The 144,179-nt window shown below is 39.6% G+C and overlaps 1 protein-coding gene across 4 annotated transcripts; it reads right to left on the bottom strand.

The window, feature by feature from the left end:
* Positions 1-36,354: 36,354 nt before the first annotated feature.
* Positions 36,355-122,966, bottom strand: RAB28 (RAB28, member RAS oncogene family). Of its 4 annotated transcripts, none has more exons than XM_067530328.1 (8): positions 122,589-122,966; positions 114,275-114,371; positions 108,389-108,477; positions 101,622-101,751; positions 48,247-48,350; positions 45,896-45,955; positions 38,543-38,643; positions 36,355-37,135 (listed from the first exon to the last, which is right to left on the bottom strand). In XM_067530328.1, exons 1-7 carry the CDS (start codon positions 122,661-122,663, stop codon positions 38,548-38,550), a joined length of 651 nt encoding a protein of 216 aa, XP_067386429.1. In that variant the 5' UTR covers positions 122,664-122,966; the 3' UTR covers positions 36,355-37,135; positions 38,543-38,547. The 4 variants fall into 4 exon arrangements, with proteins under 4 accessions (XP_067386429.1, XP_067386427.1, XP_067386430.1 ...); XM_067530326.1 differs by having other exon boundaries at positions 45,896-45,973; positions 122,589-122,964; XM_067530329.1 differs by lacking the exon at positions 38,543-38,643 and having other exon boundaries at positions 122,589-122,963.
* Positions 122,967-144,179: the final 21,213 nt, after the last annotated feature.

Genomic DNA, 144,179 nt, shown 5'->3' with positions numbered 1-144,179 from the left:
CTCCTACCCCAGTGTTTCTCAACCTTTTAAGCAGCAAGTACACCCTGTCTTCTGAAAATATTAATAAGTTCCCCAACATTCAATTTTCCACTCTGAGAAATACGTTTTTCCCCTTTACTGCTGGAAAACTGTATTTCTCGTAAAGCAGGAGAGTTCTGAGTTGTGCAGTGCTGTGTGGCTGAGACAGATCACAAAACCCCCTGCTGTTTCTCCCTTTCTTCCTCCATATAGGAGCAAAGCTCAACGCCGGCCAATCACTATGGCCTGATGGCAGGGTCACGTGGTGTTCTCACACAGGTGGGAACTTGTGAGGTCTAAGCAGGCACTAGCGGCCCACCAGAGTGGATAGCAGCGCTCCCATGGCCATCCCTGCGGGGGTGCGGGCCTGGGCAAATCACACTGTGTGGGGCCCTCTTAAGATTTTTATACTGGTAAAACCTGAGGCTGTCAAGTAAGCCTGCAAGTAGAGCCCAGCTCCAGGACTGGGCAAGCCGCTGGGCTCTCCGCCTGGCTTTCCGGGCACTGGGCTTTGAGCCAGGGAGGGGAGCTACCACCTGGGCAAGTTGAAGGCGGCTGCTGCCTGGCTGCCAGCCCGGGAGGTGGGCGACTGCCACCTGCTCCGAGCTGGGGCGGATGAGGCTTCCACGCAGGCTGGGACCAGGCTGCTGCTGCCCATCTTCAAGCCAGGGCACGGGAGGCTGTCTCTTGGCTCAGAGCCAGGGTGCAGGTGGCAGCCACCCAGATGCATACCCAGCTCGCAGGGCACAGGGGGCTGCCGCTGGGGAGCTGGGACCAGGCATGATGCAGACAGCTGCCGCCTAGCCACCCAAAAAGCCAGCAGCTACCGCCTGGTGTCTCAAGAAGCCAGCGGCTGCCACCCAGCTTCTCCAGACTAGAGCGGCTGCCATCGACCTCCCAGCTAGGGTGTGGGACCAGTTGGAAAGCCAGCGGTTGATGCCTGCCTCCCAGCTGAGGGCTGGGCCAGGGCGGGAAGCTGCCGCCCAGCTTCCCCAGAAAGTCAGCAACTGCTGCCAGCCTCCCTTCACAGGGTTTTTCACTGCATACCGCCTGCCTGTGTCTTGCGTATCCCCAGGGGTATGCATACCACAGGTTGAGAAACTATGTCCTACCCACATCTCAACCCCCATCTTTTTCCTCTACCCAGCCATTAGTATTTACCACGCTCTCTCCTCTGTTTATTCCCAGTTGTGGCTTCTTCCATACTACTGCATACACCTGGAGCAATCCCATAACTAACATGTGAAAAACTCCTTAAAATGACTGTTTGTGGGATTTTGTACTGAATTGCCTTTTTCTGTCTCAGATTGTCCTCCAGGGAACCTATTAAGATTGGCATATTTTCCCTACTGGATAGTGCTTGCAGCACTTCACGAATAAGAAACAAGAAGAGTACATGATAAATACGGATGATGCCACCTTCAAAGACATGTTCATATTCTCCCATTACCATCTCCATGCTTTTTCTCTTTCTTCCAACCCCCAGCCTCAACCTTTCAAGAATCCAACCAATATCTTTCCCTCTGAAGCACCTGTCACTGGCCACTGTTGGAAGACAGGATACTGGGCTAGATGGACCATTGGCCTGACCCAGTTTGGCCATTCTTATTTTCCTATGTTCTTATCTTGATTTGCCAAGCCACAGCTTGCTCAACATTCAGATCCATCCTTATGACTAATTATCTCCACAAGACATAAACATGCACAGACCCAAACATAGAACTCAAAGTTAATCCTTCCATCAGACTTCCCAGTGCATCTTCTCCTTCCATTGTTTAGGTCTTCAGTTCTCTGAGATAGGGACTGTCTGCAGTTTGTGTCTTGTACCCAATTGTACACATTGTTGTCACTGAAATAAGAAATATTAATGCTAATAATAGCATGGGCCATTTGAAGTATTCATTACAGCCTATCAGCTAAATCTGTACTGGGACGTTATGTTTAAAAAGTTAATTTCTGCAAAGCAGATTGTTATTGTTTCCCCTCAATGAGCCACCAACATATTTTTATGACTTAACATTCTGCAGGAATCATGTTTAGGACTAAGAGTGTAGTTCATTGTTTATACTCCTGCAAGCTTCTGCCTCTCTGTGGAGACTGCTAATTATTGTTAACTATTCCATTTTTAGTAATCCTTTGATGTGAGCAGCAAGGCAAGAAAGTTGCAGCTTTAGAAATCTCTTACATTTGGAATTTATGGAGCAAACAGTCATGTAGGAATCTTTCTGAATCATAATGGTTTCATAGATGCACGGAGCCACATTCGTCAGGAAAGGCTTGTGTTCCATTAACCAGCCACCCAACACACTTCCAAACTGAAAATGTAAGCCTCCAATGAGCTCCAGGTAGGCAGTTGTCTGCATCCACATGGAATCCCACTGGAACCAGTGGATTCCTCCAAGTGTGCTTAGAATATTATGACTTTGAAATGACTGAGTGTAAGTAGTTGGCTAAAGGCTATCAGTAATGTCTTTAGTGGATATTTAAGTGCTGAAGAATATGTAAATTAAAATCTGTTGATCATGTATAAAGTAATCTAGCACATTCATTTGAAACTCAATGAGCTCTGATACATCAAGATTAAGTGTACATAATCCTTTCCCCTAAACTACAGAGAATATTGGATACCATTGAGAAAGAACACCCTCTCTTTTATACAAAATGATCTACAACAACCCAAGCAGTCAAACACATTAAAGATGGGAAAAAATTCTAATCTGGTTGTTGTGATCATGTCTAGGTTTTCATCTTTTTATTATATCATCAAAACAGCTGTATGAGCTATCTTTGCACAGAGATATCAAGGGTTTTATGTTATCATGTATTCTAAATAGTTGACTAAATAAAACTCAGACAAAATGAACTTTGACTACGAAGTAGCTCTAAGGTTTTCTTGGGGCACAAGAACAAGACACAACAATACATACCATGATTGCCAGTTGTTAATGGCAGAAGAGAGTCAGCTGTTTTACTAAGATCACCTGAAGTTTTCTAGAAGCAAAAGAACTGGTCACCTTTGTTGAGCTGTCAGATTAGTAAAGGGGACTAAGAAGAATGTAGGCAAGCAAGGGTCATCTCAGTTTCACTGAAGAATGTCAATTTCTGCCTCATCAGTCTACTGACATTTAACTTCCATTATTGTTGACAAGACTAAAAATGACTAGTTTGTCTTGACTAGTGTATTGTCAGACATTGAAATAATCTGGTTGCATTTACTATTTTATCAGAAACTGAGTGTTTCTCAAATTATGCTATTAAAAAAACCAATAGAATTCGGTTCTTCTGCTCATCTATCCTGAAATAGCATTAGAGCAAGTCACCATTCAGGGGTTATTTAACATAAAACTGTATTTCAATATGTCAGAGATTGTAGTAAAGTTGCTTGCAAACTTTTGGATTCTGCATAAAGAATAAATAAAATAATTATGTAGGAATTTATACATGCATATATATATATATATATATATATATATATATACACACACACACACACACACGCTTACAGTGCATTTTGGGACACATTAATCCATGCTATAGGGTTACAACAGGAGTGAATTTTATCCACAGTGTGGCAAGAGAAAATACAACAATGCTGTGAGAGATGGAGTTACATAAGTGTTAAACTGGAATGACAGGGGTGAACCAGGCCCAATAATAGCAGGCCACTAGGAAAAAATAGCTACAGGATTTGTAATAGCTTTGTTCAACAGTCATTGGAAGATTCAACTCCGCACAATACAGCATCCCAATGCTCAGTCATGGTACAAACAAAGAAAAATAGTTTCTAGTTTGCAGAACAGGGAAAAACAAGGATCTATCATTTGTATAAAAGAGGGATTTGAGGATCAATTGTCTTTAGAATCGATTATCTACATTTTAATCATTCCCAATATATGGATTTATATACATAAACAAATCTCTTCTTAAGGCGTACCCCTTCCAAGATGACCACATGAAATGGCTCAATAAGAATAAATAAAAGACACATTACTTTTGACTCAGCCATCAAGCTGTGCACACATCCAAACTGAAGAACACCATGAAGTTGTTGCTACTGCACTTCTCCCTTTTATCTAGATACGTTTGTGCCTCCCCTCTGTTACCACAGTATCTTAGGCCCAGATCCTCAAAGGATTTAGACACCTAACTCCCATCGAGTTCAATGAAAGTTGCACACCTAATTACTTTTGAGAATCTGGACCTTAATGCCTCCCAAGTATTTATGAATTTATCCTCACAACACATTATGAAATAAGGAAATGTTATTCCCATTTTATAGATGGGCAAGGGAAACACAGAGAAATCAGGGCTCAACTGAATTGCACTGATGGTGAATCAGGTAAATATTTAAAATGAATTTTTGGAGTATTTAGTTTTTGTGAAGAGCACATTCCCTGAAGAGAGAGGGATTATAACAGAGTAGATTTATCTTCATTTCCTATATTTTATCTAAACTATACGAGCACATAGATGGACTAGTAAATATGGCCCCAATCCTGGAAATACATAAGCACATGTTTAATTTTACTACCAGAAGTAGTCTCACTGAAATCAATGGAACTACTCATGCTAGTAGAGTTAAACACGTGTAAGTGTTTGCAGAACTGAAGCCTGTGCTGTTAGTAGATAACTATCCAACTCCTACGATATTTCTGTTGTCTGGCTTTTCTGGCACCCAGTAGACTGAGATTTTAGTTCAAGTATGTTAAAGTTGAAAATAGATGTTCACTGTAAAACCAGATTTAAATCTGATTAGCACATTGCAGTCTGTTGACCTGTCTCTCCAGCTAAGAACAGCTACACACCACCCCCAGAGTCTGGGTCAGGCCTCAGAGCTTCAGCTTCATTTCCTCCAAATAACACAAATTCAGCACATCATCATCATCATCTTTCTCCCTCAGCCCACAGTCTTCGGCAGGGACCTATCTTTTTCCTAAATTCCCACTCAGTCACTTGAGTTACCTGCTTTCTGTTGCTCAATCTACCTGCAGCTCTCAACCCCCAACTGTTTTTTATAATCCCCTAATCTCCATTTGATCAATCTCAGATGTGATGGATCAGCTACATCCCAGGTCAGACTGAACCCAACTCCCCTTAAAGGTCCAGCCACCCTGTGATATGTATAAAAATAAAGACGATGCTCATGCTAAAGTAGATTGGATATCACAGTCCAGATTAACTGCTTAATTCTAAAAATGGGTCACCAACACCTCCCTCTCCTGCAGGGAATGTAACTAAAAGGAATAATTCATTAACAGGTGTCATACTTGTCAATATTGATTTCTGCCATCGGTGGAACTACTGACCCTTGTCACTGGTTGAGACTTGTTATCACCAGTGGTTCTAAGGTCTTCTCACATTGAAGTCAAAAGCAAAACTCACATTGATTTAACTGATGAAGTATCTGGCTCCTTGGGGACCAGATCAACAAAGGTACTTAATGATTTCAGCACCTAAACCCTAGGCGCTCAGTCACCTGTTTGAATCATCAGTCCCAAGTTAGGCATCCAGGATCCCCAGGCATTGTATGGGGAGAGGTAAGTGCCTAAGGAAGGGATCCTCAGAAGCCAGAAACCTGAGCAGGGAGATGCAAGTAGTCTACCAGGGCACTCATCTGGGATGTGGGTGACCTGGGTTCAAGTTCTTGCACCAATCAAACAGAACAGTGATCTGAACTTGGGTTTCCCACATCCCAGGTGAAAGGCTAACAGCTAGGCTAGGACGCACAAATTCTCAAATGGCTCATCCCTGACTGTCTTTTGTGACAGGTATCAGGTCTTAGAATGCTCATAGCATGTCTGCAGGATCGGGCCCCACTGGTGGGGTAGGCAGGAGAACACCTAGTTTGAGAATCCTGCCTAAGCCCTGCCGGGGATTTGGCTTCAGTCAGGGCACTGAGAGCTTCTTAGTTGTGGGGTGACATCAGCACTTAGGCATTTGCAAAGCTGCCTATTGTCAAAAACTTCAACGCCTACCAAGTTACGTGGCAGCAGATGCAGTGTGGTGGTTTTGAGAATGTCAGGGGCAGCTAAATGGTGGATTTAGGTGCCAGAATATCTTTGTGGATCTGGCCCTTACTGACTGCACGTTACACTCACTCCTGGCTCCAAGCTCAACATGCTCACCACTCCTGCATTTTAGGGCTTTTCTACAACCTATTTCCCTAGACCGTGTAACTGCTAAAATTAAACCCCCAAGGTTAAAGGGTTTAAAATTACCTTGGGATTCCAGGACTCTGTCCCTCATTATAGAAGCTCATTTGGAGCCATTAGAGCCTACAAAACAATCTGTATCTCATAAAAATTACTATTGTCGTATAAATTTAAATAGGAAAGGATATTAAACGGTGTGCTTCAGGGTTTAAGCCAATTTCTAACTGTTAGAGACCAGAATGAAAACAATTTGGGGAACAGATTACCCTACAATGGCTGACTGAAAGGTTCTCACACTTTCCTCTGGTTGTGGCCACTGATACCCAATTAGATGGACCTTGGATCTGATCCAGTAGAGCAATTCCAATGTTTCATATTAAGCTATCAGCCAAGGAATTTATATACACTATTTAAAGATGTTTCAGTTAAAGTACACTGGGCCTATTCACTTTCCTTTTTATAATTGTAATAGATAAATACTGAATCAGTCAATAAATCTGACTTAAGTAGCTAACATGATGCCACTGGGTATAACAGTCTCTGCCACAACGTCAGTCTTAGGGTAAGGTCAATGCTGAGACAATTTGGATTGATGTGTCACACCTGTAGCAACCAATATGACAGCAATCTGGCATATGTCTGGTTAAACCTTTCCGTTTCTATAGAAACTGGAAGAAATTTATAGAAAATATGGGACTTTTCAGGATAATTGTTACATTTAAAATTAAGATCAGTTGATTTCTGTACAATGTCATGTTCAGTGTAATCACCGCATCCCCTCTTTATCATAGATAATAAATTCAACCTTTCTTTAAAAAGTACCTCAACTGAAGCTTTTAATTGTTATAACAGTACAATTTATTTAATCATATGTCTGGTTAGTATTCCTTTTCTCTGGCAATTTTAATCAGTGTAATTATCTGTTTGACAGTTAGACACAGGGAAAGACCTTGACAAGATATAACTAACATGATCCAATTAATCTTTCCACAAATTTGTACAATGTAGCAGATGGATCAAACTCAAAGTGAGCATTTTACAAAAGGCTATAAATCAACAATGACATATTTTGTTTTAGGCAGTGGCCTGAGAAGCTAATATTGTTTCACAAAGTCAGGGAAAGGAATTACAAATCTTCTGATTGTAATAGTACCTGTTCTTATAAAGCTACCAACTGTACATGGAACATTAATGATATATGGAACGTTAACGATACACAATTCTTGTCCATGACAAAGAAAGGACGGCGCCACAGAAAGGAGGCTGCTTCTTCAGCTACCCAGCGAGCAGCGCCACCTAGCATGTTTTCATGGTTTCTCAATGTTGCACACACCCAGGCTGCTTCTCTTTCTCCATATGTACATTAATTCTCTAATTCCCAACCAAAACAGAACCTGACACACATATACAGCAGGAGGCGGCATAGGGTGTGTCCACACTAAGGGCTAGTCTACAATTAAAACCTACAAGATACAGCTGTGCCGCTATAGGAGCGCTTCTGTAGCCATGTTATGTCGATGGGAGAGAGCTCTCCCATCAACCTAATAAAACCACCTAAACAAGAGGTGGCAGCTATGTCGGCAGGAGAGCATCTCCCGCCGACACAGCGTTGTCCACACAAGCATTTATGCCAGCAAAACTTATGCCGCTTAGGGGTGTGTGTTTTTCACACCCCTGAGACAAACGTTTTGCCAGAGTAAGTGCTAATGTAGACAAGGCCTTAAAATGCTACAGCTGAATTGCTGTAGCACTTCAGCATAGATCCAACGGTAACAGAGGGGTTCACCCATTGCAGTAGTTAATCTGCCTCCCCGAGAGATGGTAGCTAGGCTGACGGAAGAATTTTTCCATCAGCCTAGTGCTATCTACACCAGGGCATAGGCTGGCCCAGCTATGTCTTTCAGGGGTGTGGGTTTTTCACACCTCACAGACAGCTGTGCCAATGTAAGTTTTCAGTGTACAACAGCTCTTACACACAGCTTTCTCTCCTCCCCCATCACTCTCTGAGTTCCCCTGCTTCCTGTTCCTCCCAATTATATATTCTCCCAGTTGTCAATTGCCCAATTGTCTCATTAGCCCAGCAATTACCACCCAGCTGTCAGTAATCACATCCAACAGAAATTGGTTAATTGCTGCCAATTCAACCTGCAGCCCTCTCTCAGAGACCACGGTGCTACAGCCAGCTCTCCATCACTGATGGGTTTAAGGAATCTTTAACCCTATTCAGTCGTTTTATTTTATTCATGTAGAGAACAATTTTGCTGCCCTACCACACCATTATCTGTGATAATTGCTTGACCATTATTGTTGATACAGAGACGTTTGGGGTCTCCCAAAAGGCAGACACAACAGTTAACATATGACATCACTGCATTGTTTCTTTAACGGATTTCCTGATGATATAATTTTCATTACTACTGAACTCTCAAGAGCGATAACAAGAACTGGTGTGTAGACACACTATTACTGTATTGATATAGCACAAAGAGGTGCTTCATTCTTTACAGACAAAAGGACACAGTCCCTAGGCTCAAGAGCTCTTGGTTTAGATCAGAACGGAGACAGATCTGAAAGCCTTCAGAAGAAAATGTAAACCCACTTCTTCAACCTAACCTCTCCTCAGTAACCAAAATATATGCAAAATGTCTCTACAGAATAATGAAGAGAGAGAGAGAGAACTATGAAGATCTTGTGCTCACAGCTCACATTAGTAAACATACAGATCTGGGTTTAATAAAAGCTCAGATGTCAGAGTGATGGGTGTGGTATAATAAGTCAGACAGACAAAATAGCAGTGGGGGAGGAGATGAAAGGGAGAGAGAAGCAGAAGAAAGGCTAAGTAGGGAGAGCAGAAGTACATAGCACAAGTTTTGTAAATTCCAGTTAAAAAAAAGCTCTCTGAGTAAACCTATCCCTTTGCCCTGTGTCGTCAGGTTTATTTTCTAGTGTTGTTCTAACACTCGAAAAATGACCGAGTGTGAAATCCATTGAACTAATTTTATCTAGGCCTAGATTCTCTGGCCTGAGGCACCAGAGAAGTAGAGAGCTTCCAGGTGTCCTCTGCTGGAGATTTTCTTGATGTGGGGGAGACCCCCGGGGGCATATGACCCCAGTAGCCAGCTTCTGTGCCTGCAGACCCCACCACAGGGGCATATTAGCACATGTATGGGGGAGCTGGAGTGTGTTGTGCTCCAGAATTCCAGTGGCCTTTGGAGACCATATAGCCCTTGGGTATATTTTAAAGCAACTTCCAGGCCGTTCTAATCTCTGCTGAGGAGAAACAGCCTCCAAATCAGGGAGCTGCAACCAGTTGCACTGTGGTCTCTGGGTGCAGGATGGATTTTGGCACCTAGTGTTTTATTAGGTACAAGGTTAAAATATCTCACTGTAGAATTGATACAACAAATTATTTTTAAATGTCTAATTGTTCTCATAAAATTGCATTTCAGTTATCTTTTAAATAAACAGGAATTAATGCAGGGAAGTCCTCTAGTCTGTGTAACACAGGAGGTCAAACTAGATGATTTTAAAAAATTATTTAGACAAGTTAGATGTCTTCAAGTCACTAAGGCCAGATGAAATACATCCTAGAATACTCAAGAAGCTGACTGAGGAGATATCTGAGCCACTGGCAATTATCTTCAAAAAGTCATGGAAGACGGGTGAGATTCCAGAGGACTGGAAAAGAGCAAATATAGTGCTAATCTATAAAAAAGGGAAATAAGGACAACGCTGAGAATTACAGATCAATCATCATAACTTCAGTACCTGGAAAGATAATGGAGCAAATAATTAAGCAATACATTTACAAATACCTATAAGATAATAAGGTGAAAAGTAACAGTCAGCATGGATTTGTCAAGAACAAATTGTGTCAAAACAACCTGATGGCATTCTTTGACAGGGTAACAAGCCTTGTGGATAAGAGGGGAAGCCGTAGATGTAGTATATCTTGACTTTAGTAAGGCTTTAGATACTGCCTCACATGATCTTCTCACAAACAAACTAGGAAAATACAATCTAGATGGAGCTACTATTAGGTGGGTGAATAACTGGTTGGAAAACCATTCCCAGAAAGTAGTTATCAGTGGTTCTCAATCAAATTGGAAGGTCATATCAAATGGGATCCTGCAGGGATCAGTTCTGGGTCCAGTTCTGTTCAATATCTTCATCAGTGATTTAGATAATGGTGTCACGCGGGCTGGCTTGAGTGGGGGGGCATTTAGTATATTGTGTGACATCAGTATGTCAGAATCATGATAATTCATGTGAGATATATCATGTCAGGTACTGTTAGGAGGGATACATCATGCTGAGTAAGATAATAATACTCATGTGCCTCTATTATATGTGAAATGAAAGTTATGAATGTATTTGATATTTCTGTATGTCAATTTGGGCTGGCTGGGACACACCCCAGAAAGAGAGGCGGCAGGACAATAGCCTGCTTAATGGCCCATTGAGGCACTCACAGATGGGAGGGGCCCAAGCACACCTGAAGTGTCACCAGGATCGGCCCATGTGACTCTGGACTCCCGTTTGGGTCTTGTGACTGTCCACAGGCCGAATGGCCAGGGGAAGGGGTTTAGAAGATCAAACCACAGGATCCATTTTGTCTTTGCTCCTGTCCAGTCTGCAGACACACACCTACCTCTGGATCAATTTATCTTGCAACTGAACTGAAGGACCTAGACCCATCCAGGTACTGGAGGCAACTATACAAGCCTGCAACTCCACATTTCTTCCAGAAACCTGATGTATATGGACTTTTAATCATTTGTATATCTGTGATTTGCTTTAACCTTTTAACATTTCTCTCATGGTTTATTTCTTTCTTTTTGCAATAAACCTTTAGTTTTAGTTATTAAAGGATTGGCTGCCAGCGTGGTATTTTAGGTAAGATCCAAACTTACATTGATCTGGTGCCGTGGCTGACCCCTTGGGGTCAGAGGGAACCTTTTTAGTAAAGAGCATAGAGTTTAAGTGACTGGTCTCTTTACTGGACCTAGTGCTGATTTGGGAGCCAGGAACTGGAATGCAGTAAAGGGGGCTGTGGGCATTTGTGGACTGGCTTCTTGATATCCAGTGTGGGGAAATCAGAAGCAGTTCATGGCTGGCTGGGAAGCCGGGCTTCAGTGTCACCCACCAGCATGGGGAGAATCTGCTCTCCCTTTGCAGCCTGCCCTGACCTTGGCATTATCAGTTGGCTACCCTGGGCACGGACAGGTCACGAATGGCATAAAGAGTTCACTTATAAAGTTTTCAGACAATACCAAGCTGGGAGGGGTTGCAAGTGCTTTGGAGGATATGAATGATCTGGACAAACTGGAGAAATGGTCTGAAGTAAATAGGATGAAATTCAATAAGGACAAAAGCAAAGCACTCCATTGGGAACAGTCAGTTGCATACATACAAAATGAGAAATGACTGCCTAGGAACCAGAACTGCAGAAGGGGATCTGGGGGTCACAGCGGATCACAAGCTAAATATGAGTCAACAATGTAATACTGTTGCAAAAAAAGCAAACATCATTCCAGGATGTATTAGCAAGAGAATGATAAGCAAGACAAAAGAAGTAATTCTTCCACTCTACTCCATGCTGATTAGGCCTCAACTGGAGTACTGTGTCCCTTTGTGGGTGCCACATTTCAGGAAAGATGTGGACAAACTGGAGAAAGTCCAGAGAAGAGCAACAAAAATGATTAAAAGGTCTAGAAAACAAACCTGTGAGGGAAGATTGAAAGAATTGGGTTTGTTTAGTCTGGAGAGGAGAAGACTGAGAGGAGACAGAACAGTTTTCAAGTACATAAAAGGTTGTTACAAGGGGAGAAAAATTGTTCTCCTTAACCTGTGGGGATAGCACATGACGGAATGGGCTTAAATTGCAGCAAGGGAGGTTTAGGTTGGACATTAAGAAAAACTTCCCAAATGTCAGGGTGGTTAAGCACTGGAATAAATTGTCGAAGGAAGCTGTGGAATCTCCATCATCAGAGATTTTTAAGAGCAGGTTAGACAAATACCTGTCAGAGATGGTCTAGATAATGCTTGGTCCTGCCATAAGTGCAAGGGACTGGACTAGATGACCTAGAGAGGTATTTTCCAGTCCTACTATTCTATGATTCCATTAAATGATCCAGAACCAAAAGGTGGAACATTTGGGTGTGGGAAATTTCCTGTCACCAAGCCTCAGCAGCAGGGCTGTGATCTAGACCAGTCTAGCTGTATGAACTGCTTGTCTTCGGTCTGGTCTAAACTTAAACTTTAGATTGATGCAGCTACATCACGTAGGGGTATGAAAAATTCTTCTGCCAACCTAACACTGTCTACACAGGCATTTAGGCTGGCTTAACTGCGTCTCTCAAAAGTGTGAATTTTTCACACAGAGTCTATAGCAAAGCAGGGATTTGACTGCAGCTCTCTGAAGCCTCCAACCACTGGACCATCCTTCCTCCCAATCAGCCCCCTCCATAGTCTCTTGAGGCTTTCTCTCTCTAAGTTTCATCATCTGTCTCTGGCATTTTCCTTCATCCTTCTCCCCGACTTCCTCTCGCCTTTTCTGTCTTCCTTTCCCATTCCCTCTCTCCCCCCAAGCATGCCATCTGGATAGCCATGTGTTGGATGGGTTAGACCCAATGAATCCTGCATCTTGGCAAGGGATTAGACTAGATGACCCTTGCGGTCCCTTCTAACCCTATAGTTCTATGATTATATAATCACAATCATCCCTTCCGGTCTTACAATCTATGCAAATAAAATTCTTTGCTGATTTATAGCCTTCTACTGTGCTAATGTAGCAACATGGTTTTAATTTAAGATGAGCTCTATCTGAATGAGAGCATCTCATACTCGTTCCTAAACCACCATCAGCAAAAGAGACCGGCTGGGAAGCAAGCCTGCCCTACAGGAAAATTTAGTCACTGGCTGTGAGATCTTGTTTCTTTCTGGGCATGGTTCTGTTCCCATAAAAATCAACAGGAGTTTTGCCTTTGACTTCAGTAAGAGCAGGCTCGCTACAATGCAATCCAGTCTGCTCAGTGTAGAACTGGGTGGGAGCAATTCATTTCAATATTTCCCTTGCTAATTTGTATGTTTCCAACTCTTTCTGAGTCAGCAGCATTCCCCTTAAAGCTGACATGAGGCTCAGGAGGGAACAGAGCTGCTCCAAAACATATGAAGACTTCATTAGATTATTGGAGCCAATATTTAAAGACATTTAAACTTAACTGTGATTAAAAAAAAGAAATAAAGAAAAAAATTACTTTATTCCCTTCTGAGCCCTATGCCTGCTTCCAAGGGGCTGCCAACATAGAAAGCAGAACTTGCACTACAAGGTCATAAAGCCAAAGGTGCACCAAAGATTATTTAAAATAAAATAAAAATCAGATTAATACCGGGTGGAAAGGGGCAAAGAGGCCTGGGAGAGATGATGAAGTATTAGGAATTCTTTTTCCTGCAGTTATTTTTGGCTTTTCATGATGGTATTCTAATTCCCCCCCCCTTTAATGATGCTGCTATGACTAACAAATTCTAAGCTTAAATGTTGCTGACTATGGGCAGTTTCACATGCTTGTCAGATAATCAGAGTGGTTAACTTTCCAGTCCTTTTATTTAATAGTGCTGGGCAATTACAGCAAAATTTATTTGCAAAGATTCTCTTGCCAATTATTTATTCTGCCGATTCATTTCACTACTATTCACCACCATTTGTTTCTTTAGGCCTTCATCCTGCAGGCACTTACACATGAGCTTACATTGCTCACATGAAGTCCATGGGACTACTCACAGGTTTAAAGAAAACACATATGTGTTTGCAGAGCCACGGCATTATTGTTCACTGTTTGCGGTAGCAACATTTTATTTGCAGGATAGTGCAATATTTGCAGGATAGTTCATGAAGAAAAATTTGCAGGATAGTGCATGAAGTGCAATATGAAATATGTTTGTAAGAATACTCACAGCCGAAGTGTTCTACATGTCCACAGTAAAAAACTGCTATCACATCACATAGTAGATTTGAATTATTTCAAATGTTCGCAGACAATCTGCAAGCAGAGAATGGGACTGCATATATTTAAAGTTTAAGTTGTCCAATTAGGGAACAAAAAGAACAACATGCAACTCAGGTGACCAGTCATATGGCATGAATAACAAATAGCAGACACTTGTGGCAACTGATCTGTGAACAGACTATAGGCTAAAATGAGTATGCACAAATTATTGGTTGAACAGTTAGAGAAAATGGACACATCCAGAAAAAAATGGATAGTGCATAATGAGCACATGAGCTATGTCTTAACAGGCAAAAAGATGTGTTTCAATTGTGTTAATTCAATCAAGGTAGCTCAACCTGACAGAAAATGTTCTGTTAAGATGCACGCTAATGTGTCTGGAGCCATGTCGGCTGGCCAAGGCTCCTTTCTAGATTGTAGTATATAAAAAACACCATGTTCGAAAATAATTATTAATTTCTTTGTGAGCTATTTTATGGTGCTCGTCACTATAGCATCTGAGTGCTTCACAAGCACTGATTAAGACATTTTCCACAACACTCTATGTTTGTACCCCTTAGTTCTTGGTTTAAGTTGAATTACCAGGCCATTGCCAGTCCCAGTCTGCCCTCTCCCAACCCTCCTGGCTGATCTCAGTTTCTCACTCTCACACACAGAAGCCAGTTAGTTGAAATCACAAAATGAACAAAAGATATTTTGCCTAATCTCATTCTTGGACATCGCTGAACCATTTTTGCTGAAACTTTCCCATGAAAATCAGCCTGAGACCCTGGGCGGACTAGCCATCTGGCAGTTCTGGCAAACGCCAGAGGGGCCGGTGCACTCAAGAACTGGTGGGCCAGTCGGCATGCCACGGAAACCTTTTCATCAAGCCCTCCAGCTGGGTCTGGCAGAGCGCAGCAGTTGCTCCCCCCTTCCCGGTCCCGGTCCTGCCCCTCTTCCACCATGTGGGCCCAGCAGCGCCCTGGCCAGTGTGCTTTAAATGCCAGGGCCAATTTTGTCCCAGTCCATCACTGCCTGAGGCAGTTATCCGGCATAGAAAATTTTAACCCAAATGATTAAACTTTGCCAAACTCATAAGGAACTGAAAACAGGATCTTATAACAGGAATTGTCAGGCATCCTTAAAAATAGGCAGCAGCATTACAAGCTCTGCCTATAATATTACGTAAGAACGTGTTACCCCTAAAGAACAAGAAATTGAAAACTGAAAGAAAATATGTCAAGGTTTATAAGTACTTACCTGCTGGAAGACAGCAAGCTGTAGCAAGCAACACTCAGTTGCAAAATGGCTGCTTTAGGGATACAGCTGCTTCACTGTGCAAAGTTTAAAGGGGCAATCCCCAATAAAACATTCTGGGGAAACAAAATCCTATTAAAGGTCAACCCAGCAGTATGGACTATCAGAAAGGCTCAAGCAATAATAAAGGTAGTAATAAAGGTGGCTTCTGTGTATTTATCTAATAATTATTTCATGCTATCATTATTTCTGCTATAACCTGCATTTGCAAGGATAACAATTTTTCATGAGATTAAAATTATATAATAAAAAGTAGCAGTTAGTGATGATATCAAAAGCTGTGTTGCTTGGTGAATCTAAGACCTAGACTGGGAGTCCAAGGACCTGAGTTCTATTCCCCACTCAGCCATTGGCCTGCTGCATGAACTTGGGCAAGTTATTGCCCACAATGTGCCTCTCTTTCCCTATCTGTAAAATGGGGGAAATGACACTTAACTCCTTTGTAAAGCACTTTGAAATCTACTGATGAAAAGCAATATAGAAGAGTTGGAGCTTTGTGCATGGATCAAGGTCAGCAAATGGCTCTATTCATACCATTACAAAGTTGTACCGCACATGAGCTGAGATTTTATAGCAGTCTTTTGTTACCCACAATCAAAATGTAGATTTCATATTGATAAAGGACTCTGTTACTGTCTAAATCTAATCATTACTGTGTATTCAGGAATTTCAGGTCACCTTAGACAATGCCCCTGAGAGTATTTAAGCTTATTTGAAATATACACCACTCATTTAAAATCCTGTCACTTGTGTTCTTTATAGCTTGAATCACATTGATGACCAAAATTTACACTTCTGGGTTAACTTTTTTTTAGATCAGTTTGGCCCGTTGTCTTCACTGGGTATGTCTACGGAGCCCATGGCAGCAAACCTCCCAGCCACAGTGGGCAGCCTCAGGCTCCTGCACTAAAAATAGCTGTGGAGATGTTGCAGCTTAAGGCTGGAGTGTGGGCTTTGAAGCCAAGCCCTGAGAGGGGGGGCTTCAAAACCCAAACTGCAGCCCCAGCTGCAACTTCAAAGTGCTGTCTCCACAGCTATTTTTAGCATATGTGAGCCGGGCAAGTCTTACTGCCATGGGCTATGTAGATGTAACCACTGGGACTACTCCAGTGAGTTAAGTTAAGCTTTGGTGTAATTGTTTTCAAGATTGACTTCAATGGAGTAGTAGAGTTAAGCATGTGCGCATGATATTGGGACCTAAGTCATTTGATAGGAAGTATGTATGATACATAGTCAAAAGGTATTAAGCCTGCATAGAGCTCTGAGACGTCAATGTTTTAAAGTCAGTCTCAGGTGACTTAGAAAACCATTCAAGGTCTGAAGCACACTTACGAAAAAAGTGCCGGTTTCACAGATCAAAGTATTTTTTATTTTCCTCCATCAATTTTCTTCCTTTGCTAAATGGACGTCCAAACATTGTTCATCGCAGACCCCATCTTCCAAGATACAGTGAGCAACCTCAGTTCCCATCAACTACAGCAGCAGCTGAAGGCACCCCACCTCTCAAGAAGTGCCCAGCACCTGCAGGGCAAATAACCCATTCAAGAAGTAAAATGTCTTAAGAAACTATATTATCCAAAAAAAAAAAAAAAAAAAGAAGTGACCATTTCGTTTTGTAATCCATTGACAACAAAATTACAGCCCTGGATTTACTTCATCTAAGAACATCAAATCCGAGTGCCTTTTCACAACATTTATTCAGCTGGTCTGGATAAACAGTAAAGTCCAAAATATTTTGAAGTATCTTCAGATATGAGACTCTCTTATAAATTACAAATTGAAAGGTCAATGTTTTTTTTGCTAATGTAAATGGCAGCCAATTAGTAATGGAGGGCAGAAGTCCAGCTTTTCATGAATTCCATCTATTTTCCATCTATTTTCAGTGGACAAATACTTTGCACTTTACCAGAACTTTGACAAAGTCAGTAAGGCCACCCTACGTGTGGGGATAATCAAAATGGCCATGGTTTTATAAGGTATAAAGGCCTGTGTGGAGAAGCTGAGGTAAGTTGGACTCAAGTTTCCTCAAAGCTGGAGATGGGTTGGATGCAGTGGTCTGGTTTAGACCCTGCTATACTGATGAGCTGAGCTTTAATGGTAAATATTTAACAAGGCTCTTGACTCTGCTCCAGCTCTGATAAAGGGGCTCCAGCACCAGAAATCTTCAGAAGAGAAATAGAATGTACAATCTGCAAAACAGGGTATCAGTACATCAGTTAATATCCACTAACTCTCCTTTTACTTTCTGATTTCTTTGCAGTTCAATTCCCAATGGGAGATCCAAGCTTAGATGCCATGTAGTGGTTTTGTTTAAATCCAGCAAAAACACTGGTGCTTCTAAGAGGTTGCTCCTAGCCCTCTTCAGAACCACTGGGAAGTTAATTTCCATGTGCTGAATTTAACAGAAAGGCCTTATGGCTGTGGGTAAAGCAGTTAGTGATTTGGGGCCTTCATACAAGGTTGCCCCAATCAAGCATATTTCTACCATTTCATAGGAATAAATATTTTGCCTGAATTTGCTCATTCATGGTTGCAAATGGCTTATCCATTACTTTTTTTTTAATTAATAGTATTAAATATTGTGATGCCTCTTATTCTGGTTCCCAGTACTATTCTCCAGCAGATCCAAATGTACTTGCTAGTTAGATTACTTATTAAGACCAGTATGTGAAAGCATATTAATCAGATTTAGTTCCATGCCCCTAGCTCCCTCTCTAGAATTAAAATTCTTGTCTATTGAGTTCTGCACAGCTTGGCACCATCCCTGCTACTTCAGCCCTATATAAATAAAACCTCTATTTGCATGATTTGAAAATGTGGACTGTAGTTTACTAAAGCTGTACATTCTGCGTGGCAAGTTAAATGTTCACTGAATACTGGGTCTTTTGGCAGGAAACGTTACCTGGGTTGCATGGGATGGTGTCTACCCATGGGCAGCTACTCTGTCCCCCCCCATCTGAAAAAGGTCCTGTGCCTAATATCCCATTCCCCAATGGCTGACCAGTGCAGCCTCCCTGCTCATTCACACCTAGCCCAGCCGTATGTGTGTTCATACTTGGACCAGGACCATGATTTATTTCATGCCATATGCAACTGTGCTGATTCAAAAACCCATCTGACTAGTTAGACAAAGAAAAACTGCATTTTCATTTGGAATTGTTGCCTTTTCTTAAGGGTGATGAGGTTGCTGAGGAGCTGGGTTGTTCGGTTTTTTGGGGGGGGATCCCACAATATTAAATGTTTTGATGGAGCATAGCATTCCTCTTTGCAAATTGCTACATTATGTTAAATACAATATACAGTACTCTGTCTTTCTGGTTCATGTCAGCGTTAGCAACAAAAGCAGACAGCATGAGATTTGTTATAGTGATCTGCATGGGAGTCATGCTTATTACCTGTACAATTACTGTCAGAAACATTTCCAGAGGATTTCCCAACAGCTCCCCTTAAACTCATCGTCCAGAAGGTCATGTTGTTCTTGTCTTGTGGGCTTAGAAGTAAAATGTTAAGGTTGATAAGAGCTGTTCTTTTAAAGGAAAACTTCTGATTTTGGTAGGGGCAAGGGGATTGTATGAACCAGTTTCTTCTAACAACACTTTCTCCTATTGATAGCTGGATTCCAATATTTTTAAATATAAATTGAATCCACTTTATCAAGAATACATGGTTTTCCCTTCCAATTCTCTCATAGAACAACTGGCGTAAAATGGACATATTAGTTTAAAAACCTGCCGTCCAAGCAGTGTAACTCCACTGAGCATATTGAAATCACCTTAGATTTACTCTGGTTTAACACAGTACAATTTGCACCATACAGTAGATAAAAGAATGTAAAGGTTTGTTAGTGATCAGTGGAAACGGTGCAGCTCCAGAGGGCAAAGACTCCAGGTGGCTGAGGGTCTGGCTATACTGCAATTAGACACACGCAACTGGCCGAAGCTCTCAGGGTTCAGGCTAAGGGGCTGTTCAATCATCTACAGCGCAATTAGTTTCGGGCTGGAGCCTGGGCTCTAGGACCCTAAGGGATGAGGGAGTCCCAGAGTTCAGGCAGCAGCCCATGCCCGAACATCTACATGCAATCAAACAGCCTCCTGGCCCGAGTCCCGCGAGCCAAAATCGGCTGGCACAGGCCAGCCACAGGTTTTTAATTGCAGCGTAGACAAACCCTGACAGGGCTGCAGCAGCTCACCCTTTCTGTTGGTCATTAACACACTTCAACTGAAAGATAAGGTTGCGGATTCAGCACCTCTGCTCACCCAATGGAAGAGCTGGTTATGGCTCCCTGATTCTCTTGGGAATGCAATGCCTGCCACCGTCCTGGTGAAGTTTACAGCCATGTGTGGACTGCTCTAAATTCCACTGTCTGGTAAAGGCCCCCAGTGGACTAGATGCCAGCTGAGGATTGCCAGAGTGTGGTACATGCTGGCCCTGTCACTGTCCTGTCCCTTCTACCAGGGCTGTTGGAGGCTGGCTCTATGGAGAGATAGGCCTTCATGTACCCTAAGTGGAGCACAGAATCAGACTAGCTGTCTCACAAGCAAATATGGCAATTTTATACCTGGCCAAAAGGGACTCAAATGACACTGAGACAGAATCTGCTGTCAGTTACATCAGCCAAAATCAAAGTAACTGCACTGCAGTCAATTGAGTTTCTCCAGAGTTACAATTGTGTGAATTCAGAATCTGGCTTATCACTGGAGCACCCCCTGCTGCACTTCAGAGTCAGCCCTGGGTATAATTCTAAACCCTGATGTAGTTGTGGTCCATGTCCTCCTGGCTATCTAACTAATCTCTATTCTGAGAACTTTATGGAAACAGATTTAAGTTTGACCTTCTAAGGATGGGGATAGAAACCAACAGGAGTTTTAAAATGATTAGAAGCCATACTGAGAAAAACAATCTGAACAATATCGTAGTGTCCTTTAAAACTGATTTTAAAGTGGTAAATGTTACACAATCAAATTGTTGACTTTCAATTTGAGAGACTTTGAACTGTCTGACATAACCTGTTTTGCATCTATGAATTTGTGGGTGGCAAAGCTAGGAAAGAGGTCAAGCCAAAAGGCTTCCAATTTCCTTCCTTACATCAGCGAGTGATTCTTAGGGGATGTACTTAGCTTTTCTCTAGTTTATGTTGGGTTGTGAGCTCACTCACTGTTATAAATGGGTTGTCTATACAATTGTTACCAATTACATGCAAATTGCTGCTAAATGGCACAGGCAGCCCATTTGTGCCAAACTTTGGTTTACACTTTGCTCTCTTTCCAAGACAGTGGGGAGATAAAAAAGCTATTGGATTGATGAGTGGGATGTCAAAATTTCTCTAAAGTTTCCATTAAGCAGTTAAACATTGCCTCACCATTCTTTGACAAACACTGGAATATATCCAGAAATCACACTTCATTTTTTCCTAGATGGCGATCAAATACCTCCCCAAATCCCAGCAAGATGAACCAGTTCTTGTTTATCCTCCATGTCAGGGCTCTGATCCAGACAATACAAATGAGATTTTGATATGTTTTGCTCTTTTCGTCTGGTATTCAGTTCTTAACCAGCTCATAATATACCAACTAACTTCACACATTCCTCTCTGTGTTTCTGCTTCATTAAGGATTTGAACGTTTGTTCCAAAAACAGTTACCCCACCCAAATAACAAGCAAACTTCATGACCATACAAGTGAAACTGAAGTGTATTTCACCATGAGCAACTTCTATATTATTCAGGATTAGATTAAGTTAGGAGCGGGAAAAGTGTTTCCCATGACAGAGGATGGGACCTAGTGACAGAGGATGTGGAGAAAGTTGAGGTACTCAATGCCTTTTTTGCCTCTGTCTTCACAGACAAGGTCAGCTCCCAGACTGCTTCACTGGGTGGCACAGAATGGGAAGGAGGCGAACATCCCGCAGTGCTGAAGGAATAGGTCCAAGACTATTTAGAAGGATTGGACATACACAAGTCCATGGGGCTGGATGCAATGCACCCGATGGTGCTGAGGGAGTTGGCCGAGGTGATTTCAGAGCCATTGGCTATTATCTTTGAAAGCTCGTGGCAACAGGGAGAGGTCCCTGAGGACTGGAAAAAAGCACATATAGTGCCCATCTTCAAAAAAGGGAGAAAAGAGGATCCAGGGAACTACCGACCAGTCAGCCTCACTTCAATCCCTGGAAAAATCATGGAGTAGGTCCTTAAGGAATCCATTTTAAGGCACTTGGAAGAGAGGAAGGTGATCAGGAACGGTCAACACGGATTCACCAAGGGAAAGTCATGCCTGACCAACCTGATTGCTTTCTATGATGAGGTGACTGGCTCTGTGGATGTAGGGAAGACAGTGGATGTGATATGCCTTGACTTTAGCAAAACTTTTGATACGATCTCTCACAGTATTCTTATCAGCAAGTTAAAGAAGTATGGGTTGGATGAATGGACTATAAAATGGACAGAGAACTGGCTAGAGCATAGGGCTCAACGAGTAGTGATCAATGGCTCCGTGTCTAGCTGGCAACCGATCACAAGCGGAGTGCCCCAGGGGTCGGTCCTGGGGCCGGTTTTGTTCAACGTCTTCATTAATGATCTGGAAGATGGGGTAGATTGCACCCTCAGCAAGTTTGCGGATGACACTAAGCTAGGGGGAGTGGTAGATACCCTGGAAGGTAGGGATAGGATACAGAAGGACCTAAACAAACTGGAGGATTGGGCCAAAAGAAATCTCATGAGGTTCAACAAAGAAAAGTGCAGAGTCTTCCACTTAGGAAGGAAGAATCCCATGCACAGCTATAGACTGGGGACCGACGAGCTAGGCAGCAGTTCTGCAGAAAAGGACCTGCGGATTACAGTGGATAAAAAGCTGGATATGAGTCAGCAATGTGCCCTGGTTGTCAAGAAGGCTAATAGCATATTGGGCTGCATTAGGAAGGGCATTGCCAGCAGGTCACGGGAAGTGATTATTCCCCTCTATTCAGCATTGGTAAGGCTGCATTTAGAGTATTGTGTCCAGTTTTGGGTCCCCCACTACAAAAAGGATGTGGACAAGTTGAAGAGAGTACAGCGGAGGGCAACCAAAATGATTAGGGGGCTGGAGCACAAGACGTATGAGGAGAGGCTGAGGGAACTAGGCTTGTTTAGTCTGCAAAAGAGAAGAATGAGGGGGGATTTGATAGCAGCCTTTAACTACCTGAAAGGGGGTTCCAGGGAGGATGGAGCTAGGCTGTTCTCGGTGGTGGCAGATGACAGAACAAAGAGCAACGGTCTCAAGTTGCAGTTGGGGAGGTCTAGGTTGGACATTAGGAAAATGTTTTTCACTAGGAGGGTGGTGAAGCACTGGAATGGGTTACCTAGGGAGGTGGTGGAATCTCCATCTTTAGAGGTTTTTAAACTGGGGCTTGACAAAGCCCTGGCTGGGATGATATACCTGAGGTTAGTCCTGCTTTGAGCAGGGGGTTGGACTAGATGACCTCCTGAGGTCCCTTCCATTCTATGATTCTATGATTCATCAATCAATTTTTCTGACATTCTTTTTTTATGGTGGGTGTGGTTTTAAGTTCTGTCCTACAACATGGCAAGTAATTTTAAGATACAGCACTAAGGCCTAGATCCGCAAATACATTTAGGTGCCTAACTCCCATCGAAATCAATGGAACTTCAAGTGCCTAAATACCTTTGAGGATCTGGACCAAAATTTCTAGGTGAAATCCTAGTCTCAATGAAGTCAATGAGCCAGCAATGCGTGTAAGTATGTGCTTAACATTACGCAGGTAAGTCTCATTGACATCAATGGAATTTAAACATAATCATGTTCATGACTTTGAGTATAAGTTCTTTGGTGAACAGGGAGGGACTAATGTACTCACACCTTTCCAATCCAATGCAATGTTTGCTTTTCAGGGCTAGTTGTGAGTCTTTAATATTTCCTTCATTGTTTCTCTGTTTACTTTACTCTTGGATGCTCACTAGAACTCAAAAGGAGATTAAATATGTAAGCCATGATCCTGTAAACTACTCCACATGGTTGGACCTCAGCCATGGGCCACAATAAAGTTCTTTGCAGACAGAAGGATCTGCCTGCCTGGAGCAGTTTGCAGAATCAAGGTTTTGTGGCACAAATGTGCTACAGTCAGTTTTCACAAGCACTGGTAGTTTCCATTATTGATTGGAATAACAGGAAAAATAGGAAAGAGGAAAAACATATCAGGTGGGCCATGACTGGTAAAACCTTGAAGGCAAAGACTCTGCATTGTGATGGTGTAGATTTGAGAGCAAAATGTGGCTTATTTTAAAAAAAAATTCTCTAACAAATGTATAATTACTTAGAATATTTTTAAGAGGGGGATTTTAAATATTTGCAATTGATATTTTTATAAAAATAGTAATTTGTCTTTGGGGGAAAAAAGTCTTAAAGGTAAAATTAAAAAAAATATTCTGGATTCCTAGCTATTTCCTCCAAAATTCAGTGCTCTAAATGTGGTATCTGAGCAAACACCAGCTCTTGACCTCAACTCTATATTCTTCTCAGAGGTTTGTGCACCAGGATAGGAGACTCTCTGTAGTGGTTAAATACAAAACAAACCTGAATTGGTACCTTCTTAGTTTTGGTTCTGGCAGGCCTCTGAAATGAGATTGCTTTCAGTCAATTGGTTATTTCAGCACTTGACATCACCCCCACACAAAACAAGGCAGACGGCCAATTAGCTAGCTGGAAACCTTCCAGTTTAAAAATCACATCAGTGCCAAAATGAACGAAGATGAAGTGGGGTAGAAAAAAAAAGTTTAAATTGGCTGAACAGTCTGCTCTCTATGGGAAGCTGAAAATAGAAAGCAGCCCGTAGAACTCAGGAGCTTCACTATCTTCTGTCTGGGGAAGATCAAACTTCCAAATTTGCAAGTTAAATTAGGACACCCAAGGTATGTGGGAAGCAAGTTTCCAAAAGGGTTTTGTATACATCCCATGTATTTTACAAACAAAATCTCATTACACTAAATCCTAATCACATTCTATTCATGATGCCCGAAGCTAGAGTACGAGCCTGGCTTCCTAGAGGTAAATAGCTGGACTGGCGTTTTAATCTCCGAACCGTTATGTGATTTTTCTTACAAACATGGGAGAGCTTTAGATTTGCCTCTTCAGCAACATTCCAACATTTTGATACTTTAACCATCTGATCATTTGTTGTGTTTCACACAACATAGCTAGCACAACAGCTGATTTGTTCAAGCTACATAAGGATTGCTGGACTGAGACCAATAAGAATACAAGAATAGTACCAGAAAATAATCCCTCTTGTTGGGAAATGATGCTACTACAGATCTGAAAAACACAGAAAATATCTAATCATAGCAGCTGTGTAAACAATTTTCATATAAGATAATCTGCATATAATTTGCATTACTACTTCAGTACACAAATCTAGCCAGACACAAGCTTAGCATCTACAAGTTCAAACAGTGCACAGACAATCCAGGAAATTTTTGGAGAGTGCTGGGGACAACTTCCCAGTGCAAATGCTGGAGGAACCAACTAGGGGCGAGCTCCTCTTGACCTGTTGCTCACAAACAGGGAAGAATTGATAGGGGAATTAGAGGTGAATGGCAACCTGGGCAGCAAAGACCATGAGATAGTCAAGTTCAGGATCCTGACAAAAGGAAGGAAGGGGAGAAGCAGAATAGGGAACCTGGGCTTCAAAAAAGCAGACTTTGACTCCCTTAGGGAACTGATGGGCAGGATCCCCCAGGAGACAAAAATAAGGGGGAAAGGAGTCCAGGAGAGCCGGCTGTATTTTAAATAAACCTTATTAAGGGTGCAGGAACAAACCATCCCAATGTGAAGAAAGAATAGCAAATGTGGCAGGCGACCAGCTTGATTTAACAGAGAAATCTTCAGTGAGCTTAAACATAAAAAAGAAGCTTTCAAGAAGTGAAAGCTTGGACAGATGACTAGGGAGGATTATAAAAATACTGCTTGAACATGCAGGAGTGAAATCGGGAAGGCCAAAGCACAACTGGAGTTGCAGCTAGCAAGGGTAATACGGGTAATAAGAAGGGTTTATACAGGCATGTTATCAACAAGAAGGAGGTCAGGGAAAGTGTGGACCCCTTACTAAATGGGGGAGGCAACCTAGTGACAGATTATGTGGAAAAAGCTGAAGAACTCAATGTGTTTTTTTGGCTCTGTCTTCATAGACAAGGTCAGGTCACAGGCTGCTGCACTGGGCAGCACAGAATGGGGAGGAGGTGAGCAGCCCTCAGTGCTGAAAGAACAGGTTCAGGACTATTTAGAAAGGCTGGGCATGCACAAGTCCATGGGGCCGGATGCAATGCATCCGAGGGTGCTGAGGGAGTTGGCTGATGTGATTGCAGAGCCAGTGGCCATTATCTTTGAAAACTCATGGCAATCAGAGGAGGTCCCAGGCAATTGGAAAAAGGCAAATGTAGTGCCCATCTTTAAAAAAGGGAAGGAGGAGGATCCAAGGAATTATAGACCAGTCAGCCTCACTTCATTCCCCAGAAAAATCATGAAGCAGGTCCACAAGGAAAACATTTTGAAGCACTTGGAGGAGAGGAAGGTGATCAGGAACAGTCAGCATGGATTCACCAAGGGAAAGTCATGCCTGACCAACCTGATTGCCTTCTATGATGAGATAACTGGCTCTGTGGATGTGGGGAAAGCAGTGGATGTGATATACCTTGACTTTAGCAAAGCTTTTGATACGGTCTCCCACAGTATTCTTGACAGCAAGTTAAAGAGTAGAATGAATGGACTATAAGGTGGATATAAATCTGGCTAGATCATCAGGCTCAACGGGTAGTGATCAATAGCTCGATGTCTAGTTGGCAGCTGGTAACAAGTGGAGTGCTCCAGAGGTCAGTCCTGGGGCCTGTTTTGTTCAACATCTTCATTAATGATCTGGATGTTGGGGTGTTTTGCACCCTCAGCAAGTTGGCAGATGACACTAAGCTGGGGGGAGTGGTAGATATGCTGGAGGACAGGGATAGGATACAGAGTGACCTAGACAAATTGGAGCATTGGGCCAAAAGAAATCTGATGAGGTTCAAGTGCAGAGTCCTGCAATTAGGACGGAAGAATCCCATACACTGCTACAGATTGGGAACTAACTGGCTAGGCAGCAGTTCTGCAGGAAAGGAGATGGAGGTTACAGTGGATAAGAAGCTGGATATGAGTCAGCAGTGTATCCACGTTGCCAAGAAAGCTAATGGCACATTGGGCTGCATTAGTAGGAGCATTGCCAGGAGATCGAGGGAAGTGATTATTCCCCTCTATTCAGCACTGGTGAAGCCATATTTGGAGTATTGTGTACAGTTTTGGGCCCCCCACTACAGGAAGGATGTGGACAAATTGGATAGGGTCCAGTGGAGTGCAACAAAAATGATTTGGGGTCTGGGTACATGACTTATGAGGAGAGGCTGAGGGAACTGCGGTTATTTAGTCTGCAGAAGAGAAGAGTGAGGGGTGATTTCATAGCAGCCTTCAAATATCTGAAGGGGGGTTCCAAAGAGGATGGAACTAGGCTGTTGTCAGTTGTGGCAGATGACAGAACAAGAAGCAATGGTCTCAAGTTGCAGTGGGGAAGGTCTACGTTGGATATTAGAAAAAAACATTTTTACTAGGAAGGTGATAAAGCACTGGAATGGATTACTTAGGGAAGTGGTGGACTCTCCATCCTTAAGAAGTTTTTCAGGCCCAACTTGACAAAGCCCTGGCTAGAATGATTTTGTTGGGGTTGGTCCTGATTTGAGTAGGGGGTTGGACTAGATGATCTCATGAGGTCCCTCCCAACCCTAATCTTCTATTATTCTATGATTCATCTAGAAACTCGTAAAGTATTATGAGACAATGAATGTAAGCATTTTAAATATGAAGTACTCTAGTTGAAAAGTCCTATTAGTTAGTAAAAAGAGATCATTATCTTAAAAGGTACAGCAATTTTATCTTATGTTGATGCCAAAATAAACAATGGTGTACAAGTCTGACTAGATACTTGAGATTTTTTTATTTATTGACTTTGTTGCATTTGCATCACCTTACCATTATAAGGGGGCTATAATACACCTCTCATTTGTCCTCTTCCCAATTCCACCACAGAATTTATCCAGAACAGGAAGATGGAGTTAAGGTTTTTGTGTTTATTTTTTAAATGCACATATAATTTACCATACTGGATCAGACAAATCGTCCATCTTCTTCCTTGTCATGTCACTGACAGTGGCCAGTAAAAGTGGTTCTTCACAGTGAAAAGTTCCATTAGAGGTTACAGCTAATTTAGAATCCAGCCATGTGTATGGGTAGTTGAAATTACTATTTCCAGTGCATTATCTTGCATTTGTTGAGACTGAATTTCATGTGTCATTGAGCTGCCCAATCACCTAGCTTTGCTAAGTACCTCTGAAGTTCCCGACAATCTTCCTTCATCTGGCCAGATTGGACCTAATGAAAACAAAGTACTCAGTATCTTGACTGATCAAGCCTTAAGCCCAGCACCGGTGGTTAAATGTATTTTAGAGGACAGAAAAGTATATGTTCCCTGCTAACTGGTACAGTAAAAAAACTCAGTACTGTTTATCTTGCAATATAAAAAGATAATGTATAGTATAAATGTGACGAAGTTTATACAATCTCTTTTATACAAAAAAAAAAAAAAATCGAACTTTCTGGAGATAATTTTTAACATTAAACACAAAGGTGTATGAGGGACCTGGATTCTCTCTCACTTAAAGCTTGACCCCTTGCTCAGTTAAATCAGCAACAAAACTCCCATTGACTAAAATGGGGCAAGCTCAGGCCTATAAAGAGTTTATAAAGAAAAATATGCTTTCCATTAATTTATACTTGACATAATTATTAAAAAAAAGAACGTTGACTAAACAGTGCCAACATAAGACTGTCAAATCCTTAGAAAGTGATAAAAATGAATTCAGTGCTGAGTTGCTGAGGAAGATAATGGGTACAAAGTTCAGAAGTAGGTTAACTTTTTCACATTTAGACAATCAGAATTAATTGTGGGGGGCTTGATCCAATACTGATTGCAGTCAAGGGAAAGATACCCCATTTCTTTCAATCATCACTAGTTAAGGTCCTCAGGGATAGATTTTTAGAAGTATTTACGCACCTACTAGGATTTTAAAAAGATCCTTTAAAAAAGCATGTTCACTAAAATTAATTGTTTTTTTTAAAAGGTCTTGTGATTTCCTTAAACACTATTAACATAAATTAAGATATTTTGTTTAAAAAGCTCATGTGTTTATACCATTTTCTGAACTGTCAAAGAACAAAATATTTAGAAAGAAGGCTATGAACCCATCAAGCATCCTGGAACTCATAAAAAATGGTTACTAACCTTTCTGTAACTGTTGTTCTTCGAGATGTATGGCAAATGTCCCTTCCACATTAGGGGTGTGCGCACCGCATGCACAGTCACCAGAATTTTTTCCTTTAGTGGTATCTGTTGGGTCGGCTCTAGCGCCCTCTGGTTCCATGAGTTCATGCACAAATATAATGGATCTGGCAGACCCTGCACCCTCTTATTTCCTTCTTGCCAGCCAACTCCAAAAGAGGGGTGGGTAGGTGGGTCATGGAATGGACATGTGCAATGCATCTCTAAGAACAACAGTTATGGAAAGGTCAGTAACCATTTCTTCCATGTCCATTCCACGTAAGGTGATTCCCAAGAAGTCCCATAAGAGGTGAGATCACAGTTCATGGACATGCTGACTGCAACATAGCTCAACCAAAGCTGGCATCATTTTTAGCTTGCTGTGTGATGGTAGAGTGAGATGAAATGTATGGACTGATGACCAAGTCGCTGCTCTGCAGATGTCCTGGATCGAGACCTGGGCCAGGAACGCTGCTGAGGAAGCTTGCACTTTTGTAGAATGGGCTGTCATTATAGCCGGTGGTGGGATCCCCACCTGCTCATAGCATGTGTGGGTGCACAATGTAATCCAGAATGAAATCCTCTGAGCTGAAATACTACTGCCACAAAGGTACCAGAGGATGCTAGAGCCAACCTGACTGATATCACTGAGGGAAAATATTTCTGGCAACTGTGCATATGGCGCATGCACATCTAATATGGAATTGACATGTGCATGCACTTGAAGAACAGATGATCATGAGGGACAAGATATTAACAGTATGTTCATGAAAAGGTGGAATTGGCCCCCACAAAATTTTAACATTACAAAACAAAAGAAGTTGTACATTTTAAATTGCTCGTCAAGTATTTTTAAAAAGAAACTCTGGTTTGTTAAATATAAAACAGATAGACATGTAAGTTTATTGATTTCTATGACATTATGAAAGGCTGATTTAAATAGAAAAATGAGCAGAACTCTTTAGTGCTTTTAAGCTACAGAGCTATTATCAAAATGATCAGGTACAGCGGAGGATCTTATCCTGCCCCAAGTTCTGAGCAGGCAGATCCCTGCACCAGTATAGAGCATGTTTTTTTCCCTTCCTCAGGCCCCAATTCAGGAATGTGCCACTATTCATGACAGCAAATGCTGAACTACCACTGATGTCAATGGAAGATATGCATGTGCTTACATGTTTTTCTGAATTGGGGCCTTGGTTTAGAAAGGCCATTGACCTGTCAAGAAGACTCAGGGATCCATCACTTACACTGAAGTGTATGGAAGTCGCGTTGAACAACAGTAAACGATATGCACTTGCATGCAAACACCTACAGTGCAATCAATCACCATCTACTTCTCCCACCACACACTGCTCCTAAACAATTTGTTTCTATATATCCCCTCAGACTCCAGATATCCTTTGACTTCCACATAGCACAGCGTTCACCACTGATTCCTCTCTGTGTGTCCTTTAATCCTCCAGAATTATCTTTGACCTTTCTGCTCAGGCTTGTGGAACCCAGGCTATAAAGATCCCATATGCACCCCAGAATCCTTAACACCAGCTGCTGTAGTACTTCAAAGCAGGTTACCACAGCTAAGGATTTAGGACTGCAGCTGGAATCTGAAGGCTCAGGGTGGGGCCCCAGGGGCTGAGTGAAAAGAGCAAAGCTCATTTGTAAGGATTAAAAAGTAGACAGGTAATGGAGCTAAATGGGGTTGCTAGGCTGGGTGGAGGCAGGAGAGTGTGGGAGTCAATACACAATAAAGACAAATATGAGGAGGTTAAGAGGGGCAACATAAAGAAGGGAGGGGGACATGGAAAAACACAAGAGATGCACAGATTAAATAAATAATATACATGGACACTAAGATGCATAAATGGACACATTATACAATCTAAAAAACCAATAACTTGTTATGAAGAAGATAAAGACTAAAAACATAAATGGAAGAGAAAACAGAATGAAGGAGTAAAAAATCAACAGGAAGAAAGTACAAAAAAAGCGGAGAAAGGCAGAAAGGAGGACTAAAAGACACAGAAAAATACAGAACACAAGTTTACTATGGGAGAGTGACTGTACCCAGCAGCAAAAAATCTTGTTCTATAAAATCATTATTTATCTTAGCATTAGTATTACAGATTTTTCTAAATGTAAAAGCTAAAGCATTTGGATTTTTAATTAATAACCAATTTCTACTAGAAAAGTTACCAGGTAACATTTTCCGTTGAGAAATTACAGGAAATACAAACTACTGTTAGTTTGTATTGTTTTTAAAAAGAGCTTTTATTGTTGAAGCCTCAAATTGTCAGCCTGGATTTTTATATGCCTCAATTTTAGCCAGGGAAGAAATCCTTGGCAGTCTTGCACTCTGACTTTGTATGCTGTACCTTTGCTCACAGCAAGATAGGTTACACCTGCCCTCGATTCCAGTGTATAATCTAAATTTAATCTACACTCAGCAAAGTACTTTCTGCCAAACACATGGTGGCTTTCAGATGTGTAATTACCACTTTAGTATAAGGCAGGAATTTAAACGGATAATCTCTGATTTGTTTGTAACATGTGCCTGTATATTAACACACATGAAGCAAGAAAATCTGATAGGTCATATGCTCTCTGTTCTACTCCTATACCAGCACTTCCCCAACACCTATAGCAGCAGAGGGAAAGAAACAAAGATCACATGATCCTTTGTCAGTTTCCTTCTGTGGAGTGAAGAAATATTGAAGGGTGCTTCCTTCATATCCTATTGTAAGCTGTTAGCTCACAGGAGACAGTATGGCCCCGTGGTTACAGCTCTAGGCTAGGAGGCAAAAGACCTGGATTCTGGCCCTAGCTCTAAAACTGACTTGGCTGTGTAACCTCCCAGTGTCTGAGTTTCCCCATACACAGAATGAGGATACTTACCTTTCATTGTAAAATGATTGTAGATCTACAGATAAACTTATGTAAAAGCAAAGGATGATTAAATACTTAAATATGCAGAGGGAAAAATGGGAGGAGGGAAAGGAAATAAACACATCAGAAGGTGAGGGGAGAAGCAAGATGAAGAGGGGATCCCCAAAGCTTTTGAAGATGGAGGAGGAGGAAAGGCTAATCAGAAGTAAAGTGGGTTTACTCAGTGGTCTAAAGACAACACATCACATATTGAGACCAGGCGAGATGTGCAGCTCACTCAGACAATAGGATTATAAAGGCCACACACTTACCGCCTCAGAGAAGAGTACATCTCCTTCTAAACCATCACCTCCAAATAGTGGAAGAGGCTGTGTTTGGATGACCCCAGAGAAATGGAGGTTTGTCACATTATGTGAAGAAGTGGGGAAGACCTCAGAGGACACCAGGAGGAAGGTGAAGCAAGGCTAGACAGAAGAAAGATGCAGAAATGGAGAGAGTATAGGATCCAAGGTCTTGTCTACATGGGAAAGTTTTATCCATTATACCAACATATTCATACCTGGTGTAACCCCTCTGTGGACACTTTTATTCTGGTATAAAGGTGCTTTTTCTTGGTTTAGCTTATATAACTTGGGAAGGTGTTTAAGCTAAACCAAAAAAGACCCGCCTTATACCAGAATATGAGTGTTACATGGAGGGGTTATACCAGCACACCACTTTAAATTCATACCTTAGCTTATAGCAGTAAAACTTTTCCATGTACACAAGGCCTAGAAGAGATTGACCAAAACAAAGGACGTTGGTGGTGGGCATCACAGTTACTGGGTGAACTGCACCTGTGACCCCACCTGGTCTTTTTGAGTGCACAGCCGCTCAGATCTCCAGCCTCAAGCTGTCATCTCTTTTAGGATGGAATGATACAACTCTCGCACTCTCAGAGTGGGGACTGGTCTGCAGTCCCCTGAATATCAACCATGATTACCTCATCAGAACTGACTTGGATTTAGTACCTGTAGTTCAGTTCCCTCCAAGAGCTATGTCCTTTTTAAAGCAAAGCATTATTTTATTCAGAACGAAAGCTTTTCAGAGAAAACAGATTTTTGAACATTTACCTGTCTTTCCCTGAGATTTACCATTCCCTAGAAGCCAGGAAGCCCCATCTACTTTCAGACATCCTCTCAAGGCCTGTGTGTCTTCCACATCAGTCCCTCTCATCAGGAACAGCAAACTCACAACTCCCCTACCTCCTCTCTCCAGTGAGGGCTCTTAGTGTTCCTTTGATCACTGGGTTACCAGCCTTGTCAAAATAGCTGTGTAACTTTGGGCCGGAGTCTGGAAATAGGCCCTTGTCTTGGAATCACCCTGTATATGTTAGTTGAGAGGTTGCTTATCAATAGCCTTTGTGTTTCCTGCCTCTTTTTCAACAGCCTCTTATTAAGTTAAACAATACATTCATATAGGAAAGTTTAATAAATTAACAGAACTGAGTACAGTAACTTTACCTCACTGACCAGCCCACATCCACTATTAATAATTTTTACATAGCAGCTCCACATCCAGCATACTGGGCACAGGCAAAAAGATGAATGTGTGAAATTGGCAGGGACAATTGTCTTTGTGGCAGGGACTATCTCTTTGTGTGTGTTCATAAAGCACCTAACACTATGTGTTCCTGGTCCATGAATGGGCCCCTAGAACTACTGAAATACAAATAATAAAATCTAAGAGGGAAGAGCAACACTGGCAGAAAAGAAGTGAGAGCAAAAAGGAGACTTTTTATTTTAGGGAGCAGATTTTGTTTTTCTTTTGGCTATCAATCCAGAAAGCAGGAAGTGATGGATCCTCCCTGAAGCTGGTGGCGGGTGTGGAGAAATTAAACTTACTAGGATAACCCACAACATTCCTACCAGTCTGATGATGGATCCGCAGAAAGGCTAGTTTTCTCCTAGTTGTTCCTCCAAAGTGACATATTCATCTGAGAAGTCCTTTCTTTGTGGTCTGTAGCAGTGTCCTTGTTGCTGCTTCTGGACCAGGAAGTTACTTTCCCTCTCAGCCTTGCAAACTGGGGTCACTCAACAATTGCTCCTACCATTGTGTGTGCCATGTCAGTGAATCACTTTGCTGTCCTCCTTCTGCCCCGATAGTGACGGATTCCTTTGTTACTAACTGGCTGATGGAAGCCTGCTAGTAACCTGAACAAAACTGGCACGGTCCTTTTCATTTCTGAAAAGGACAGTTAAACATTTGCTTTGTTATTTTAATTGTTTGGCAGCAGGGAGTCGGGGCAGGACAGAGATCAAGAAAGTGAAAAGAGGGACAAGTCAGGAGAGGTTTTTTTCCTGGGTGCAGCAGTTAGAAGGGTTAATTTCTAGTTTTGATCTAGTTTATACAGAATGGAGCAACAATACTAACAATTAACCAAAGTGTATTGGAGGAAGGGGGAAGAAGAACAAACATTTATACGTTTGCTAATTAAACACCATAAGATGGCTCAACTTCCTTTGTATTTAAACGAGCAACTGGATATGCTAACCTCCAAAGGTGGGTTCAATGGGGTCAGAAGTTCCCCCTTGTGCCCCTAACCAGACAAGAAAGGCCAAGTTTGGAGGTCATTATTGCTATTACAAGCCATTAAAATATTAAATGTATAGAAAAATAATCACCCTTTTATGATAAATCCAACACCCACTGAAGTCAACAGGTGGCTGTACTGACTTCAATGGTCATTGGCTCAGCTCTTGTAAGGCCTGGTGCAGTGAAGCAGGAACGTGCTCTCAGCATCCCATTAGCTTTATAAATACAGTTAAACTCTTGGCTGCTGCCATGTGGTTAGGATTGTCCAGTTTAATCACACCTCAGTGACACTTGCTATACTGAAGTCCTAATCTTCTAGTGATTTTAGTGGAATGTTTTATCTACCTAGGTATGTATACGGTCCCCATCATTGTAGCATATACGCATCCCACAAATACCCCTCCCTGTGAGGCAAGGAAAAAGATTACTTAATCACCAGAAATTGTAGTTCTTGGAGTGTGTTTCCTCTGTATATGAACAATCCTCACCCACCCGCATGTCTTCCTGGGAGTTCTCAGGGCTCAAATTTAGTTCAAGGGACAGAGGCAGTTGTAGCCACATAGCCTTTTTAATAAATCTAGCTACTGAATGTTTGTTATTGCAAAGGAGGAGGCTCTTATGGCACCCATTGTCCCTGGCTTTCTGGAAAGTTCTGAAACCCTGCAGTGAGGGGCAACCCAAAGGTGGGAATACGAAGCAGCCACTTTGAAATATTAATCCCACTTTACAAAATAGGAAACAGCAGCACAAAATGATAAATTAATTCAACAAATGAGATATCAATAATTTGCCCAGGGCCACACAGTATTTTCGTTGTAGACTATGAATTAAATCCAGATCTCCTGGTTCCCAGGCTGGTGTTTCAGCCACGTGACCATTCTTCCTCCTTCCTTAATTGAACAGTGGTATTGAAACACTGCAGTAACAGGGTTAATAACTGCATAGACCATGATTTTTTTAAAAAACCTAAACATTTTATAAAAGGGGACAATTCAACAAAAGCTCTTTTCAGCATCCATATCAGAGCATAATGGTACAACCTCAAATGTACATTTGTTGGGGGAAACAGGATTGAGCTGTTGACCTGCCCCTCTCCAGCCGAGAAAACAAACAGTCTCTATTCAATTTAACCCTAACTAGACTATGCTTATGCTGCAAATCTGTCTCTTCAGTTGTATAGTCTTTAAGGCTAGAACTGGCCTCAGCTTGTTTCTGTGAAGTACCTAGTGCACTTGTGAGCTGTAAGAAATAAGTCACACCCTTTTTAGTTTTCTGCCATATAGTTAAAGCTACCATTCACACTGTATATTGATCAGTTTTAAAATACAGTGAACCCTGGAAAAAAGCCAAATAACAAAAACACCAGCTATCACATTCATGCCATTTGTAACTCTCTTTTGGAATCTTCTCTCTCACACACTGGCTGCAAAGCATTGGGATTGTCCACTCCCATTACTTGTCCCTCATTGCCTCTCCAATTACCTTCCACCTCCTCTCTCATCATCTTCTCCTGTGACATTAACAAGAATTCCTTGCCCAGTCCTAGAGGCTTTCCTGATCCTCATGATGTATTAAACCTTAAGAAGGCTAAGAAAGACTAGATCTACTTCTCTCTGTTGAAACCAAGCAGTCCGTCATAAATCTCACCTCTTTCTTGGGCTTCCCATTCAGATGTGCCTGAGTACACTATGTTTGAAAGAGACTCTCCAAAAATAAGTACTATTTATTGGAGCAGAGAAGAAATGTGTCGGTCGCAGAGAGGATAAGACTGAGTGACTTAATTTTTTATTTGTGGCTTTTACTCTGAACTGAATTGGCAAGAATCATTGTTGAGATTGGGTTATAGGGAAAGAAAAGGGTGCCAGGCCAAACCCAACCCAGCCTATCCTGCCAGGCAGCATAACATCCCTGGGGGTTATGAACCAACTAAAAATGACTGATACTAATTGATTCATCAACAGTTTCTAATGCGTGTTGAATACATTGTTCATCATAAAGAGTGCCACTGTTGATTAAGGTTCATCCAAATTCATGAACACATACAAGCATTGCATCTAACACAAGAAAGGACATTGATGTGGTACAATAATTTTCATTTCTGGCATCCTGCAAGCACCAACGGGGACAATTTGGGTCTTTTAAAAAAGCAAGTATGTTCTTATTATAGGTTTATTTCAAGGACTGTTTCTCATTAGATACAGTTTATACATTTTTGCACTATATAACAATGGAATATCTTCCAAATTATTCCTACATAAAATACATTACTGGTTCAAATGTTAATCTGACAATAGCTTCTCCAAGTTACATTTTGTTGTGTCGGTTGAGATCACAGGAAAAAAAAAAACAAAATGCCTTGGCAAAATACCTTATAGCAGTAACGCTTTCAAAAGTATTTTGAATACAGGAATTCTAATGCAACTTTACCGCAACATCAGTCAAAAAGATAGGAGGGCATATATATACATCGTTTTACTGCTTTATGGGAATATAATTCAGAAGAATATATATCTTGATTTTTCAAAGTGTGTGGTCCAATGTTTGAATCTTGGCCAATCAGAGAAAATGCCTGCTGCTTTTCAACACACAATGGTGTAGCAAGTTTTCAAAACCTCTAACTGCACTACAGTGATGGTCACTGTTCAAACAAAGTTCCTGGCAACCTCTAGGCCTGTGCAAGGGAAGAAAGGCTGCCAACGGTATCAATACAAAGAAAAATATGTTCACTGAATTGCACACATTGAGCTTCTAGGAGGGTTAACAGTTCTTGCCACAGGCTCTTGACTGTAGTTTACAATATCTGCCTTCACCACCCTCTGTCATAAAAGAAAACACAGTGATTATCAAGATATCAGAAGCAGACATTGTTCAAAGTGCTACTAAAACATTTAACATGGCAATTACTTTAATGAACCCTAGAACACAGATGTTTTACTATAAAATATATTTGTGCTAATAAAGAATTGGTCAGAACAGACATATACTGTAGTACTCTTTTCCTGGAAATTATGCATAAAGATTTGTCTAGGTGTTCTCTCTCATTTTAAATATTGATTTCTTGGTACTAGATGGAAAAAGAGTGCCTCCGTTGCTAAGTTTTCATGACAATTTTACCAGACTGATGTATGTATTATTAACATAACTCATTTTAAAATCATTAAACAGTATTTTCTTTCATGAGAAAAGTTGTGTGTATTATTAAGTGTTGATGGTGGATAATAATAAAACAGTATCTGGTTAGTAAAAATACTGTATGTGGTATTTTTGAATAAAAGTCTATTGTTTAACTGGAAATCATTTGGATAAACTGTTAGCATGAAATGAAAATTTTTCACTCTTATAGCCCTCATAAGAAACTAAAACCCAAAACAAGATGTTGAATATAACAAAATGACATTTCAGAAAAGCTATAATAGACAGAAAATTTAAGGAGCAAAATACATAGAAAATCTAGATATGAATAAAATGTCTCTCTCCTATTATGTACTGCACACATCTATTAGTAAATCCATTGATTAGGGACTTAATATATTTTTGATGGGGGATATTTGGTGTATTCTATATGTTGTATAACCCTTATACGTTTCCAAAAAAAAAAAAAAAAAAAAAAAAAATTTTATACAGATCTCATTCTATATTTGTACACTAATGATTCAAAACACGTGACCATTTTATCCAAGGTTATACCTGTACAAAATCAGTTTCAGTTTGCTATCAACATGTTTGCCATTAGTAATGACTTCTACCAAACCACTAATGAACTATCTAAAACTTTAACTTTTGAACTTCATCCCATTTTAACTAGCCCATAAGCTATACTTTTGGATATGACCATTGACGACATGTAGCCAGTTAGGACATAAACATGAAATGAGCATACCAGTTTTCAAATCTGGACAACAAATCTAGAGGACCCAATTTCACATGTGGTGATCAATAAGAAATCAGGTGTCCATTTTAAGATGCTATGTATCAATTTGACTACATAGCTTTGAAAACTGTCCCCAAAATATTAATACATGATATTATTACAAAGCTGCTAGGAAGTAATCAGTATTTGAAATTTGATTTGTGTGTGTGTAATGTTGTGAAAAGATATAAACATATATCTATTAACAGTAAAGCTAAGTATAGAACATTTCAGGGTGGTATGCATTGTCATACTTACTACTTCATGGAAAAGCAAAGTAATAAAAAAAATGCATTGATTTTTACCATGATACCTGAACTATTGCACTGAACAGACTTTACTCTGACAGTTGGCAGTGTTGTAGTGTTGGTTATCTTCTTCAGGATACTTCACTAGTTCTGCCCTGACAACATGCTGTCAACCACATGTCAATATAATGGACAGATAGCAAAAAGGAGAATGAAAAACAAAAAGAAGAAAATGGAGAAACAGATCAATAGCTGAAAAGAAGAAATGAATGATACACATGACAGTGCAAAAGCAAAAGCAATTAACCAAAACAAAAGTGCATTTCTTTCCAGGTCCTGTGCTGCATAAGAGACAGAAATGTACCTAGCAGAAAGTTTTATAGCTAGAGTCAGAGTACCGTTTCAGCTTCATCATCAATCATGCCCTCTCCCACAACCAATGCAAAATAATCAGTTTAAGTAACCAATAAAAATGTTTTGCAGCTCAGACATGAAAAGGGATTGAAAAAAAGAGAGAAAACAAAGAAAGATGTCAGACTCTTTCTTTGCCTCTATTCAATGTAAAAGCCACATAGATCCACTTCTATTCACAATTATAACAATTGTATTAAAGATATGCATGCATCATTCCTACTATATAATTGAGGTACAATTAAAAATATTTCCAAAATGATAAACACAAAACCTCACATCCAAATGCTTTAAGTTAGTAGATGTTTTACTTGCCAACTGTTCTTAATCACTTGCAAGTTTTGCTGAAGCAATTTTTCAGTGAATTGACTAGGACATACAACTTACAAAAGGAAAAAGTAGAGGACATGTGTATCTGCATTTTATGGTTGAACTCCAATGACTCCAAATGAAGATTTCACCCAGCTTAATAAGAAAATTCCTTCAATGTTTCTTGTCAAATATTTGCCTTTAATAAAAACAACCAATCCTCTGCCTAAACTTCTCTTACCCTTTACAAAAACTTAATTAAAAAGTCATCAGAATAAAAAGCAATATTTATACTTACAGGAGAAAAATACAAATACACAAATCAAATAGTAATGCAAAATAGCGGAGGAAATCTACTACAGCAATTATATGGACTGAGTCTATTGTATCATCTGTCCTAATATTTCAGTTCTTACATAATTAGAATATATTTGTTACAAGTGAGGCACAAGTGGTGGGAAATTAATTTAAATTTTTAAAGGAAAGTCATTTAATAGGAACATGAATATATAAACATTGTTGAAGATAACTTCTGTAAATAAAGCATATATTTTAAACAAGCAATTGTAATTGAACTAGATGGTAGAATGTCTAGATTTATTAGCTGTTGATGTACTCTGCTTAAGTTTTAATTGATCAACTTCATATCTTATCTGGTGGACAAGAGTCATGATTTACTAGACTTCTGGCCTGATGTTATCAAGGGAAGGGCTGCCAAATCCCATGTAATGCGCTAGTAAGGGTTCAGCATTAAACAGTGTTATCTGACCTCACGGGACCTAATTTCTTCATACCAAGCTCTATGCTAGACTGAAGAAAAAGAATCCTTGCAATCAGTAAGCAATTAATTGTTCCCCTAAATGTTGGTTTAAATCCCATCATGTAAACATAGCTAGGTTAGTGACCCATGTTTAAGTCACTTTGTGGCAGGAGACTGACTAACATAAATGACTTGGATTTTCTAAAGGAATTTCAACTAAATAAAAAAAGAAGAAACAGCATGCAACAATCTTTCCACTAGCTTCTCTCTCTCTCACTCTCTCTCTCTCTCTCACACACACACACACACACACACACACACACACACGCACACACACAAAATGCATTTTGAGGCATCTCTATATCAGATTTGAGGTATTAACCAAGACTCCGGTTTCTATCAACGATCAAATCCACAAGTTTGCTTATTTGGTGCAGGTGCTCAGAATTCCAGATCTTGCTTAATTGCAAATACTTTATTGTAGCAGGCTCCCAGACTTGCACTACGATGCTAAATTGACATTTAGTTAAAGAGAAAAGCGTAGATCACTTAGGAAAATGCTAATTCTTGCCAATGCCAAGAAACAAAGTTGTACCTCACACAGTTTTTATATTATGACTGGAAGTAAAAAATACTGAAAGAAAAATATTTAATTAGTAAAGGAGCTATTTCCTTAAGTTTCAACAGCCCCTTGTGTTTTAAAAGAGAATGAGGAATTTGAGGGCTGAAAATAAGATGTAATGTGCAAATTCCTTGTTTTGGAACTCTTTCACCTTGAAAACATGCTCCAAGTTTCAGTCTTAAATGGACAGCTACCTACTTTTGTTTTATCAGGCCTTTGACTTGACTATGGGTTTGATCAGGAGGCATCATGTTCTCAGAAGCTTTGCTGTTGACTTTAATGGGACCAAGAGCTCCCTACATAATGTCACAAAGTATTTTATATGGCCAACCCAAGCCTTCAAATCTTGTGCATCAAGCCCTGCAAAATCATGATGTTGGCTTAGAAATTATGTATTTTTTTAAAAAATAATACGTTTGTAGTTGCTTTTATTTATCTTCTGGATGTACTTCAGTCACATTTTCAGGTTTTCTCCATAATCACGAGGGTAAGAAACTTTTTTTTAAATGAAAGCTGAGATTCTCATGCATAAAATCACAAGAGTTGGCAAAATTGTTTTTGTAACATGCCATGTACATTTAGAGTATTAAGTAATCAGTAATAATGAAGAGATATGTAATAATGTAACGATCATGAGGTCTGAAAAGATCTGTTTTCATGTGTGTTCCTCACACACACAAATTCTTAACTTTTGGTGGTTATGTGAGTTCAATGTTGAGCTAAATATAAGCAGTTACAACAGAGACGGGATATTACATTTTTTTTTAAAATCTCCCATTCTATGACAATTAGAAAAATAAAAAAAGTACCAGTTCCACTCTATTTGTTTTTTTTTTTTTTTTTTTTTTTTTTTTTTTTTTTAAAACAACGTACCTAAGTATTCTACTCACTAAACTAATTCCAATGCCATCATTCCCATATTTAAACATTTTTTAAAAGAGAACTCAGTTCTGATCTTTGATTAAAAATGCAAATAACAGCAGTATCTGTGTTGCTATAAGGGCAATCTAACTTTCACCAGATGCTGCTTGAATCTGAGTGATTCAGAAACTTTGATGAATGTACTCTCACAACACTTTTGTGAGATAGGGAAGTTTCATACTCATTTTACAGATGGGAGATATGAGACAGGAGATTAGGAACTTGCACAAGAACACAGGAAACCTGTGCAGATCAGGAAGAGAACCTACATCTCCTGAGTCCCATTCTAATGCCTTAGCAACAAGTTCATCCTTCCTTCCTGACAAGAACCCAGTTCCATGCATCTAGAAAATATGTAGCCACATACTATCTCATGAAAGTTTTCTAGTACAGAAACCAGGAAATCTACAATTTTCCTCCCATGAAAATTCCTTCCAATTATTTTGAGAACACGGGGTTGAGGCTTGCCCCTTCCCCACTCCAATCCCATGTAGCAGCCAGAGTATTCTGTCTCCTAGACCCACAGATTTCAAGGTACCAGTGGAGGCAGAAGCCTGAACACAGCTCCCTCGGCTCCTCCCTTACTTTCTGCATGTGGGCCCCACTAATGCTTACCTAAGAAAACATCACATATGAATAGGAGTTATATTATTATTAGGAATTGCTGTTGATCCAGTGTAGTAGGAATCCTTGCCAGGTCCAGGAAGTGATCTAGAGCTCTTACTCCTCAGCTCTATTCCCAAAGTCATACACCACAGAGTTTGTAGTGTTTTGATATCTTCGGACAATGCAGTGGAGCTGCTGGTCTTTCCACTCTAAGGCTTTGCCTTCTCTCTACCTTGGGTTCATACTAAAAGGTAGTATGTAGACCATGGTCAGTGTTTAATTTATAGTTATGGGCCACGTGAAGGCTGTTACTTCTGCCATTTACCTTGTTCTGCCTCACCAGTCTAAGGCAGGCTGCTGAGCCATTTTTTTACCGAATATAACAGATAAGACAAATAGCCGAAATGTACATTATAAACCAGGGGTGGTCAAACTTACTGACCCTCCGAGCCACATACGACAGTCTTCAGAAGTTCAAGAGTTTCAGCCCTGTGGTGGGGTGGTGGGGCTACAGGCTTCTACCCTGGGGGAGGGAGGTCTTGGAGCTCCAGCCCTATGGGAGGCACTTGCCAGGGCTTGGGTTATGCCCTGTGGGGCTGAAGCCCTGAGGACTCTCTCCCCACTGGGCAGAAGACCCTAGTCCCACCACTACCACACCACAGAGCAGAAACCCCTACCTCCCCGCCAGTTTGATAGGCAGAGGAAGCAGGACGGGCTTCGTGAGCCGCATTTTAACCGTAAAAGACCACAAGAGGTTCACAAGCCACGGTTTGGCCACCCCTGTGATAAACCATCTGTGGCTGACTACAAGTTCCAGTGAATTGATTAGAAGAATTATGAACTGGAAATATAATACTGAGATGGGAAGAGGCCTTTTTTAAGGTTGATATGGGTCCGGTATAGCAAACTATGCATTCTTGGTTTTCTATTACATACAGATCCTCAGACTGTCTGATGGGCTTATTTTATAAATCATTTTATATAATATTTGGCCCATTTCTCATATCTTCTTCTTATTCTGCAATGTTTTGCAATCTATGTCATAGTTCTATGCAAAGTGAGTTTACACCTAGGTTATCAAAAAGGCATAAATATGCTGTTGCTTTTGGCACTGCTGTGTGCACATCTGAGATAAGAATGGTGTCTCAATGTTGTAGAGTTAAAGAATAACTGATTTCCAATGTAACATATTGTTTATGCACAAAACATTATGCAACTAAGAAAAACGAATAGCAGGTGCCTTTCCCTCTCTACTATATATAAAAACAAAAGGACATTGTTCTGATCTTTTCTATTTGTTCATAGCATACAAACGAATGATTTTCATAGCCGTTCTGCTTTGCTTGTGAGGTGTGTACTGCACAATATATTTTGCTCTTTTACTGTTAAAAAATGTTTTCTAGCTATTCATTTCATCACAATTTGCAAATATTGCCTTGGGAACACATTTATTTTCTTATTATATGCTTAGAAAATAATGTATTGTATATTTAAGCAAAGTAGAGGGCAGGCTGTCCATAAAAGTGTAAATTCTTTAACAAACATTTGACTGAAGATTTTTGAGTTTGTTTTAACAACTGCTAAATGAATAGTGGGCACCAATGCAGCACCATACACTGCTAGAAGACATTCCTTTTGGTTTAAGAAGTAAATGGAAAATATATGTGGTATTATGTCCTAATGTCATGATACAAGTTGACTCCATTTTAATCCTTATTTTCAAGGGTTTGTGAAACTGTGCATGTAAAATCCTTTTTGGTTGGATGTTCATGCACAGTCAACCTGAAAGGGAATTATTTTAAAAAAATGAAATTTAGAAAAAAAAAAAAAATGTTTTTGATGAGAGGATTGATATTCTTTTTAAAGTTATTTTTTACTCCTAAACAGTTTTCATTCATTATTGTGAACTACCTGCTTTTCCTATTCAGGGTACAAAAAAAATGGAGAAAAATATTTTTTTCTCAGTAAAGCTATTATGCATGTGACACTGAATGGGCCAAAATGTTCATCATATTTTATAAATAAAGTCACAGTCCAAAAGGGGCCTGCAGCAGTTGAACTATGTGCTCATACGGAAGTCAACATATTCATATCTCTACCTACCAATTTAAGAGTGTGAGCAAGGGCTTCCTTAGTAGATCAAGTTTACAACCGCTGTTGGAACTATTCTCTCTCTCTCGGACCCCACTGAAACTAGAGGAAATAGAAGACAATTCCCAACACAAGCCTGGAGACCTTCGCCCAGATCAAATTGTCCAATGCGACACACCCAGTGTTAGTCCTTGATGGTCTTTTTTGCCACTAAAATTCTTCCTGTAGTGTCCAATATAGCAGTAATTAATAGGACTAGCCACAAAATACAACACTGAGGTACCTAACAGAGAGAGAAGCTGAATGCAGTGAGAGAGTTTAACACTGAAATATCTTTAAATGAAGATATTTTTTGGATTGGTACTTCCAGGAAGGTAATTAAAAATTCATATCACAAACACTCCATAAAGGAATAAGCAGCAATTTCTTCACAGCTATTTTGAATATGATGGGGTTGATTCTCAGCTGATGTAAATTAGTGTCAAATTAATGGAACTATGCTGATTTACTGAAGTCAATAAAACTATGCTATACCTAGCACCACACATGCCCCCATGTGGATAAGGTTGAAACCTCTGAGGTACAAAACCCCAGGACACCTGGGATGATCCTGAGCCCATAAAACAGGACAGCAGGATGAGCACACAGAGCACCCTTATGGAGCTACCTCAAAAAAGGGATGATCCTGGGAAAACCTGGATAGGTGGCAACCCTACCTGGGGTGCCAGTGCCACTGGATTGCCTAATATATTAGCCACAGAGGCGCTGGAGCCAAAATTCCAACCACTCCCCATCCAGCCACCTGTGTAGGGTGGGGAGTAGAGACTTTTCAGAGGCTGCTTTTCCCTCCTTGGTCTGGGCAGTCAGCACAGAAGCAAAAGGGAGAGATTTATGTCCCCTCGCTTCCTTGGGTAGGTACACAGAATGAACCAAAATCTGGCTTTAGCCTACTGTAGTATACGGAGATTTTTTTTTCTGACTGTGTGAACCACATGCAAGATCTTTTTCCATTTTGACAAGATAGTGTTCACAATTATGTAAATGTGCAATCTTTATATCCATATAGATTTATGCCCTCTATTTTTTTTAAACCTGTAACTCTCTAAAATTTCATTTTAATTTTATTTTAAAAAATTGACAGAATTACAAATAAGTACCTAAATGCCATAAAATCATACCTAATGTTTAACGGAAACATATGTACCTTTGACAATGTCTCTCTTTCTATATATTATATCGATATATAATTAAACCCTACAAATTTGTTCCTGCTTTTGGATTTCTCAGTGTGTTCTGTCTTGTCTTTTAGGACTGGAACTGTACATTTTTGAACCACATAAAGCTCTGAGAATACTGTAAATGCAATATTAGCGTGTCAGACACCATAATTTAAACATACAATAAAACTATATATCGGTATATAATATAGATACGTTATTTTTAAACAGAAAACACTTTTGACTTAATCTTCTTTTCCTAATTTAGTAGGACACAAATTTTCTAAGTTTAGAATGTTTTTAAACTATGCATATATAAGGAATGAACATATATGAAAGGCTGTAATAAAAGCATAAAACTGACTCAAGCACAAATAGGAAGCAGCTTACCTTGAAGGAAAGTTTATTATTCATTTGTATTCATATGGCTTTTAAACACCAAGAAAATATCTAATAAAAGCAACGTATGCAAGACAATCACCTGTGATTGTTCCATTTCTGCTTTGTTTAATTTGATGCCAAGGATGTCAGCAGCAATTCTCTGAAAACACAGGAAGACCTACATAAAAAAAATGGAGCTTAAATGATTAAAAACAGACATCCTCAAGTTACTTTTAAATACAAACCTTTCTTGAACTGTAAACAATGAGATATGCAAAAATATGACCTGTGCAAAACAGATCTGAAAATAAACTTCATCTGGTAAATTCAATGCTGTTTAAAATAATTCAGCAATGATATAAGGGAACGAACAGCATGCTGGATTGATAGGCAACACTTCTACTTTGTCTCCAGAGACTTAAATTTAAACAAGTAGTTACACAAAACCCCTCTCAAATATGACGGTTAATGTTACAAAATATGAATAAGGGTATTCACTGATGTTCGCTTAAAAATATTTTACTAGTGCATTGTGCAGCGGAAATGTGGATTTCTGTACCTCAGAACAATAGGGTTTAGCTTCTACGCCACAGGGGCCCCTATCCTGCATGGCACTGGATTGGACTTGGACAATAAAACAAGATGGACATGTTGCATAAAACCACTTTAAAAAAAGTGAATCTTTCCCTAGACCGACACTTGGGCTGTACCTATGCTATATGATTACATCTTTAGTCCTTGAATTGATTGGATACAACCAGTTAAACAAAATGAATCACATTCACACTGTGCCAGTTTAAAAATCCTTGCACTTCTGTCCTGCAACCACAGATCCTTGATCTAAAATAATTTCATTTGCAACACCCTCTGGATATCCACCACCAGTTCCCAGCACAGCTCCCAAAAGGATTGGATTCTGGGAGATTTTGAAAGTCCACTGCTCTTCTGTGGGACAGTAGCAAAATAATTAGTTAAAATATTTCAGCTAATCCATATCTACACTAGCATTAAAATGGGTAACATGGAACTTTTTTAGACTGAACACACTCACCCAGAAGATTTAAGAATGGAGTAGAAGCTTTCACTTTAACATTATAAGTAACTGCTCACAAAAACAGTAGATACTTCAATGTAATGTATTATTTTATGTTCAAGTGTCCTTGTGATTTTGGCCAGCAAGTTAAAAAACGCAAATCAAATCTATGAAACACTTCCATAATTTGGGGACCAATTAAAAAGAAGACTAGAAATGTTCTTTCACAGATTTTAATATTAATTGTATCAATTACAAAAAAATGTAACTTAATTTGCTTATCACTGACAATGTATCAAATCAGCTTGAAAAGGAGACACTGCCTATTTGAAAAAAGAACATATTATAGTATGTGCCTATTATAGTATGACATTAAAATTGCAAAATGTTTTGGTTTTGTTTGTTCCAATACACAAAAAGTTACACTTAAAAAAATTTACTAAATCTGACAAAGTGTTTCGGGCACAGACTTGAATACAAAATTTAATGAGAGCCAGGTTTTATGGACAGTTTAGAAACCCCGATAATTTGTGTTTAAAACACAGAAATGTTGACATAACCTCTATCACAAACCTATGGGATTAATTTTTGAGTTTTATTATAATTTTATGCTCTTCGGATAAGGATCTTAAAACACAATACTTGATTACTCCATTTTTAAACATAATTCATTTTGTACATAAAGCCTGCTTTTATTATTCAATGATGTAAGCAGGGTCGTATATTATTTATTAAATAAGTTTACTTTCACTAAGGAGACAGTGAGATTGTTTCAATAGCTTTTCATGCCCATTGCCCTAACATCAAAGTGTGTAACAAAAGTTAAACACAACACCATGTTTATTTAAATTTCCTGTTATAGTTAGCAAAAAGCAAAATTTCTTCCTGTATCATCCAACCAACCGCACAAGCCCAGTTATGGTTCATAGTCAAATAAGTAATCAAAAATTCATTTTTAACTCTGTTCTGAAGATCAGCAAATTAAGCTTCAATGAACCACCAGAGGGAGTGTGTCCCTTGGCTGGGGAACCTCCATTGAAAATACTGTCTCCAGACCTCAACGTAACACACCTAGAGACTAGACTATCAGCAAAGAGAGATGTAGCTCATCTCAGCAGTCATGCTACGCACAGAGAGAGAGGCAGTGTGCAAAGTAGCCAGATTTCAAACCATTTATAGATTAGAACCAATATGTGGAATTTCAAAACAGATGAGACATCACTGTAATTAACAGAGCATAGTTATAACATACTATACCAATGATCCACTCCATTAGGCAGGCAGGCAGGCAAACTCTGCAGTGACTGAAGTTCTGGATAGTTTAATAGTTGAAGTGCAGTGAAATTACCACATCACATTCCAAAACTATTGTTGTTTTGTTTTTTAAAATCTAAAACTATTTCATTTGTCTTACGTACAGAATCACCTGTCTTGGCTGACACAAAATGACTAGTGAACCCATTTTCCTGGCAAAATTGTTGATGTTTGTTCGCCTTCACTGTTCGCATATGCTCCAAATCAACTGTAAAAAGTTGCAAAAGAGAAATTATTATAATGGAGCTCGTTTATTTAGATAAAGCAGTTATTTCCTGAAAATAACAACAGTTACAATCTTTCCTTCCTACAAATGACAACCTTTTGTTTTTATAGTTATTTGCTAAGGACAAATAACCCATTACTTGAAATTTCTATTTGTACATCTAAAAATAAATTACAATAAAAATTGAACTGTGAAATGCAATAAATTCATTTAAAATATGAGGGCCAAATTACACACTCTGATGCATATATGGAGCTCCCATTGTCTCTATTAGGAGCGATGTATGTGAGTCTGAGGTTAAAACAAAACCCCGAATGTTCTGCATGCAAAATGAGATACCCTATGAAGGTTCTAATGTTATTCAAATCCTGTTAAAAAATAAAGGTAAAGCTACAGATACATGTCTGTTTCTGTACAGTTTGCTTGCAAGTTAAAAATGTAAATGAGTTATAATGAATTTTAATACAGAGTGGTACAGCAAAAATATCCATTACTTTAAAATCCACTAAAATCACACTGAATAAATATTGACATTCATTTATTTGTAAGTGGAGTTTTCAATTCCACAAAGATATACTTCAGAAAGACGTATTGAACAACATAAAACGCATATTTTAAGAGTGGTGTGCATTATTTTCATTTTTACAATTATATACCCATGGGAAGTAGAGAAAAGCTTTTAAACAATATGTTTCATTGAAAAGAACTGGGTGCTTAAAACATAACATGGAACTCAAGTCTTGTACAGGTTTTATTGTGTACATTCCAATTTCTCCAAATGTGATCCTAGGGTAACTGGAAGCTATATTGAACAGTTTCTCTTTTTATTGCATTACAGTCCCTATAAGGGTGTTGACTCAATGCCGTCAAATTATAAGGCAAATATATTCACAAGGATTTAAGGACAACTAGGCTCTTTGAGTCAATACAGGAAAAAAAAACTTAAACTGATTTCCTGAGGAAGGGACCCAACTGACTTGTAAAAACTTGCAAATTTGCAAATCTAGTAAGTCTGCATAATAGTGTCATTTGACTATCAACTGAAAAAATGTTCTCATACTACATAAAAGGTTTTATTTAAAAATGATATTGGAGGTCTTTAATTTGTAGACTCTGGAGATTTTTTCTGCAAGATTTTTGATGTAGCAGGGGATTCCTATACCCCATTTATACTGCTTACCTTGGTTAATGTGGAGCTTTTTGCCACATGTTGCTGTTCCTTACACATCACTGAAGCCTTGTTTATCAGAACAGGCCTAAAATCATCCAGCTACCACAGGCATTAATTTGTGGAGGACTAAAATACTAAGTATTAACAGGAATGTTTATAGCACTAGTTTATCATAATATTGAAGCTAGAATACTTATTTAACAAAAAAAATAGGAAGAACAAATACAGTTAAGATAAGTCCCAAATGAAGTCAACAACCAATTAAAAATGCCTACACAGCTAATATAGCAGCTTTTTTTTTCCTCCTTGAAAATAACCTCTACTACAAGAGATAGCTTGTGCCAAGAAATCTTTTGGGTAGAAAATATAGAATACTTTCTTTCACTATTTTTAGTCTTCACATTTTAGATTTAATGTATGTGTATGGGAGGGAGCTACACCATCACACCTGTTGGAGAACTGTTTTTTTTTTGGGGGGGAAGGGGGGGGGGTGCAGGGCGGGGAAGGATTTTGGTTTTTTTAATTCAACCTTAAATGGGCCAAACTGAAAGAGGCCTCAACCCAGCCTCCAATTTTATTTTATTATATGTCTTTAAATGTATTATTAAATGTGCATATCCAAACTCTAGGTAGCAGTACAAACAGTGAACACACAAGATAAGTTTGCTTAATACAAAAAAGAGTCTGCCACCAATACCATTAACCCCACAAGTGACTCCCAAAGTCCCACCACCTCTCTCCCCGTGAAAAATATTAGAGAATAGAGAAGTGCCACAGCATGCTTTGACAAATTCAGGACCTCCCCCTCACAAAAACTGCCCTGCAGCAGCCCCTTTTCTCTTTTAAACCAGGAAATCTCAGTTCAAGCAGCAACACTGACTGCAACTGCCATGATATCCTCCAGATACCATGGTTCCTTCAGGTACCTGAGCCCAAGTCATTTAGGCCTCAGTTCAGCAAGGTACTTCAACACTGGTTTTCAGTTAGTTTCAGTAGGGAATTTAAGGTATTGGGTAAGAAGTTGAAGGCCCTGATCCAGCATAGTTCTTAAGCACAGGCCTAAGTTTAAGCACACAAGTGGTCCCACATCACCACTGCCTTAAAATCCATGCTGAAACTATTTGGAAGCCAGTGCAGATCTTAGGGCAAGGATGTAACATACTAGTCACATAAAGCTTTACTTCAGTATAAGAATGGTACTGTAGGTAAGCTATGAAGGTTTAGATACTACATGGCTTTGTGCCCAAAAAAATAGAATATAAATTATGACTTATATTAGACAAACGAAAAAGAGGAAGATTAACAGAGTACGAACATGGGGAAGAAGTATATTTGTATATCTGTAACAGAAAGAACAAATTGGAAAATAGTGCCTATAGTGAGATCCATAACAGGAGGTCCCTACCAACCAGTAAGCAACTTATCTAATTTAGTTTAACATAACATATTGAAAACAAAAACAAAATCAAAAGACATTAACTAGAATTACTACTACTCATCTTCCTTTGAAAAATCCTCCAACAGACACTGGCTTGCTTCTTATGCAGATGCAGAAGTGAAGGTGCAATGGCAGGTTCCAATATTTTCAAAGCAGAAATATACCCAAATAATGAATTTAGTATCTTTGGTACACAGTTTTCTGCAAACAATTACATTTCCTATATTTGGCTATTATGCCAGTCATGAATCATGGAAAACCCAAACTATGCTATTGTCAATCTTACTCTCCCTCATCTTCCTAGCTGCTTGTTGTATTTTGTTTGACTTAGAAAAGGCAATTTCAGCGATGTTCACAGTGAGCTCTATCAATGACAACATTACCCATTCAGACTATATTCAGACCCATTTTGGGATATCAAGATTTGAAAAAGGCCACACGTTCAAATATTTCTGAGCCCTCCAGAATTCTAATTAAGCACAGATTAGCCCTCTCAATTTGATTCTCTAAATCTTTTGTTCTCTCTCTCATGTACTGAATTTGTTTTTTCTATTTTATGAATCTAGTGGGTAGCATGACACTATCATCCATAACTGTGAAGGTTGGCTAATCCATACGTTTAATCCAGGTAACTAGAAAATGTATCCAAAGCCACTGAAATTAAATTATTTGAGCAGGAAGAAGATAACACCTAACTGGAACACATTCAGTTACAAGTTAAGAGACAAGATTAGATGATGGCATATCCCTGGGATGGTGGTAGGGAGTGGTGGTGGGGGGGAGGGGAATGGATTTCTGAAGCTGGAAAAGAGTTTGTGGTAACTACCAAGGACAGTTTCATTCTGTGATGCATTCAACTGTTCATGGAGGCTTGCCCGTCACTAATTATTTACTCATTTACTATCTCACTCTACACCCACCAGTTTGGAATGTACTGATGAAGTAAGATTATTACATTAACAACCAAAATTACATTCTCTCTACAAGTGGTTTGATTCCACAACCAAGTTATTTAAGAATGTGTTATGGCAGGCAGTGATTCTATAAGTAGAAATAACCTGTTCTTTCACAATACAGACAATTTGGTCAATACCAGGCACAGGATAGCCTACTGGATGGAAGTGGGGGTGCAGTAGACAGGATATATATCTGTATTTTAGTAAGGTTTTGACACAGTCCCTTATGACATTCTCATAAGCAAAACTAGGGAAATGTGGTCTAGATGAAATTACTATAAGATGTGTGCTAGTTAATATTTTCATTAATGACTTGGATAATGGACTGGAGCACATGCTTATAAAAATCTACAGATGACACCAAGCTGGGAAAGGTTGCAAACACTTTGGAGGACAGATTTGGAATTCAAAACAACCTTAACAAATTGGAGAATTGGTGTGAAATCAACAAGACAAAATTCAGTAAAGACAGGCGCAAAGTACTATACTTCAGATGGAAAAAAAATCAAATGCACAACTACTAAATAGGGAATAATTCTGCTGAACAGATCTAGGGCTTATAGTAGATCACAAACTGAATGTGAGTTAACAGTGAGATCAGTTCTGAAGCACACTAATCACACTGGGGTGTATTAACAGGAATGTTGTATGCAAGACATAGGAAGTAAATGTGCTAATCTCCGTGGAGAAGGTGAGGCCTCAGCTGGAATACCATGTCCAGTTCTGAGTGCTACACTTTAGGAAAAATGTGGACAAACTGGAGAGAGTCCATAAGAGAGCAACAAAAATGATCAAAGGTTTAGAAAACTTGACCTATGAGGAAAAGTTAAAAAATGGGCACATTTTGTCTTTAGAAAAGAAGATTGAAAGGAAACCTAAATAGAGTTTTCAAATATGTTAAAGGCTGTTACAAAGAGGACAGTGATCAGTTGTTCTCCATGTTCCTTGAAGTTAGCACAAGAAGTACTGGGCTTAATCTGCAGCAAAGATTTGGTTTATCTTAGGTATTAGAAAAAGCTTTCTGAGTATACAGTTCATTAAGTTCTGCAATAGGCTTCCAAGGGAACTTGTAGAATCTCTGTCATTGGAGGTTTTTAAGAACAGGTTGGACAAACACCAGTCAGGAATGATCCAGGTTTACTTGGCTCTGCCTCAGTGCTGGAAGCTCGATTTGATAATCTCTCAAGGTCCCTTCCAACCCTACATTTTTATGTTTTAATTTTTGTCTTCAAAACTCATTTACAATGTTACTGCTCAGCATGATGGAAGATTGTACCCCTGCCATATTGGAAACCATTATGCCTGAGTGCCTGCTGTGAAATATTTCCTATTTTGTGGAGTATCTATGCTGGCTTGCTCTTACATAATACAGTGAAAGATTAATTAAAAGTACTTTAAGACAGATAATTTCCTAAAATTTATACTAGGAAGGTAGAATTCAAGCAATATGTCTGAATGTACATATACCTCTATGAGGAAAATCTACTTCACCTAGACTGTAAGGCTTTTTTTTGAGTATGAACAGTCTTTGTTACATAATGCACAGTTCCTAGCACCGGGGGGGGGGGGGGGGGGGGGAGAGGGGGGGTGGTGTCATGAACCTTGATTGGGGCCTCAAGGTGATGCACAGTACAAAGTTAATAACAAAACAACAACAAAGAATAGAAATGCCAAAGATGGGCTAACTAGTATGGATGGTCACTGAATATATTCACCTGCAACATGAAATGCAAAGATTTTGGACACAAACTTACAAAAATCTGTTCCCTTACATTGAAATGGAATTTGGAAGAGCAGTCACCTACAGTTAAAAGTGAGAACATACATGAGGAGATTTCAATTAGTCACTGTCAGCTGAGAGCTAAGAGGAATGGTATCAACAACCACCCTAAAAATTCTAAATGTGTAGTAATTTAAATGTGGAAAAATTACTCTTTAAAACATTGAGCTGTTTTCCTGCTGACATTCCCTCCATTATTTCCAACATGTATTTTCAGTTCCATGAGGTCAAATTGCCTTAAGAGGCCTGATTTGTGCAGTTACAATGTAATTACAGTGGGCCCAAATCTGTGCTCTTTCATCATGAAAATCTTCTGCTAACTTAAGTGGGCACTCTATCCACATAGGGGATGCATGATCAGGGCCAGAGTCATAACCAAAACAAGTCCACTAGATGCTACAGTTTTTCCCCATCATGTTTTATTTTGAGTATAATATTCATGTGTGTTACATTTATGTTAAGAATAGCATTGTAGTTTAACTAGAAAAACTTTTTTTTTAAATAAAGAAATATACTCAAACAAAACTTCCACTTTAACTCTTGTATGTTTATAAGATTCTGAGTTATCAAATATTTATACAGACATCTGTGGACAACTTCAATTTGTGCGTTTTTTTTTTTTTTTTTTTTTTAAACAAATACAAATTAATATTCTCCACAGGGTAGTCAAAATCCTATTTTGCTGTGCAAAAGCCATGTTATTCACACACAAAGAATGGCCTACTTGCTGTATAAGAGAGATTCAGTTCAAAGTTTCAATCCAAACACCTGCTAGAATAAATGCCACTCAACCTGCATTTTGAGGAATGCAAAACTCTGGCTCTGATGAAATCATATGGCATATGGACTTAGAAAACCAAGAAAACAGAGCAAGCCTTTTTTTTCTTGTTTTAATATCTTTTCAAGTTACAATTGACAGGAACAAATTTCATAAATAGGTTACGCACAGGACTGCTCTTGACCAGAAGAAGGGATGTATATTAAAACTACTTTTGCATCTATTGTACATATGTATTCATCTGGAGGTCCACTATAATCTATCAGCAGGCTGCAGCCAGAATTTGGCCCAGAATTCTTTATCTTGAGAGCATATCTTTCTTTGAATTAATAGCAACACGGACAGAGCAGATGACTGGCTAGTTATCCATTTCCTATGCTCCCTTACAATGGTGAAGATATTGGCTCAAAAGTGATTCAGAAAGAAAAGTAACAACTGCTAAATTACCAATATCACTTCTTGAAACACCTAGGCTTCCTTGGAATTCTCCCATTCAAGTTCTGACTTCAATTGATGCTGCTTAACTTGTGAGACTTGAGGAGATCACAACTTCAGGTTGTATGTGATTCCTCAAAAATACTGCTGTTTGTCATATTTATTTGCAGTGAAAAGGCTGAAAAGCAATGGGGAACACCAAAAAGTAAAGAAACCAAAGTAGAGAATATGATTTAACATATGATTGTGACACTATGTCTGTGAACAATACCCCAGAAACTCCATATTCACCAATGTCATATGATAATTATGATATATTCTGTACAAGGTATGCCTTGTTTGGTATTATTTTAAAAGTCTTGATCTGCTGAACATTAATAACTTCTCAGATTGTATGAGCTACCATTGTATGTGGAGTTATGAAACATTGATGAATATGCTATTAGAACACATTACAAGGTCGGAAACTCCCACAAACAGTCTTTCAGGCCCAAAAATGTGGTGACCAGACAGCATTAATGGCTCTCTCTCACCCATTCAAGAATAGATTCCACTAACAGGAATTGTTTACAGTGAAGGCTTCACCGGTTCGCAATGGGGCTTAACTGACCAATTAGAACAATGCTACAAGTCACAAGTCATGATTTTTCTAGCAAACTGAAACAGACTATAAAATGAGGAGCATGACATCATCACTTAGCTCTATTCCCATACAACTAGACACCTAAAGGGCATCTGGAAAACAAAAGGATTTTGAAAGAGGGGAGGGGCGTCTGAGGAAGGGAAGGTTGCTCAGCCTGCGTTTAAGTAACTGCTTGTACTAGCTAACATGGGTGAGACATTGCTAATTCAAAATCTTGTTAGTGCGTAGAACTTAGACTGCAATCTTATGTTTATTTCATTTGGTAACTACTTTTAATCTCTTTACACTGGCATTTATAATCACTTAAAATCTATTTTTCTGTAGTTAATAAACCTGTTTAATGTTTTATCTTAACCAGTGTTTTTTTTGAGTGAAGTGTTCAGACAAACGCTGCTCAGTAACAAAAACTGACGCATGTTCCTTCCACTTTGAGGGAAGAGTGGACTGGATAATTATCTTCACTGGTCAGGCTTCTTGACCAGGGTTAGACGTTACAGTACTGGGCTGAGGAGCTAGTTGGATTTTCTCTATTGCTGGCTTGTGAGTAGCTAAAAAGTATTCATTGAACTGAGCTGGGTGTGCTCCCTGCCTGTAGAGTGCTGTGTAAGTACAATACCTGCCAGGGGGTTGTGGCTTGTCACAGCATCACAGTGTGAGAGGGAGCCCAAGCTGGTCAGACAGAGGGCTCAGTGGTACCCCAGCTCCCAGGTGGCACCCTAGAGCAGGGATGGGCAAACCTTTTGGCCTGAGGGCTACATCTGCGTATAGAAATTGTATGGCAGGCCATTCAGAGGGGCGGGGGGAAGGGCGGGGCTGCGCAGGGGGAGTGGCTGCTGCATGGCACTGGTTGGGGCTAGGAGAGGCTCCAGTCAGGATGCCGCTGAGCCCACGTGGTGGGAGAGGAGTGGGGGGGGAAGAGGCAGGGCTGAGAGGGGGGAGCGGCTGCTGCGCTACGGCCAGGGTGCCGCTGGACCCACATAGTGGGAGAGGAGTGGGGGGGAAAAGGTGCAGGGCTGGGAGGGGGAGCGGCCACCACTGCATAGCACAGTTTGTTCTGCAACTTTTCTGCAGACCACCAGTTGAGCTGGAGGGCTTCATGAGAGCTCAGATGGGCTGTATGCAGCCCACAGGCTGTAGTTTGCCCACCCCTGCCCTAGAGGTTTTGCATACCATCACAATCACACAAAAGTATGAAAAATACTGAGCAAAAACATGAGAACATAGAGTCTGAGTAGTCTGTTCTCAGTCATATCACAGTATAGCTTTATAAGTGAAATTAGGAATAAGCCACAGTAATTTTCTTTTAATGGGTTAAACTGAGTTAGGAGCATTGGAATAGGCAAACACTGGTAAATGCCAAATGAAATGTAAAAGGAGCTATGCAAGCTCCTCAATCTAGATCAAATGCTTCTGCTATTTCTGCCTTGAGCTTCTCCCAAGAACAAGCTTCCAACTATAATAAAATCAGTCATAGCTTTGTGATGTGGACACCAGAAACTAAACTGATTCCAAACACATTTCATTCGTATTAGTTAGATGGCAACCCAAATATATCAAAAAAGCTTGCACCAGACCACTCACCGACGGTCTTTTAAAAGGCAGGGATACATGATCATTTACATTCCAATCCACTGTAAACATGCAAAAATCCAATAATCAAAACAGTTTAATTAGCTCTAGCCCATTGATTTCAATAAAATAAATGGAAACTAATTTTACTAGTTTAGCAGAAGTTGATTACAACAAATAAAAACCTGACACCAAGTCCCAGAAGGCCTATTTTTATTGTTTCAAAATAAGACTTCGTAATAAAACATGTTTAAATGTAACTTACTATATAGAGCTGTAATAAAGCTGGTAACTACCATGACTGGCCAATAAGTGCCAAAAGATGTTTTATTGGGCAATCAATAAAATGCTGTATGTTATGGTAAAGATGTTTTTTAAATAGTCATTCATCTCATGGTTGATAAAATGACAAGTTCTGAGAATTACAGTAACAACTCAAAAAAAGTTACAGAAACAAATAATTACTCTTACTTTCAAATGGCCCTGTGAACAGAGAGAGGAGCAATTATGCAGAAATAGGGTCCAATGGCCCACACAGAGTGGAAATGCATCTACACATAGTAGTTATCTCCACTCACCAAGTGGCTGCCAGCATTCTTTCTGTACCACCACCACCTAGAACTCCACATGGAATGAGAGAGTTTGCTGGATTAGGGGCAGAGCAGGTTACAATTCTGCAAAAATTCCACACAGCAATGGAGGGAATAGGAGCATACAGCTCACAAGGCAATGTAAAGGCAACTCAGTAAACATCCATGATGCTTGTGATGGGAGCTGTGAGAAAGGGGCAGGCACTATGCATATTAGTCAAGACCAATGTCTCTGTGTGTTTAATGGTTTGTTGGGGTTTCTCATGGATCTCCAGACTATTCATCTAAACTATATGGTACCTCTGCTGTATAAAGAACCTGAACTATTCTTATTTCAATGCATTGTATCTACCACTAATTGCTAGGATATCCATTTTTTAAAAAACCACATACATTAGAAATCAAATGTGTTAAAGCTGGTTTCACAAGAAAGAGCTTTCCCAGTCTAGATCTGGTACCCCTTCAATTTAAAAAAGTACAGTTGTGCTAACTGTGTTGTGAGGGCATCCATCATTTATAATCAATTCTCAAATTTATGTTTAACTTTCACAAATCAATGTTACACTACCGGGTGTAAAAGTATGTACTATATATGTATATGCATTTACAAACTATCTGATTTATAATTTAAAATGGACAATTTCACAATTTTATATTTAAATGTAATTAAGGGTAGTTTTTAAGTTATGAGTAAACATTCTTAAAAATCTATAACACTGCTTATAAGTATATTATTTTATAGCGTATGTTGTGGAAAATGAAATGTAAAACTTTCTACAAAGTATTTGCAGCTGTTCATACAGGTTATAAAATTACACTATGGATAAATAATGAGCTATCACAATTAGCCCACACAGACATGACAAGTAAAATGAGCTAATAATTAATTAATTTCATTTACATGTGCTTAATATTATGTACATATTTTGTCTTCTAAAATACTCCAGGATCATTATATAATTGGCCAGTATATAACAATTTCTCTTTTTAATCTTATTTGCTTACTATAGTGTCAGATGGCCTTTTTCACTAGAAATCTTTAACTTGAGCATCTTAACCCAATCGCACAGTAAACTGATGAAGTGATTTGTCTTCATTCTGGTTTGTATGGGAAAACAGTGTAGGGAAATAATGTAGTTCAAACACTACAGTCATTTTAACTTCAGCTCAGATATGTAAGGTTTGAGTTTTGCTGTGCTTAGGCACTGATGCTCTAAGGAGAAGGAAGAAGGGCACCGTCATAACAGAGGTGCTTAAATATATAATGCCTTAAGTTATGATGCCACTGGAATACTAAGAGATATATGCTAGGCAACAGGATTTACTACACCTGTTTAATAGGTCTAGCTGGCATGCTAATTAGATATGTCTTGGCAGGGCCCATAGTCCTGGCCAGATATAGTCCCTACTAGACCACTACTGCTATGTGACGCCTCTCTGTGTATTTCCCAGCATTCCAAAGTTATAGCTCTCTTCTGCCTGAGTACATTACCCTGTGCCCTACTGCTCCGCAACGAAGTCTGGGAGCTATTAATTAGCCCTTACTTTTTAATGAATATCTAGACGTGCCAGATAGGAGTTACATTTTGTAAGATTTCAGGCTGAATACACTGTCATTTTCTAATGAAAAATAATTTTTCATTAAAAAACAAATACTTAGATAAAAGGGTAAACATGACATATGCAAGATTCATATGCATTAATCAATCACCCAGTTGTATTATTTCAGTATTAGATCATTTCTCCTCATTACTGTTACATACTGTGTATTACCTACAGAGATACATTGCTTTTAAAAAACTAGCTTTGACCTGACACTTGTAAATTAGCATCAATATAATGCACTCTCCTTTACAAGGTAAACAATGGAACCTGTGTGTCAAAATGGGAACTTCAACCTTCTATACTTAAATTTCTATTAATGCCTGTAATCCTTTTCTCACACTAAAACTGTATCAGATGCCAAGAAAAGAACACACTTTCAGTGAAGTCCTGGTGAAATGTATACCACTAGTCTGACTTAAGGAAGCTGAAAGTGAAATATAAATATAGTTCCAGTACAGATTTTCTCAGTAATTTTTTATGTTATCGAGAAAACATCTACAGTGTTGATCTGGTTATACTCATTTCAGACAAACTACATGTCACATTAACTACCTCCAGGAAGTTATTCCAAACACAAAATAAACTGTTTATGCCCCTGCTCAGATAGATAGCATGACAGATTGTTATTAGTTGAAGACAGATGAAATACATTAATTTGATTGCAAGCATGTGTTTACTTTCACGCTGTCATATACACTCTAATGCTGATGCTTCTTTATGAGGACATAGTAACAAATCAGATATCGTATTAGAAGAATTGTTAAGGCAGAATAATAATAGCTAGTGACATATTTTAGCATTTTAGAAAAGCTATTACTTTACCTCTATCTCCTACAAAACCATGAAAATATCTAGAAGTTACTTTTACAGCAAACTGGAAATTGATAGCTCAAAAAATGCTGTAACCTACACAAAATATTTTAAAAGATCCCTCTGCTGTAGGAAACCACAAGTATAAAAAAAATATGCATTTCAGAATAATTAAAGAAAAACAGCTCATTTTATAATTTTAGTCTTTCTAAACCAAGGACCGAATTCTGGCAGAGTGCTAGATTTAGGCATAAGAAAATTCATGCCCAGTAGAGGGAATGCAAGGTGGAAATTTTCCATCCCAGTCCTGGCTCCTCTAAAACCAGAAAGACTTGATAACAGGAGCTGCAAAAGGGTGTTCTGAGGCAAAGGTGAGATCTGCATGGTGTTGTGCACACATTGCCTTTTGTACATACACCTCCTGGCCATGGCACCAGTTTATGCAGTGCTTAATCTGTGCCAGGGCTCACCGGGGCTGAGCTCCAGCACCTTTAGGTTTGGCAGCTCATAGCCCTGGCACCTTTGGGCTAGCTGCATGAGTTAGGAAAGTAAAAAAATTGCTTGAGCCCCAGCACCTCTTTCATTACAAATTAAACACTGCGCATATGCATATAAAAATAATGTAAATTAGTTACTAATTAAATTAGAATTACTGCTTCTAAAACAAGTAACATGCACATAGGTATGAGACCTATGGGGGGCTTCATATAATGAAGCCCGCAGTAAATCAGCTTGGCAATGTATATATACATACTTATTCAGTCATTCACACAATGAGCCTAATAGTTGTTTCTAAGACATGAACTAGCAAAAGCTTAACATAACGGGGCAAGTTTTCCTTTATTGTATTTTTATGTTCATTGTAATGGCTTTAATCTAGAGAGATTTGTCTTTTGCATGAAAAAAATCAGTTTATAAAGGACTTTCAAGTAATATTTAAACAGATTATGTATAAAAGATGCCAGTATTCTTTTCTCATTAAGGCTTCAACAAATATATTAGTTCTTACACACAAGACAATACTAAAAAATGCATTCTTTCCAGGATTAAAAATTGGCTTTAAATCATCAAATAGTAAAAGCAGATTCCAGTAGAAGCAGCATGCCAATTTTGTTAATCTCTGGAGGATGTTATCTGCGATGCGGCTTTAGTATAGGGTGTATCAACATGTGTGTCAAACATTTGTATCTTAGCAAATATTTATTTTAAGTGAATATGTTAATATTGCTTGCAAACAACCATGTTAGCATTTTAAGGGGATAAAAAGCTAAAGAAAGTTACTCTAAAAGGAAAAAAAAATAAGCTTAAATTTGTTTTCAAAACTAAAAAAGTTACAACAATGTTATATAACAACTTACTTAGAAACAGTCTGAAAGAGAGAACATTACATAGTGTAGAAGAAAGATATTTTTCTCAACTGGACATGTCCCTTTTATTTCACTTTTGATACATTCTTGGCAGAAAATTTTACAGACACCATAGAGTCATTGACTAAACAGACTAAGACTACACAGATAATTTGAACTTGATCCCTTCTGTGTTTTGCTTTGCCTTCATGTCAGACACATCTTTAGTTCTTAATCCTACCACTAACACAAATGCTTTAAGAAACAAGGATGATGTTCAAAACAGAAATTGGTATTAATTAAAAAGATCAATTGAGTTAAATTGCAATATATTTTAATTTCAAACATACCACAGGAACAATGATCTCGCCTTCATTTTTCTGGAAAGGGTTGAGTGAGTGAAAAGGAGGCAAGAGTTGAAGCTTAAAGCTTTCTGTTGATTTTGATTTGTCCTGTCTTCAGCCATTGAGCCCCTCAGTTCCTAAAATCACTAAGAGCTTATTAACACAGGAGCACTCAGGAATGTCAAGATGAATTAACTAAATATATGAAGTTAAAATCATGTTGAACTGTTGTGTGGACGATATCATTCAGAAGCAAAGTGGCCTTCATATGCTTTAGCTTAAACTCAAGGAGGGACTGCCACTGTATGGTGGACAGGATAGTTCAATCTCCATTACAATCTACCTAAATATCCAGGTACGTATATTGTCCTCATCACCACATTATCTGAGTGATTAACAATCAACAGATTTTTTTCTTCACAACACCCCTGTATGGTAAAATAGTGATAGCTCCATTTCACAGATGGGAAAATGAGGTACAGGGCAGATTAAGTAATTTGCTCAGACTTCCTGTGTGACATTCTCATTGAGGCAGGAACAGAATTCTGGCTTCCTGAGTCCAAGTTCATTGCCCTGTCCATCATACTATCCTTCCTGCCACTGACTCCTGTGTTCAGATTCCCAACCATGGTGCCAATCAATACATTTTGATGGTCATTTTGTGATGAAGACACTTGAACAAAGGAAATTAGACTCAGTTGCTTAAAACTGATTCTTGTTTCAAACACCAATATATGTATAATTAAGGTTTTTAATTGCAGGTTATATCTAATTCCTTATATTGTCACAGGACCTCTTATGGAGTACTTACTATATGCGGGGAGGAAAGAAAGAAAACATGACCTGTGCTGGGGATGAAAAGAGAAAACCAAGACTAACCCTTTTTGCTGGACTTGTATATTTATATAAATCACCCAAGATGCCACAGTGATTTCCACAGTATAAATGTTAAGATAAGTAAAACAATTTTCTATGCCATATTTAAATGAACCAAAACAAAAACAGCAAATCCAAGATACCCACCAACACATCCTGTATAAATTTGGGTCTCAGTCTTCTCCTTAGATACAGTCTAATCTATCATAGTCATGCAAGACCAAATACTGGGAAATGCAGCAGCATTTCAGATTCCGTACTGTACTAACTGTATCAGACAAATGGTAATCATTGCATTCAAGTAACAAGCATCACAACAGAGTATAAAGACAATGGTGATGATTGTTTTGGGGCTGTCTGAATCTTTATTTACACAATATTTCTTCTCAGTCTTCTTAGTGAATAAATAGAAGACTTCACTTTTGGGATGATCAACCTTTTACAAGCACAATGGTCACACACAAAAATTTTTTAAAGTAAACAAGCTAGCACAAGAGCATTTGTTTGTCTCCAGAACACTTAAATTATCATTTCATATCCACATTTTCTTATGCCCTCTCTCTGAGGGATTAGAAGGGGGAATTTCTTTACAGAATGCTGGTTTCAAAATCTTTTAAATAGGTTTTTAATCCCATGATGATTGCACTTCATTCTTTCAAATTTAAGTCAAATTAACCTATTTGGACAATAAATGCTCTAGTCCAGTAAATATAAATTCAAGAAAAAGTATTTCCTCTAGAATTAAGAGATTTAGTAGTTGTTCCCACAACTTTACTGGGCTTGTTCCCTATTTAATACCATCACCATGCATCTTGAAACACAGCTGGCTGGCAGAAAAATTATCAGAATCCTTTCTTTAACCTACAGTGAAAAATCATTACAAATATTACAGACACAATGGATGAGTTTAAATTAAATTGGTTTGATTAATCTATTAGTGACATACTGATAAACAACTAGACATCATTTGGTGCAAAAAATGTTTCTTTGTAAGAACTGACAGAGGCTACTCTATACTGCATAAATTAAACAATATAATGAAATGAAGAATTTACAGTTATAATAAAACCAGTGCAAAAGCTAATAATGTATATTCAATATTTAGCTATTTTATAAACTTTAGTGTAGCTCACAAGACGAAAAATATATTAAGGTACTAAGGTTACTTTTTTTTCTATATTTTCCTATAGAGTTCTTTCTGCTCTAGTCAAAGGCATGAAAGATGTAATGTACTAAACAATCAGAAGATGGTGCTAGTCCAATATATCTACCAGCCAAGAATGGATCAGCTTCTTTTTCAACCTCTCTCTTTCTACATTTTCCCCAGTTTGGATGCATCTTAAACTATAACTGAATTTACTTGCCCAAGGAACAGATATATTAATTGAAAGTTAAATGTTAGTAAGCAGCGTGCCCTACTCAATGAGCTTACCATTGTCAAATTCATTACATTTTAATTAATCTAGAAATAATTCTAGGTTTCTCTGTAGATTATTTATAGTAAAGACCATTAGAACTTCATAACTTCACAGGATCTCAGGATTTTACAGAAAACTCAGAGAAAATTGTCTTTACAACACCACTACCACAAAGCACTAATTTCAACACTTCAGTGTCTAGGGGGTGAAATCCTGCTCCTCCGAAATCTCCTTAGTGGGTGAAGCTCCCACTAACTCCAACACAGGATTTCACCCTCAGAGTTCAAGAGTGACTTTATTTAGACCCTTGGAATTCTCTCACTATTACATTAAGATGAAGAGAGAAATCTTTAAAGTTAGTAAAGATATGTATTTCTGGACTAAGATTTAGATACTGGCCTGTAAATATACGCATATCACAAAATGGAGAAAAGTGTCCCCTTTGAAAAGGCTAGCGCTTCTATAAACTGTTGCTATAATGAAATACTAACATCGTACCAGGTGTATTGTAGGCATCTTTGCACAAAAGAAATGTAAAATAGACTTCTTGTGATATAGAGAAATTTTATCCTTACATACCAGTTTATTAATACATGTCCACTTGAAACTAATGTATTAAGAGCAAATCTCAGTGTAACGTATTCCATGGATTCTCTGAAATGAACTACTCATGTGAACTCCTCCTACACATAAAATACCTCATATCACACTTCTTATCAATAGATATCAAAACAATCTACACAGATAAGTATCATTAGCCGTATTTTACAGATGGGGAAACTGAGGTGCAGAGAGCTGACATGACTTGTCCAAAGTCATATAGGAGGTCAGTGGTAGTCAAAATCAATAGTGCAGCGAAGCAGCTCCCTCACAGGATCTGAGTCCAGTCTTCTCAGTGGCTGCTGCTGTGTCCGTCTACAAATCAGACTGCTTCTACGAGTATCCTTCTGTTGATCTGAGTCCAAACATCCCTGTCAAAAATAGGGCTCCTCTCTGGAGTGTCATTTTTTTTTTTTGCCAATGCTCTGAATTACTTACTCCTGAGAGAACCACCCCAGGTTAGTTCCATGGTTCATTCCATTATCAATGCCAACAGATGTAACAAAGAGTTGGAGACACTTTTGCATCTCCAATGCACCTCTCTGGGAGCTATCCCTCAACAACACCAAAACTATAAATGAACACAAAATCATTCTCTATGGCAGGGGTGGCCAACCAGTCAGAGACAAAGAGCCATAAAGAGCCACATTTACCTTTTCAGTTTCCCATTGTCTCTTACCCTCCACAGAAACTAGGTGCTGATCCTCAATTTAGGCAGCAGCTTGTCAATTTCATTTACCAGTTTTCCCCTCCTCTCTTACCCTGGGCTGAAAAGCTTGTCACTTTCAAAGAGCAAAGAGCTGCAAAGAACAAACAGTAAAGAGCGGCATGCAAAGAGCCGCGAGCCGCATTTGTATGACCAAAGAGCCGCATGCGGCTCGCAAGTTGGCCACCCTTGCTCTATGGTATAAAAAAGAAGCCACAAATGCTCTAAGATAAGGCCAACGTGGTATTTTTCTTATAAAAAAATCTCCAATATTAAGTAATTGGAAACAGTTACTCTTCTAAAATTTTTTAGTTTAGATGCAAGATTGGCATGTATCTGAGTATAATTACTCAGTAACTCAGCTATTTATTGCTGCTTAATTATTCCATGTGCATCAAATCCTACTTAACAGGCTAATTTTTCTTATATTTTAAAGTTTTCGTGATTAATTATTACCAAATCAAGTTGTTTTAAAATGATAGGTTTAAAAAAAAAAAAATCAGGGCTGCTCAGTAAAAATTACAACAAATTTTGATTGACTGCAGAAAAAGAATGTATTAGATTACAAGCACATTCAGGTAGACTACAGTGAATATATTAAATGTACAGTCTACATGTTTCTAACTCTTATCTGGTAGCTACACACACACACACACACAACCACCTTCTGCCCTCAATTATGTGAGTGCAAACACCATGACGCGCTGAATTTGGACTATTATGTATAGGTTGAATTTTTCTTGCCTTCAAGTGATGTGGAGTTTGTTTCTTCTGGATATTTTAATTCCTTCAGTCAATTCTCCTTGAGGATGCTAACTCTTTAACCTGAAAATTCAGTAAATAGGCTAAAGACAAGAAGCAGCTGATCTATTGAGAACAAACAAGTACACAAAAGATCCCCAACTATGTTTATACTTATTAAAACGCTTAAAATTGTCAAAGTTAAAATGTTTGAGTAAAGTTTACAAAAACTGAAATACTTTGACGTTATTGACAAATTTGACAAAAAAAATCTTGACCAGCTGAAAAGTGGCTACACTATAGGGTTACACTATGGCTCTCTCCAAACTTTAGAAGGCAAGAGATAGATGAAGTGTAGAAGGATACAATCAATATTTTTCTTTTATAATTTCAACAGATAATAGAAGTTTATTTTTAAGCATTTCTTCTATTCTTATCTATTTAAATTTCCACATTTGTGGGAAATTATGTGGAAATCAGACAATTATTTAATGACAGCAAACACTGAGATTCAAAAACGTTAAAGCTTTACAACCATTAGTGCATGAATTGTCAAGATCACATGTCAAAATATACAAAATAAATAGCCTTAAAGTCTAATAAATTATCAAGCTGCATTTTTATTACTTGGACTACTTGTACATTTTTATTATGGTTGGAAATGTGCCCCCTGCAAACCTCTATGCAAGTAGGTATTTGTCCAGCTAGCTGGAAGAAGAGGGGCGTTTGTCCCTTTAAAGGCTCCCTTACAGCAGGTAGCGAGAAGGGTGAAAATGTACAGGGATGGACAGGAAGCAGTTGTGGCCAGGTCAGGACAAGGTGTCTGCATTGCCCTTCCTGCTGACCGGAAGAATGGGAGGGTATTTATAATTCATGCAGCCATGGAAAGGCGGTTTTTACCCAGGTTTGGCCTGGCAGCACCCACCCCACCCACTCATGAACTTCCCATTTGACAGCTTCCCATTTGAACCACTGTGGACATTACACATTTTTCCTTGGGGGACTGGGAAATAATATTTCCCACACCACTAGATTGGCCAAGATGGGGTGGATTGTTTTGCCTCTCACAAAGCTACTCTGGGACCTGGTGAGGTAGAATATAACCTGAGTCCCCTAATGTCATAACTTAATATGTAAAACTTATGGCACATGTCCAGTGCAGGTACTCAGTACGGAAGGGACACAGTTATTAAATAAAATGGATTGGAAAAGAATTTGAAGGAAAGCATTCCTTAGGGAGCTGAGTAATGGAGGTTTGAGGGTCTTATGTTTCATCAGCAAGGAGTTGACCCCCTCTTTTTCCTGACCCTCCTTTAAGGGAGCTAAAGAAAGGGACTTGGAGATCCTACATCTGGATCAGAGGGGAACTGACTTCCTCCTCCCTGCACTTTACAATTTGTTGCTGGGTACTCCCAGATATTATAAGTGAATAAATTTGTAGCGTAATTAACCATATCCATGGCCTCCTGTCTTTCTTCCAGCCTGGATGGATAATATATTTTTGTTAATTTCATCAACATATTGTTGTAAGGATTAGTTTGTAAAATTTTGAAGATGTAAAACTATTAAAGTTAAGGCTAAGGTTGGACTTCTGTTAAAACAACTCTCTCCTTTTCACATGCTTGATCTCATCACCAACATGATTATTTTTAATGTTTGAGAAAAATCCTTTCAACCATTTTTGTGCTATGGGAAAAAGTAAATCCTGAAAGTGTATTTTTCCAGAGAATTTTGTCAGTCATAACTCAAAAGAGCTGAACAAACATATTCTAAACTTTGCAGTTAAGTAATCTTTAACGATGAGAAATAGTTCCTTTGCTATGCTTGAAAAGAAAAGAGGAGTGAATTAAAAATCAAAGTTATAAGGGACTGACAAGCCCTTTCTAGATATGCTCAGAAGACATCTATTAAGATTTTAGTAGAGTCCTAATGGCTTTTCTGTGGCTCTATAATGCATGCACAATAATCTGATCTAGCCTACGAGGCCCAAGGGCTGCTGCATAGACAGTTTGCAGGTAGAATTTATAGTAGTGCTCAGAATTGACCTAAATCTATACACAATTAAGTTAAGGTTAAAATTCCCATTGACTTGAATGGGAACAGTTAAACCAACACTGAGCCACTTTTGAATAAATTCCACCTTAAAGATTCATCTCAACCAGCAACATATGTTAAAATAAAACTTACTACATCTTCATTAGGGTTTTAAACGTATTTGTTCAAATGTGTTACCTAACTTTTTTTGTTTTTTAATAAAGAAATCCCTTTCATATAATCCAGAGAAGAAGTTGGATTTTCAAAAGTTTCTAAGTTATTTAGATGCCTAAAAGGTGCTTTTGAAAAAAGCTCTATTGACTTCAGTGAACCCATGCCAGTTTATATCAGGTGAGAATCTGGACCACTTTCCCTTCTGCTGCTATTTCCTGGTGTATTTCTTTGTTAATTCAATTTAGCAGAAAAATGTCACCAGCCTAACAGCAGCAGACGAAATGTGTTCTTCCTCCACCCAGTTCCCCTCTGTGAGATATGCACTTCAAAGCTATTTGGGAGAATTTAAAAGTTAACCTGGATGGGAAAGTTTCTCTCACCTCTTTTCACTTATTGTTTTCTTTATTATAATATGAACAAGAAAGTGAAGTGATAAACACAGTGATAATGTATTTAATTCTCAATCTATTTAGTTTATCCAAGAAAAAGTTAAGAGATGACTTAATCATGGCCTACAACTATATATATGGGAAACAGTTTTATGATGGTAGACAGCTTTAATCTAGCAGAAAAAGGCATAATGAGATCCAGTGGTTGAAAGCTGAAGACACACATATTCAGACTTGAAACATGGTACAATTTTTTAATATTGAATGTAATTAACCATAGGAAGAGCTTACAAAACTGGATGTCTTTCTAAAAGATATGCTATAGCTCAAACAGAAGTTATGGACTTGATGCAGAAATTACTGGATGAGGTCCCTGGCCTGTGTTATGCAGGTAGTCAGCCTTCTGACTTTTAAAAAAAAAAAATAATAATAATAATAATAACCTAATATGGCAAAGACAGGAAAGGCAAAAAGTTAAAGCTCAACAAAAAAATTACCGCAGACATATTGCACTTATTTTCAATTACTATTTAGGTTCTCAAAGTTGTACTTAAGTATACATAGTATGTGCAGTGTAGACAAGTTAATGCTAATGAGTACCTTAAAAAAAAATAATAATAATTTCTGACTTTGCAAATTATACACAAAATTCTAATCCAGTATGGACAGTCTTCAAAGAAATCTCAAATGGAATTAGGAGTCATTACAAATAAAATTATTATTAGTCATTACAAAAATAAATTATTTACCTGTAGTTGTGTTTATTACAGTTGTCTTCTTCCCCTCAGAGATAGGAGAATGCAGTGTGGAAGTTATTAGGGGGTTTCTGATGGATTGGTGGGAGCAGGGATGAAGTTTATTTACTAGGAGTGGTTGAGAAGCTTTTTATTGAGACTTTCTGATGAAATGGAGTCGTAACATCTTCATGAACAATATTTAAACAGACCAGGGAAGAGATGATTAAGACAAACATTATTACTTGTGAACAATTCACCTTATCCCCTAATTCATCTTCCACACCTGGTTCTGGTACGACAGAGAAAAGTGTTCTGCAAATTAGAAATGCGGTGAAATTTCCTAACAGACTATACCACATTAGACTGTGCATACAACAGTGATGTTGGGGGAAAAAAAGAGATGCTGGAGCCAGATTTGATAAAGGCAGAGATGCAAATGCAAAGAACTCAACAGTATAACTGGGCAGGTAAGTACCAAGCCAGATTCTTTCAATGCCAGCACCAGAAATGCAATCTGTACTGTGCTAATGTCTATTGAAGGATTAAAAGAAAACAGCTCAAATGTTTGCATCCATGCAAGAAAACGAAGGACTAAACCATAGCTTTGCCAGGAGCATTGTTGTGTTCCCCCAGGAGAAATCCATAAGACTGATGCTGATGCTCCCCAGCTTGTGCTTGCTACCTTAGTCAGATGGTCATGGAAGGTTAGCATGCAATCCAGCTTCACTCTAAGATAGGTTGGAGTGGGGTAATGTCACAGTGTTGCCACAGACGGTTACTTTCAGGGTGCGCTTAGCGTTCCCGTTATCAGGATGGAATGCAGTTACTGTTATTTTGTGAGGGGTAGTCATGTTAGGCCTGGTCTATACTGGTGGCTTAATTCAAATTAAAGTCCCTTAATTCAAATTAATTACTCCCACGTCTACACTTGTGCCTTGTTAATTCGAATTAAGGAGCCTTTAAAATTGAACTAATAAAACCATCTCTGCAAGTGGATTAGCGCCTGAAGTGCATCAGTTAATTCACATTAGTGTGGGTGTGGACACAATAGGACTTAATTTGAATTAATTGGCCTCCAGACTGTATCCCATGATGCCCCATTTCAGTACCCTGCCCCAAAGCAGCCCCGGGAAGATTTAAATCTTCATTTCCTGCAGTGAATGGATTTAAAATCCAAGCTGCGGTCACCCCCCCCCCCCCCACACACACACACACAACAAGCTCTTTGCAGTTTGTCTCTTTAAGGATTGAAAGATTTCACCACTCCCCTCCCCGCATGGTGAATGCATTTTAAACAACCAGCAAGCCCTTTGCAGTTTATCCCTTTAAGATTTGTCCCTTTGAAAGTTTAGCCCTTTAAAGTTTGTCCCTTTGAAAGATTTCACCACCTACCCCCCCTCCCTGCATGGTGAATGCGTTTTAAATGCCAGCAGTGAGAGGAAATTCTTTGCTACATTGTTTCAGTGGCCAATCATGGAAACTGATACTTTAAGAGTTTATTCACAGTGCTACATGTGGATACATTATATCATGCTTTCCATCAGTGAAATGGAAACATTTGTATCACTGTATTAATATACTAACTGACTCTGTTATTTATCTTACATTCTACAGACACCTATAGAATCAAAATCAAAGGCAAGCAATATACAAGGGGTGGTGGGGGAGCATAAAAGGCAAACAGCATACAGTTCTAAAGTAATCCAGGAAAAGCTGCGATGTACTTGACACGGTCAAAATGAGAGCATAGTTCAGCTGGCTCCATGTGCCTGCAGCAATGGCGATCGGGGGAGTAAAAAACCAGCATGAAAACCCTTTTCCTATTTGTTTGGGGGTGGGGGAAGAGGGTGGGGGAAGCAGCGCTGCATCCTGGGATGATGACACTCGTCACAACAGCCTCTATGGTTAGTTGCACTGTGGGATAGCTTCCCACATTGCACTGCTTTCTAATTCGAATTAAGGCTGGCCAGTGCGGACGCAAGAAACCAGCACAAACACTGTAGTGTGGACAGTCTGCAGCGCTTTCTATAAATCGCTTTCTGTAATTCGAATTAAGCTAATTCAAATTAGTGCTGCAGTGTAGACATAGCCTTAGTCTGTATACAGCAAAAAGAACGAGAGTCCTGTAGCACCTTATAGACTAACAAATTTCTGCAGGCATAAGCTTTCCTGGGCTGCAACCCACTTCGTCAGATGCATGAAGTGAAAACCACAGATAGGAGGTGTATATATATACACATCCAAGCGTAAGAAATAGAAGAATGGGGAGGGCAAGTGCCAACAAACGGTTGTGAATAGGCCTAATCTACCCTAACTGAATTGACTTTGTTAGCACTTGCCCTTCCTATTGTTATGTTTCTTACCCTTGGATGTACCTATATACCCCCTATCTGTGGTTTCCACTTCATACATCTGATGAAGTGGGTTGCAGCCCACAAAAACTTATGCCTGCAGAAATTTGTTAGTCTATAAGGTGCTACAGGACTCTTGTTGTTTTTGTTATTTTGTGAGGATTTGGCTTGAGCCTCCATTTCCGGAAATATTCCTACATGGTGTTTAGGTCCCTACTGAGGTTAACTCAATGTCGCTGAAGGCGGCTGCTTGCGTTCCAAGGGTAAGATCATCCACATGTGCAAATTTGCGTGACATCAGTGATGGCCCTTGTGTACTCTGTAGCCAAGTGCTATGCACTGTTATGGGCCAGAAGTAGCCATCCTCAACTTGTTGATGTCCAACTGAACACTGAAATGCGGTGCCTCAATGGAACCCTCAACCCAACACTTTGGCTGCCAGTGCTGTCGCACATGCTCCCCCATCCATTCACACGATGCCGTAACCCTTTGGGAATTTCAGAGGATTGTGGAAAACAAATGTTTTCCCATCCCACAGGACTTTAACAACATCCCTCACCACTGCTTGAAGTCATGTAAGCCCTTTCGGACCCAGGCGTTTAACTTCAACAATGCAACTTCAACCCTGATGAAGCTTGGAAAGCCAAATGGAGTTCACAAGTCACAAATAAACACATAATAAAGACCCAACGCAGAAGATCCCTGGCTTCAATCTCCCATGAAGCTCATGTGCAGCCCTAAACAGCAACTGCACAAACCATGGCAGATGCAGATACTTGCTGCACAAATGGAAAATTAAAGACTATCCACTGTGCAACTGTGGTCACCCAAAACAGACCATGGAACATAACAACTCAGTATCCGATTCACAAATACGAAGGAGGCATCACAGCAATACACTCTGTTACTCCAGGTACAATTATCTGACTTAACCAACTGAATGTAAAATGATAGTTGTTGCTCTATATTTACATCAGCTATATAAAGAAGGAACAAATTAAGAAACACAATATGCCTCCCAGTTCCCCAGCCGTTCTGGGGGAATGGGGAGTGAGGAGGAATACTCTACAACAAGGTATCTAAAACTGGCTCAATTTACATTCCCCAGCGCACCAGCATAGATATGCTGCAAAGAGCAATAGGGGAGACCTGGCCAATGTGCCATCCATTTCCAACTCTTTCCCACCCCACATATGTTGGGAGAAAGGATACAGGGCGCACAGAGGCTGCTCTCCCTTCTGCATAAATACTCACAGTACATGTACCCGCTACAGGAGAGAGAGTATCTTATGCAGGGCAGAGCAGCCTGCAAGTTGTACCACAATTTAGCACTATGTCAGAATAGAGATGGGCAGGATTTGGACTGAACAAGGAGCATTCTAAAGTGCTCCCTCACTACTGAGTAATTAGCATCTCAAATTCTCTCCTTACTCCCATTCAGAAGTATTGGCCAAATCTGGTTTACTAGCATCCAAGAAAAAGTGTTAGACAACAACATCTTGGGAAATAAGTGGGGTTACATGTTTCAATGATGCTGCAGTGAGGTGCTGAGGCCTTCCTCAGAGCCTGGGCCCAAGGAAGGGCCGCAATACCCCTGCTGGATGGATCAGGACCTGCCGACGGCTGATAGCATTGGACTGGTGGGACTGCCTCTAGCCGTTTACCCCGCGAATCTGAGGAAGACCCCTATTTACAGGTACCTGAGTTCAGGGTGGGAGGAAGTATCCCAGGGGCAGCCAACTACAGTCTGGCTGAGCTTGCGCTCGCACCAGTGTCAGCACTTTGCAGCTGGAGCCCCGCTGACCCCTTGCCATTTGTACAGCCCTGGGCTGGGACGCAGCGTCCCCCTCCCCTCCCCTTCCCTCTTCCCTAGCCACTCCAGGAGTGCTGGTCTCCTCTGGGCTTGCAGCCGCAGAGGATACAAAGTGTTGGGTCTACAGACTACTTGCCAGCCCCACCCTGCCTGGGGTCCAGAGGCTACAGACTACTTACCAGCCCTGCCCCACCTGGGGACTAAATACTCCTTACCAGCCCCGCCCCACCTGAGGGCTGGGGGCTACAGACTCCTTGGCAGCCCCGCCCTGCCTGGGGGTCGAGGGCTACAGACACTTGACAGCCCTGCCCCATTTGGGGTCAAGGGCTACAGACCCTTGGCCAGCCCCATCCCGCTCAGGGGCCAGGAGCTAAAGACTCTTGCAACCTGCTAACTTTCCCTTTGGAGCAAGGCGCTATGGCCTTCCTCGGAGAAGGGCCACGATGCCCCTGCTGGGCGGATTCGTCAGCCTACAGATGCACAAGAGTAAAATGTGTATAATATGTAGTGTGAGGAAGGTATTTTCTCCCCTAAGGCTTCCTCTCTATGACCTCAGGAGTTTCACCTTCCTCCAAAGCAAAGAACAGGATCACCCTAGGATCAGATGGGTATGGGCTTATCCCAACCAGCGGAAGGGTCTCAACCTTCATGCTCTCAACCTCTTGTATATTTCTAAAAAGCAATTTCCCTAGACTCAAAGAGAAATTTCATAAAAAGTTAAAGAGAAATGGCAAGATGCCTCCTATTACCACCAATCTGATGGCCTGTGCTGCTGCTTCAATAAAACACAGGGTTTTTTAATAGAAAATAACAGTTAAAAGCAGTTGACTGGAAGGGAAGTGCTATTGAAATACGCAGCTGAACTGGCAGCTTCACTTCTGAAACAATTTTGAAACTCTCTCCCCCTTTTACAAGTATTGTGACTTTTAACAGCTGTTCACCCATGCCTGGGCTAGATTTGAACTTCTATTTTCCCAAAACTAAACTGGAAGCTTTAAATAGCATCTTATTTAAGCTTTTTGGGGGGGTTTTTTAAATTAAAAGGGAAGTTTAAAAGGGCTATGGAAATGGGTGATGAAGCTGTGCTGATACCAGGGAGAAATCGTCCAGAACAAGAAGTGGGGTAGAGTAAATACACAAAATAGCTCCACAAAATTAAGTTTGTACTGTGCATTTCTATTTTATTTTAGTTAACGGAAAGTTAACCCTGTGTGATTATCTCAAAAGGAGCTGAAATTCATTATGATTTGGCTAAATCTTGACATATATGGTAATCTGATCTACCAATATAATGCTCTCCAGTCAGTTCACACCAGAATTAATTCCCATTTCATAGGTTTCAATATTATTCTAAAAAAAATTCTTAATACAAAAATCAAAACACATCAAGGACCATATTCCAAAGGTATTTAGATGCCTAAAGATGCAGATAGGTGCCTAGTGAGATTTACCAAATAATCCTACCTGCTTAGGTGCTTTTAACTCCATGGCAGTTAGACACCTGACCTGATTAGGTGCTTCTGAAAAAACTCACTAGGTGCCTATTTGCATCTTTAGGCGCCTAAATATCTTTGAAATCTGGCCCTAAATACTTATATATTCCAAGACACAGAGCTAAAGACAGGAGAAATAAAACTAAAAAGGAAGGCGGATTAGAATTCAAATTTCTACGCCTATTTTTATGGGTACAAATTGAGTATGAAAGTGTGCAATGTTAGTGCTACATCATCAGGGTACTTAAAGAGTCTTTGCTACCCAAGCATTTAGAAAGAAAAATATAAAAGAGCATTTATTAGACTGAATCTGATAGGATTGTGAAGGGGGTTCTACATTAATTCACAAGGATTATTTACCCAGCAGATTAACAGCTCCAAAGGAAATCCTTCCTAGTGCACTAGTGCACATATTATTTAAACCAAAAGACCCATAATGGCTCATCCATCAAGTTAATTCAGCCAAAGAAACTGCTAAAAACCCTCATAAGATTTCTACTGTTCAAAAAAAAAAAAAAAAAAAAAAAAAAAAAATATGTACATATAGAGTAACTCACACTTCTCAAAACACAACTAGGATATTACAAAAATAAGAACAAAATATTGGAGTCCATACTGGGCTGATGAAGCAGTGTTCCCTGAAGATCTGAGAAGGGAAAGTAAAGCTAACAGCATTAAAAGCACTCCCCTTATACTATGCCTAACAAGAAGCTGGATGGGAGAGAAAGGAATAAAAGAAGTGAGAGAAGAGGACTCTATGCTGGAGGAGGTCAGTGGCTAGTGCAAGGAAGCAGGTGGAAAGTCCTTGGGGATGGGGTAATTACATGCTCATACACATGGAGGAAAGGGCAAGCTGTGAACAAGGAGTGGGACAAAAGGGGTCCAGAATGAGGAGGGAAAGCAGGATTACTTGTCTAACTCGGACCAGGGATCCAGGAGGCCCTAACCAGGGCCTCCGTCAGCCTGGATCTTCACAAATATGAAAACACCAATGCCCACTTGGATGGGATACAATGGATTATGGGATGTCATGTTCAGTAGTAAAACAACTTTATGTTAAAGTAATAAACCAGCTAAAATATTATTGCTATAAGAAGACAGACATATTTTCCATTATAAACCGCCAGCTAGCTAACTGTATTTTGATCTAACAGGGTAGCTCTTTCTGTGATTCAAGGCTTTGTTTCAAAGGGACACTTAGGCCGAAGGGCAAACAGTTATATGTAGAGAGACACAAATTACATCTTAGCATCTCAATACACCAGACCTAACAAATTTAACCACAGACAAAGTCACACTGAAAAAAGCAAGTATGACTTTAACATACCTCTGAAGCTTTGAGAATAATATACAGTGTTTTGAGAACTATTTGCACAATACTTAAAATGATACTTTGAATGGTTCACACTGTGCCAACTACTGTCTGGAAAAAAAAGTCTAATACTAGGCACTGTAGAGGGTGAAATTCCAACAGATAATTATAGTGTGACTACGTAAAACATTATTTCATATAAAATAAGTTATTCTTTGTTTCCCTGTGTAAACACTTGTAATGCGGTGTTGCACACAAGTTATCTGTCGAGGTATCATTGCAGGTAGAAGTAAAAGGAGATGTTACTAACCCATCCATACATGGCGGTGAGCGACATGGAAGCGCCTTACTATAGTGCAAGATAACTTAAACAGCTGGATAAATCATCCTGAAGATAGTTGGGCACAATGCAAATGGGACCATATAGGACCACTGGCCACTGATTACACATAATACTTAAAATAGGTTGGCAGGTGAGAAGGAGGATGCTGGGAATTCATTCATGAGAGATATCTGCCTCCCAAGAGGAATCCATGGATTCTTACCCTCTCTTCTTCTTATACCCCAAAGAAACCTTGTGATCCTATAGTGTAGGAAGCCACATACAGTTGCCAAAAGGAACATGGGGTTTTAAAAAACAAAAACAAAGCAAGAGCAGAGTTAAGATGTCACAGAACCATCCCACTCTTCAAAAAATCCTATCTCCCCCCGCTTCTACCACCCCTTCCTCCTCCGCCATTTCTTCTTCTGTAGATTGGTGAGGGGGAAAGAGAATATATCTCCTCTCTGAAGATTGTCAGCTCGGAGCTGTCCTTTCAGGTCATATTGCATCTGATATCTAATAGCACAGGGCTCTTTCGCAAAGCCATAAGAAGACCATATGGCTTGAAGCTAAAACAAGACAAAATTCAAACTGGAAATAATGCATACATTTTCCACAGTAAGATTAACTAACCATTGGAACAATTTATCAAGTGGTGTGTTATAGCTAGATTGCAAGCTCCTTGTCTTTTTGTTATATGTACGCCCAGTGCCTAGCACAACGGCTTCCTGGTCTATAACTTGGTCTCCTAAGTGCTAGCACAAAACAAACAATAAATAACAATGAGGGTAACGGATCTCATGGATCACATAAAATCTTTGGTCAAGACTGGCTGATCTTTCAAAAGGATATGCTTTTAGTTCAACCTAAATTGTTGGGCTTGAAGCAAGAATTACAGAGTGAAGTGCTATGGCCTGCATTGCTCAGGCAAGACTACATAATCACAGTGATTTCTTTTGGCCTTAAAAACTGCAGGTGAAATGCTAGAGGAATGGTTCAAAAACCATGCAAGGTTGGTGTTATGGAAAAATTAATGCACCAATTACATACGCAGAAAAGTAAACAGAGGATAAAGAGATACTTAGATATGTAGTTACCATTTACTCAAATATTCAAAATACATTCACCTGCAAAAACAAAATACAGCACACATGATCCAATTGTTTTGGAATATTAACATTTGATAGACATGTCTGGTTATTAAATGTGTTATTACACACATTTCACTCAGTGTAATAAAATCACTAGAAATGACATGTCATGGGTATAGTAAAGATGTTCCCTTTATAACCTGGTAGCACCCTGTCAAACAGAGAGATCTGATAATTTATTATAGTATAATAGTTTTTAAACAAAAGCTCATTGTTGTAATATTATTGTATTTTCTCTGATATATACATGGCAAGGATTTGTAAACCTGTTCAAACTCCCTCAAAAAAAAATAGTTTTAAAAAAATCTGTAGATTAAAATCTGGCTCTACTAAAGTCAATGGCAAAACTTTACTTCAAAGTGGCCAGGACTTCACCCTATGAATCATCTTCCAACAATTATCTCTCCAGAGGAGTGAAGGAGGCCCTGTCCATACTCAATGCCTCACAGATACACCCAACATTCAGAGGAGATATAGCCTTTTACTCATCCCCTGCATACAGCAAATTACTAAGTGGGCACTTAACACCACATGGCTACCTAAGAGATGTTCTGCATCAGATTACAAATAGGCCTAAGCAGTTATAGAACCTGACTGGGCTGCTCTGGAAGGCTCCATTCCATTGATGCACCAAGACACAGGGTTTGCTCCAAAATCAGAATACAATCGGAGCACCAATAGTAAAATTGTCAGTGTGGCCATCAATATAATGTAAAGTTTAAAAAATTAACTTGAATAAGCATGATGTGAGAATTTACCAATAGAAAAGAGATACAAACGGAGTTAATAGTCAGTGTCCAAGGCTGGGTATGCCATGATTCAAAGAAAATGTATTTCTAAATATGTTCTGTTTTAAGGAACTTCATGATTATGTAAAGATATTTATCTTTCCCTTTGTTTTTCAGTGATCTTTTCCATTATTGTTTCAGTATTTTCCTTTAACTTTAAACATGTGAAGAAAAATTCAACGTTCATTCGCTGCTTTGTATGCCGATATGACTTTGTATGCCGATATGATAACTGTATACCATGGGATTATGAAGTTGCTATAGTACGTACTCTTCAGCGAATAGTAGAGTAATTACTCTAGCAAGTGTGTAAAGCGAAGAGGCCCAGTTGCATAGGGCTGAATAGGAGTTTTATGAACTACATAAAAGCATGATTAGTATGGGGAGGGGGGGAAAACATGTTTCACACTTTTATTGTAAAGAACATGAGAATCTCATGCCAGAACAGATGTTCATAAATTGGACCCTTAATCTAGAGCACTTTCCAGGTTTTAAGATATATCCACTGGTCTGGTACAACATAGTCCTCTCTTTTTAATATAATACTCCTGTTTAGTTTTTTTAATAAATAAGTTTATGAGTTAGTAGTGTTGCCAGCTGTTCAACTGTGATTTACTGTCAGAGTCTGCTTTAATATAGAATGGCTTTTGTGGCTTACCCATATAGATTACATTTTAAGCTTCAAGATATCACTATAAAGCAGCTGGAAAAAGTACTGGCTGTGCTCAGAAACCTACATTACATTATTGCCCTCATGATCAACCATTTGAAATATGCAACTACCCCCATAACTATTCAGTCCTCTGAAAACCATTTTGACTGACTCTACTCTCAAACTGGAAATCAACTCCTAAACTGTAGTTTATACATTTTTACCAGAAAGGCAGTATAAGAAAAAATAATTTGATAATGGAAGTACTATCTGGCAATTCAAAAGTTCTCTTTACAAAGACGTTCATCACGTTTAATTTTTTTTTTTAAACCTACAATTTTCTGTTCACAGTTCATCACTCCGGATATCCATCAGGAACAATTATTCAAATGGTGAATGTGGTGGAGTTCAAATTATAAACTCTCATAAAAATTAAGGTTTATTATTTCAAAGAATTATTTTAAAATGTTTCCCTTTTCTTTAGAAAAGTTACAACTAATAAAGTTAGGGATGGACTGAATAAGTTCCAGAAAAATCCAGATACCCTTAGTCAGCATGGGGCCGCATGTGTGCAATGAAAAATGATGTACTATGGTCTCCCCTCAGCTGGGGAGCTAGTGCAACCTGAGAATTGCTGGCTGCGGTTCATCATAGAAGATGGAGTCCGGTGAGACAGCCCAACCCACCGTGGAAATGGGAATATGAGGAACTGTGATTGCATTTCCAAATCAAAAGTTTTCAGGCATTATTTTTTGATAAAAAAATGTAAATTTCTATGGAAAGTAGCCTCTCTTCTCCCCTCCAATTCTTATAGTTGAAGTTAATTTTCAGTTTCAGAAAAAGTTGACAGAAAGATTCTGATCTGCCCAACTCTAGAGTTTGCGTGACAGATATTGCAACCACATCCAGTATCTTTCGGGCCCATAGTGTATTTTATATTCAAAGCTTGAAAACCTCAAAAAATTATAGTGAATTGATCCAGACAGTATGAGCTGTAGAATATTCATAGCCCTTTGTAGCAATACAGAAGATGCGTACTTGCGTGTGACACTGTTAAATTATCTACTGGACTGAATTAACATTACAACAAGTAGGTAGTGTCCATGGTAGAGACATTTGACTTAGATCCATTATTCCATTTAAAACATAATACCATGGTTGAAGATATCTAAATCAAAATACCCTGTTCTTGCGGATGATAATGATGAGGGAGTGGAGCCAGGAAGAAGATATCAGCATACCCGTAGCTGCTGTATAATTCTTTGTTGTAAATAAAGGTACTGTCTCAAGTTCTTAAGTATTATCAAGAATCTTACTATAGCATCATTTAGTAAATGTTCATGGTGCTGCAAACAGATTTCTAGAACCCCTACTTCTGGAGGTGCAGGAAGCTAGTCATTTAATATAACATTGCTAGTCATTTAATATAACATTTTGTCATGGTTATTTTTAGAAAAAGTCATGGACAATAAACAAAAATTCACGAGCCTGCGACCTGTTTGTGACTTTACAAAATATAACCAGGGAGACAGGATTGGATGTGACGAATGACAGCTGGATCCCCATGGGGAAGCTGGCCACACAACAGCTGTTCGGCAGTGGGCAGGGAGGGACTGGCCGCCCAACAGCTGATCGGTGACCAGGGGAGGGCTGGCCAGCTGCCAGTCAGCTGTTCGGCAACCAGGGCAGGGGGAGCTGGCTATTGATCAGCTGTTCAGCGAACAGGGGTTAGAGTCTGGCTGCCGATCAGCTCTTTGGCAACCCCGGGACAGCCACTTTCTGGCAACCCACGGGCTGACAGCTGCTCCAGCCCTACCCCAGAAGAAGTCACAGAGGTCCTGGGAAGTCACAGAAGCCATGACTTCCATGACCTCGATAACAGAATCATATCCTTAATAATGGTATTGAGGTACCATCATTATTATTGGGTCACCATTAACTTTTTTTGTGAAGACTGCAGCAAAATAGACATTAAATACCTCAGCCTTCTTGATGACATCCGTTGTTAAGCTCTCCTTTCCTGCGAAGCAGAGAGATACAAAAAGTGTAGATCCTCTTTCTCTTGATGCATTTTAAAGAACCTCTTCTTACTGCCTTTTATGTTCCCCGTTAGGTATAACTCATTTTTTGGCTTAGCCTTTCTGATTTTGTCCCTACATGCTTGTGCCGTTCTTTTGTACTCCTCCTTTGCAATTCCTATTTGATTTTCAGGTCATTAAAGAGTTCCTGATGGAGTCATATTGGCCTCTTACTATTCTTCCTTTCTTTCCTTCACATTGAGATAGTTTGCTGTTATGCCTTTAATACTGTCTCCTTGAGAAACTGCCAGCACTCCTGAATTCCTTTATCACTTAGATTTTTTTTCCCATTGGGATTTACCTACCAGTTCTCTGAGTTTATTAAAGTCTGTTTTTTTAAGTCCATTGTCCTTATTCTGCTGCTCTCAGCTGCTTTCTTTCCTTAGAATCATGAAATCTAACATTTCATGATCACTTTCACTCAAATTGCACTCCATCGTCATTTGCAACCAATTCCTTCCTGTTGGTCAGAATCAAGTAGTTACTCAGAATGAAGCAGTGGAGAAGTTTCAAAGAGCTCTCTTCTGCAAGTTTTTAAAACTAGATGTTTAATAACTGAGGGCCTCTGCTCTTTTCTTTTGATAACAAAGAAACAATATACATCAGTGTATATATTACACTGTCTGTATAGTATAACTGAAATACATTTTAAGTCCTACAGTTTAAAGCCAGAAGAGACCATTACATTATCTAGTCTGGCCTCCTGTATATCACAGGTCATTAAATTTCACCCAGATACCCCTACACTGAGCCCAATGACTTGAGGTACACTAAAACATTTCAATCCTCAGGAGACTAGACTATTGTGTGCCACGAGCAGAGAACACAAGAGATTGAGTTGCCATCAATGCCCAAGGACCCATCAACGATTAGGTGGCATATGCTCAACTGATCCTAGCAGGAAATTCACATTCCATGCTGCAGAGGATGGAAGAAAAAACCCAAGGTCCCTGCCAATCTAATTTACGGGGAAATCATATCTATTACATACAAAAAGAATGTATTAAAAGAAAGTTAAGGTTGCAAAATCAAGCACTCAGATGTTAAGAAATGTGACAGTTAAGATTGCCAGAATTAAGGTTACCCATGAAATCTTAAGTCAGCCTCCTTCTGCATGTGCATTATGATACAATCTTTATTTACATGATCACATGCTATTTTTTCTACATGCAAGCCTTCTACACATCATTTCATCTCACTATGACTCTTTCGCTCTTCTCACTTTTGGTTGTCTGATCTATTTAAATTGTAAGCTCTTTCAAACTAGGAAGTACTGTTACTATGTGTTTATATAGCACCTACTCCAATGGGGCAGCAATTTTGATTGGTGATTCTAAGTGCTAATGTAATACAAATATTAAAGGAATGTTTAGGTTGAAGAATTAACCACTCAAAACTTAGAAAGCAGCAATGTTAACAATAATTCTGGCCCCCTTGTGTATATTACATATCATCACATACTATTATTAGATTAGCCATGCCTCATTTAGTGCACAGATTGGATGATGCTCAGCAAATGAGCTAGGGCTATGTGATGCATGGGGCAAGAATCCAAAGGATCATTCTGGCCCAAATTTTGTTCAGAATTACATCAGTGCAAATCTGAAGTAATTCAGTTTAAGTCTCTGGTTTTATTCCAAATTAACACCTAAATAACCAAAAGCAAAATCTGGCCTTCAGGTTTGTGGTTCAATAGTGTGCAGTGAACAAGGCCGAGCAGTGCAGTGAATGAGATATGACTGTTTACTGTATCACAGTCACTGTGCAATGAATGAGACAGGATGGTTACTGTGCATGGATGGAATAGTGTGCAGCAACAGCGAAATTTGCTCTTGTGCAGAGGACCAGCACAAAACTCATGTATCACTTACATCCATAGGAATTTTACCCTCAATAAGATCAAGTGCACTCTTTAAGCAGTAAAAGATAAAAATATTTTAAAGTAATACTTCCTAATTAATAGGAATATATAAATAAAATTTTAAAATATATGATGAAATTTCAATAGAGAAAATATATTTTAATCCTTGTAGAAACATGAATTTCACTATGTGACAGGTTCCTCTTTTCTGTTTTAATTGGTTATTTTAAATTAGAATCAGACCCTCTCCTCATTCACTACACACCAGAGATCAAACTGGCCCAGCCTGTGGAGATTTGGTGAAATTATAGTTATTTTTCAGATGAGCATCTTGAGCTACAGAATTTCAGCTCCCTCATTTAAAAAAAAAAAAAAAAAAAAAAAAAAAAAGTTTCCAGCCCTGTTGATTAGGAAAAAATCCTTGAAAAACAAAGAAAGCATAACAGCCTGTAAGCCTGAAACAGTAACAGAGAGGTGTGAACAGACCCCAGTCATCTCAGTGAGGTGTTAAAACAGGAGAGGGATGATCATATTATAGAGATCTGCAAAATCTACAGGATAGTATCTTTTTTTGTCTGTTTCACAAATGAGCAGTAAACGAAAAAATACCACCACAAACTTTTCTCCATCTGACCTGTGAAGTAAACAGGGCAGAAGGAATGGGGAGTCTTCTGTTAGCATCTGAACCTCACCTAGGACGAATCCCACCCCATAGTACATGGAGAACTCAATAGGGTATGAAAATCCTATCCAAAAGGATTCAAGCTCATTAAGCCCAGGGGGATATTCAAGATGCACCAAGGAGGAGCCAAGCAAAGTTTGTGCATGTATGCTCTTCTAATCGACTGAGAGTGATATCTCATCTTGATGTACCATGTGCATGGAGCTATGTTTGTGGGCGGAGCCTGGAACTATACCAATACTCACCACCACCATAATCTCTCCCTTCACCACTTCTACATACCCTCTAATCTGCATACTGAAATTAGAAGAATCAAAGTTTAGATTGTAAAACACACACACAAGGAACAAAGGTAAGATAGGGCACCTCCACTCTACATTTCTAGGTCCTGATCTGCAATTGGATCTGCTCAGGTTTCAATGGGACTCCAGGAAGATCAAAATTGCAAGATTGGGACCATAATATTCATCCATGTTTGTACACAATTGCCCATCACTTTTAATTTTAAAAGAAAATAAAAAAAAAATACATTTACTATTTACCTAAACAATTTGGCTATTAGCAACAGAAAGCCCAAAATGAACCAGATATGCATGCACATTGAAAACGCTAAGACTTTAGCTGTAATTTGTCCCTTAACAATTCATGTAAAAAAATATATATAATAGAAAAATCAAGCGAAATGTTGAAGAGTTCAAAACATATCCTGAAAATGTTTATTGTGTGGGTTAGTTTTCCCTGAAATCAGACTATTTAAAAATGTGTAGTGTACATTGGGGACAAATATCACATTGGGACAAATAAAAGTTATTCTAATAATCACACTATATTTCAGTGGTGATATACATACTAACTGATACAGAGGTTGCGATGGCAACTCTCTCAGGAAAGTAATCAGACTCATAACTCTGAATTAAAAAAAACTAACATACAAGAGAGTTTCCTTGGCACAGCCTCAAATTACCAGTCCTTTTAACTTTTTAATCCGCCCCTCCACACACACACACCTTTTCTCCCCCACTTTCTAAATCTGCACATTTTAGTTCATGTTTTCCAACTGGCAGAAACTGATTCCAATTCTCCTTTTGATTTGTTGCTCTTCTGCTGTCTTGTGTTCCTCAAGGCTTTGACAGTAAATTATATCTGACTTTGCAAAACAGTAGTGAAGTACAGTAAAACAACACACAAAACTGTTACCTTAATTTTAACATCCACAAAATCTCCACTGAACAGAAGTATCCATAAAATATTTTTAGTAATCAAGCTCATGTTTCAGAATCCTAAATCATCAATTACAGTCAACTGCTTCTAAACTAGGAAGAAATTAATTTAAATCATAAATAAAATTCTTAATTTTTTCAGTCAAGTCAAATCTAAGCGGGAGATGTTTAAGTTTTAATTGGTGAATAGGATGGTAATTCTACCCCACACCTCCGCACTGTCTGCCCACCACTTAGTAAACATTCATTTAGTATACACAAATCAGATGAAGTTGCACTGTGTGCATAAACATTGTACCATTCCTTCTTTAGTTTATTACAAATCTTGATTTTAACCACTGGTTAAGAAATAATTACAAAAACAATTATTTACTGACTGGTATCTAGTTCTTGAAGAAAAAATAATGCTATAATAGCACTTCTTTCCTACTTTGTCCAAAAGTCTGATGTTAATGTCCTTTTCACACTTGAACATTGGTTATCCTCTATCATCAGCTTTCCTCACTGATAATATATTTCCACAGTAGTTAACGGAGACATTCCTACAAATCAATGTGCTGCAGTGATACAGAAATAAAAGCTTATTTCACTGTAATGATGCTTCCAGACTTCCCTCAAGTCAGATGGTTACTTGCAGTTAATGATCTGTGACATACCACACAAGTAGTCCTAAAAAGACTTATTATCCAGTGCATGTGCAACAATATTTGCTTTATGGATGGCTAAATGAATGAAGACATTCAATGTAACTGTAAAAGTAAAAATCAAAAGAAAACTTACAAGTAACATGTTTTCTTTGAGTAAAAGAGCTGTGAACATTTTCCATTAATACTTAACCTTTTGCTGGAGCAGTGCAACCACATATAATGCTTGAATCCATAAAGCCCAAGAGCTGTTCATGGTTAATGCTGATTAACTGCCCCCAATCAAATGTTATAACTTTTTCATAAATGCAAGAAGTCTCATCTCCATTGGTGAAATCACACTGTATTTATGTCACATGGTGGAGAAGACAAACTTTACGAAGAATGAATGTGCATGCTCTGTGTTTTTAAAAAATTGCTTAGTATTCTTCTTTTAATCATATAAAACAGATATAAAATTAATTTCTATAAGTCATGTTGATGTATTTTAAACTGCACCATTACTTTAACCTACTAATAGAAAGGAACTGCAAATTAATTTTAAATAAGCTACTCAGGCAAGCACAATATCTTCCATAGCTATCAGACTGTGCAGACATTCACACATTTTCTGTTTATAATTTTATTTCATTTACTAGACTCAGCTTTTGTCCACCATATGTCCACTGTACATTAACTATTCCCTGAGGTACAATTAAGGGCTTTCCATTTGTTGTAAGAAGACCTAAGTATGAAGGACGCAGCCAGAAAAAACATTTCTACCTAAACCAAAAACAGAAGCACATTCAGCCTGAACTATGGCTTATGCAGCATCTTTTTTTATTAGACGTATGTCCACATTGCTAAATAAACTACAGACAGAATCTGTGGCAATAGTACATGATCTCTCAGCATTTTATTTGTGTATTACAAAAAAAGAGGATACCCATACTATTCTAGCCTTTCTATTTAAATAGTTTATTACTACTTGTAATTTTTAATGGTATGTTCTCTAAATTTAAGCATAACTATTATTGTGTGCTAAAATTTTATTTATTGTTTTTTCTGTAGCACTCACTGAAGTGATATCTGAGCTCCCAGTTACAGTACCAATATTCTGTCAGACTTTGAACCTGGCTATCTAATTTTCTGTCGTTCTTTGGAGGCATGACAAATGAGCACAAATAAAACAGCACAAACACTTTGACCTAAAGATTTTAACTGTGGAAAAAATAAATCAGATTTGTTGTTTCTGTCCTCATAAGCAAAAGAAAGTGTAACAAAGAAGGGATTTGCCAGTGGGGCTCATTTAATTCCACTCTTTCTTTTAGCTGCCTACACTTTCCCTCAAACTCTGAGTGAAAGTGAATAACAGCATATTAGCTGGAGTTTAGCGCAGACTGGCAGTGTGCAAGCTTCCTCTGTTAATGCATCTCAGTGGTGACCTTGAATAATAAGAATATAGCAGCAGGGATATACTACCAATCACCTGACCAGGATGGTGATAGTGACGTGAAATGTGCAGGGAAATTAGAGAGGCTATAAAAATAAAAAACTCAATAATAATGGGGGATTTCAACTATCCCGATACTGACTGGGTACACATCACCTCAGGACAGGATGCAGAGATAAGCTTCTTGACACCTTCAATAACTGCTTCATGGAGCAGCTAGTCCTGGAACCCACAAGATGAGAAGCAATTCTTGATTTAGTCCTAAGTGGAGTACAGTATCTGGTCCAAGAAGTGAATGGAACTGAACAGCTTGATAATATTGACCATAATATAACAAAATTTAACATCCCTGGGGCATGGGGGAAGAGCATCAAAGGAGCCCACCATGGTAGCATTTAATTTCAGAAAGGGGAACTATACAAAAATGAGGAAATCAGTTAAACAGAAATTAAAAGGTACAGTACAAAAGTGAAATCACTACAAGCTGCAAGGAAACTTTTTAAAGACACCATAACAGAAGCTCAATTTAAATGTATACCCCCAAATTAAAAAATACAGTAAGAGGACCAAAAAAGTGCCAACATGGCTGAACAAAGTAAAAAGCAGTGAAAGGCAAAATGGCATCCTTTAAAAAGTGGAAGTTAAATCCTACTGAGGAAACTAGAAAGGAGCATAAACTCCGGCAAGTGAAAAATAGAATTAGGAAGGCCAAAAAAGAATTTGAAGAACAGCTAGTTAAAGACTCAAAAAGTAACAGCAAAAAAAATGTTAGGTACATCAAAAGCAGGAAGCCTACTAAACAACCAGTGGGGCCACTGGACAATTGAGATGCTAAAGGAGCACTGAAGGAAGATAAGGCTATTGCAGAGAAACTAAATTAATTCCTTGCATCTGTCTTCACGGCTGAGGACGTGAGGGAGATTCCCAAACCTGAGCCATCCATTTTAGGTGACAAATCTCAGGAACTCTCCCAGACTGAGGTGTCAGAGGAGGTTTTGGAACAAATTGATAAATTAAACAGTAAGTTACCAGGACCAGATGGTATCCACCCAAGAGTTCTAAAGGAACTCAAATGTGAAATTGCAGAACTACTAACCTGTCATTTAAATCCACTTCTGAACCAGGTGACTAGAGGATAGCTAATATGATGCCAATTTTTTAAAAATGCTCCAGAGGCAATCCTGGCAATTACAGGCCAGTAAGCCTAACTTTAGTACCAGGCAAATTGGTTGAAACTATAGTAAAGAACAGAATTATCAGACACCTATAGTAGAAACTCAGAGTTATAAACACCAGAGTTACAAACTGACCAGTCAACCGCACACCTCATTTGAAACCAGAAATATGCAATCAAGCAGAAGCAGACAAAAAAAAAAAGAAAAGAAAAGAAAAGAAAAAGAAACAGTACAGTAGTGTGTTAAACAAACTACTAAAAAAATAAAGGGAAAGCAGCATCTTTCTTCTGCATGGTAAAGTTTTAAAGCTGTATTAAGTCAATGTTCAGCTGTAAACTTTCGAAAGAATAACCATAACATTTTGTTCACAGTTTTGAACATTTCAGAGTTATGAACAACCTCCATTCCCCAGTTGTTCGTAACTCTGAGGTTCTACTGTAGATGAATACAATTTGTTGGGGAAGTCGACATGGCTTTTTGTAAAGGGAAATCATGCCCCACCAATCTACTAGAATTCTTTGAGGGGGTCAATAAGTATGTGGCCAAGAGAATCCAGTGGATATAGCGTACTTGGATTTTCAGAAAGCCTTTGACAAGGTCCCTTCACCCACGGTTCTCAAGCAAAATAAGCAGTCATAGGATAAGAGGGAAGGTCCTCTCCCGGATCAGTAACCGGTTAAAAGACAGGAAACAAAGGGTAGGAATAAATGGTCAATTTTCAGAATGGAGAAAGGAAAATAGTGGCGTCCCCCAAGTATCTGTACTGGGACCAGTACTGTTCAACATATTCATAAATGATCTGGAAAAAGGGATGAACAGTGAGATGGCAAAATTTGCAGATGATTCAAAACTACTCAAGATAGTTAAGTCCAAAGCAGATTGCGAAGAGTTACAAAGGGATCTCACTAAAATGGGTGAGAGGGCAACAAAATGGCAGATGAAATTCAGTGTTGATAAATGCAAATTAATACACATTGGAAAACGTAATCCCAACTATACATATAAAATGATGGGGTCTAAATTCGCTGTTACTACTCAAGAAAGAGGTCTTGGAGTCATCGTGAATAGTTCTCTGAAAACATCCACTCAATGTACAGCGACAGTCAAAAAAAGCTAAACGTTGGAAATCACTAGGAAAGGAATAGATAAGACAGAAACTATTGCATTGCCTCTTTATAAATCCATGGTATGCCAACATCTTGAATACTGTTTGCAGATCTGGTCACCCCATCTCAAAAAAGATATACTGGAATTGGAAAAGGTACAGAAAAGGGCAACTAAAATGATTAGGGGTAGGGAACAGATTCTACCTGAGGAGAGATTAATAAGACTGGGACTTTTCATCTTGGAAATGAGACAAGTAAGGGGGAGATATGATAGAGGTCCATAAAATCATGACTGGTGTGGAGAAAGTAAATAAGGAAGTGTTATTTGCTCCTTCTCATTACTCAAGAACTAGGAGTCCCCAAAATAAACTAATAGGCAGCAGGTTTAAAATGAACAAAAGGAAGTATTTCTTCACACAATACACAGTCAACCTGTGGAACTCTTTGCCAGAGGATGTTTGTGAGTCCAAGTCTATAATGGAACTAGATAAGTTCTAGAACTAGATAAAAAAAAGAACTAGATAAGTTCATGGAAGATGGTCCATCAATGGCTATTAGCCAGGATAGGCAGGGATTGCTGTTTGCCAGAGGCTGGGAATGGCCAATGGGATGGATCACTTGATAATTACCTGTTCTATTCATTCCCTCTGAAGCACCTGGTAATGGCCACTGTCAGAAGAGAGGATAATGGGCTAGATGTTGGTCTGGCCCAGTATGGCCATTCTCATGATTACCAAAGTTCTGCTAGTCTTGTCTTGGTCCTCTCTTGAGAATAGGCTGCAAATCATCCCAAATCCCTATCATCCCCCTCTCTCCCCTCGTCCCCCCAATGTTCCCCCCTCCCCCCAATATGATAGCAACATAGGGATAAGTTCAGAACACACATTTCCATTTGTAGTCTATGCAATATTATATTCCATAAATCAGATTCAGCCTGGCGTGAGTGCAAGTCCACAGCCCTGAATGGAATTACACCTGCTTAGATCAGGGCTGAACTAGACCCTACATCTTTAGAGTCCAACTAATTTATATAGCTATAAATACGTTTCAGCTTCAAGCTTCAGCCACTGAGCTGAAGTGCAGAATCCATCCAGTCAGCCAAAGAGCAGATTTACCATAGGCCCATCTCAGCTATCCCTGTAGGAAATGGCTTTGGACTTCACAGGCAACGCCCATAAAGATGGCAATGAGTTGAAGCAACCTCTTTTGCTACAGCACTGACAGGATTCATACCTATGCTGCTCTGTTCCTTGCTATGACTGCCACATCATGGGACCTCCAAAGGCAAAGAACTGCCAAAACTCAGGGATCTGCCATCTTACACCATCACAGCTAGCTGTCCTAGAATCATCTTCAACCTTGAAAGAAACTAAAAAGAAAGTGAAATCCCTGGTTAGCAGATTGGATGGTCTAACAGATATAGTCTCCATTCTGGCTTCCCACATAACTTCAAGAAGAATTCTGGATGGGGGCTATGAGCAGAACCTGGGCTCCCCTTTGAGATCAGATGCATCAAGTACATTTGTCCAGATAAGTGAATATCGAGCTATTAAGTCCAGGACCTGATTTTACCCTTTTGGTACCCACATCCAGGTTCTCGGATACATTCCAGGGGACCCTCCTCATGCCATATTACCATTTCACAACTCATGTAGCATATCTATGTAGACATTACAGAACTATACATCAATACCCCCCAACTACCTCTATCTTACACAACCTACTATATGTTTGGCTAGCTAATGAAGGGATGAACTTGTGGTTCAGACAGCACGTGACCTATTTGCTCCAAAATGGGTGGTTCAAGCCAGGGTAACTATTACCATTCCACACTGCAAATAGCAGCCCCAAAGCTGTCCTACCAGCAATGGCAATTTCACTGTGGTAGTCCCTATGACAGCTTTGGCAGTGCAGTCAGCCAGCAGTGCCACAATCTCTATCTCCCTTTCCTGCTGTACAGGGGCATTTTAGCAATCAGCCAGGTGTTCAAGCCACTGCCAATTATTGCAATGGACTACCAATTATTCTGCTTGCTGCTCTTAGCCATTTACAGGCCTTTGCAGGAACTTAGCATAACCAAGGCAGCTGGGAGAGGGGAGTAGACCATGAACACATGAAGTGAGCCTGGCTCTCTGTGTGCTCTCTCTCTGACTATGCTGGAGGGAATGTTTGTGAAAAATAGAAAGCTGGATATATTTTAGAATTCTCAGTATGGGGAAATTTAGCTAACAGCTTAAGACTGCTTGTGTAACAATTTTTTTTTTTTTAGTGACATGTCCCTACTCCTGTTTTTGCCCAGTGCTTGATTTGTTTGGTCAGCTAGATAACATTCTTTTGATTGACACGTCTCTGTAACTTTTGGGATATAAGAGGGAAGTAGCAAGTCTGAGTCAGGTGGATCACTTCATGGACACATTGAAAAGATCTCCAGGCACAGAGAGAAGGACCAGCCATCAGGAAATCTGTGACTGATTCACCCAAAGACTGCTTCAGACTTGTGGCATTAAATATCAAGTTTTGGGATACCCTAACCACCTATTTGTGGTTTGTATGTGCTTAAGACTAATAAATGGAGACTTCCGGTAAAAGCATTCTGATGGGAATTGCTGTAGACCAATAAAGTAAAGCTTTAAAGTTAAGAGCATTTGGTTTTGACTTGTCTGTGCCAGCCATATAGCAAGAGAGGTACTGCGTTTCTTTTGGTTTATTTCCTGATACCGACACACAGAGACTAAAAGTTACTGGGTCGAGGAATCCCAGGTTACACTGTACAAAGTGGAACTTAGGGTTAGGACCATACCACTGAGATATCCCCTCTGATGCATTTTTATTAGCATAAGTAAAGAAGTTTGTTTTAAAAATATGTTTTTAATTTGCTCATGTCCTCAACATAATGAAGAACTTATTCATGAATTCGATGCAAATATTTTATAACTTTGCATAAAAGGCATTTTTCGCCAGACATTTTTCTCTTTCCCTATCTTGAATGTTTCTTCAGATGTTAAGACCAAACACCACCACCAAAACAAAACATGCAGGGAATGTGAGATTTTCCTATTAATCTTTCATTTGTGTAGGGATGAGTATTCCACACAATTTAAAACAAGATAATATTCTAGATCCACACAAACAACTTGGCAGATGGGCTGTATCACAGGGTGAGCTTAAGGAAGACATGGGGGTTCAGCCTCATCTTTGACTAGTTTATCACTCAGTTCAGGGGTCATATGATGGCAGCATGTGAGCGGGAGCTAATCTACACTAGACACGTGTTGCTGATAAAACTATACTAATATAGTTATACCAGCAGAGCCCTGTAGAGAAGATGCAACGTATGCCGACAAGGAGTTTTTCTATCAATATGGTAATACCACTTCCCCGGAAAACATTAGCTATGCCAACAGAAGCACTCTTCTGTTGCCAAAACTCTATCTAAACTCTGTGTGTGTGTGAGTGAGTGTGTGTGTGAGTGTGAGTGTGAGAGAGAGAGAGGGGAGGGGGGGGTTGCTGGCATAGTTCTGGCTGGCTGGGATATGTGGTTTTTTGGCACCCCAGCAGAGCTATTCTGACAAAACTTTCTCAGTGTAGACCTGGCCTAGGAACAGGCCTGCTATAGGCTATACGACCAACTTGAGCTCAGTCAGGAGAGACTCGTATGAGCAGGAGAATTGTGTGAACTGCTCAACACAGAGATTCTCCTTAGATCCCAGGCAGAGGACCTAGGCAGTGCAAGCCTGCAGGGAGCAGAAGACAGCTTGAAAGGTTGGTGGAAGATTTGTGTTCTTTTGAACTTTATAATAAACAAGCCAGCCTCCCAGAAAGGGAAGGTTATTGAGAAAATACCCACAGTTTGACGTTTGCCTCAGTTTCCCTTTATTCCCCAGTTAATCAATGCCTGGACCTGAAGCACACCAGGAAAGCCCTGCTACAGAAAAGATTCATATGAGTTCACCGTAAAGCCAAACATTCATTTGTGGACTGGAAAATGTTTCTTTTTGTGGTCAGATAAGATAGGTAATAAGCTTGTGTTTTTTGTGAATGTAAGTTAAAGGGTACACTAAAATATAACCTTTAAACTTCACAATATAACAGCACATCATTTTCTGTTCAGAGATAGCACTCCAAGATCAATTAATCATGGCTAAGGCGAACATAGAGTCAACATTCTTAATTAGTGTTGATACACTCTCCTCTATGCCCCCATCTGTCATGAAGACTGTTTAAAAATCTGAGTTATTAGTCTTTATTGGGGAGAGGATCTGGTTAATATCTCTTAAAGTAGAAATCATTCATCCATCCACCATACACTGGTGCCTGATAATTCCTACCCCCAATATAATTTACAGATAACCACCGCCCTGAGACCATCTAGGCAGCTATAAATCAAAAAGAGTGTAGCTCCCAGGCAACCTGGGTTAATTTTTGTTTACAATATATCCACAGAGAATGTTGGTTTGACATTTGAGGAGTCTGTTTATACATCAGATACAGAAAGTATAAAAGAACTAGAGTCAAAGTAAAAAAAAAAAAAAAACAAAGCACCAGTCAAATAAAATATAGTTGAGCCATTCTAACTCACACTAATGAGCAAATCTATAGTGAATTACTGAATTGTTAGTAGGTAAACACAGTTTAAGTTAAAAAAAAAAAAAAAAAAAAAAAACCCCAAAGATATTGCTGCACAAAATTTACTTATCTTAGTTTGCGATAATACTTAACATACTTGTAGAACAGTATCATTATAAAAGTGTAAAGTCAACACAGCTTTTTTTTAAATCTTTGCTAAGAAGCAGGGCTCATCCCACCATTCCCTGGTGTGTAGATTAATATCTAGTACAATAGAACTTTGCTAAAGTCAATTACAATACTAAATGAAATTCTTTACTTTTGCTGTTAACATTCCTGCTTTAGAAAGGCTGTATTAGTACAGTCATCACTGATTTGACAACAAATGTGAAATTCAGTATTTAATTTTGCTGCCAAAAATAAACGTGGAATTTTAATTTGTTGCTTACTGAACAAACAAAAAGAAAAGCCTGAGAGTGCTGATGTGATTGAGCAATTACATCAATTGACAATGGGCTGCAAATGCAGGACGCAAGTTTGGGTGGAACCTTGGCTACACTCGTTACTTGGGCTCTCGCAAGGCTAGTCTACACTACAGAGTTTTGACGACAAAAGTCAGCTTCTGTCGACAAAACAATGGAGGTATACACATTCAAATGCTCCTTCCACCGATGTAACTCCCTTGATATGTGACATAAGCCCTACACCTCTTGTTGAGGTGGTTTTATTATGTCGGCATAGATAGGGTGACAGTGTCAATGTAGAAGGTTCCCTTACATCTGTCATTCTTGTCCATTTCAGGGCTCCAGCCCAGACCTCAAACTGACAAGAAAACCAGTGGGGAGTGGGAGGAAAAGCCATAGGCTGCTGGACCAGCTCCAGGAGGGAAGGAGAGAAGCCCTGGCCATGAAATTGACAAGGTTGCCTGGCTCCCAGTGGGGAGCGGGCGGGGGAGGAGGGGCTAGAAGCCGGGGCAGCTGGACCCCACTCTCGAGGGGTGAGAAGCCCCGAGCTGCTTCCCCCTGGGAACAGGGAAGGGGTAAGCCCCTGGTGGCTTCCCTCAGCTCCTGGTGGGGAACAGGGAGGGAAGAAGCCTGGAGCTGGTTCCCAGTGGGGAACTGGGAGTGGGGGAAGGGGGGACAGCCTGCCTGGAGCCAGCCTGTGTCTCTCAGCTCCCTACACTGCCCCTCTTCTGTCAGTAGAAGTGCTCCTGGTGAGGACGCACTCCACCGACCCAAGGAGGGCAGTGTGTGGGGATGTCAGCCACCGTAGTAATTTGGCTGTAAGTCAATGTATGTTAGGTCGACTTATTTTGAGTGTAGACAAGGCCTCAGACTGAGCCTGATGAGAACACAGATAGGATGTGGGGAAGTAAAGGAGAAAGAAGGAAGAGGGGGAAAAAAACCCACCATAACAGATGCCTAGGAGAAGAGAGACCATATATCCTCAAGAAAACTGCTGTTTTCTCATAGGAGAATGGCTCCCCTAAATTCTTGTGTTTTCTTCTGCCTCCTGCTCCTAACAATTTAATCTCCTTGTTTCCTGCTGCCCAGAGATGAACTAAACACTCAAGAAACAAGAAGAGGATAAAACCCTAAAGAATTTAAGGGCCCTCAACTGACCCTAAGTCTCCTAAAAAAGTCATAACTAAATTAACAAACAGTATAGTTCTCTTGAAGTAGGGCTGGTGTGTTGCACGGGGGGGGATGGGAGACAGGGAAGGGAGGGACTATCCCCTAAATTTGGGGATTTCTTCAGTCTCTCCTACTTCAGGATGGTTTAATTTCCTGGAAGTTAAGCAAGGTCAGATTATCCTGCTTGCCTTAGGGGATCTGCTTCTGTAGACAAGTCTGAAAGACTTTAAAGAAACTAACTATACAGGGAGCATATAATATCAAGGGGCTAAAGCATATTTTAAATGAAAAATTTCCTATCTAATTTTTCTCTGTAGTATAAAGCAGAGATATTCCAGAAAGTTATAAAAGAAAAGCACATGTGATTGTCAACTAGAAATTTTGTACTATACTGAAAAGTTAGGCCTGGTCTACGCTGGTAATGGAGGTTGACATAACACCACTTATGTCGACCCCCTAAAGTATGCGTCTCCCCTGGCACATAAGTTCCATTGATTTAAAGCACAGTAAAAATAAAACCACCTCTGCAAGTGGCGTAGCACTGAATTCGAATTCCATGGGTCAAATTAGCATCAGTGTAGGCAGAGTGCAACATATATTGACGCCATTGGCCTCTGGGAGGTATTCCATAATGCCCTGTTGTGACCGCTCTGGACAGTCACACTCTGCTGTAAAGTGATCATGTAAACAGGAAATAGCTCCTCCACTCAAGCCCCGGGAAATTTTGAATTTCCATTTCTGGTTTAGACAGCACAGAGAGAGCTTTGTACCTGAACTACTCATGGCGACTGCACAGCCCAAATGCGCTCCAGCTTGGAGTTAACCAGAGGTCTTGGAACTCATCGGTCTGTGGGGCGAAGAGTCTATTCTGGCTCAGCTCAGAGCCAGCAAAAGAAATTTAGATATATACGAGAAGATATCTCGCAGCATGTTGGAGAAGAGGCACAACAGGGACGCGCAGCAGTGCCGCGTTAAGATCAAAGAGCTGAGGCAGGCTTATTAGAAAACTAGGAAAGCTAACAGCCGTTCTGACTCCTCGCACAAAATATGCCGCTTTTATGAGGAGCTGCATGCAATTCTCAATGGTGACCCCACCACTGTGCCATCATGCAGCATCGATACCTCCAAATAATCCCAGTCCAGGACGAATGAGGACTCTGTGGATGAGGAGGATGAGGAGAGCAGGGTATCCATTCTCCCTGAGAGCCAGGACCCGTTTGTTACCCCACAGCAGTCCGGCCACACACAAGACAGCGGGACTGATTGAGATGTGTGGGGCAAGTGACTGGTGAGTGTGTGGGGCAAATTTTTTTTTTTTTTTTGTGGTTATGTCCCCAGTCCAGCTTCTTAAAAGGAGTTTATTTTAGAGGGGAAGGTCTTACTGTGTGGTGGCAAACTTCAGTGGAGGATTACTCTTGGAATAGACTATTTATGTGCAGAGGTATGCTCCGAGAATCCTCTGTGGATATCCCAAGGAAACTTTCATGCAGGTAAACTGTTAATCTCTGCAGGTTTCTGGGAAGGGCAGCCTTATTCCTTCCACCACGGTAGGATACCTTTTCCTCGTCACTCTGCTATTAAATGAGCAGGCATCATCACGAAACATGGCATAAGGGCCAGGCCTGTACTCCAATGCTTGCAGCAAATCTTCCCTTTCCGCCTGCGTTACCCTCAGGAGACTGAGATCACACATGGTCACCTAGGGGAAGATGGCGCAAGTTTAAAGTACCCAACCAATACAGTCACTCCATTTCATTCCTCTGCCATGGAGAGGGTCCCTGGACACCTCCCCAAGACTATTCCTAGTCCTAGTACTGTTGCAATGGGCATTATGGGTCGGGACACTGGTTGCCCTATGTTTTCTGCCGCTACAATTCACCCTCAGTGTCCTCTAATCTGTTTTGCCCACCACCTCCCAAACCAGTCTTTGGCATGTTAAAGGGGAGCCCAGTGATCCCTCTCCTTGCTCAAGTGTGGATTGTAGTGCTAATGAAGCATCTCTCTAACAGGTAAGCAAGGGGCCCTTGCATCATGTCTGTAACGCCAGTCCGACCCTTCCGAGATGTACAGAATGGAATGCGGGTCTGGCTTAGCCTTGTGAATATGAAGGGGAATACTTTTTACATTGTAACATTTCCTTTACTATTTTGGGTCAGCTAACAATGGCAACTTTGTGCTTTGCTTATCCTACAGTAGACACCTCGGCCTTTGGCCCCTCTTGCTGAACTCCAGCTGAAAGACTTTCCCAGATTAGGAAGCAGAAAAGAAAAAAAAAAAAAAAAAAAAAGCAGGATGACATGTTCAGCAAACTAATGAACACCTCCGCAGCTGCTGACACAGAGCTCGGAGCCTGGAGGATGTCCTTGTCTGAAAAACAAGACATGGAATACAGAAGATCTGCACAGGAGCAGGAGCATGATATGCAACAGGAGATTTTGCACATTATGAGGGATCAGTCCAACATGCTGAGGCAGCCGGTAGAGCTCCAGGAAGAGAAACAGCAGGACAGGCCCCCTTCTACAATCCCTTCAAAACGCTGCACCACCTACCGCTTTGTTATCGGCTCCCATCCCCAAGTGGTCTTGGAAGAGACTGAGCAGGGTGCAGTACGTGCTGTACTCCACACCGATGGAGGCGAGCAGAAGGATGCGATGGCCCCTTTGAGAACTGCACGCAAGCACAGTTGCTTACATAGTGACTCTTTACAACGTTAAGTTATCCTCCTTTCCCCCCATTAAAACGGGTCACAAATAAAACTTTGTGGCATCAAAAAACATCGGTCTAATTCATAGCTTGGGTGGGTAGAGAACGGGAGGGGATCACTGGTGTAAGGGTGGGGGATGGGAAATAAAGGCACAGCACAGACATACATTATTGCATTCATTGCAAAACTAGTTTTTCAATGTTTCCTGAAGCTGAAGCGCTCCATGGTTGGCTTTGAGCATAGCGCTGGAATTTGGCTGCTCAAAATTTGCAGCTAGCCTATCAGCCTCCACGGCCCAACCCTAGGGGAACTTTTCCCCCTTTGTTTCACACAAATTATGGAGCACATAGTACGCAGATATAACTGATGGGATGTTCCTTTCACTGATGTCAAGCCTAGTAAGCAGACACCTCCATCTGGCTTTTAAACGGCCAAATGCACATTCCACCGCCATTCTACACTTGCTGAGTCTGTTACTGAACTGCTCCTTCTCGCTGTCCAGGTGCCCAGTGTACGGATTCATTAGCCAAGGGAGCAAGGAGTACGCAGGATCTCCCAGGATAACTATTGGCATTTCCACATCCCCAATGTTTATTTTTTGGTCATGAAGAAAGTGCTCGCCTGCATTTTATTGAACAGATCCGAGTTCCTAAACATGTGCGCGTCATGCACCTTTCCAGACCACCCCACATTCATGAACATCCCCTGTGATCCACAAGGGCCTGCAACACTATTGAGAAGTATCCCTTCTGATTTATGTACTTTAAAGCAAGGTGGTCAGGTGCTAGGATAGGGATATGCGTGCCTTCTATTGCCCTCCCCCCCCCCCAGTTTGGAAACCCCATTGCAGCAAACCCGCCTACTATATCCTGCACATTTCCCAAAGTCACTACCCTTCTTAGTAGAAGCCTATTGATGGCCCTGCACATTTGCATCACAGCAGCTCCAACAGTGGATTTACCTAAATAGTGGCCTGATTTTCAAAAGTACTGATTTTAATCGGAACTGCTTGGTGCGCAGAATTTTTTGCCATTTTCTGAGAGTAATTGGCCATTGGAACAAATTACCAAGGGATATGGTGAACTCACCATCACTCATGGTCTTTCAGTCAATACATCTGGATAGCCTTCTAAAAAATATGCTGTAGCTCATACAAATTATGGTATTGAGGCAGAAATCATTGGATGAGATTATTTGGCCTGTGTTATGCAGGAGGTCAGACTAGATGATCGTAATGCTCCCTTTGGACCTTTAAATCTATGAGTTCCAAATAGTCTCAGCTCCTGATACAGTATCCTATCATCATCAACTGATTGCAGAAGCTGAGCCATTCTGAATGGAATGCATTTATTTAGAAATATTTGGCAGTCATCAATGTGTTAGCTTTAACCCCTGTGATACACAGGCATCAAAACTATACTTCTCCTGTGAGTACTGATCTTGCTGTCTGCCTGTTTGTGTCACAACAGGAGTATGAGTACAGTAAAGTGCTCAGGACACATTGAGATAGAAGTCTTCTTTGATTTCCTCTTCCTGTTGTAAAGACTGGAAAGGTCATAAATTTCTAAATGCTTCATTCTTGTCATACTTTAATACCAATAAAGCATTTGAATACAAAAGAATTACTCATCTGTGTAGCATTCCCTGCTCCCCTCCTCTGTAAAGATGCCATACATCTAGAGATTTCTGTAACACTATACATTCTTTAGGACCACAAGAAAATTATATTTTGCTTTATCTTCATATACAGCTCACCACAGAATAAAAACAGATAAAAAGGTACCCCACTCGTCCAACTGATGTATTTAAAAACTACAAGCCCTTTTCTGGGTCAATGTTAGTCTGCTGTTCAAAAATTCATGCAGACCTATAAAACCAAAATCTACTTTCAGTTGCACTCAGTGAGTTCCACCAGTTTAATGAGATTTCATGTATGTAACTGAGAAAAGAATTTGACAGGTTATAACACAGAGATACAGCTCTCGCCTCCTACTGAAATTGCAAATCAATGTCTGATTGTCTCTGATGGTGTCATTCTAGCAAAAGAACATTATTTATGTGTATCCTCTTGTAAATACTTTACAAGCTTTCACAACTCCAGTTAGAAAGTCCAATTTCTAGGCAAAACATAAATCAATGACAAGTATTTTTTCATTTGGATTTCAACAGAATCTGCATTATTGGCTCTGGTGTGCTACAGTACAACAGAGTCTACTTATACTTTCAAAAGTGCTATTGATATATTGTAACTAAGTATTTCTCTGTGTTCTTTCCAGAAAAAAAAAAGTAGTCATTCATAATTAACAACAGAAATAGTTAAAGCACAGCAGTAGCAACTATGGAGTTAAGGGTTAGGAATGAAAGTATCATCTTAATTTTACTTTCAGTTGCTTGTAACAGTTTCAAAACATTACCTTTCGGAATGAAATGTAACAGGTTTGGTCTTGACATGAACATAAATTTGAGAAAATCACAATCTATTTTATTCTTTGTGTTATTTAAATAAATATATTTCCATTACTAAACGTTATTAGAATTTTCCATTGCACAGCTTTGTTTTTAAACTCGGCATATCCTGCTCCTATTGAATTTAATGGTAAAAGGATTAGGAGAAGTGGGATCAAGCCCAGTGGTTTGCTAATCGGGGAGTTTCTGAAAGACTGGTTAAAAGCAGGAGGAAATTAGGATCCAGTTGGTGTTTTTATGAATGGGAAATAATTTCTTAATAAGAGTTTTGATGATTAGGAGTAAGAAAAGTATCAGACTGTTATGATGATGAAAAAGTGATTTACAGTAAAAGAAAAATACCAAGAGAGCTATGGGGAGAATAATCCACCTTTAAACTATAGATGGTATACAAGAAAAATAAAAATGCTTCTGAAAAAAATCTCTTCTTTTATGCTTAAACCTTAATTCCATGCTTTTAAATTATGGAAGTGGATTATTTTATTAATTGATTTCTACCTAGCAAAGACAGTCACTGTTAAAATAATAGAATTTAGGAAGACCTAATGCACAAAACATCACGTTGTTCCATTGTAACTAACTATGTGTCTTATGGTATTTCTTTATATTAGACAAGCAGTCAAAGTACTTCAGTTAACTAGCATTTCTGAATTAGTAACTTACTTTTATTGCCTACCAAGGCCACAAGTGGCTGAATTTCTGATTCTTCATTCGCTTTCTTTACCATATTATACCAGTCTTCTAAATTTTCAAAGCTCTGGTAATTGGTTATGTCATACACCAAAAGGACACCCTGATAAGAAAAGATATATTTGAAATTATAAATTGACAAAAGTTATTCACTGAAACAAGGTACTATTAAATTCATATTAAAGTTTATTTTTAAGATTCTTCAAAAATATGAGATGCTACTAATTGTAAATGTATTTTATTATTTTTGTAGTCCAAACTGAACAGTTAGGACTCAAGCAATACCACTAAATAAGTATTTGTATATGATAAACAGTCACAGCAGTACACACATTATTATTCAGATATTAATTGTATCAAAGCTAGAAAAACACAAGGGAAATTTAGCAAAGAAAAACAGCAATCAGTATTTTACTCATATTAGAATGCACTGTCCAACATTTACATTTCTTTTAAAAAACTTAAAAGCTTTTTAAAATGAAAGTTAATATTGTGAAAACTAAAGCTGTAGAAGGGCTGCTACCCATCTAGTTTTCACCACAAGTTTCCAGATTTTTATTTTTATTTTTTTTTAAATTGTGAATCACATATTTCTTATTGCCTGCCTGCTGCTTCTGTTCCCCCAGTTGGGGCAAAAACCCAGCTCCATCCCTTTACTGTTCTAGAAGGCAAGAAAGAAGTAAGAAGTATTTTAACAAAATTCTAAGGGCCTGATGAAAATTCCAGAATAGGTCAATGGAGAGACTACCATTGACTTCAACAGACTTTAGTTCAGGTACTAAGTGAGAAATATTCAAAAGACAGATATAAATCAGGTTTCCCATAAAGTCCATTACTTTGTAGCAAAACGCTAATGACATCCCTGACTTCCCTGCAGTCTTTAGCCTATCCCTTCATCTTTTCTTCTCCATAGATTCCATGGTCAGCTCTAATCTTCATTTTCTTCTTCATTATTGACTCTTTTGTCCTTCTCTCCCACTGTTCCATCCAAACATCCCATAGCCCAGGCTCACATTCAGAATCTGCTTCTGCTGCTCCTGTTCCCCATCCTTCTATACACCTCTAAAGAAAGTCACAAAAACCATGTAGAGTTCCTCCACTACAAATCCATCCTTTTTCTCCTCATGTGCCACCAACTTCCTTGCAAAACAGCTTTACTATTCCTTCAGAAGCCTGCTTACAACCTACAACAACTCTAATTCCACTGTCTCTGCACAGCATCATCAGCTCCTTCAAGGAGATTGACAAGAACTAGCATGACCCCCTTTCACCCTCTTCCCCATGCAATAGCCTCTTCTCCTTTACCTCACTCACTGAATCAGATGTCTCTCTGCCACCATCTCCTTCCAACTCTTTGATTGCAATCCAGGATATCCACAAATTGACGTATACAATTTAAAGAGAGCATTAGGCCTGCTTCAACAATGGCTCTCTAGTTTTATGCCAGTGTTACTCTATTATTTGACAGGTGGGGTAGCAGGGGTACAATAGAAGACAAGGCAAGAGATGTAAGCCAGGAAAGACTGTTTTAGGTCCTTGACACTGAACACTATTCTGTAAGCTTAGTTTTTGCCCCATTAAAAAGATAACATATAATACTCTACCAATGACTTATTCTTAATTTTACAATTATGAAGGTACAGGTCACAACTCATGCAAGATTTAGTTCTGCTTTCTAGTGAAAGCAGAGATTCAACCTTCATTTTCTATTAAAAGAAATACAGTGTATCCTCCCCAAACTTACAATACTTTAAGTACAGAATGAACAGATATAAAACTAAACCTTGTTATTTCTCCAATATGCATATTAAATGCACTCAAAATGAGGCATTTTTAAAGGATAAAAAATTAGAAAGAAAAAGAAAAATTAAAATTAGCCTGGTAACACAGAAATAGCACATTGCCCCACCATGAGAAAGAAAGTAGTTTGAGAATTTATGGAGGATACCATGCTGTGAACAGTATGTTAATTCTTTAGTCTCCAGCAAATATAGCAAATATTCCCTGTTTATATAATAGCGTTCAGGCAATGGAGACATTATGCCTATCTTACTGTACATCTGAGTGTTTTTTGTTTCTGAATTGTAGAGTACTTGCAAAAATAGTCCACTGGAAGCTGAGTGTATTGCAGAAATGATTTGCTGGTCTCTAGAGAAGATACGGTCTGCTCTACTCTTATTCTATTAACAAGCTAATTTATGGAACAGCATATGCCAACTCTGAAGGATACTTTACACTAGAGATGTGGATAGGGACTGCAATTATAGAGCTGACAGATTGGAGTGGGTCTGAAATATATTTACAGCATAAATGAAAGAAGTGTAATTTTAAACATTCATAACAATATTAAACAGAATACATAATTTGACACTAAAAACAATAAGAAATTTCAAAATTTACAACTATAGTATATTAAAAAGATTAAAGAAAATGCTAATCTAATACTTTTATAGTTTTAATATTTTTATTCTCAATGCTTATAGTGTTATAGTCCTATCCAAATGATTGATTGATTAGGGAAGAGCTGATTAAATTTTAATTTGAAATTTTTAAGTTAAATTTTAATATTCATAAAAAACCTCAGATTAAAAGTAACAGACATTGGACTCTTTTAGCCACAGAACAGACATAGCTCAGTAAGTGGCAACTTCCCCACAATACCCTATAAATATCCACATGGCACTCATGCTTACAGGTGAGAAGGCAGTTCACTGTCTATGCCTATCAATCATCAGCTTCTCTGGAGAGACGGACAAAAAGGTTGCCAAAAGTGATGTGATGTGGACACATGTTCACTAGGGACTAGACACAAACTACACAGCTCATAGAAGTACAAAAGCAGTCAACCTAAGATAATAATCTTTATCTATTTGCATCTTCTTTTGTAAATCTCTTAATACATTTTCCTATTGTTAACATAAGTACATAAAGTTCTTTATACTGATAATTATCAGAATAATACATTAAACAAAAACCTAAGTTAATTCTTAAAGGGTGCCTCAACCTGGCTGTTTAATATTTACTTAGCACTTTTCATTCTGAAAGATCCCAAGGCTCTTTACAGACTCTAGAATCATTTCAGCCATCACTGAAATTCAGCTACCTCTGGGGTAGAATGCAGCAACCACGTCATTCTGGGCTAGCAACACTACAACAACAACAGTTTTAGGAGAAGTAAATTGCAAACTTCTCCAGCTGAAAATACATGGGAAATTAAGTAGGTGTTTTGGAATTTGACTGAGGCTATGTTTACACTGGCGGCGGCAAAATCGCTGGCGCCAGATCGATCTTTCATGATCAATTGAGTGATCAGTGAGACCTGCTCAGTCGATGAGGGAATCGACTTAATAAGTCCAACTCCTCAACTAGCATAGCGTTCCCGTCGGCTCAGCGCAATGTGAACAACGTGCAGAAGCAGTCGACGGGAGTTACGCAAACTACTCTGCATAGTTTGCGTAACTCCCGTCGACTGCCGCCGAATTTCCGCGTAAGTGTGAAAAAGCCCTGAGACACCAGGGTTAACACCACTCCCATTGCAAAAATGTGACATAGGAAGCAAGGAGCTCTGCTCTATGCCTCATCCACAAGATGGCATCTCTCAGTACCATAACCTAAAGCTCCCTTCCAGAGAGTTGATTCAGTTCTAACTCAGAAGGAACGAGCCCACTAATGCCATTTTCTGCAGGACCTGGAGTTTCCTTGAATGCCCTTCAACCAAGTACTAAGCACACCCAACCGTCTGATTATGTCATCAGACCAGATCACAGACTAAGATGATATATTATTTACAGTGACTTGTACTAAATCTGTATACCATAAGCTCCAATTCAGCAAAATGATGCAAGTGGGTAGATCTCTGAACCCATGTGGAGTCCATTTGACTTGCACAGATACAGCAGTCCATTCATGTGCAAGAAGTTGCAGAATCAGAGCTTTAGGTAGTTAAGTTCCTTGGGGCATAAGGCAAGTTTTCCTTTTTACAGGTAAAGCAACAAGAAAACTATCAGTACTTATTAGTTCAATGGAAATGACATGACATTATCTGCCTTAAGAACTGAAATTATTGCCTTTTACACACTTAACAGAACCTTAATGTAATATTCTGGCTTGATAATTATGTAGTATATAATTGCTTAGGTCATACATCCATTTCACAGCTGACAAGGTACAAAGGGCCAGATTTACAAAGGTCTTTATCTGTATTTTTAGATGCCTAAATACCTTTGTAAATCTGATACCTAATGATCTGGGATTTATGAACTCACACATAAGTAATTGGATGGGGTGGGACTGATTTTTGAAGAAAGATTAAAAGAACTAAGGGCAACATTTTCAATACCTCATTGGTGATTTAGGAACTTAAGTCCCTTATTCAAAAGTGATTTCAGCAATTAGGAGACAAAACCCCATTGACTTTCAATGGGAATTAGGCGTCTAACCTGCTTCCATGCTTTTGTAAATCCTATTAGTCACCTAGCCGCATCCTTAGGTACTTAAGTAATTTTTTTAATCACCCACTAGTAAGTGGAGATTGAAGCAGTGGCATATTTCAAGACACTAAGTAGGTAGACAATTTTTTGTTTCAAGAATATCATTGTATATTTTGTCTTAAATATTTAGCTTTGGCTTATCATAATAACCAAATACATTATGCAATCATGGAATCATTTTATTTATGAAATAAAAGATCCAGAGCTGAAGCCTTACCTTAAGATTCAATCTGCATTATATTTTAAACATTACTTGATTCCAAGATCTACACACAGGTCCAATTAATAAAGCAACTGATCAGGATGCAGTATTCTATTTGCGTTTTTTAAAGTTAGACTTTAGGACATCATGCAGGTTATCTAAGTACAAAAACCTCTTTAGGCAAAAACAAATTATGTCAGAGTGCAAATGGATTCTCCCATTTCATCCCTCTGAACAACCTGATTGTATCTCTAAAAGAGCAATTAGTTTTAGGTCTGAATTAACATGACTAGTTATTGGAGACAAGGCTAGTAACACCAACAATTTCAACTGCCTGCTGTGTTATGGACTGCAGGTGCATACAGCTATTTGCTCTGCCTATCTACTTCCTTTCTTTTTACTTCACTATATTGCCTGCTCCCAAGAAATTTGCTATGCACTTAGATTAGGAGTCTTCCCTTCAAATTCCACAAGGTGCCCTATTTAGAGCTCCCCCTTTTTTCCTTTCCATAAAGTCTTCAGATTCGCAACACTGAAGCAACTTTTAGTCTGGAAGAGAATAGACTATAGTTTTTTCCACAATTATCCATGCTATTTCATCTGTTCCTCAGTGGAGACTGCTGGGAATCTAATGCTAAGGAAGTATTCAGACCAGCCCTGGGAAGACAGGTATCTTGTGAATTTTGGCATGACACTTACAAGTGTTAAGGAGAGGGACCCTTCCACTAATTTATTAGAAAGTTGCAAATAGTATAGTTTATAAAATAAAAGTAACTTTTGCAGTTTTTGGTTACTTTTAATGGAACTATTACTAGATCACTCAATGGTGCTAAATTACAGATTACTATGGTTTAACTACAAGAAACTCCTAAAATCATCAGTGAAAGCAATAAAGAAAAAAGTATTAGTCGTCCTCCCCCCTCCTTTCGAATTGTTTACTTTGTTCATTTGACAACACTTTGTAAATAGTTTCCCTGTTTCATTGCAATCAGTTTCACTTGTTGCTTGGTAGGTCTTCATAGGAGAGAGAAAATGTTTTAAAGAAAATAAGGGAAATGTGGTTGTAAAACCACAGACGTTGCCAGGGTGACTCAGGGTCAGGTGTAATACCTGAAACTATTTAGCTTTTTTAGAAATTGACTAAATTTTAAGTTGACAAGGAGGTCACATTTTTTACCCTACCAATTTGCAAACCCTAGTCACATTTATTTAGCAGCCCCTGCTCTAGATTTATTAGTTGATGCCACACCTCTGCTCTTGTCCAAGTCCTAGTGCCCTATTCTCCCCTTTCTGTGAGCAGTAGAAAGCAGCAAATGAAAGTAAAAAGAAAATATAGAAAATTATTTAAGATAAAATATATTTTATCATATACACTGTCTATTGTTCCTATTGCAAATGCCAAAATAAAAGAATGTAGTAGTTAGTTTGATGTTACTAAGCCAAAAATAAGATGTGCACATAATTCCAAAACTGCATCTCATAAATCTACATGTTGCTTCAATATTTTGTTTAATCCTAATATTTACTTAAAGTTGCTTCATTGACTTTTAGAGCAAAATTAATTTTCACTGTATGAGTTCTGCAAAAAATATATGTAGCTACCTGGTTGCCTCCTTTTGTTTGCCCTCTTATAACCCCACTTGCTTGTATGAGCTTAGTGGTGTAGGATTGCTCTTAATTTCCTCCTTCTACCTTTTCCCCCCAGGGGGCATCTGCTCTCAAAGCAGCCAGTATATCTACCATACCATGGGGATATCCAAACAGCCTTTATTATTTACTGTGATTGCTTTTCTAAACCCTAGCCACAATGCGTGGAAACATACATCTGTTTTTTTAGAGTTGTTAGGGATCTACAAACTAGCACCTTTGCTGCTTTTTTTTAAACCAGTTCAAACATTGTCACAATATCCAAAAATGAAACTTGCACATAAATCAATGCTAAAATGAATTTTAAATTAAGCAGATGTTTAATTTTGTGACCAAAAAAAAGAGTTTCCTGCAAGAGTAGGAATGAGAGCAAAGCTGATAACTTTTTGTTTGTACTATACCTGGGCTCCATAGATATATTTATCCAACATCTTGCCTCCTATTGTTTGCCCCCCTATATCCCACACTTGAAGAGTAACATTCAAGTTTCCTGAAAAAGAAAAATATGCAGAAGCTGATTTCTTTGAAGGCACTGATTTGATGAAGTTAGATGCAACTAAAATTCAAAATGAAGCATTAAAGCAATTGATACAATTCCAAAATATTAGTAAATACCTTTTACCAATGTTTTCTTGTACACCTAATAAATATTTGATCACACCAAAATATGAAGATGAACAAAGCAACCGAGAAAAAAAAGTTAATTCCTATTAAATTACACTCAAGAGCCAGTAAAAATGTAGCTAGATATAAACCACATCTCACTGTAAGTGTTCTTGGAGGAAAAAAAAAAACTAGAATGGTATATGGTACAATTTTCCTAAGTCAAAATTTCATAATGTATTTCAGTGAAGCAATTTGAAAAGAAGCTTAACAAAGCAAATCTTTGTACCACAACAATTGCATTGTCCTTTATTTTAGTAATATCAACCTAAACACACATTTTATCTCCCATGAGCTTGTTCAACTTTCTTCAACATTTAAAACTGAGACACATGCACAAAGTAGTTCTGTATTTTGGCAGTGCTGTTCCCAATACTACTGTACAGTTAGGGTTGTGTTAGCATTTCCATTATAATCACCTATTTTCAGGGTATAAAATAGTTCCTTCTCTCCCTTCCCCCATCCAAAAAGGCACTCAGCCATAAACCTGACTAGGCTTACAAAATTCTCAGCCTCTAAGTTTTCTGGGTTTTTTTTAAAGCTATGACTAGACTATCCTTTTGGGTACACAACTGAAAGTAACTTTAAATTCAGTTTTGAAGACTATTACTCTATACTGTAGATAAGGGTTTTTATTTGTTTTGTTATCCCACACCCTCCCCCCTAAAAAAAAAAAAAAAAAAACACCACACACACATAGTAATACTATAATGAATGTCCTGTGGCACTTTAAAGAGTAACAAATTTAATTTCTGCAGGCATAAGCTTTCGTGGGCTGTAGTGGGTTTTTGCTGTATACAGACTAACACGGCTACCCCTCTGGAACTTTTCACTATAATGAATGATTTCCTGACAGGTAAAAAATATCAACTTTGGTCCATACAGACCTGCCAAATTAATCATTCATGTAGTTGTTCAAGTCCATTACATCTAAAGAACCCAATGTTCCACTGAGCCATTTTTAGATGTAATGAAACAGATATATTCTATGAGCAAACAATGCAAATTAGCACACAGAATACATACATACACAGATCTATGCTTAACTATAACACACACAACTTGACTGTCATCTTTTGTGATCAGACGATAACTTTTCCAGTACAAAAGCTATTGTCAGGAAGCACCAGACTCTAGTACAGCAAAGTTCAATGCAAATTTTCACCAAACTACACTGCATACATCAATATTTTGTATTTATAAAAAATATAACTTCTAATTAATTTTTATTTCTAGACAAAAATGCAATAAAGTTATGAATTCCACATAAGTCATAAAATATAAGTGTTACATTTCTTAAATCATACCAATAGTGATATGTAGTGGGGACAGAAACAGCAGAATAGTATGGGTTACAGAGAGAGTTTTAGACTTAAATTGGATTTTTATTTTTATATTACAAATTTTATGTTTTTGAGCAAAATGTTATCTATTCACCTATAAAGAGCAGAGCTGTACATGAATAACTTCCATTAGCATTAAATGAGTTACTCAAGTGACCTATCAATGAAAATCTATTCTAATGCTTTGTGACAGCAGGTAGTAAAATTACAAACATATACCTGGATATACTGCGCATGGGCTACAAAGTGTAATCATTACATTTTTATAACACATCTTGTTTTACTTTGGTTAAGTGTTCAGACTTCTTAGCCAAATCTCTTAAAATTGGTACATATATCTCAAATATAGGTGAGATTACTAAAAGATTCAATCTATGTAGAAAATTAAAAGCAAGCTTTACTTATTAATCTAATCTGTTTTTAAATTTATGAAATCCCTTCTTAAAAATGAAGTACATTTATGAAATCAGTGCATGTATGTTGAATACTCAAATGTAACCTTTCACTTGTATAAGAAACACATCCATTTTCATAAGGCCTTGACCAATTATTAAGTGATGTTTTAAAAGTTAGAACATAAATCTATAGTGACTACAGACAACACAGGAATAAGTCTTCATAACACATATGTGGCATGAACAAAATGGTGAATCAGCATCAGGAAGCAACTATGCTTCTTGAGTGGGTAACCAAACTAAACACTCTCGAAAGCCCACCAAACAAGCTGTTCTGCAGTGTCCTACATCTAATTTGGTTGTATTCGTTCTATTGCCAATTTACCATTTCATTCATGCTAGATATATGGAAAAAATATATCAGAAAAAATATAACCTTTAAAAACAAGGGTTTTTAGAATCATAACTGTGTTAAAATGTTTCCAAATTGACTGCTATCCAGTGATGGAGACAAACACAAGTTATTGGGCTCAATACAGGGATAACCGGGTGAATTTCTCCAGCTGGTGTCATACAGGAGATCAGACTAAATCATGTAGGTCCCTTATAACCAAAAAAAAAAAAAAAAAAAAAAAAAAAATAAGTTTTCCCCTTCTATTAAGAGTATAGAAAATTAAAAAAAAATAAAATCTAGTTTGTCTAAAAAACGCTTGATTGTTTCATTCATGTTGAGGCCACTCCTGGCTTAAATTAAGAGCAGTTACTGAAATTCATACCAATTATCTAGAGTGATAAATTAGTATTAACTCTACACTACTTAATATGTTTTCTGAAAGATTATTCCATGTTGTGTAGTATTCATTTTGAGGTCCGCTTTTTGAGGATGGTTATGAAAGTAGAAAAAAATCTGGACAATTTGCCTATTTAATATTAATATCAGATATGGTAACTACATTAAATTTTGCATTCAGCATAAAAACTTAAAATGCATTCTATATACTGACCAACCTAAAGGAAGCATATATTAACTCATGCGTGGCAATAATAAAGTTATCTATGCATGAAAAAAAACGTCAACAGTTCACTTCTTACAGCTGTAGTATGCTTTCTCTAAGCACCAAAATTAATGTACCAGTAAACAATTATAGCTGAAGAATTATAGAGAAACTGCATATAGTCCATTGATGACAAACAAGAAAATCTGAACAGAAGATTTTTGTTTGTTTATTCATTTGTTTTACCCACACTTTGTAGGACATGGCATACAATGGGATGCAAAAAAATGAGCAAATAAGGCAACATTGTGTATAGGTATTTCGGTTGCTTTTGATCTGAACTAAAGTCACTAGGAAGATTCAACAGCGACCTTTGTAAAAGTATGCTTGGTGCACTGGCTGACCTTACTTAAAGTGCTGCACAGTCAAGATGAAACTAAAAACACAAGTGTGCCCATTTCTTGTACTGAAGACTTAAAAATCCTTTTCACAGTAGAACCCTGTTTACTGGACTATACCCACAACTTTCCTGAAAGTATTTTGACTATGGCTCTTAAAAAGCTAACAGATACACTATTTTAAGCCATAAAGTCTGCACGGTGATTGCATCCAGACTTTACAAGCATATTGGATCTTGAAATATTCTGAAATGGATCGGTATCTGGAAAGTAATTACCTTGAAAAAATTTCATGGAGAGAATTTGAGTAGCTTAACACTAAAATTCATATTGTTCACAATAAAAGTAGTCAAAAAATACTTGCAAGTATATTAAATTGTTATTTTGCTTGAGACGTCAACTGATAAAATATTATTCCACTTTTAACTGTAAAATTATATCAGTCACTAAAAAAACCAGAGTACAAGACTATACAGGATAGACACATTACTCCAAAACAACATTTCATTTTTATCTACTAGTATTAAGTTACTATTTGTTTTTCAAATAAATCCTCATGTATTTTTCTATCCCCATAAATATATATTTCTGTTTGGTTTTAAAACTCACTTCAAATTTTGAAATATCTGCATACATTTAAAGAAAAACACAAATTAGTGCTATTATGAAGTCAGTTATCTACCACCTGTCCTACTAAAGAATACCAACTAGTGCATCTTTTTATATTGATACTTGCATACCATTTTTGTCCAGTTATATGAATTTACCTTTTAGAGAAATATTAATAACTTTGTATAAGCAGAACTAATATTTGTAATCAAGAAATTAAAATAATCCATTTACTGAGGAAGTGCATTCCATAACATTACTTTTTGAACTTTAAAATTCTTCTCCAAATAATCTGACTTTTCCATAAAAATGTATCCTTCTAGAGACAGAGGGATACAGTGAGAAACAAAGGGGAAAATACATCTTTCCTGATATAAAATTTATTTCTCTTTTACAACCACAGAAATAAGAAACTATAAATATACACAAGCACTCAATATTCTATATGCTTGGGTGTGGTTTACACCTACACTCTTATTTTGACACAAAATAATTATGGAACAAAACAATTATGAATGGGGGCAAAAGGTTGATACTTCTCAAAGTTTTCCACCCAACAAGAATATTTAGAAACCCAATAATATACTAATAGCTTCTGAATGCTTAACAGCTGGAAAAAACCTTGCAAAAGTACAAGTTCTCAATATGCACGCGGCATGATTTGTGTACACATTCCATTTAGAAGTGCTGCTGTAAGTATTCTGCACACTTGTATTTCCAAGAAGAGCAGGCAGGACAATAAAAAAATTAGTCTATTCATTTTATAGAGAAATAAGCACACGTTGAAATTTATGTCAAGTGATACACAAATGAGTACAGCAAAATAACTATATAAAATAATCATGAAGAACAGAATCCTTTTATGTATTCTTGCATTCTATTTCACTTGGAAAAAAATTAATATAACATTTATAAATTATTGGCAATATAGTTTTAACAATGTAACGTTCAGAACATTGCATGTTTTCATAGAAGATTGCAGATTTCATTTCTAGTTTGCTACTGGTATATTACCAAAATAAAGATAGAACTTGTATCAGCTTTATCATACCTGACTGCAACTTAATATTTAAAAGTGCTTTTTTCAGCTTTCATTTATTAAGCTCACCAGGGTAAATTGCTTTTAATGGAATACTTTCATGCTTACAAATTGAATAACCACAATGAATGAATGGTTCTTTTTAGACCCCCAATTGTTCAGAAACAAACTTCAACCAGTAACCATTCTTTTTTATTATTTCTTTGCATTTTCCATGCAGTGTGTGCAACTGGCATCTAAATAGCTTCTTTGCCGTCGTGAACTGAAACATCTTGAATGCTCAAACTGTATTTTTATGAGTGCCGAGGGACCTTAAATTTTAGTGGTCTATTAAATGCCAGCAATTTCATGCTGCCTTGCATAAAACAGCATTCACATATTAGAGCACAGCGATTCCATAGGTACATTATACTTCTCCCCCACAACCGAAATACAAGATCAGTGTATTTTATCTAAAACTTGAGATTTATTTCAAAACGCAAAGATATTTTCAGCTAATACATAGTTATATTTTATTTATGTTGTGTATTACACTATCCATTTGAAGAGTTTAGTCTTTATAGGTATGCCAAAAAGTAATATTTTAAAAAAATATAACTAATAATGGTTCTAGAAAAATAACAATGTTTTACCTTTAAAGAAATGAACTGCAAATACACAATCCTTTTTCACTTGGTATTTACATAAGAAATCTGAAACTACCCTCAATAGCCAAATTATTTGTTCTATTTAAAAACTTCTGCAAAAAAAGCATAGCTTACTTTATGTATTTCATTCTCAAGGCCTTGTCTCTGCAAGTTTTACTATTGCCACAACTTTCAATCTAAGGCTCTTTATTCTCTTACCTGGTAATGTTATTCTTTTCAAAAAGAAGTCCAGTCCTACAGTCTGTTTGTACTGTTTCCCAAAAGCTTCTTGGGCAAAACGTGTGGCTAAAGATGTCTAAAAACAGAACCATATCAAATTATTTGGTATTTTAAAGGCTGCAATGCCAATTTAAAACCAGTCCTAATCTTATAAAATAAAGGTAAGTAACTTTTTAATCAATACCAGCTAACAGTGTTCTATGATGTATATTAGCAAGCAGACAAGCATTCCAGCCAGCTTAAAATATAATAAAAGTAGATGATAATGGTAAGTAATGTAGGCAAAAAAAAAAAAAAAAAGAATGAAAACATTCAGTACATTTTAAAAATACTGTGATATTAAAAATGCAGATTTTTATTACATTTTTAATTGAGATCCATTAGTGCACTCAGCTCCATACAAACATAAGGAGATATGGTCACTAACCCCTGGGACTTACCATTTTTAAAAAGAAAGTCCTGATTTCTACAACATGGGACCATTCCTTGTACACAACACTACAGTCATAAACCTTCAACACTGGGCAGCTACTCCCACACAGATCTCCACTGCAGCTTCATGTGATTCAGGGATCCACTTTCTGCACAAAAGTTTCAGGAGAAGGGCCTAATACGTGGATGATCCTAGGGCCTGACCCTGCAAACACTTATATGCCTATTGAGTTTATACACATGAAGTTGTGCGTGTGTTGTGTCAAACAGTAAATTGGAAATTTTTTTCCTAGTGTTAAATTTGACAAATTTATGTCATTGCAAATGTACAGTGATACACAGAGCTGCCTTTTGGAACAACATAGATCTCTTACTTTTTACTAAGAACTTCAAAAGGACATGCTTCTAAATGATTTTAATATGCAGAAAGTAACAAAGTAGGTATTGTCTGTTTCTTCATGACCAGTTGTTATCCATTCATCCAAGGCAATAAAAATACACAATATAATGTAAAAAGGCTAGAAGAGAAAAAAAAGATACCAACTACATGCAGTCCTAAAAAACTGTTGAAAAAAAAATAATGTGATGCCTTAAAAATTAGTGCCATGTTGCTAAAAGAACGTATCATATCATTGCCAAGCATTTATCAGTCTCTTGTTAACTTGACGTCTACAAATTTGAAAACAAAACAACTGCAGAAATTAGGCATATTTCTACCACTTTTTTCCTTACAAATAGAATCAATCAGCTAACAGCTTCACAAAACCCATATTTAGGGATTCAAGCATGAATAGGGAAATGTGTTTGTGAATGAAATAATATAAGACTTAATAGATGCTTGATTACATCATTCATATTCCCATCACTATCACAGATTAATAGGTATCTTGAACTAAGAAGATTTTTAGACCTGATCCAAAACCCAAATTAAGTCAATGGGAATCTTAATTTATTTTAGTGGACTTAGCCCCATAGAGAATTAAGAAAATAAATGAAAAACTATAAATAAGCATATTCATGCCATTTGTACCAAAGTTGCCAGTGGAAAGAGCACAGAGGGTGAGAATCCATCTGCCATCACAGAGCTATCTGACAATTATTTTAAAGTATATAGTCAAAAACAAATTTGACTGGATTCACATTGATTTTGTAATCTAAACACTAAGCATTTAATCACTTCACAAACATTGTTTTAAAAAAAAAAAAAAAAAAAAAAAAAATCTACCACTACTTCAGATGTAGGCAAGCATAAAAATTGTGCAGAAGTGCACTATATAGGCCTTCTCATCCTGTAAACTGAATGTTACGTTACAAAATAAGAACTTTTCCCTTGTAATTGCCCCTTTCATTAGTGAATAATAACTAGCATCTTGAATGCAGAACAAAATATAATCTGACTATATCATAGGGTTTTGGAAAATATAAAATCTTAATTTAGATCCATGGTAAATAAGCAAACCCTCCCTTGTTTTAAGGATACAGTAAATATTAACTTTATCACTCCGTGACACTTGATATTCCCAAAAGGTTTCTAGGGGAGTTAATAAAAACAAACACCACATTCAATTAACAGCCAACCAATAAGAGCAACAAGTAATCAAAGGCATGGCAAAGTTCTCTTAAATAGCTTTCCTCCACTCTCCTGAATGCAAAGGAATTTATAGCAGAAATCATTGACTAACTCCTTTTTTAATTTTTTTTTAAATGAATGTTAGCGCTCACGAAAGGAGTTGGATTGCCAGCCCTGGAGACTGGAGTCCTCTATTCATTCACAGAACAAGTATTTATCCACAAGAAGACTGACAGCAACAGTTCAAGCTCCCCCATACATGGAGAAGTGGTTCCCATGCCCATTTAGGTCTATCCACAATGCAAAAGCTCCCTCCGATCCTAAAATTATCCTCTTGAAAAAGGTTTTGGGTAACAGTTTTGGCAGCAGGTATGGTCTGTGTGGTCAAGGTCAATTTTTTTCCATTTCAATGGTTGATGAAAGCCATTCAAGCTCACAAAAAAATTTCTGTTTTTAAGAAGGTTTGCCCCATCCAAAAAGTTTCATCACTCTGGAGAACAATTTTGTATCGTAGACTGAGCCTCATTCCATGATCTCTCTACTATGACTGTAAACCAAAGTGCCAGTTGTGTTGATAGACTCTATTTAGGCCCCAATTCAGCAAAGCATTTAAGCACTTGCCTAAATAGAAGCATAGGCATAAGTACCTTGCTGAATAGGGATAGCTGACTGAATCTGGGTCTTATTGCATATGCTTGATAATATTTATTAAGCAGCCCAGTCCTTCCCCTTTCAGTTAAAGTTCCTGGGATGGTGAATTAGCAATTCATATAATTAAATCATAAAAATATAAGAACCACATGAAAAACTTAAAAGCCAAAGCAGCATTTTTAAGATTTGGAAAGTTTCTTTCAAAACAAGGATACAGTTTAATGTAAGGATGAAGCACAGGAGAGGACTGCTTGCTTATATTTTTAGATTAGCCACTAACTCACTGTATGACCTGTGCTGGCAATTATCCATAAATTGTCCTGACAAAGAGCTCTGGAGCTCAAAAGCTTGTCTCTTTCACAACAGAACTTGGTCCAATAAAAGATATTATCTTGTCTCTCTCATCCTGGGACAAACAAGGCTACATAACCTCTGTAAACATACATTTACAGACAGAACAAAAATAAATCAGAATGTCTGTGTCTTTGAAAAAAGTTGCCATCTGTCAAATGTTGGGAGGCAAGCCACACTGTATATGCAATGGCATCCAAACGCTGTCAGTCATGCTTCCCTACTAGCCATTTTGTGGGTGTTTGTAGACCAGGAGTAAGGAACTTCCCAAAGACCCGTCCTCCTTGCCTTTCCCTCCATAAGAGGGAAAGTTTGCAGAAGTGCCTAAATTACTTAAAATCCTAAATCTCATTTAAAAAAAAAAAAAAAAAAACCAATGGAACTTTGGCTGTTACTCCTGGATCCAGCAATAAGATCATCCATCAAAGACCAAACTGATTGAGAATTTACTATCACCACCCAAAACCTAATCTGTATCCCCTTTCCCCATTTCCCTTCCAGTTTATCATGTCACCTCTTGATTTACAGTAATAATCCCCACTGGACCACATTCTGCACCAGCACCAGATTTTAAGAATCATAGTTATGGGGGCAAAATAGCAAGAAGCTGTAGGGCAGGAAATGCTTTATTTATTTTTACTGGTTTCAGAGTAATTTAAACATGGATAACTTTTCACTGAAGAAAGTCTAATTTATAAAAACACACTGATCTAAAATTTTGCTTATTCATACCTTACAAAGCAAATCGTTTTATAATTTGGATTTATTGGCCTTCCTACTCCACTGCCACCCAACAATGAAACACTATCCTTTAAAAGAAAAAAAATGGTTGATAAGAAAGTAAAAATAAATAGGTTGTCTGTAAACCTATCTAGGTTCACAAGCCTGAATATGGCACATTGAAGAGTTTCTCCATTTGCAAAGTGGAAACTGTGATAGTAATTTATATAATAATGATGGAGTGAAGTTGAATTCATGTTTATAAAGCACTTTGAGATCCTCAAATGAAAGGTGCTACAAAAGTACAAAGTATTAGGTGGGTAGTGAGGTTCTAAATGCTAAATACTATTGTAGCTAGAGAATGAAATTCCAGTTCATTACTGGCTGAAAACAGTCATGTGATGATTAAGCCAATTATTTACTTCCTCAAAGATCAACAGTTATGAAGTCTGATATTATGTTAATCAATAAGGTTGCAGATTTTGAAAATAGAGTCTCTGTTCCCATAGGTCCATTCAAAACAAAAGAAGGGAGGAGAGGGAACAGACACACCAGGAAAATCCAGGAGTAATGCACAGTTGAAAGCCCATCTCCCACATCAGACCTCAGAAGAGGGTTTTAGGATTCCTACCAGGGGCAGGACACAGTTCGGGTACTGCAACTTTTGTATCAACCTCTTGAGATAGGTCTGAAATTTGAAGTCCCACACCCACCTGGAAGGGAGAGAGTGAATGTGCACTATCCCTGATCTCCAGCCTTGAAACCTCCTAACTTTTAGGGTGCTCCCAGTTATTCTATTTTTCCAACCTCCCAGTAGGTGATGGGAGGGGGCATTTCTGCTGCTCCACCCCCTCCCATGACTTTCTCTCCCCTCCCCAAGACCTCATTGCCTAGAAATAGTTCCAGGACATAGTTCTACAGAGACTGACTGCTTTCCCAAGCAGCAGCAGAGCAAAATTAGCATGGTTTTTCTTAGTTTCACTTCTGCCATGTTTCTGAACATGCAAACCAATGAGTGTGTGGCAAGATGTAGAAGCAGCATCTAGAGACTGACACCATTTTTTCAATCTATATTAATGTCACTCATTTTTTAAAAGTTTGGTTTAGTTTCCGGAGAAAAAAAGAGGGGTTTGACAAAAACACTGATTCCTGAGTTTAGATCCCTTCTTTTTTTCCCCCTCCTCTTCCTTCCTATAAAAGAAAGTTTTTTCTTTTCTACTGTTGGGTATTTTTGCCTAACTCAATCCTCCTTCTCAGTTTCAGATTTCTTTTGCTCACCTGGTTTAATCTGTTTTCTTTATTTTTGTCTAACTCATTCCAGCCTTTTTAAATCATTTTTCCTCATATGGTGCATTGTTTTCCCTATTATTTTTCATTTTAATCTTTTCTTTATTTTCCTCCACTTTATTACACTGTTTTTCTTCTGGTCTGTCTCTTTGTATTTCTATCAGTCGCTCCTCCATTTCTATCACCTTGTTCCCCTTACTCCTTTCCTCCAGCAGCACTTCCGCTCTTTCCCATCAAGCCGACCTGATTTAGACTCCCCATGTATCCTGAATCTTTTCCATCTCTCGCCACCCTGCCACATCACCATTCAGGTTTAGCCCATCAATCCATCTCTCCCTCGCCATCTACGGAGGAGCGAATGGGCCAAACTTGTAGGACTGGAGCCACTGCTGCGGGCTGAGTTCAAAGCAGGTTCACTCTCTAACTTCCCCCTCCAGGTCTCACCTTTCAGCACCCCACTATACTCTTGTGTATGTTGATGTAGCAAACAATACATTTAGTGCCCTTTCTGTGACTTACCACTTTTCCCCCCCGAACTTCTGCCATGAAATTCACTAAAAATTTCTGTGCCAAAATCATAGCCTTAACCATACACATGAATGGGAGTGAAGCACTGCTGCCAGCCCCATGAATAAGGCTACTACTGGAGAAGAGAAATGGAAACATGGTCCTGGATTGGAACTGCCACAATCTGAGCTTGTTTTTAAGCTACTGCCAGCAGTTCCACAGAGTTTGAATCCTTCCCCCTCTCTCCCAGGCATGACACCAGAAGACACATGCAAGTTTGCTGCCTTCTTGTCAGCTGGCTGAATCATCATTCCTTCAGGGGAATGCTAGCTATGAGGAAGAAATGGAAAATATGAAGCTCTGGATCTCAGGAGGGTATGAGTGAAGTATTTTCTGCCACTAATCCCATCCCTCTCCACTGACTGAAGATGATAGTTCCTGCAGAGAGAGGAATGTGCACAGTGAATGGGGGGCTGAGTATATGTGCAGAGGAGTCTGGATGGGGGTGAAAAAACTTGCTTATACACCGTTTTAAGAACCAGAGATGTCAAGTGATCACAAAGGAGAGGAAACTGAAAGGTTTGGTCTTAAGAGGTCTCCAAATGTACCTGAAGTGGCCCCGAGGCTGTATTTTTTCTCCTCATTCAGTCTGTCAGACCTCTTTTACTTTTGCAAGATTTTCCTGCAAAGCCTGAAGTTGCAACTAGGCCTTCTGGGCATCAACATGGCTGGAAGAAGCCTCTATAATAGCACCATATAGTGGGAGTGGAAGGAAGACAGCCCCCATCAACAAGATGGGTGCTCAGGCAAAAGCAGCTGAATACCAAACACAGGATGCCAAGGCACAGCAGAGGATTCAGGGAATTGCATGTGGGATGCAACTAGGAAGAAACATCAAAATGCACCAATGCTTGAAAATACAGGTATGTTAAGAGGTCTCATCATAAGGTGGTGAACAGCAGTAGTGAAAAGGACTTCTGAGTTTGATTTGTATACTGGGAAAGTGATGAACAAAAGACTAGAGCTTTCTATCTTGAGCATTTATAATACACTCATCGCATTGTCACTTGGAGTTATTTGTCCACTGACTCAAACATAACCTAACTGTGCCCTGAAGTAATGTTTTCTTTACAACCATTACTCTTTCCTTTAAATAAAAGCATTCTAGCTGTAAAATCTTCATTTAGCCACATGTTTTTCCACCACAGAGAGTTTTCCTACTTATCAATGGAAAGATTTTCCAACACCTACAAATTAGTATATGAAGTCTTGGTTTTTCATCTGAATCATAAGTAAACCAGTTTTTGTATGTCCAAACTTTTAATTTTCTACTAGAAAGTCAGTAATAAAAGAGAAGTTATACTTCTGACATTCACATGCATGATGGAGATTTTCAGGTATGTCTCATGAACACATTCATGTATGTAATTATACATACACTATGATGACTTTTTGTTACTAGTAAGATCAGGTCTTATTGTCCTCTGTGGTGCATAGCGACCTATGCTTTGCCTTACTTGGCTCTAGGATCCTTCATACTTATTTCTTAGAATTCTGTATCTGCATTCTATATTCATGATCTCAGATATTCCACAATTCTGTACCACTATTATTTGTTAATTATGTTCCTTACCTTCACAGAAAGAAAATCTTGAAAATGTGAACCAAGATTAAAGCACCACACTGGTGACTTCCCACACCCTGAAATAATAGCTCTGACAGATTTAAAGCCACCTCATTCATGTCAGTTGTTTAGTCATTTTAAAACCTGAAGAATAAAACTTGAATATCAACACAGGTAAATATTGCACAGCTGATTATTTCAGCACAAACATCCAGCTAGTATGTTTGTCCCTGAACCCCAGATTCCCTCCCTAAACCTCTCCAGACGCCAAAACCTGAAGCTTCAGCTGACAGCTTCTATGATGCAACGATGCCTTGCCAATACAAAACGTGCAACGTACTGAAAGTGTGGAACAATGCGGGATAAATTGGCTTTAATGTCAAAATAAACACCACAAAGGCGACTGTAGTGGTTGTCGTATTAGCTTTTGCATTTAAGGACTTGTATACTTTCTTTAAGTCAAGCCAGTCTAGACATCCTAGTTTGCCGCACCAGATTGCTGCAGGTCGCAGGAACCTTGCCCAGAGTTTAGGTGCCGATTGCCAAGAGACAGAAGGGCCCAGGGGGCTGCTCTGGACCGCTGCTCCCCTCCTGCGCCCCCACAAGGCAGATAGGGTTGGCCACAGCAGCCTCCGGTCCCGCTGTCTGTCCCAGGGCTGCGCTCCCGCGGCGGACAGCACGGGGGGAGCCCTCACCTCTGCTTCGCTGCCCCCCCGAGGTCTCTAGAGACCGGGACAGGCCGCTCGCGGTACGATTGTTTCACCTCCACCATCCCGCTGTGGGCCTCGAGTCCGAGCTCGTTTGTCTCCCTGCTGGGACCAGGCCAGGGACAACTACCGGCCCGGCAGCCACCGATCACCGGCCGCCAGTCAGTCACCGGCCAGATATCGCGACAACGACACACAGCCGCGACAGACAGGAGACACCCTGACCCGTGACGGGGGCAGAGGCTCGCCTCGGACCATTGAGCTGCGCGCTGCGGGCTTCTTGCCAGCTGGGGCAGGAGGCCCTGGAACAGCGTGGGGCCAGCTGGGGAGGGGGGCTCCACCGGGGGTCATTCCGCGGCGGGGGGAGACCGAGGACATCCTGGGGAGGGCTGGGCGAGCAGCCCCGGCGGCGAGGAGCGGGGGCAGACGGGCCCCGCCACTGACCTTGCCGGAGGTGCCGTCCCCCAACACCACTAGCTTGAGCTGCCGGTCCGGGCTCTCCTCCTCCGAGTCCGACATGGTGCCTGGGCCCGGCGGGGCTGGGGAGCAGCTACCGCACTCACGAAGCCGGCACGGAGGCCGGAGCCGCCATCTTCCCTTGATGCGGCCGCTATCTCTAAGGCCGAGTCTGGGCGAGACCACTGCGAGCCCGAACCGGAGGAGAGCGAGGAAGATAGAGCTACGGGGCGGCGGACCCAGCGACTGCTCCCCGGCTGGGGAATCAGCTCGCTGAGCCCTCAGTGCCTGCGTCCCCCCGCCCCGCACGATAGTGGCTTGGCCCGGAACTCTTAGAGTTGCAATGGTTTAATCCCTTAGTGACGCCCGGCGTGGTAACTAAGGGATGTGGGGTGAAAGGTCACAGGGCGGAAGGGGGGACAATTGGCTCCTCCCCATCCTTTCCCCAGGGGGCGGGGTTATAGGATTCTCCGCCTTCTACTCAGCTGGTGGAGGCGGGGGGATTCTTCGCCCTCTGCTCAGGAGGTGGGGCTGAGGGGGGCGGGGCATGGTCATTCTCCGCCTTCCGCTCAGGGGCGTGGCAGCTACTACCTTACCCGCCGCGTCCGAGCGCCGCGCAGAGCCCCGGAGCGGTAGGCGCTGCGCGCGGGGTTTAAGCTACGCCAGTGGCGCTGTTGTCATAGGACAGACGCTGGCTGCCCTGCACCCCATGGGTCCCGCCCGGGCCCAGGGTCGCTATAGTAACTGACGCTCAGCTGGTCGGGGGGGGGGTTAACTGGTGAGATGCGCGTTGACGGGGTCCCTTTTAGACCAACCCACATTTTAAACAGCCGAATAAAAATCATTTCCTTTCACTCGGGTTTCACTTCCTTGCTAACGGGGGGCTCATAACATCTCCCTCCCTATAGCTGCACTGCACACACCCGCTGATTTCAAGGGGACCGTCACGTGCCTGCAGTGATTCGTGTACTCCCGGCTTTGCAGAGTCAAGGGGGAAAGTTACGAGTTCTTCAGTAATTCAGAGGGGAAAACGGGGGGGGGGCGAGGAGGGAAATAGACAAGAGCTGAATTTGCAGTGCAAGATGGCAAGCGGGGAAAAATCTTGGAGGTCTTCCTTAAACATCAGACAGTAGTAAAACAGAAAGGTGACCTGCACACACAAACCGTGAACTCAGCTGGGCTGTGGTGACTCAAGCAACTTCTGCGGGAAAGGAAAGGATACACATGAACTTTCTTTTCTGCTTTGTGACTCTTATTGAAGTTTTGTACTAGACACTGCAAAAGAAATGTACTAAGGTAGGTGACTGTAAGGCAAGGCATGACTCACCAGGACAAAGAAACACTGGCAGACCAGTGCAAATGTTCTTAGGACCAGTAAACAGGTGTTTCTTTACCCAGTCTCCTAAATAAACTGAAAAACAGCTGAGCTGATGTTGCTCAAACTTTCTTAAAAAATTCACTTTTGGAGACCCGAAGGTTTGAGTCCCCAGAGAAGATATTTCAGAAAGTGCGTGAAAGAGACAGTGCTGAAATGGAAATACTTCTCAGCTTTAACCGTAATGTTCACTACCAGGAACATAATATAGAGTCATTATATGGAGGGGTCAGACTTTGTGCAGAGAAGACAGTCATAGCATGTACCATCACTCTCTTCTGCTCCTGTGCAGACCAGAACAGCTAATTTAAGATAAGCAGCTGTGAAACTCCCTGATGGAAACACTGCAGCTGGTTAATTTCATTCTCTGACCCCAATCTGTTCTTCCACTATGGGATGGGGGAGTTAAATTAACCAACTCTGAAGTGCTCCCACTACTCTACTAACAGCCTGTTATTTTCATTTAGGTGCTCTGCTTAAATCAGGAGTAGGGGAAAGCTGGTGGATCATTAAGGGAAGGGGAGAGAAAGGAACCGACCAGTTGGGAGCAGAGAAAGTATTCCTGCCATATAAGCAGGAAACAGAAAGGGGAAACAAGGAGAGGGGTGAGAGGAAAAAGGTAGAATCTGGCTGTGGGAGGCAACCAAAGAAGCAGAGGAAAAGGGAAAGATGTTTAAAAAAAAAAAAAAAACCACCACCACCACCAAACCCACCATAAAATAAAAGGAGAGAAATTCAGAGAAACCTATGACGACTGTTCTTAGGACAATGTGTGTGATGGTAGGAGATAATTAGTGGGAGCAGGTGAGTATGTAGGTATGGGATGGAGGAACACAGGAAAAATGATGGCAGTATTGAAAACACACCCCAAAAATAACACTTATACCACAATAGATAGATGTGATGTAAAATTTTCCTTCTTTAGATCATTCCCTTTCTTTCAACTTGAGTATATTTAAGGTGTGAACACTCTTGCTTTAAGAAAGTAAACCACATAGAGGGGGAAACTATATAGCCCCATTTCTTACAACCTTCATTAATTTAACAGTGCCTTGCTTACAGATTTCTATTTGTTTGTTTGATAAGTTTGTGATTAAAATATCATGATTAAAAAAATTAATGTTACCAAATGCTGGGAAAACAATATATTAGTCTGTGCTTTAAAATCCAAAACTGTCCATTAGTAACATCTAAAGACCTGTGGAAATTGGCAGGCAGGAGGTACACAAAATGGAAATGACTAGACAATTCAAATATCAAATATCAATAGCCCCATTATGATTACTATCTGTGAAAGACAGTGACATGCTCAATTCCTATTTTGGCATTTTAAAATAAGTCCATTAAATATTTTTAAATGATTGTGGCTCAGGGAAAAAGTATGTTGTACAAATGTCTAAGTTGCCTTAGGTTGTTAAAGTGGTAACAAGTTTTAAAGAAAAACTCAAAGGCTGATTCTTCACTCTATTAAACTGCTTTTATATTTTACTCTAGTGCAATGGAATGGAGAACTAAGCTCCAAATCCTTATTCAACTTAGTTGTTGATGTTAAGCAACCTAATTAAGTAATGTAATGTGTGACTTGCTGTTATTAGTGTGTCCCGTCTAAGGCAACTTTGGAACTGAAATGTTTTAACAAACAGGATAAAATGGTGAAAGCTATGCATCAAGAATGAGGCGTAAGACAAAGTGAAGTCAGTGTCTACCCCAAAGAGCTTGCTATTTAAGAGGCAAAAAAAATACGGGACATTCCGAGAAGCACTGGAATTAAACTGAGTACGTTTTTCAGAAGAAGAGTGTTTTCTCATCTCTGGTAGATATACCTAATCCTCAGTCTAAAACTCATTTTATGCATCTTTGCGAACTCTGGGGAAGAATCTCAGAAGAGAGACCTTGAATGGGGTTTTTACTTACAAGTGTCTAACTCGTCCAAAAACACAGGTAAATGTTATTTATTGTAAAATCCAGTCAATTGTGATGCTTGTTCCATTTTTATTTTACTTTAACTTTATATGAATTTTGTTGTAAAAGGGCTTCATTTATATTGATTTAAAGCTCATGGAAGACACGGAGGCCACCAATGGACCTAGAACACAGTGTTGGCAAGCTCCATTGGGAACCATATCCATTCTTCCTCCAGCAGCTAGAACATTCACTACACCTATTTCACCAATAATGTTCTCACATTTGGAAAAAAATCAAAGCCCAAACAGAAAAATAGGGATAGAGGTCTGTTAGAAAAATGTCCAGAGATCCACTTCTGGTTGTGTGTTGGTCTAGCCCCTTTCTCCCTTAGCTCTCACTACATTAGAGGCTTGCATATACTCTATCTCTAATGTCTCTACTAAATCAGTTGTTACATCCGTATACTTTTTGGGGAGGGGCAGTTTGATTCCTTTGATGTTAAATTGAATACTATAACTAATAAAATTGACCAGGTCACAATGGAGTGGAAATGGTAGAGAAGAATCACTTAGTACAGATGTAAACACCATTTTCTTGCAGACAAGATAAGGGTTGAGACATAAGGAGGCTTTTTCTGCACGAGACACTGAAACCTTCCATGCACCCAGTAAAACACAGCAGGTTGCTTGCTAGATAACATTGGGCCAGTGGTCAGGACTGAAACAGCAATTCTGACTTGAGATACCATAAAGAATCCACACTGGACACCTGCTCTACACTTGGTTAGCTAGATAAACAAGCCCAATGTTTCCTACCAATAATAAATCAGTCTGAGAAAATAGTGATCTGTTTGTGAATATTTCACTAAAATGAGAAGCAGCAAAAACAGTTTAATGAATTATTCACTACATATTTGCCCAGCTGTAATGATAATGGGTCATAGGTTAGTCATTTTTTTTTCTATGATCACATTTTGCAGTTGTCACAGTTCAGGGCAACTACACCTATGTTCCCCCTCAACCATCCATCCAGAGCACCCACTTTTAGACCTCCAGCTCCTAGCCATTACCTATTTTGAGAAGAGACCCACATCTCTCTCCCTCCTGACTGTTCCCCCATCCTCCCCAGCTGCATAGTTGCCTGCCTACACTGATATCCCTAGCATGCCAGATGATCTAAAAGGCCAGTGTCTATACTTTGCTTTCTCTCCAGAGGTTATGAACAGCATAATAGCCCACAGTTATAAGTTACCACATAACTCTTTATAAACAAGCATATTTATTCATAAGATGAAAGCATTACAGAGGACACATTAAAAACAATAGAAGAACGAACACACATACTAAAGAGCTTACCAGAGGTCACCCAAATGCCAACCTCAGGCTCTGATAGGTGTCACTCCTTCAGAATCCACAACAGTGACACATTCATAAAGGTTTCAGATTCAGGACCAGAACCACCATGGATAGTTTAGTCTTTCCTTTATACAGCTTGGACCTTTGATCTTGGCCTCACATAACAGGTGATCAGCAGATAATGACCCACTCCTCAGGGTGTAGCTTCAAAAGACTGGGTTTTTGCATAACTGGAGGTGGGGAATTTGCATTTACCTCCCCCTATATATCCTCCAGAAAAATTACTTAACACTTATTGTGCCAAAAGTACATTCTTGCCTAACACATTGTTCAATATAGTACTAGGATGGTGTGAACTCAGTATTCTGGCACCTCTGCTGGCCATCACAGGCATTCGCTTTGCTCACCAGTTTGCCCCCTGCTGGTGGTGCCTCACCAGCATCACTTCTCCAGTGATTGCCTTCCGGCCATGCCACACTCTGTCTCCTCCACTTTCAGGGGATCTACAGTCTGCTGTGCAGCCACTAGCCTGAGTGACTACTGTAGCTAATAGTCCAGCCACTTCCCCTATGGCAAGAGAAATAGAGGGACAAGGGGAACTGGGCCCACCAACTACTCCATGTCCCAGGCCAGGGTCCCTGTAGATAGTAGCCACTTGTTGCATCTCCTCCAATTCCTTCATACCTTTCCCTGGGCCACTTCCCTACAGCTCCAGCACCCCCTCTCCGCCCTCATCTCAGGGCTTCAGTCTGCATATCTCCACTGCCAGCCAGGAGCTGTCTTTAGCTCCCCCAATCCCTGCCTGAAGCACTGCTCTGTCTTGGGAGCTAGCGGCACTCAATCTGCTAGGCAGCTAGTTCTCCCTCCTCAAGCTCCAGGAAATAACTGTCTCTGCAGGGCCCTGCAGTTCTTCTTATATAGGCCTGCCTGGCCCCGATTGGCCATTTCTTGAAGTTCCCTTCCTATTGGCTGCTTTTCACGCAGCCTCCCCTGGACTCTATTAACCCCATAGCAGCCAATGTGGGGCAGACGCCCCATCAGAAGAATTTTGAACTTCCAGGTCTCACATTTGTCAATCACAGACCATCAAGGGGTTCCATACAATCCTGCCCCACAAAAATACATAAACCATAAATTTAATACAATGGACCCCAAAGATACTTAGCTTAATTCAATAACTCTCCTAAGGATATGGCAGGAAATTAACATATCTGTCACAGAAGCAATAGCAGTTCTTCATAATTTCATTATCCAAAGCACAGTACAAGTCTGAGCTGACTCTCCTAGCACCCTGTTAAAGAAGTCACCTCTTTTACAAAGACAAAGGCACAGATTCACAAAGGTACTTAGGCACCCAAGTCCCAATATTAGGAGTCATTATGATCCACAAAATCACTGCTCAACTGCCATCTAATCCTGTAATTGCTTAAACTCGCTTGGTGCCTAAATTTCCACTGTAAAAGTTCCCTCAACCCCTAAATTTCTGCCTCTGAATATGGCTGCTGCTGCCTTGTCCTAGGCATCTAGACTCCTCTCTCCTGCCTAAGCCCCAGTGCTATCCACAAATCAGGGAAGGGTAGGTACAGTAGCACGTATCTGACACAAGGGGCCTGATCTGGTAGCTGTTCCCTGAAGCTGCCTACTAGAGTGATTCCCATAAAAGATCTGGCTGAAGGAGGAGGTGCTATTTCCTACCTTATAATTTGTAGCCTAGTGGGCAGAGTACAAACCTAGGCTGTAAAAGATCTAGGTTCAATTCCCTGCCTGCCTGAGGATGCAAAAAGATTTGAAGTGTGGTCTCAGAGCTCTCAGGAAAGTGCTCTAAGTTATTGGGAAATCTGGTGGGTGGGGGGCTCCCTCAGTCATCTCTGCTGTTGAAATTGTTCCCCTGTGGATACATAATTAAAGAGACAAAGGAGTAGGGAAACTAGGCCCTACATCTTCCACCTGGGTAGCTTCACCACCAAGCTATAGAGTCACACACAATCTTGCTCTTTTTCTGGCCCAATATATAACTAAACCATCTCTGTTTGCTGCAGTGCATACTACCATGCTGTTGAGTCCAGTCTTGACTTGAGTCCAGTAAATCATATATATGTGAGTGTTGTTAAAGTCAAGATTCTGAAGGGCCTCTCTTTCCTAATTAGCTCCCCAGGCTCCTCACTTTTGTTTAAATAGCCTAGGATGGGGTAGGAAAATGTTCTGAGTCATGACCCACTGCATAAATGAACCTGTGGCCAAGCAACAGCTTTCCTGAAGCAAATCCATGTAATGCTGAGTTTAACCCCATAGCTTAGTGGTTCCCAACCTGTGGCCCATGGGGGCTTTCCGAGTGGCCCACCACTCCCCTCCTGCTGGCTGCAGAAGGGAGCTGCTAACTAAGGACCCAGGCGGAGTGCGTTGCTGTGGGGCTGAAAGCCTGGTTGGTGCAGGCTCCTTGCTGAAGCCAAGGGGATGGGAGATCAGCGCTCCCCTCCCCCTGGCTGTAGCAGGGAGCACTGCAAAGAGCTCTGCCTGGATCCATAGACACTGGGGTCCCTGCTAGAGCCAGAGGGAGGAGAGCACTAATCTCCTGTCCCCCTGGCTGCAGAAGGGAGCCCCTGCCTAGGGACCCAGGTGGAGCGCACGGGGCTACAGGATGCATGCGATTTCCCTGTTGCATCCAGGGGGACGGGAGATTAGCAAGGAGGGAGGCAACTTCCTCGCTGAACTCCTTCTGTCTGGCTGCAGGGTGGGGGGGCTGCTGGCAGAGACTAGTGGCCCTTCAGGGCTGTAAAAATGATATCTGTGGCCCTCAAGCCAAAAAGGTTGGGAATCACTGCCATAGCTTATGGAAAATATCTGCTACCAGGGTCATAGCTCCTTAAATCTCTACCATCATGTCCCCAAAGATGGGACAGTAATGCTCCTCTCCTCCCAAACACTGTTGAGACTTCATTGCTCCATCTGTTTGTCTAACTCAGTCACATCAAGCTGAAACAACTCCATTGGATGCAGCATTTCCTGTCAGTCAGTGAGAGGAAACACTTCATTGAGTATGAACACCAAGGGTCTGATTCTCTTTTGTGGTCATTTACCCTACTGCAAGCTAATGGAAGTGAAATGTTTCCATTCTGATTTAGTACCCTTTACTACATTGGTTGTAGGGAGATGGAGGATCAGGCCCAGTGTTTCTTCCACCATCCCATGAAGCTGTATATCAGCTGGGCTGCTTTGCCTCAAAATGCCGATGCATAAGGCAGAGATGACAGAAGCACCAGAGAAGTCAGTGTACATCATCAGGAGATGATCAGTGATAGGCACGACATTCAATAACTAGATGCAGGTGTGTAACTTGCATACTAGCTTTGAAATTTGACGCTGGGTGGTTATTCTTGTCATTGCCCAGTGTTACTAACAAGCACAGTGCATTTGATAACATTCACACAACAATTCATACTGATATTGTTCGAGCTCACCAGGCAATGAGTATTTCTTGGCTTGGATGGTAGAGGACTAGAATTTAAGGCACTTTTCTTCCCATTATTTTTTCCTGCTCCATAGAGCAAACTAAAATAGGGATTATGTGTAGCTACTCCTTAAGTAAATACGATTTGCAAAAGTAGAGGTCTGAGTCAAAGTGTTATGAACTTTCCTTGTCAAAACTTGCTCTGAATCTGTTTGGGTGTGTTATCAAAAGGTTTAATAGCGTAACTTCTACTAAGTATTTTATTTTGGTGCCATTTTGTATACCAAAAAACCTAATTTGCCCTTGGAAGTTTTGGATCTATTTGGGGGTAATTTAGAGTTGCCAAAATTTCAAGCATTTTTGACAGAGACTGAGCTGTCTTCAGTGGGCTGCATATGTAGCATTAATGTGCATCAGATATAGAGGAGACTTAACAGCCTGATGGATGTACAGAATTAAGAGAAAGAAGAAAGAAGATACCATTAGGAGCAACACATCCTAAAATTTTAGAACAGCCTCTGTGATTTTAAAAATGTATCTCTGTACCTTTGATAGTCATATACTTGCATAAAAGAGGATTAACTCCACTGAAATCAGTGAAGTGACACCAGGGAAAGTGAAAGAAGAATTAGGTGATTGTTACTAACTAAAACTGATTTTACCAGTGAAAATGGAGTTGACAATTGCAATTTTGAACTTATATACCTTTTTTATGACTAAATAGATCACTTTTTTAATGCAATATCTAATAAATCAAAGCACTCATCACATCCCATCACATTTTTTTGGGTGTCTAAAAATGGGCCAAATCCCTGAAATTTTTGCTCAGTCCATACTCAGGCAAAAGTCCCATTGGCCTAGGTAAGGACTGAATAAAAACTGTGGGAGGAGTTCGACTTTAATACAGTAATATATTAAAAATAAACAGCATTCATAACTCATTGACCAATGTCAGCACTGAAGTACCTTCATATGCCATTAAACTGGTGAAATACTACTAAAAACACTTCTCAGGAAAAGCATGAAAACTGAGATGCAAGCATAGAATTAGCTATGCTGACTCTTGAGTCTCCCGCTGCTGCAGCCCATCATGCAGTGGCTGGAGTGCTCTGTTATAGTTACTTGTAACCACCGAGAGTACATATTTTATAAGTGAGATATGATTTTCAAGTTCACAATGTCCTTGTAAATACATACATGTAGAGCATACTTGCTTTGAAGAGTTTGATTTTTACCATTAAATGTAAGTAAAAAATCAGTTTCACTGTACCCACACAAACCAATGAAAAAATATTTCCATCAATAATCGAAGTTTACAGGTAAGCAAAGTAAGAAAAATGTTGCTTGAGAACTTTGAGAAATCCACTTATTTAGACTTCTGAATTAGATATGTAACCAATGGACTAGCAAATGAATAGTAAAAACAAGTATGATTTGTTAATTTGTATATTTTGACATGTAATGTTGAAAAATTGTGTTTTAACAGTTTTTAAAGCTCTAACTTTTAGAATCTCAACATCTACGGTCGTTAGATAATTATCTGATTCCCCTATAATTTCCCACAACTGTGAAAATTTAAGATCAATAAAAATATATTGTTTTAAAAATGCTTAAAAATAAACATCAATATTATCTGTCAAAATTATTTAAAAAATAAAAATCAAATTCTGCCAAGCATAAGCAAAAATACATGACTGGATTAAGGCCAATATTCTTAAGCCTGTTGACATCATCAGACTTCCAACTGTTGAAGTGCCTCTATGACATATGGTATATATTATACCTTTTCACCCACCACTGAAACATAGCAACTTTTTAATAGAATGTAGCAACACTACCTAATAGTCTAGGACAGAAAGTAATGAAGGATGCAACATCCAGTTACAACTGCAAGGAGAATTTTATATAGAAATGTAACTACCCAAATCGGAATTGATCCAGAGTACAAGGGTAACACATTCCGGTTGTGTGGTGTCCTGCAGCTGCATCAGCGAGTTGCGGCTGGAGCCCTGCTGACCTAGTGTCAGACCACTCTGCCTCTGATAGGGATCTGGGCGGAGATGCAGTGGAGTTGGGTGGGCCTGTGTCCCCCTCCCATACCACCCTGGAGTGGTCACCTCATTCCGGCCTGTGAAGGCTCAGAGGCCCATAGACAATTTACCTGCCCTGCCCCGCCCTGCCTGAAGGGCTTGGACTAGCGACTGCCTGTTTGCCCTGACCAGGGCTAGAGACTGCTTACTCGTCCTGTCTAGGGCTAGACAGCCCAGGGCCATAGACTGCTGGCTCACCCTGCCAAGGGCTGGAGATGGCTTAGCCACCCGACCCTGCCTGAGGGCTGGGGCCTCTAGACTGCTGACTCACCCTGCCTAGGGCTAGAAGCTGCATTCTCACCCTGCCTGAGGGCCGGGGGCTACAGACTGCTGACTCGCCTTGTCTAGGGCTCGAGACTGCTTAGTCGCCCCGCCCTGCCTGAGGGCCGGGGCTATAGATTGCATAGGCACCTGTTGCCTGCAGAAGGGGCCAGGACTCCTGGCCCAAATGCTAATTCCCCCTTTGTGTGTCTGCACAGTAGTGAGGGGGCGTGGCCTCCCTCCTAGACAGACAGGGAGGAACGGCCTGATGCCCTACATAGCCCCTTTGCATTTTTTTGAACATCATATTTATAGGTGGTAGAGAAATTATGTGTATTCAATGGTTTATAGATCAAAAGAACAAAGTCACTACAGTCATATCTGAATTTAGTGTCTAAGGGCCAAATTTTCAAAAAGGTTCAGCTCCCATTTAGGCACCTAAGTGAAGTGGCTAGATTTTCATATACCCTCAATGTACCAAGCAGTTCTCATTGACAGTAGTGGAATCTGCTTGATGTTGTGCAATTTGAAAAATCTGGTCACTTCTTAGGTGCCAAAGTGGGAACTGAGCTCTTTTGAACATCCAGCAAATAAATGTATGCACCCTTGGGGCCATTTCCTGTGATCCTCATTCAGGCAAAACTGCCATTGTATCAAGCCCTATAACTTCATTCAGATATTAGCAGAGACCTGGTGTCATTTCATTACACAAGAACTTTTCCAAAACATTTCCTGTTGTATTGTGGTATTACCTGCCATGTGCCAAAATTTTCACTCATCCCGCAACTTTCAACATCAATATCAAGCTCAAACAATGGGCCAAATCCTGTTCACCTTACTTATGAAAGGATTTCCAATGAGATCAACAGAGCCACATTTGGCTCCAGGATAGAGTAGATGGACCGTGTGACATCACTGCTTGCTTTATTTTATTTTTTTACTTTCTAGAACTTTGTGAGGAAAAAACTATGTATAGCCTACAACATAAAAACTACTGAAAATACAAGCCTGTCAGCCCATCAGTGACATGAGACATGCCTACCTGTATTCTGACAAGGATATTATGTGAGCAAATGTAAATAATGAAGCTTTAAAAAGCACTAATTTAAAAATGGTGAATGGTTCAGAGCTGTGCTTATACAAACTACAATTTAAAAGGCTAGAGGCCTCAGTTTGAAGCACTAAAATTCAAAGTGACAGAAACCTACAAATTTTTATTGCTGTGCATTTAATAAAATGTACATTTACAAGCTGTCAGTTTGAAATGTTGAATAACTGGTAGTTTAGAATGGCGAACAGCAGTTTGGGTTGTGCTTGAGGTTCATTACTACCTACTTACAATGTTTCTCAGATACTCAAAATAATCCTTCAACCCAAGCACTTTTGTTATCTCTATTAATTCAACACTGGCACAAAAAAAATCCATTGACTTTGCAGTAAGGTCAGCAAAAGAAATTTATCACGTTCCCGTAAAGTAAGGCATAATTAAGAGCTCCCTTTTTGCTTGTTTAATGTGCTAATACGAGAACATTAGGGACAATGTCCCATCTATTGCTTAATTTCTGCAGCTGTCTGGGTTTTTGTTAATTTATGGACTCAATTATGTCGACTCTCTTAAACCCACAGCATTGGTGGGTGGTAAGGTAGACGGTTAATGAAGAAACACAGGGTAGGAAACCCCTTTAATACCTGTTTTATGTGCATCTTGGGTAACATTTTTTGGAGAACAAGGATCAAAGATTGTAACTTTAGGAAACTCTCAAGCCAGGAATAAACGTATATGGTTTTAAGACCCCCTAAAAATTATGAGATGGCTAATATCCCTATGATTTTGTGGTCTTTTCTAAAACAAAATATTAAACCAAATGTTTGACTCTGAATAATAACAGATTATTTAATGGTTTCCAGGAGGAAATATGAGTAAGACCATTCATAAAGGTTTCCTAATAGTTATGTATTATAAGGACTTCCTCATTTTCAGTATAAGCGAAGTCTCCTATAGAAACTCTATTAGATATTATTTATTCACATGCTCTCAAAGGTACTACACATGGACTTTTTTAATTAACATTATTTGCAACACTTTCCTCATGTTTTTACTAACAGTATGATATGTTTTGGAATCCCTACCAGAAATTTTTCATCGCTTACTCTAATTACAAAATCTTACACGACTCAAACAGATACAGTGAATTACAGTTTATACTTATTTTAATTAAAAACAAAACAATGTTTAAGTAACCTTGAGTTGTAACAGCCCCACTCCTCAAAAAACAACAGGAAATGTAAAATAAACATTGGTTCACCATCCTTTACATACCACTAGACCTTTAATTTGAGAGAAAGTGAAATTATTTAAAGATAAAGTAATGGTTTTGCAGACATTCTGCAGTTCCTAACACATTGAGGGTCTACAGCAAAGAAGCTGCTGTTGTTTGACATTGGGTATCAAACACGGCAGCTTCTTCACTTCACCTAAGGTGGTGTTGAAAATGGTTGTCGCTCTAGTGTGAACAGGAGTCTAGCTTTGTTACGTGTGTTGAGTTCAACCTGTCCTAATCAAACTAATGAACACTCATTTTCAGCACCAGTTTGATAGAAGAGCAAGATGGGAGTAAGAGCTAGCATGTTTTGACACTCAGGCCTCTTCTAGTTTAGACAGGACTGTTTTTCTTAACATTTCTCACTGGTGCAACTCGACTGGTGGGAGCAGTGTTGGGAGCACAAATGTGGCCAGGCCACAGAGGGCAGCTAGCATTTTAACCTATGTTGCTGGAATTGCTCCATTTGGCCAGACTCCATTGATCCATTTGGCCAGACAATACTAGCAGTCCCACTTTAATATGAGCAAGGGAGTTAGATTGATGGTAGCAATGGTGGGAATTTTTTTTAAACTGTAAACGTGGCATTGTCGTCCCTGCCTACAAAGAGTTTTCAAACCATATTAGCTTCTTCCTGAAGAATTTGATTTAAACATAACTCTTGTGAGAAAGGTGCTGCTAATAAAGCTTCAGAAATCAATGGACAGTGGGTCTAACCATGTTATTAAGGGTTTTAAAAAATCTTGTTGTAACATATCAAACCAACTGATAACACAACTAGGTCCAGAAACACAGACTTCTCAAAACTCTGATAGTATCACCTGTATCCCAGAGACAATGTTTAAATGCAGTTCTTCAGGAAAATGTTTACACTGTTTGAAAGTTCTTTGTATACAGAGATTCAGAGCTCTTTCCTTTTCTGAAGGCACAACGCACTGCATATCATATGAACCACAGCAGCCGTCTATGCACATGTAAGCACACTATCTGTTTTCTCAAGTTCCTCAATGGCAAATACTGCATCTCCAAAGTCATCATAGACTTAATGACACAGGGGATAGAGCTGTGCAATAGATTAGTATGAACCATTTTAAAATTTATTACACAAAGGTGGCTAGATATTACATATGATTGACTCATGAATGCTGATTACATCATATAAATATGCCTATTTTACCTGGATATGTTGGGTCTTCATGCTTCAGGCTACTTAAGCATACATTAGTGAATCCTTCACAATGACCTGGAGTCTCTTATTGATATTATACTATGGTCTTTATTTCCCCTTCCCCCCCAATTATAAATCTAATTCCATTTTATTGTGTTTCTGGCTCATTAGCTAGGTTCCCAGATGCTAAAGACTTAACTTGGGCGTGTCTGCGTCAGGAGCCTCCTATAAATTGAACAGAGGAAATTAGATAGTCCTTCTGTGCCAGGATGAATGTCCTTATGCCATATTTTGCAATGAGAGAATTAAAATTGACATATAAATTTTCATCATTGTGCTTTAGAATAAACATCCCTTGAAATGAATGAGTAAACACTTCTCTCACATCTATTGTTTTATGCTACCTGCAGACTCAGGCATCAGTTACACATTTTGAAATTTTTCTTTGTAACACAAAGGGCTGGAGATTTTCAGTTTTTAATTAGCTTAAAATCTAAAGTACAAGACAGCAAACTCAGAAAAAGAGTGCCAACTTGGCAAGGTAATGGAAATTGGTTCAGTTCAACATTTGAGGAATGGGCATGAGGGTAGGCAGTGCAGGGGCAGTGGTACTTACCATGACACTATCCTTGCTCTGTACATGGAAATCTAGCTAGAAGGTAGTCCAGTTCTGTGGTCCGTTACGTCCCTCTGAGCAGATGCAGGGGGCATCCAGCCACTTGCAGTATGGCTCCAGGAAAAATAGAGTGGGCTAACAGAGAGTCAGTATTCCCTACCGGACAGCTCATGTTTCTATGCAGATCCCCAAGATCTCCAAGGTTAGGGAGAGTATGTCGTCCAAAGTCTTCAGCCTCACTATCGTCTTCCACCAATGGAGCTAGTAAAAGAAAATTCTTTGGGTAGAGCTTCACCTACTCTTCCAGGGTTGTTTGAAGGAGGAGTCTTTACTATTATTTTCTTCATATCTGTCACCTATCTTCATGAGCTGAATAGGTAAGTAAGTTATGTTATGTAAGTATGTTAGCGGAGGACCAAATCCCCTTAGACATTCAGGAAAGGATGTTTAGAGTTTCTAAAACACCAGGTTTTAATTTTATTACATGTTTTGTGAAGTTCAGTGCACGCAAAGGAAATTAACCAGTACCATTCCAGTGAGCACTTGGGTGCACTTTATTGTCTTTCTCATCCTTTAGAGGGCTTGAGACCCAGTCCTTCTCGAACTGAAGTCAATGGCAATATGTAAATTAATGTCAGTGGATGTAGGATTGAACCTTTGATCCTGCAATCCTCACTCAATATGATTTCCGTTGAATTCATTTCTTGAATACAGGCATCTTAAAGGAAATAATCAGTAACTCCTGAATATAATCTTACTGATTGGACCCAAATGGGTAATTAACAGAAAAAGAAACCCCACAAGATACTAATTTGACAAAGCAAACTCTGCTCCCCAGCCTTTTAGACAAAGAAATAGGGCATGTTTTCATGTGTGTATTACACATAGACGTACACTATATACGTATAAACTTCACAGTAATGAAGCACAGTTAAATTAAATAGAAATACATTATTAGAAAAAATCTCATCATGCTTTTCAGAATGCTAAATGCAAAGGCTTTTGTTGTAGTTTGTTTGTGCCAAGGATCTGTCTCTTTGCCTAGACATTTCTATTACTCTTCCACCACCACCAAACACACGCTCATAATAATATTCAGTGCAAGAGTTGGTTTTATAAACCCAAGGGCCCATCCTGCAAACCACTATTTGATGAGTAGACTAGTTCTCCCATTGAAGTCAGTAGACTAGCGGTTTGGAGTACGGAGGGATCCTGGGGCAAGTGCTTGCTGAATCAGACAGTAGGTGTGCAGCTGAACGTCACTCAGACAGAGCCATGAGCGAAATGAGACTGCTCCTTAAAGTAGGGGGAATGGGATTTAACCCTTTGTAAGTAACTTTGTAGCTGGTTATAGGTTGAAGGACAAATTTTGCTGGGATTATTCCCACTGATGTACCCTTGGGCCCTGCATATGTCTAACTGCAAACCATACCCATTTCACTTGCCCATGGTACAAATGTGTCAGACACCTGCCAAGACATCATTTAATTCAAGCATTGACATATCCCTGGAGTTTCTAAATGAAATGGATAAAAGATAAATACATGAAAACCATGTCTTGTCATGTTCAAAAGCATCTGACTGAGATGAGGGTGGTCTAGCCTTGTGGTCAGAGCAGGCATCACACCTAGAGGCTAGAGTTACTTAAAACCATAGTCATTAGTGTGGAGCCAGAACCAAAGGTCAAACCAGAAGTCAGGAACTGGATACCAAAGCCAAGAGTTGAGCCAGAGGTCAGGCACTGGAACAAGTAATGTATCAGGCAAGGAGGGGTAAAGGCAGGGGCAGGATAGAGGCAAGGCTGGAACAGGAGGAACAAGGTAACAGAGGAACAGGTACAGCGGTGGAAATGAGCATTGAAAAATCAGTGAGCTGCTGCTGGCTTAAGAGCCAGCCTGCTGGCTGCTGCAGCCACTCAGGTGGGAAGGCCAGAGATACTGATGAGGCTGCCGGGAAACTAGCTGTACTTCAGGCTGACACTATAGCCATTCCTTCCTCAACCCAACCTTCACCAGAGCTTCAGGATCTGGCCCAGGATTTCCTAACATTCTGGGGCCTCTTTGACAGAGGACAAAGCCCAGCGAGGCTGCAGGTCATCCTCATGGCTCCAAGTGAAGATTCGGTGTTTCTGACTAAGGAGAACCTGGCAGACTCAGCCCAAGTGAATACACACATTCCATTATCTTAATAATTGGGAGCTCCGTTTGGAGTAAACATCTAGGTTCGGATTCTCAGAAGTGCCAAAGAGCCTTAGGGGCACATGTCACACTGAAAGCCAATGGGATTCGTGTGCCCAAGTCATTTAAGTGCTCTTAGAAAACACCCACGGCATTGCATCTCACCCAGTGCTATGAAGGAGGCTCCATTACTGGCTTCTCAGCAAGAATATAAATGAGAGACCCAGTTAGACCACAGGGTAGAGCTTTCTGGGTGAATAGTTAATGGGCTGAATTAAGTGTTCATTGGCCCTGGAGTGAGAATGGCTCTCTAGCCTGGTCCCCAGTCACTGCCCCAGTAAATAGTTAACCATCCAGTGGAACAGCTTCAACAGGAGTGAGTGAGACACTCCTCTACGATGGGGCAGACCCAAACTGAAAGTCGTGCTCCAGATGGGGCTGCCTAAGGACTGGAACCAGGGTCTCCTGCAGACCCCCAAAGGGCCCAAACCACAGGGAGACACTTCAGCTTCAACTGAGTTTAGGACTGGTGTTTCCACCTTCCCTTGGCTTTTAATAACATAAATAAAAATGGCTATAAGTGCCTGCAACTGAAAGGCGGTGTTTTGTTTCGCCTTGGGAAAGATCTCATTCCTCCAAAGTACTTCCCTCCGCTGAGAAACCTGATTGTTTTGTCTCCGGTCAGTCCAAAATGATCACCCCTCCTTCCCCTTTCAGTTTGCCCAGCAAACCAAACAGTTATTGGCACAGTTCTACGCCTGGCGCTTATTGTCCCAGCAGCTTGGCTCAACCTCTTCCTTGCTGTTCACCGGCTGCTCGCGGATCAGGCTGAGCCATCTTTGGCATGTTAGATTAACGAGCTTTCTGAACCTGGAAGCCAGAGCTCCTGTTGCCTAGAAGGTAGTAATTGCCTTGAAGTGCCATCATTTTTTAACACACAGTGGGGCTGATTTTCCATCGCATTTATATCGAGCTCTGGGGCTAAGAAAGTATTTTGTTCAGTTCTTGGGGAAACCTGCAGTAACACCTCACACACGCCGTGCAAGTTTAACTAGAAATAAACCTTCTAATCAAAATATCTCTGCGGGAAGCAAGAAACTTTAGTCAAGCAATTCCCGAGGTCCTTATACTTAAGTATGTAAGCGGACAAGGTCTTTTCATCCCTGAAATGCTCATTGCCATACTTGTTAACCGAATTCCCCCATAGCAACCAGTCTGATATTGTTTGGTTCGTTTGATCTTTGCAAAATGGTGTTACAGTGATCACCTGGGAAATGTTCTTTCTTTTTCTGATCGTATGGGAAGTGAATGGGAGTTTTCCTTGCAAATGAGATAGGGAACTGGGCCAGCTGAAGCTGAGATTGTATAGACACTGCAAAATAAAGCACTAAATCAAGGCTCAGCAGTCTCATGTCGATTTTAATTTCTTCCTACAACATAAATCAGTTATTTGATGACTACAACTATTTGTTCTGTATTTTCCACGGTAGCTTTGCCCTTAGCGGACACGAATCCGCTACCGTTTTGTTAGCAGGTTTCTGTCTATAGAAGACAGCCCTACAGCTGGTTCTTGGTTAGAATGATTAGATCGATTCTGAATCGGGCAGAATAACAATGCAGAATGACTGAAGCGAACTCCATACCCGAAGACAACTTGACATTCTTCCAGTTCTCTTTGTCTTTGTACCGGGCACCCTCCGGTATTTTATAACTTGAATGTCTTGCTGATGTACCTGATTAACTTTAAAGCAGTCTCAACTTCAGGATGTTTCTGTTTGTTTATTTTTAATAAACCAAATTATGCGAGGAAGCGCTGTAGCTAGGAGGATTTCAGAAGCCCTGAAATCTCCCAGCTCTGTGAAATACTGTTTTTCTGTATTTGCATTCGGAGGCTGGGGAATGTATTTTCAAGGGGAAGCTGACAAAGTGACACCCCTTTGCTTCATTTCTGAGCGCCAAAAGAAGTTCCGTACACACACACACAAGAACTAGAGCGATCCTGATTACAGGACCCTGCACTAATACACAAAGTAGACAGGCTGCTGGGTGTCATTGTTTAGCCTGCTGCTCTACAACAAAATTTCGCGTAATGAACTGTAATATATGTGATCTCTATTATGTTTAAGAGGCTTTTCGTTTGTTCAGCTCTATTAGACCCTTGATACCTCTAAAACCGGGAATTCGCATCACGTGACGGAAAAGAATGTGAAAACAGAGTGAATGAGCTGGAGAAACAAACTATAAATTCAGTTTGTCAGCATCTAGGAACTGGCAGTCTGGGCTCCTGAATTGCACAGACTGAAAAGAATTGATTTCAGGCGGCGGAAGCTGGTGATTTGGAACAAGTAACTTTTCTTTTTTTATACCTTTGAGTGTCACTGTTTGTCCTTACCGGGAGCGGGGAGGGTCTAATCCATCGCTGCTATTACAGTCAAATCGACATGTTCCTTTTGGCAGCAGAATTCACTCCCTCACTGTCTTTTCTCTCCACTTTCTGTAATGCTTTCAGTTACTTTCCATCAAACATGAAAATATTTGGGTTGTTTAACAAGTTTCTGACCAGTGCTTTTGAAGGAGGGTGCCATGAGGAGAGACCAAACGAAGTGAAATGTCAAAGTCAATCCGGAGTAAACATTTAGCAAAACTAAGTGTTATATGTGAAGCAGCAATTTAAACTTCCCTTTCTGTGTCCTGCACAAATCCCTCCGAAAGGATCCCGTTCATTAAGAGCTACAGCCCCGGAAGCAACTAAAATAAACTTTAATTAAGAAATCTCTGAGCAGTTGTGGACATGCTAGGCTCCTATTTAAAATGTATCTGTGTATATAGAAACCTACACACACATATCTATTTTGTCTGTACTTCTCTCTTTCTGTACAGCTAGGCCTTGTGTTATTTTTTTTTTTTTATATATATAGGGTTGACTTCAACAGAAATCTTGCCGGAGACTGGACTACAGGATTTGTCTGATCGCCGTCTAAACAGTTTTTTTAACCGTAAGGACTGGGCCAAACACTTTCAAATGATTCCAGTTCACACAGTTCCTTAAACACTATTACCTTCTATATTCCTAAATTTGAGGGGCACTTTTAGTTTAAAATATAAATACTTTGGGTGCGATTTAGTTACTACCCATCTTTTAAAGTGGTGATCTGATCATTTTAGAGATCTTTGCACTTACTGATATTAACATATTGAATAATAAATGCTTTATATCCACATGGACATTTTGGGCTTTAGAAACTGTACAATAAAATCCGGTACCACAGGTAAACAGATTAAATATAGCTAAATGGTAATCCTGGGCAAAATCCTATCCTCTTCATTCAGGCAAAACTCACATTGAGGGATCGGGTCCTATTTATATTTTACAATCTCTAGGAGAGAATCTAGGAGCTATAACCTTTCACTGAGTGAGTGATCTGTGTAATTATAACATACAATATTGCTGTCTTTTTCAGTTTACTAATCTGTATCGACTGGTCCATAAATCCTAAAGCAGAGACCTGACCCTGCTCTCATTAACTTCAGTGGCTGATCTCACTGGGAATGGGAGCAGGGTTCATATTAATGGAGTAGTTTTATTTCTTCGTTCAAAGTTTACTTAGATTGTTAACTGTCAGGGGCAATTACCATATTTTTGTTCTGTGTTTGTACAATGCCCAGCCCAATGGGGTCCTCCTTCATGACTGGAGCTGCTAGGCCTACTGCGATACAAATACATTTAATGATAATTAATTAATTAATAACAACAGAGCAATCAGAGATGCATGCTTAATGGCTAGGGGAAAACAACAGCAAATCTATGGTAAATGACAGAATGCAGCGCTGTGTCCTTCATTTCGCTATTGTTCTGTTTCCCACTAAATGACAATCGGTCCTTATTGCTAATCAGCAGAAAGACAAGCTGTTTGACTCCGGTTTTGGAATCTCTCTCTCCTCCACGTTGTGTAAATACGCGGGCATCGCTTGCTCTACTTATAATAGTGCATTCAGAAAATAAGAATCCTAACGAAATCTTATTTAAATTTCGGCGGGGGTTGCCTCCCGAGTCTGGGGTTGCTCCAAGATTATCCTAAGGGCAGGGGTAAATGGAGACCTGTCCATCAGGCAGCAAATAGAGCAGAGCCTCCACGCCGGGTCTATAGATTCTGTGATCCGACCCGAGTCCTTCAAGTGAGGCGTGCGATCATTCCAAGTTTTGGGCTCCAGAACCATTTATTTTTGATCGCGGTGGCTAGATCATAAAAGGAGATTTCTCTGCTCCCAGAGGCCCTTTGCTTTACACCGGGCGCCATCGGTCTTTACTTATCGCTGCGATTTGAAGGGGACCCAAGCAAAACAAAGCTGCGCCGAAAATGCTGTGAGCCAGGCTAATTGCCGTGGGTCGACTCCACTTAAGTCTGAACAGCCGCAGAATGGCAGGGGACAGACAATGTGATCGCCAATGATATGTTTCCCCCAAGGTATTTATTGGTGTTTAGCACGTTTGCACAGGCAGCTAGCTAGCCCATCTCACACACACACACACACACACACACACACACACACAGCCTTAAGGGTCGCATGGGGCACAGGCGAGAGTGGCCGATTGATTGCGTGCATTTCAGTCCCAGGCGAACGGAGCGCTCGGATCTAGCTGATCAGTCTGGGGTCTAACGAGCTAACTGCTGACTTCCCAGATCCAGGGAAGGGGGCCTGGACGGGCATCCCTCTCCCCCTGAGCTGGGGGGGGGGGCAAGGGGGTCTGCTGGCCGCTCGGCCGGCTGCTGCGCCGGCATCCTTCTCTCGCCGCCTAACACGGCGCATTTCAGCCACATATGGTGCGTGGATTTAGGTGTCAAAAGCCGGAGAATTAGAAAT

This window comes from Emydura macquarii, unplaced genomic scaffold, assembly GCF_026122565.2.
Source record: "Emydura macquarii macquarii isolate MOO-44397 ecotype Brisbane River unplaced genomic scaffold, CSIRO-AGI_Emac_v2 contig_3062, whole genome shotgun sequence".
Taxonomy (NCBI): domain Eukaryota; kingdom Metazoa; phylum Chordata; order Testudines; family Chelidae; genus Emydura; species Emydura macquarii.
Note: the sequence above shows the minus strand (reverse complement) of the source record. Positions and strands in the feature narration are given on the sequence as shown.

Coding starts and splice junctions, on each gene's coding strand:
- RAB28 (XM_067530326.1), bottom strand. CDS start 122,663: ATGTCGGACTCGGAGGAGGAGAGCCCGGACCGGCAGCTCAAGCTAGTG. Junction 114,372..122,588: donor GGGACGGCACCTCCGGCAAG/GTCAGTGGCGGG, acceptor TTCTGTTTTTAG/ACATCTTTAGCCACACGTTT. Junction 48,351..101,621: donor GGCCTTGGTAGGCAATAAAA/GTAAGTTACTAA, acceptor AACTTTTTACAG/TTGATTTGGAGCATATGCGA.